Raw genomic sequence first — 136,180 nt, 5'->3', positions numbered from 1 at the left:
AAAATTCAGTATACTAAGCATCTGAAAGAAATACTTTCGGTAGCCCATATATAATTATGTGTACTAAATGTCAGATAATGTCTCTATTTATGAGGTCGTTTTGATTGAATAGTACACTTCATTTGTTAAACTGTACAAATTCATTTATTGTTCACTACCATTTTTATTAGAACATTGAATATCTCATATAAAAAGGCTCCAAGATGATACACAAAAACTGTCCGAAAAATCTAAGAATATTCTTGTGAATCATCTCTCTAAATTTCAATTCTTCCAAATAAACTGAAAATAAAAGAAAACCAGTACGCTCTCAAGTGTTAATCAAATCCAAAAGATCATTTGTGTCACTGATATTCATAACTATTCATTGTATTATCTGTTACATAGTGTGAAATGGTTGTAATATGTGGAAAGAGATTTTCTCGGAATCAATATTCTTTTCAAATTGAGATGTAATACTAGGAGTTTCAATAGGCGAGAGTAAGACCTGCTGAAGTGGATTTATACTAGTTTGTACTAATCAAATTCTTCTAATGATATTTTCTAGAAACAGAAGAAGGAGAGAAATAGAAGGATTTTTTCCTTTGAACTTCTAAAAACAAGTCTTATGTTATATTTTCCTTATTTATTGACGTTTGTTTCATTAGTGTTGTGGAATGTTTCCACTACTAGGATAGTAGTGTGTTGTACTTACAAAGAACGAGACCCACTTCTGAGTCCTTAAAACCGTTTGAAGCACATTTTTCATAAGCAGAACACTGAAAAGTTTGAGTAGTTTAGAGGAGTAGTTTATTCAAATCTCCTCTAAACTACTCTACCTATCCTACCAAGTGGTATCAGAGCAAGTTGATCTCGTTCTGAAACATCTAATGCAAAGCCATGACATCTTTCAAAAAGATCCAATGTTATCAAAAAAAGATTTCGATGATTGAAAAATAAAGATGAAAGCTCATCTCACAGCATAAGATAATGACATGTGTATGTCATCATGGATGGCCCCATTAAAATCATGAAATCCAATCCAAAAATCCCTATAACAAAAGGTACACCTTAAATGATTGAAAAACACCAAAGTGAATGGACCAGCAAAGACAAGAAAGAAAATAAATCTTGAAAATTTAGCAAAGCATATTATCTATGAAACTCTTGGCAAGAACACGTTAATCAAAATCAAGATGTGTTTTTCTGCAAAAGAAATTTGAGAAAAGCTAATTCAACTATGTGAAAGAAATAACCAGACAAAGTAAAACAAACCCTCTATAGCAATGCAGAAGTTTGAAAATGTCAAGATGATTACCGAAAAATCTTTGAATGATTTTGATGAAAGATTTAGAAGCATCATGATTGAGTTAGCAGCTCTTGGAAAGGAATAGAGTAATAGAAAAGTGCCTTTTTAGGTTATGAGAGCATTGTTCATGGAATGAGATGTTAAGACAATGGCCATGAGAGAATCAAAAAGTCTTAGCAAATTGGAACTTCATGACCTATTTGCAGACTTAAAAGGCTATGAGTTTAAATTCGAAGTCAGAAGTGGTGAAGATCCTTCATCATCACTACAAGAAATTCTGCATACAACAACGCGCATATAACAACGGTTTTTATGAAAAACCGTTGTCGTATTTGTTTTAACAACGGTTTTAGCGAAAACCGTTGGCCCTGAACCGTTGTCTATTAACGTGTTTTTTTGGACAATCTACAACGATTTTAAGAAACCGTTGTCGATTAGTGTGATTTTTGGACAAACAACAACAGTTTTTGAGAAGGTTGCAATATTTAGCGACGGATTTTATAAACCGTCGCTACATATAGCGACGGTGAAATGGAAACCGTCGTTAATTTTAAATTAGCGACGGGTTTGGAAAAACCGTCGCTAAATTTAGCAACGGTTTTACGTAAATCCGTCGCATGTTTAAATTTAGCAACGGTTGTATAAAATCCGTCGCTAAATATGGCGACGGTTTTGTTAACACCGTCGCTAAATTTAGCGACAGTTTAGATCCAAACAGTCGCAAAATTAAAATGTGCGACGGTTTTTTAATTACCGTCGCTAATAGCGACAGGTTAAATAAAACCCGTCGCAAACTGTCTATAAATATCACCATACTCGGTCCATTTCCCTCCACAACACTTAAATTTTTCTCCCTACACAAATTTATCACTTCACATAACACTTAAAATTTTTCTCACCACTTCAACACTTAAAATTTTTCTCTCGTACACGATTTTACTACTTCACAACACTTAACATTATTCTCACCACTTCACAACATTTAAAATTTTTCTCTCTTAAACGATTTTACTACTTCACAACACTTAAAATTTTTCTCTTTTACATCATTTTAGTTTCGATTGTTAGTTTTTTTAGATTTATTAAATTATAAAAAGTTTTTTTTATTTTTCGAAACAATTTAGCGACGGAAATCATGATTATAAACCGTCGCTAAAAGTAGCGACGGAATTTATTGAGAACCGTCGCATTAAACCGTCACTATTTCAAAATTAGGGATGGTTTTGAATAAATCCGTCGCTAATATTATTTGCGACGGTTTTTTAAACCGTCGCAAATTCGACCTACCACAACGGATAAAAATCGTTGTCGTTGAACGGACTTTCAACAATACCCTCAGTTACAACAGTCTTAGTATGGCTACGACAACGGATAAAATCCGTTGTCGAATGCCGTTTTTGGTGTAGTGCATGTATGTCAATCAAAGCTCTCACTGTTGCTATTGTTGTAACAAATTTTTCCACTACTGTTGTTTCATTTGAAACATTGTCCGAAAGGACTACCAAACAGATCAGCAATGAAGCCATGTCATTATCTATCAAAAAGTTATCCAGATTTATGAAGAAAAATCAGAGGGTGTAAAAGAACCATAATAGAAACTTCAAGAAAAACCTCTATGTTGGATACATGACATGTTTTAACTGTGGAAAGACGGGTCACTTCAATTTGAATGTTCAAAGCCAAAGAAGTATACAACAAAAAAGAAAAAATGAGATAGTAGAAGTGACAAAAAGTCCAGAAGACAGAAAATCTATGATTGCAGAAGATAGCAAAGCCAAGTGGGTAGATTCCAGATCTGAGTCTTCTTACTCATAAACTCAGTCAAGTGAAAGTGATAATGAAAATGTTCAATGTTTAATGGGTGATGCCGAGCTGGAAACCAAAAATGATGAGGTATTTGATTTCGATTATGAAGAATTTACACAACATGATTTAGTTAATGTATTGCATGATATCATTCGAGGAAGTTCCGACTGAAAACAAAAGTTTGAAAGAATAAAACAGTAAGCTCAGCTGCATGCAACATAGAAGCTATGAAGTTCCAAAAGAAAAGGTTAGTAAGTTGAAAATCGAGAATGAGAGAGTAAATGCAGAATGCCAGAAAGTTTTTTAAGATATCAATAAGTTGAATCTTCTGGTAAATGCATGGAACAAGTCTTCTGTTTCCCTGGATAATAAGCAAGAGTTAAAGAAGTCATCTAGTGACAAAACTTGATTGGGCTTCAGTAAAAATGAATTTTCATCTTCTAGAACTGGTATTCAATAATAGTTGGACAAAGCCAAAGGAAAGTATATTAAATTTGTAAAGTCCAGTGTAATATATGAATAAGAAAAACTTGTAATTCAAGTTGAAAGGTCTATAGCTCAACAGAACAGTAGAAGACATTTTGTTAATGGTTATGAGCAGCCTGAGAGAAGTAGTTTTTCGGTGAGTAGATCTAGTAGAGGATCTGCACCAAAGGGACATGCCTCCATGATAGATAAATCTTACCTATACTGGAATGACATACTTGTTCAAAAGAGATATAGACTCGCCAATAAGGGAAACATGCATGAACAATGTCCTAAAATGCATTTTGTTAAAGATTACTTATAGATCTTTTCATGATCTGATAGGCTCATAATAGTTGCATTTTTTGTTGTCATGTCTCTTGTTGTTACCACTTCCAACGTGCTAAATTGACACATTTTTGTGTGATTTTATTGTAGGATGAAGTTTTCTGCTCTCGCGATAAATCTGGACTAAAAAGGATGATTTTATATCACAATTAAAGTTGTCAATATGATCTTAGTGGAAGAAGTTGATCATAAAAATTCAGAAGATGTTTTTTGAATAAGGCGTGATCACGCCTTGTGACAATTCCTTGGCTGCCTAGTGAGATAATTAGATAGTAGAACCCCCTTGAATCAGTATTTTTTCATAATAAATTCTTCACTTTGTTCTCGTCGATTAATTTTAAATTCTAGATTCAGTATCTTTTGCTGGTTAATTTTAGTTTAGGTTATTTTATTTAGCAATTATCAAAACAAATCCTCCCTTTTTAATTTTATTATCAAAAGAAATAAATCTACCGCTCTCTGTGGATTCGACCCTACTCACCATTACACTCGTTTTTATTTAAAAGAGTAGGAATTAATTTGGTGGTCAACGACAGCACACCAAATTTTGGCGCCGTTGCCGGGGAACAGTGCAAGGTTAGTTTTTTTTCGAGTTTTGTTATTGTTATTTTTTTTATGTCTCGTTCTTCTTGCACAGGTGATTCATCAATAAAAGAAGAATTTGAGAATTTTTTGTTGTGAAACACTTCGAGATGTTTCATCGACAAGTATTCACAAGTTTTGCCCAACAAAACGGACAGCCATTCTATGCAGCATGTCAATTATTTAACAACAACATTCAGGAATCATGATTTTTCTAAATATGTTCTTATTCGACTTTTCCTTAAAGGTTTGGATTCAGTTACACAAAGATGGGTATTTAATGGGGCACTGACAACTGGTAGTCCACTACTTGGTCGACATTTTAATGGTGTGATATATTTGCTAAATGATATGGCCGACTTTGACTACCATCAATATCGGGATCCTTCGCTGCAGAGTTGGAACCACCAATACGCTCCAGAAATTAGTCAATCTGATTTTACAGACCAACTTTTCGAGCATCAAGAAGATGAGGGATATAGTCTTGAAATAATCATAAGTTGATTGAATGATATGGTAAACAATCGCGTGGCATTGAATGAGGAAACTGTTGAGCCTCAGTCTGAAGAAGTTTTGGAAGAAATATCAAACGAAGATGAGGCACAAATGAAGTTGAGAGATGAACAAGCTCCCGAGACTATCGATTTGAGCTCATCGATAATATTAACATACATACAAATAGGAGATTCTTGTCTTTCTCCATTGCCGATTTCAACAGATTTTGTTCTTCAAGAACCAACGATGATACACTCATCTTATGCCTATTATTTAAAGTCACGTTTTGATGATGAGACGAGCTTACATTGCATACATCAAGCCAAACTTGCGGGCACATGGAACCAAGACCCATATATGGTGTCATATGACACGTACTTTGGACATCAGCCGCTCTTTGAATGAGTGTTTTTGAGGGGTCAAGCCGACGACTAAAAATCAAGCGCTTTTGGGAGGCAACCCAAATTTTTGTTCTTATTATTTTTAATTTCTTTTAATTTTATTTTTTTTTTCAAATAGTAAAATTTTTGTTACCTTTGTGCAGAAGATGTCTTCTAACAAGGCGTGATCACACCTTAGAAGAATACCACTTCTGTGCAAAAAATAATAATAATAATCGTTCCAGTGGAGGTTTTTGCACAAGGCGTGGCCACGCCTTGTTGAAACACCTCTGATTTTAAAAAATAATCTCTATATGTTATAATTAAGGCCGAAAAAAGATTTTATAACAAAATAGGCAACATAATTAATGCATCTACAACTTACACAAACATATGAGGTTATATGAGGTTGAATACATGTTGATAGTAAAAGTCCAATAGACCAAAAGCTAGAGGATTCCACGGTTCGTCAATGTGATTAAAATTGTTAAATATATAATGAAGCTCGACATAGTATGTTGATAAATTAAGGAATCATGTCAAAAGAATGACTTATGAATTAAAATTCAATCACTAGAGAAGATCAAGGGGTAGGTGAACCGATATCCTAACAATTGTTCGTTCATTATTTTAATTTATATTATTATATTGTGTTTGTTAAATTATTTATTTGACTTTCAATTTAGTTTATTAATTATTTCGCTTATCATTTTAATTAACTAAAGAATTGAGATTGACGTAAATTTGTCTAATCAATCTCTGTCGAAACGATATTTGTATTTCGTACACTATATTATAACTTGACTCGTGTACTTTAGATTTATTCAAACTTTAAAGATTTATTTTTTTTTTGGAAAATTTCGATCAAGTTTTTGACGTTGTTGTCGAAGATTGAAATTGGAAAATTTTACTTTTTGTTACTTTTCTTAGTTTTTTTTCATCCGTTCTACTTTATTTCTGTATGATCTACCGTTTTCAAATTTTTCTTCGCAGAAATCTTTCAAAATGTTATATCAACAAGAATTCACAAATTTTTCTCCAATGAGTTTTTCAAATAAGTTTGATAAAGATGAAGGGGGAATTTCAGTAGAGGTTACCATGTATCGAGGACTTATTGGTTCACTACAGTGAGGATCCCAAGCAGTCTCATTATGTAGCTGTTAAACATATATTGAAATTCTTAAAGGGTACTCGTAATGTTGGTTTATGATATCCAAAAGATTCTACAATTAAAATTTTTGACTATTCAGATGCAGATTATGCATATTGCAAGTTGGATAGGAAGAGCACCAGTAACTTCTGTCAATTTCTTGGAGATATGTTGATATCTTGTTTCAATAAAAAGTAGCCTTCCATGGATGCTTCTACTACAAATATGAATACTTAGTTGCTTGAAGTTGTTTCTCTCAAATGCTCTAAATTCAATAACAATTAAAGATTATGGAATCAATGTTTCTGAGTCACCTATCTTTTGTGATAATACAAGTTCAATAACTATTACTTACAATCAGTGAGGTCACGTACAGAAGAAAGACATCCGATTGGAATATGTTCTTACTGATCAACAAGTAGCAGACATATTCACCAAACCATTACCCGATGCTAAGTTTCCTTATTTCTCTAATATTTTAGGTCATATTGATTTATCTTAAACATTCATTCAGGGGGAATTTTATTCATTATAGCTAAGATTCTATAAAATCTTGTTGTATTGTATAAAGAATTTGTAATATTGATAAGATAGTGTTTCTGCTGATTTAACGTTACTATTGAAATATTTCCAGAAGCTCCTTTTCCAATATACATTATCAAATAATATCTCAAATTCATCCTCTATTATGTTTTTATTATCAACCGCCTCTTGGACAACCTACCGCTTTTATGTTCAAAATATTTTCTCGTGATTTTATGTGATTGGTGACAAGCTGTTCTTTTAAAATTTTGAAAGTTACCGCAATCATACTGACACGTGCTTTGTGAGTGCAATTTATGGCTGTAGATATTCAACAATCTCTTCAAATTTTCATTGTTTATCTTGCAATTGTTCATCTTCATCTCTTCTATTTTCTCTACAAGCACACAACTTTCTGAAAATCACATTTTCGATTTTTCTAATATCAATTTCGCAGCAATGGCCAATGCTTACACATTGAATGCTTAACAAGTCTACTTGCCTTCATCTACACTGTTCAAGACACCAATCTAGTTAATATTTTCAAAACCATGGAGACATCTGGTCTTTGTACTTTTTTGGAGACTATGACAGTTATTTACAAGATTTCTCTGCTGGATTTATATGATAAAGCTTCATTGACTGCTGATGGGAAGGCCATCTATTCTCATGGTAACAAAACTCTTATTCTGGATTCCGCTTTGCTAAGTTTTACCTTCTCTCTTCCCACCTCTCGGATTACTGAATTCTCTGCCATATCCAAGACAGATATGTCTGCCTCTCTTAAGAACTTCTTTCCTTTGGAAAAGACCTTTCAGCATCTTGCTTCAAGAAGCTACTGAAGATGGAATATCATGTCTTGGCTGACATAGTTGCCAAAGCCATTGTGATCAAAGTAGGGACCTTTTACAAGCTAACAAAAGAAAAGTACAGGTTATCACTGCCATTTCTTATGAAGTTAAGGTTAAATAGGTTTCCGTCTTTTTCAAAACCATATCTGAGATCATCCAGAAAAAGAGCACCACTGGTTTTGTTGTGCATATCAGCAAACTTCTTGAGGATGTAGGGTTAAAGTTTACTGCTGACAAAGATGGTTTTGTAACCACCATGATTTATGCTGAAAATGTGGTGGCACTTCGACCTGAAGCTTCTGTTACTGAGTTTATTGAAGTCAAGTAAGACATCAGAGCCAAACAAGGCACTGCTCAGCTGCCACAACAGAAGAGGTCCAAGAAGAAACTTGTCACAGCGGCCAATGACTCAAAACAAACTGCCTCTTAAGAATCTACTGCATCACCTCACCCATTTCCCAAGAAAATAGCAACAACAAACTGATAGCGACAATCTACCATTGCATCAGGTGTTCAATTCCTCTGTTGCTCCTACATCCAAACCCTCATCCAAATCTCCCTAACCTCAAACCACTCAAGCCCCTGCTCCAACACCAAGACTCCCCATGGCTGCTGGATCCAGTTTTTTTCCTAACCCCAGACCCTAAATAGGCATGGTTATTCGGGAACCACTGCCAGAATAAACTAGGTCTGGAATCAAAGGACCTATGTACATGGACAAAGGAAAAGGTAAAATGCCTTTTGTTCCAGAAGAACAATGCCCAAATACTCTGTCCAGACTACTATTGATTTGCATATGGAAGAGGTAGACATATTTGCTGAAAATGAAATTTCTTATTTGATGAATGGGTTCTCCTTCGGACCGTTCAACATTTCTCTTATTTCAGGACCAAGGGCGTCTTTGCCAGAGCTATTAAATTTGAGAAAAAATTGTTCGCTGCTGACAAAAATACTTCTGTAATTTAGGCCATAAACGGAAGAAACTACATTCTTCTGAAGATTAAGGTGCAGAAGATGAGAGAAATTTGGGATGTCCTAATTAATAATTATGATTTTCAGGGCCTTTTTGCTTATCATAATCAAGCAGTTATTTATCAACTTGCCCCTGATATGAGGGTCAAGTAAACAATAGTATCATTCATCGAACAAAATCTCATAGAAGAACCTATTGTTGTACTTCTTGAAGCTTTTCAAGTTAAACCAGTATAGGACCGTGCTCTTACCCCTCCCAGGGATGAGGTCTCTGCTACTCCTGCACAATCATCGATACATATTTTAGTTTTTGTTGCTGCTTCAGTTTTGTCTGAACCAACATCCTCTATTTTGTCTGTAAGAGAATTTTATGCATTAGAAGGCGTTGTAAATTCTATTGCTCAAGAGATTGCTGGAGATGTCATGGTTGCTGCTGCAGATGATATTCATGCAACCATTCTCACTACTACCTTGGCTTTAGATCCGGTTTTTAAGGATGTTGAACAAGGAAACGCAACTGTTGTTCTCTCTCCTTTACATTTTGTTACCATATCTTTCTCTATAAAAGTTTCACTCATGCAAACTTGCACATAATCCACTGTCAATATTCCTGATTTTGAATTGTTCTCCCACAAACATCAAACCGAAATGAGGGAGCTTCTCTCTGAGAACCAGGTGTCACTTGCTACAGAAACTATTCATTGTGATTCTTCACTTTTCTCATGTTCATTCACAACCATAACCTATAGAAAATCCATGAACTGCTTTGGTTACATGTTCAATACATCCAAAACACCTTGAGAATGCTGATTCTAACCGCAATGAGTGTCTCGATGCCCTGAAGAATAAAATGAGAGAAGTTGATGTTTTTAGATCATTTTCATTGAATCTCTGGATGTCGAAGTTGATGCACTAGATGCCAAGGTTTCTGATCAGGCTACTTCTCATCAAGCCTTGGATGCTAAGGTTGATGACATATCTGCTCAACTATTTGATTTTATTCACTAGGCCAAGGAAGACGCTCTCAAAAACGGGGAAATGAACATAACAATGGTATAATCATCCTCTATTGTTGCAGCTAGAACTGCAACTGAAGCCAGAGCAAAAGAATGAGATAAAGGAGTCAATCTTGAATCCGTGGACATTCATCCAGCACCCAATCCTCAGAAAATCAATACATTGAATAACTCTCTATTTTTTATTATTTATTTCTTTTTTCTGATTAATACATTGCATTATGTTTTGTGCTATTTTATGATTCTTGATTATTCCAATGAGTTTGGCATTACCAAAAATGAAAAAATTGTTAGGACATTTTAGTTTTGGTGATGTGATGTCTCTTAAGATTAAGTAAAACCAGTAGAGAATTGTTTTGTAGAATAGCAGACATCAGTATTATACTAGACTACAAGAAAACAAAAGAAGTAATCTTGACTCTGTTAGATCAATAAAATTCAGTAGACTAAGCATCAGAAAGAAATACTTTCAGTAGCCCATATCCAATTGTGTGTACTAAATGTCAGATAAATATCTCTATTTATTAGGCCATTCCGATTGAATAGTACACTTAATTTGTTAAATCGTATGAGACCATTTATTGCTAATTAACATTTTGGGCATAAAACAAATAACAAGTCTATTTTGGTTACATGTACTATCAACGGATGAAAGAGTCGTTTTTATTTGAACGTTGAATATATCCTATAAAAAGATTCCAATATGATACACAAAAACTTTATGAACAATCTCGGAATCTTCTTGTGAATCATCTCTCTAAATTTCAAGTCTTCCAAATAAACTTAAAAAAAAAAAAAAATCAGCACGCGCCTAAGTGTTAATCATATCCAGAAGATCATTTGTGCTGCTGATATTGACATTTATTCATCGTATTATCTGTTACATAGTGTAAAGTGATTATATTATGTGGAAAGTCTTTCCCAGAATCGGTATTCCTTTCAAAGTTGAGTTGTAATATTAAGAGTTTTAATAGGAAAGGGTAAGACATGCCGAACTGGATTTGTACTAGAGTGTACTGATCAAACTATTCTAGTTAGGAGTGTTCAAACTTCGGATAAAACCGAAAAAATCGAAAATCCAAACCGAAAAAACCGAACATTGAATCGAAAACCGAATTTTATAATTCAGATATAAATGTTGAAACTGAAATTTATTTGGTTCGGTTTCGGATTATATATGTCAAAACCGAACCGACCAAAAAACCAAAATTTCATTAAATTAATAATTTTATTTTTATTATATATTTTTTGAGATGATATCAGTAAATAATGAATTATTTTGAGTAATATTTAGTTGATTGTTGTTTATGTAATTCATTTAGACTTTATATTTAAATGTTTTACTAAGAAATCATGTAAAAAGATAACATATTATATTTTACGATATATTTATCTTATTAATTTAAATAAACCGACTGAAATAACTGAAACATTTCAGTAGAAAATCGAACCGAAGAAAAATGGTTCGGATATCGGATTATATATTTGTAAAACCGAAAACCGAAAAAATCGAAATAAAAAACCGAAAATCGAACCGACCGATGAACACCCCTACTTTTATTGATATCTTCTGAAAACAAAATAATCTAAAATGATATAGATAAATAAACATTTTTATAAATTTAAAAGAATTTTTAGACACCAAAGTTTGTTAATTTAAGACATTTTTGTTGCCGATGACTTGCAATTCATCTGACACCCAAGTCTCAAATTTGGGACGAGACCTAATTATAACAGAATAGACCCACTATTTTTTGTATTTGTTAGATGTACAAGTCGGAATGAGATTCTAAAAATTATATGACATAGGATCGACAACCACTCCAAATCGTCTTGTTAATTGTCTCATATCGGTTGGAGAAAATATCTGAGAGTTGCATATATAGACTTGGACAATCTTCTTCTATTAAACTAATTTTTGAGGTTGAGTTAAGTCCAAGTTCCAATCTTAACATGGTATCAGAGCTCAGGTTCCACCGTTATGTGTTGGATTGTCCATAGTTGGGCCACCCGTTCTGCCCATATTTGGGTTATTTTTAACTTCACGCTCCAAATGTTCATTCTTGGACATGAGGTAGTGTGTTTATCTCACATCGTTTGCATAAAATACATGTGAGTTGCATATATGGAATTAAACAATCATCCTCTCTTGAGGTAGCTTTTGGAGTTGAGTTAGGTCCAAGTTGCAATCTTAACACGTCTTCAATAAATTCGTCTAATTGACGATAAAAAAACATGTTCGTTTTTTCTAAAACACTATATGAATTATATAATATACCACGCTTGTTTTACTAAAAGCCATCGAAAAGAAGTTAATCAAACAACATCTCTCAAATGTTTGTTCAACTAACAAGTCATAGAAATCGATCGAACATGCACTTGTGGTCCAAATGAAAATCATCTAATGATTCAATGATCGAAATTCATTACAAAAATTAAGCAAAAAAAATCATTAAATACGACGATAAGGTTTCGTTTTCAAGAATCAAGCCCAAAGATTTTTGAATCACTTGATCACTTGTTATTGGGCAATAACTCGAGATTTGGACTTTTTTATTCCGACCCGCAATAGGGTGCATCCACTCGTAATTGGTCCCTCCCGATTTTGGGTCGTTTAAAAGAACAAATTCATCGGATTATTCCAATTAATTTAATGTGAACAAATCGGGCAAAAAGGAAAAAACGAATGTCGCATGTTCGAAGATAAGTCGATATACGTAAGAGTTCTCCAAGCCATGCAAAGGGAATCATCTTCCCAATCATTGGTTTTAGGGTTATCACATTTTATAATGTCATTCAACTTAAATTTTTAAAAAAAAAAAAAAAAGATTCAATGTGGTTTTGTTGATGTTTAATTTGTAACTTGTACCCATGGTTCTAAATTTGATCCCTAAAAACTTAGGAAAAATTCGAAAAATAGTCCTATATATTGGCCTATATAGATTTTTAGTCCTCCAGTATTTACTCACATTTTGTAGGTTTTTTCCTAGATTGGTGACATTGCAACAAATATTAACATAAAACAATTTTAGGGATTATATCGATACTTAGTGATTTCATATCAGCAATTTTGCATAAAAATGACTAAAATTTGAAAAAAGAAAAAAAAATCTTCTAATTAAAATATCAAAACATGTTTTTACAAAAATTTAGGATGATTTTTGAAATTTTTATCGAAAATATGATCTCCCGAAATTACCCAAAAGAATCGTAATATTCCCACATGTATGACTATTTAATTTTTGTAAATGGGGAGATTATAAATAAAAAATTCAAATAAATTATAAAAATTAATTAACCTGAATTATTTTTCTAATTGATCTAATAATTTTTCAACTCGATTAAAATAAATTATGTATCTTCCTTTTATCGGTACCATCGTTTTTTTTAAAAAAAAATCTCACCCTAGGCCCAACTTATCTGAGCAAGGATGGCCTACAGATTATTTGAGGTCCTTCAGTAGCCCATTTTCGGCCCAATAAAAAAATGAGTAGATTGGTCAACTCATTTTGAATTAAAATTTATTTAATTTTGTCATCCAAAAAATTCAAAAAAATTAAATATATAAATACAAACACAACACATAATTCTCCCCTACTTGTCTTGTAATAGAGAGAGGCTTTATGTCCTCATTTTATATGACAAAATCACTTTTCTCGGTCCTATATACATTAAAAGTTTGGGATAATATACATTGTGGTTATTTAGGTTCTTATACGAGGCTTGATAGATGCTATCTATATGGGTAGTAGCCTAATCCACTCATTAATGATCATATATGATGAGTGATAAATCATGAGCACTCATCCATACATCATTGTTAAATGAGTGATCATGATTTATCAATTCAACGCACGTGTTATGTGCTGAGTGGATAAGAACAATACTCATATGTGTAGCACAAACAAAACCCCTGTGTGGATCACTAGTGTTAAGAAATCGAGTCCCTAAATATACAGAAAACTCAACTGAGTGAAACTTGGCAGCATCAGTTTCTTACGAGGTTCACTAAATTTGTAAATCATTGTGAAAGAGAAGGGGATCTTCACAAATGTGTTATCTCCAACTGCCAAGCCCGAGCTAAGGTTGTGGTTCAAAGTGGCACCTTTTGGATTCTTGATCGAAAAGGCCGGTGGATACAGCAGTGACAAAAAACAGTCAGTGTTAGACTAGGTGATCGGTAATCTAGATGAGAGGACCTAAGTAGATCAGAAACCTTGTATGGATCTTCAAGACTCAAGGTCGATGCTCAACCAGTTGTTGACTTTTTTCTATGAGATAAGCCGAATTCATTCTAGTTTATACTAGTGATTGTCATCTCGCTTGGACGAGCAAGAAGTTGAATCGTCAAGTGACGAAGGTGGAGATTCAAGTGACCATAAGTTGAAGAAGATGCTATGTAATGTTTTTAAAAAATAGCTAGATACCCCATGTACTGAAAATTATCATATTTTTTTGACATTTTTTTTACATAAATTGAAAATATATCTCAAGCTAATTAATAAAATATTTTTTTATGAGTTTCTTTCTTTTTGTTAGTAAATTTAATATCGGGTTTTATGTGAGAATATGTTTCGAAATTTAAAATATTGTAAAAACAAAACAAATTAGGAAAAAAAAGTTAGAAGAATTCCCATCAAAAGAACACTATTTTAAGCATTTACTTCGTCCACTTGATAATTTAACTTTAATAATATTATTAGTAATAACAACTTAATTAAGAATAATAATATTGAAAAAAATAAATAATAAGAAAATTAATGATGATAATAATAAAGTAAAAAATTATTTAATAAATAACAATATTTTTTTAAAAATAAATTGCTATTAAAAAATTAAAAATATTATTATCAAAAATCATAATTAGTATTGTCCATTATTTAATAGTTTTACATTATATTAATTTATTTTTGCTAATTTTCTTTTATTTTTTCACTCCTTTTAAATGGAAAGTACCCACGAAATATTTATATTACTTATAAATCTGTCAAATAGAGACAAAAAAGACATCATATTTTTCTTCAAAAATTGCTTTTTGACCGATATTTTCTCAAAATTATCATTGCAACTTATTTTTAATATTATCCTTATTAAATTGCACTATAGGTTTTCACTAATTTCTACAATTATAATATAAAATTTGTTTTAATACAAATTAATTAGAATAAATATTATACATGCACGCACCAATATAAATAAAAGTAAGGACACGGGAATGGAATTTGGAACGATAAATTTCGAAATAAAAAATAGATCATGGAATGATAAATTTCCAACCGATTCCTTAAAGAAACATGGCACATACTTCACGCTGCAACAATTTAGCTTCAAAATCACAAACAATCCACAAAAAGAAGAGGGAAAAAATATCAAAACCCAGGGGCAGGAGCTAGGGATTACCTGCAAGAATGGAGATGGAAGCAACTTTTGCAATAATATGAATTGCAACCACTGCAACTTGTCAGCATCACCGAGTGACCATCCTTTCGGTTCATAGAAAAAAATCTATCTGTTTTCCGGTCACTTGGTACCGACCCTTACAACTAAAGAACAACTTCTTGTATGAATCAGAACACAATGCACCACCAGTTTAACACTTCTCGTCCTTCACTTCAAACTTAAACATTAATTCTCCTGTCAATGCATTGAACAACCCCATTCTGTAAGAAATATGACACATGAAGTATCGTGTAAGAATTAGTGACGGCCATTGCCTACATATTTTGACGAAACTTGTGTACGCAACCTCAACTTTAGAAAATTGAGATGCGTACACGTTTCTTCTTTTAACATTCATACTCCCGATTTTCTCGTTGATTGTATGAGATGCCTATAAATAGAGACGATTGAGGTCCCTAAGTACACACACCTCATAAGAAATATACACCATCTACAGAGAGCGTGAAGTGCTAAGAAGGCTTCAACCGAGAAGAAAAGCAGAGAATTTCAAATTTTTCAATGGCCGGAGGTAATTCTCGATTAAGCTTCCGCATATTATATATCATGTTTATATAGACGTAGAAACATGATTTTGAGAAAAAAAAAATCTCTAACATTTGGTATCAGAGCCGTGATACCTCTGTCTTGAAAATTTTGCTTCGGGGAATTTACGTATGAAAAATGAAAGTTGAAAATTGGATAAAATAATATTAAGATACTTACCTTAGAATTGTGTTCTGGATCGGAATTTGAATTTCTTCTTTGAATCTTGAAAAAATGAAATGAGAATTTTTGAAAAGAAAACATCCGAGAGGAGACGTTTCAGAAAAACTTTCGAAGACGGATGAAATACATCCAATAATGCATGCATGAATTATTGAATTAAGAGACCACCAATTGAATTTGATTGTCGGAAATTAAATTGAACATATTAATGATGCGGGACTCACAAGTTAATAATTGAATCATGCATCCGTATATTTCAAATTTATTATTATTATTATTTTAAAACAATAATAATAATAATTAATGCGGGACCCACAATTAATTATGCGGGACCCACATGTTGATAATAATTCATTTTTATTAATATTTTTAAAATAAAAATAATAATAATAATAATAAATAAATAAATAAATAATAATTAATGTGTTATTAAGTTATATGTATAATTCGGTGTACAAATAACATTTTGTTAAATAATTTGTACACATTAAAATAATTCTAATTTCGATGTAATTTCTGATACATGTTTAGAAATTATTTTTGCATGTTAGAAATAATGTCAAATATTATGGATAATTGTTTGACGTGTACATGCAAATTTAATATTATGTTTGCATTTATTTTTTGAAATTTAAAATGCAAATAATATTGAAAAATAATTGATATATCAATATTCACATTGTGTTCATATTAAATTATATTAAGTTGTTTATAATTTGAAATGAACATATCAAGTAAGATGTGAATATAATATTATAAATAAAATATTCCAGATGTTCACAAATGAACAAATAATCTTCACTTTATCACTACTCTGATAAAAGAGAAAAACTGATGAGGAGTCCACTTTTTTTTTATGTAAATGTGATCCTCACTTTATCACTACATTGATTGAAGAGAAAAACTGATGGGGAACGTATATGTTCATATTAAGTAAAATTGTGAATATAAAGTTATTTAATTAAAAAAAATTTGGCTTATAAAGATTCACATAAAAGTGGATAATTAAAGTGAATAATAATTATAAGGTGATATGAGAAAATATGATCTGGGGGAGTTCTTCATAGATCGGTTTAAACTGCCTTGACTAGCCACTGGTCTCCTTAAAGAATGTTGCTCTGACTAGGAGTTAGGTATTTAAAGGGCCTTAGCACTACCTCTCTTTCCTGGGAGCACTCTTGGAAAATGTTATGTTACTAAATAATTATTATATAAAAGTAAAGGCAAAATTTTTTCCGGTTAACCGTATAATTTTAAATAATTGAGGAATAGTCACAGCATCCTTAATTATGGAAAATTATGCATTAAGTGGATTTGGATCACATAATAATTGTAATTAATTATATAAACATAATAAATTTTACCCCACAGGGATTTTTATTATATTTATATAACTAATTAGGTTAAAATATCAAATTATATTTTACTTAATTTACCCACAGGAGTTAAGGAAAATACATCTTGATAATTTTATCATAAAGTTACAGAAAAATCTTATTGAATTAAAATTTTAGCCCACAGGCAAATTTTATGTCACTAGATTTTTAAAAACATGAATTACATTGATAAAACATGATATTGTCTCAAAATTTTAAGCATATGATATTTTGTGCAGTTATGCAATCTGCAAGTTTTTCTGATATGAAATGTGACATTCCCGAACTAAAGGGCGACAATTATAAAATATGGAAAGAAAGAATTCTTCTTCAATTAGGGTGGATGGATATTGATTATGCTATACGGAAAGACGAACCATCTGCTATTACTGAAAATAGCATTTTGGATGATGTTGATCTTTATGAAAAATGAGAGCGATCTAATCGACTCTGCGTAATGTTCATAAAGACCAAAATCTCTGCTGGTATGCGTGGTTCTGTCGATCAGCATAATAATGTCAAAGAATTACTGAAGGCTATTGATGAACAGTTTCAGTCTTCAGATAAAGTACTTGCAAGCACCTTAATTATGGAATTCTCTTCATTAAGGCTCACCGGTGTGAGAGGTGTGCGAGAGCACATAATGAAAATGCGGGATATAGCGGCTCGGCTAAAGACACTTGAAGTGGAAATGTCTGAAACTTTTCTTATGCCCTACATTTTATGCACTCTTCCACAGCAATATGGACCCTTCAAAATTTCTTACAATACACATAAGGATAAATGGTCAATTAATGAATTAATGACCATGTGTGTTCAAGAGGAAGGAAGGTTGTTGATGGAAACTAGTGATAATGTATTTATGACTACACAAGGAAAGTACAAGAAGCAAGCCAAAGCCAAAGGAAAAGGGAAAGGAATAATTCCACCCCAACCTGACATTAAGAAAGAATCCAAGTGTTTCTTCTGTAAAAAGACGGGACACATGAAGAAGGATTGCAATAAATTTAAAGATTGGCTTGAAAAGAAAGGTATTCCTATTTCATTTGTCTGTTATGAATCTAATATGGTTGATATGATTTATAACACATGGTGGATTGATTCTGGTTCTACAATTCAGGTTACAAATACCTTGCAGGGTATGCAAAACCTAAGGAAGCCAATAGAAAATGAACGGAGCATCTATTCAGGAAACAAGATGTCTTCGCATGTGGAGGCTATTGGGACTTGCTGCCTAGTGTTGAATAGTGGTTATATTTTAAAATTAGAAAAGACATTTCATGTTCCTAGTTTTTCTAAGAATTTAATTTCAGTTTCAAAACTTGTACCACTTGGTTATTCATTTCAGTTTTTGGATAAATCAATAAATTTGTTTTATAAATCAAATCTTATTGGAACTGGTACAATGGTTGATGGTATTTTCTCTATTTATTTATAAAATAATAACACCACTATGCATGTTCAAGGAGGTATTAAAAGATGTGTTATAAATGAAGATTCCTCTATATTATGGCATCAGAGATTGGGACACATATCCATAGAGAGAATTAAAAGATTAGTAAATGATGGAGTACTCAGTACTTTAGATTTTACTGATTTTGAGATTTGTGTGAACTGTATTAAGGGAAAGCAGACCAATAAGTCTAAAAAGGGTTCCAAGAGGAGTACAGAAATATTAGAAATCATACATTCAGATATTTTTTGTCCAGATATGGACATGCAAAGTCCGAAATAGTTCATCTCCTTCATTGATGATTATTCACGATACATGTATATCTACATGCTTCATAATAAAAACGAAGCACTTGAAGCCTTTAAGGTTTTTAAGGCTGAAGTGGAGAAGCAATATGGAAAACATATTAAGATCGTGAGAACTGATAGAGGTGGAGAATATTACGGGAGATACACTGAGAATGGACAAGCACCTGGTCCGTTTGCGAAGTTTCTCCAAGAACATGGGATTGTTGTCCAATATACTATGCCTGGTTCTCCGGACCAAAATGGCGTAGCTGAGAGGAGAAACCGAACATTATTGGAAATGGTGAGGAGCATGTTTAGTAGCTCTAAACTTCCTAAATCTTTGTGGACTGAAGCTCTTAAGACAGCTGTGTATATATTAAACCGAGTTCCAACAAAGGCTGTCCCAAAGACACCATTTGAGTTATTTAAAGGTTGGAAACCGAGTTTGCAACATATACGTGTTTGGGGTTGTCCTTCTGAAATAAGGGTTTACAACCCACATGAAAAGAAACTGGACCCAAGAACTATAAGTGGATATTTCATTGGGTATGCCGAAAAATCCAAAGGGTACAGATTCTATTGTCCATCTCACAACACTAGAATTGTGGAATCAAGAAATGCAAAATTTCTTGAAAATGACTTGATTAGTGGGAGTGATCATGACGTAGTTTTTGAGAATGATCACATTAATGCACAACCCTCTTATTCAAATAACAGATTGGTCGTTATTCACACCCCTCAAGACCAAATAGGTGTTAGACAACCAGTTAATGAAGTTCCACAAATCGCTGATGAAAATCCAGTAGATCAAGTTGTTAATGAAGAACAACAAGAAATTGTTGATCAACCAAACAACCTTAGGAGATCTACTAGAATAAGAAGATCAGCAATATCTAGTGATTATGTTGTGTATTTACAAGAATCTGATTTTAACATCGGAGCCAAAAATGATCCTGAAACGTTTTCACAAGCCATGAGTTGTAATGAGTCAAAATTATGGTTTAATGCTATGAAAGAAGAGATGAATTCTATGGCAATTAATGGAGTCTGAGATCTTGTTCAGTTGCCTGATGGTGTGAAAGCCATTGGATGTAAATGGGTTTTCAAAACAAGAAAGACTCATTATGCAACATTGAAAGGTATAAAGCAAGACTCGTTGCTAAAGGATTCACTCAGCAAGAAGGAATCGATTATAAGGAGACTTTTTCTCCTGTATCTAAAAAAGATTCTCTTCGTATCATTCTAGCATTGGTTGCTCATTTTGTCTTTGATTTGCAACAAATGGATGTGAAAACAGCTTTTCTCAATGGAGAACTAGAAAAAGAGGTTTATATGAAACAACCTGAAGGATTTTTCTCTAGTAATGTTGAGCAATTGGTTTGTAAGCTTAAAAAATCTATATATGGATTGAAACAAGCTTCCCGTCAATGGTATTTAAAATTTCATGATGTTATCTCTTCATTTGGATTCGTTGAGAACCCCATGGATCAATGTATATACCAGAAGGTCAGTGGGAGCAAGATATGTTTCCTTATTCTATATGTGGATGATATATTACTTGCAACCAAAGATAATGGTCTGTTATATGAGGTGAAACAATTCATTTCTAAAAACTTTGATATGAAGGATATGGGCGATGCATCTTATGTCATTGGCATTAAGATACATAGAGACCGAATTAGAGGTATTATAGGTCTGTCTCAAGAAACCTATATCAACAAAATTTTAGAGAGATATCGGATGAAATATTGTTCACCAAGTATAGCTCCTGTTGTGAAAGGCGATAAATTCAATTTGAGACAATGCACAAAGAATGATCTAGAGCGGGAACAAATGAAAAACATTCCTTATGCTTCCGCTGTCGGAAGCTTGATGTATGCTCAGGTTTGCACTAGACCTAATATTGCATTTGTTGTTGGGATGTTGGGAAGATATCAGAGTAATCCAGGTTTAGAACATTGGAAAGCTGCAAAGAAAGTAATGAGGTACCTACAAGGAACCAAAGATTATATGCTTATGTTCAGACGAACTGAGAATTTGGAAGTAATTGGCTACTCTGATTTAGACTACGCTTGCTGCATTGATTCAAGAAAATCCACTTCAGGATATATTTTCATGCTAGCTGGTAGAGCTGTATCTTGGAGAAGTGCAAAGCAGACATTGACTGCTACTTCCACTATGGAAGCTGAGTTCGTAGCTTGTTTTGAGGCAACCTCACATGGTGTATGGTTGAAGAGTTTCATTTCAGGGCTTAGAATTATGGATTCTATATCTAGGCCATTAAGAATATATTGTGACAATTCAGCTGCTGTTTTTATGGCTAAAAATAACAAAAGTGGTAGTCGAAGCAAGCATATCGACATTAAATATTTAGCCATACGAGAACGTGTTAAAGATAAGAAGTTACTTATAGAGCACATTAGCACTGAATTGATGATTGCGGATCCTTCGACTAAAGGCATGCCACCATTGAAATTTAAGGATCATACAGAAAGAATGGGACTTAGTTCCTTTATGTAATTCTGTTGTAAGAACAAATTTAATGAAACTATGATGTGATATTTTCTCATATTTGTTGTGTACACATTCATTGATTTGAGAAATATCAATAAAGTTGGACCTCGAATAAAAATAAGGTTTATTCATTAACTTATACAATTTGAGATACATAATACATTGTAATACATAGAAGATAATATTCGTTTTAAGATGACCTATCGCCATGATTCATGTATTTTGTTTTCTCCTATGGTAAATGAGATATATGTGTCAAGTGGGAGAATGTAAGAAATATGACACGTGAAGTATCGTGTAGGAATTGGCGACGGCCATTGCCTACATATTTTGAGGAAACTTGTGTTCGCAACCTCAACTTTAAAAAATTGAGATGCGTACACGTTTCTTCTTTTAACATTCAGACTCCCGATTTTCTCGTTGATGGTATGAGATGCCTATAAATAGAGACGATTCAGGTCCCTAAGCACACACACCTCATAAGAAATATACACTATCTACAGAGAGCGTGAAGTGCTTAGAAGGCTTCAACCGAGAAGAAAAGCAGAGAATTTCAAATTTTTCAATGGCCGGAGGTAATTCTCGATTAAGCTTCCGCATATTATATATCATGTTTATATATACGTAGAAACATGATTTTGAGAAAAAAAATATTTAACACATTCCTCCATTGTCTAGGCCTAATCTCTCTCAGGTGCTGAACGGTTTCCGCATCGACACAAATATTTCACCATTTGATGATCAAGATTGATAGGAGGGTGCTCTTCCATTATCCAATCATATACATGAACCATACTACCATGAGCCACACAACAGACAGCATCTGGTCCGGCCCGAATGGTCGTGCCACCCCTTGGAGCCCGTCCAACAATTGACCAAAACAAATGTAGCTCATTCAATCGAATGAGCCCCACTTGGCAGTCACGACTGTTGAAGTACAGTTTTCTAACATCCATAGGCAGCGGAGGTTTAAAAAATGTGTTTTGACGTTCAAAACGTTATTTGGACGCCGTATAATTTTAAACATTCATAAGATGTCTAGATCTGTTTACCTTTGTGTATTTAACGTTGGACACCAAACCAGTCTAGGATTAGCGAAGTTGGTTCTTCTTGTAAATCTCTACGAATGGCTCTTCGTCCTTCTTTGATTGTCAAATAAGATTCACGATCAAAGACCGAGTTCTTCGTTTACACAGTACTTGATATATCATATATGATCTGATTAGTTAATAGTGCAAAAAATTTCCAGTCAAACTAAGACATGCATTTTGGAAAGAGTTTTCCTCAGTTGCACATATCATGCCACTATTACATTACAACAAAAAAGACTTTCTGCGGCGGAGCATTGGCAGCACACATTAAAAGCATGACGCCAATGGAAGTATTTATGGCACGCCCATCCATGTGCACTGTTAATATTATCATAGATCATACAAACAACGGCGTGCAAACAATGCACGCCGTAAATAATTATTTCAACGGCGAGATATATGTATGTTGTTAAAGGTTAATATTTACGGCATGCGCCACACGCTGGTAATAGTCTTACAATAAATTTTGTTATTTATAATAGAATTTATTAAGTGAATTCTTGCTACGTTTTAACATTTTTCTTCTCTTATTAGATAATGAATAATAAACATTAACTATTTTGCTGTAAGTGTGGTGCTTTGGATGTGCTATGATAATTGTTTGAGTTTAGATTTTTCGTTTTACTTTTACTTCATGCTATTAATTCTTTATTAACAAAAAAAATATGCACGTCGTGTATAGACCTTAATGAAATGTGTAGCACTCATTGTGAATAATCTTAATACAAACACCTCAATAGTGCGTATGTTGCGAAAAATCATAATACAAACACCTCATCAGCAGCGCACACTGTTTGTCGTAAATAACATTTACTACGGCGTGCACTTTCATGCTGTCAATGATCTGAATATAAACACCTTATTAACCGCACAATTTGAATGCTGCGAATAATACTAAATACGTCGTGTTTTGCACGCCTTGCTAAATATGAATTGCAGCACGTTGTGCACGTCGAGAATAATACTAACGGCAACTTACAGTGAATGCCGTAAATACTTTCAATTGCAGCGTATATTGCACGCTGCAAAAAGTATGAACTGCAGCAAAACCGTGCACGTTGTGGATATCTTCAGACTTTCAACAGCTTGTGATTGTGCAGGTCGCAATGTATGTTGTGGATAGCATATATGCATGCCACGAAAACCAACATTTGTTTTAGTGCTATTACTCAAAAATATATCATATCATTATCGAATTCGTTTGTAACTCTCGAAATACTAATGATTGCAGACTCGATTGGGATATATGAGTTGAAAGAATCGTACTGTACATTAACCATAACTTAAGGTTTTTGCAGGCACTATCGGTTATCCTAAATGATTATGAGACGATGCTACTAAACATTATTACTATGATTTGATGGGTGCAATCATATTCAAGTGAAGAATGTGAGTAGATTGTGTCATGCCAAACCAATTTTGACAGTGAATGAATTATTTCCAAGGCCAACATTCTATTGATCATGAAAAAAGTTTTGAACAAATATGTTATTTGATTAAGCTAGGGTTATATTCATTTTATGATTTATAACCTCTAACTATACTTGATCGCCTTACGTAAAGGTGGCCATGGGTCGGGTAAAATGGATACCCCACTAAGACTCTACCTATTTTGTACAATTTTTGAGTAAGTTGTCATGTAACAAGTTTTATAGAATCCGAACCCATGTATTTTAAGGTTTTGAGATCCTATAACATGTGCTAGGCATTAAAACATTTAGCAAAAAAAAATTAAGTACACATGTCATTTTTTTTTTCAATTTTTTAAGCTCAATAATACACTTCGACTTGAAATGCAACTTCTACTAATAAATGAATTTCAATCCAAATACCCATAACAAAAACATTAATCCGAGTACGGTATCCATTGTCAATTACTTTCCTTCCATTAATCCTAACTGTGACAAAAGAAAAAGAAATAGTTGTGCAAATTCAAATCAACCCTAATTTTAAAAACTCAAGGACAATACTAGTAGATCTCACAAAAACGGATCAGAAAACTCTATGTTGGAGAGTAGAATTTTTACCTCTATAAGACAATCTCACCAAAAACTTATTCTTATGCAAAGATTCGAAAATCATCCATCAGATGTTACATAATATAACAAATTCTATTAAATAATGATGTACTTGTTGAACAAGGAAAATCAAAGGTAGGTTACGTCATATATATTTGTATAAAAAAACTTTTGATATGATCCGTGAGACTGTCTCATTAAAATTTTTGTGAATTTTTTATTATAAGATTAATCATATATTTTCATGAAAATAAGTTGAAAAATGACATATTTAAATTATATTAAAATAAATATATGAAACAACGACATTTTTCATTTGAATACATCAACTATGTGGTGTGATAGTAGAAAAATTTATAAACATGAATAAAGATTTATTACAAAAATGCATATTAGATCGTCTCACAAGTTTATTTTGTGCAGCAAATTTTCGACTCGACTTGAGCCATGAAAAATGTTAGGATCCGTGAAGTTTTTAGGAAGTTGTTGAATAATCACTTCAGATTTCAAATAATATTGCTTCTGAAAAGTGTGCTTTTGAAATTTTTAAGAATTTAGAAGCTGGTTTTATTCTTGAGAAGTGAAGCAGACTACTTTGATAAGTGTGGAAACAACCCTCAACACTTTAGTGAAACTATATTCAGTAGGTTAGTAAGACACATAACTTGTTTTTGGAAGTTCGAATGACAAAATTCTTATTCGTCTCTCCTTCTTCTGTTTCTAAGAGGATCACTAGAAGATTTTGATTGGTACATACTTGTATAAACCCAATTCAATAGGTCTTAACATTGTCTACTGAAACTCCTAGTATTACAATACATCACTTTGATCGATTTAGTTCTTGGATTGACATATCTATGGATTTTGTTTTGGGTTTTCCTAAGACTAAGAAGGGGATGGACTCAATATTTGTTGTTGTTGATAGATTATCTAAAATGACACATTTTATTGCTTGTCATATAATTGATGATGCATCTAACATTGCAGATTTGTTCTTTAGAGAAGTCGTTAGGTTGCATGGCATACCTAGGACTATAGTTTCTGATCTTGATTTTAAATTTTTGAGTTACTTTTGGAAAACTTTTGTGGGCTAAGCTTTGCACAAAATTGTTGTTTTCTACTACGTGTCATCCTCAAACGGATGGACAAACTAAAGTTGTTAATAGAACTTTAGGAACACTTTTGCGTGATATTCTTAAAAAGAACTTAAAAAATTGGGAAGAATGTTTACCATTTGTTGAGTTTGCTTATAATCATAGCGTGCATTTTACTACAAATTATTCGCCATTTGAAATTGTGTATGATTTTAATCATTTGAATCCGTTGGATTTGATGTCTTTACCTATGAATGAAAGGTTAAACATGGATAACAAAAAGAAGGCTGAATTTGTTAGGGGTTTGCATGAAAAGGACAAGGCCAACATTGAGAAGAAAAATGAGCAATATGCCAAGCAAGCAAACAAGAGGAAGAAAAATGTTGTTTTTGAGAAGGGTGGTTAGGTATGGCTACACTTGCGGAAGGAAAGGTTCCCCAAGAAGAGACGTTCAAAGCTGCTACCTAGGGGTGATGGACCATTTCAAGTCCTTGAAAGGATCAATGACAACGTCTAAACTCGATCTACCAGGGGAGTATAACGTGAGTTCTACTTTTAATGTTAGCGATCTTTCGTTGTTTGATGTAGGTGATGAGCAAGATTTGAGCACAAATCCTTTCAAGAAGAGGAGGATGATGCGATCACGGATGGTCAAGCTCCAAGGAAGGCATGAGATCCTTTGGAATTGTCGGAGGGACCAATCACGAGGGAACGACTGAAGAGATTTAAGGAAACATTTCATGGGCTTATGAGCAATTAAGAAGGGCTTACAAGTAACATGCAAAGTGCCGAAAGGTTTCGCGATGCATGAGAGTAAGTTTGGGAGTCATACGAACATTATTCAAGTGATAAATGGTGAAGAGCCCAAAAGCCCTAGCGCCCGAGCGGCCAAATCTTACCTCCCGAGCACCACACTTACTGTCTAAGGGATGATTTCCAGAACACCTCGCGCCCAAGTGGCGACCGAGCGCCAAAACTGCAGAACACTCGGAGCTCGAGCGGTCAAATCCTACCACCCGAGCGCGTCCAAACTGCGAGAAAATCCTTGTTTTCTTGTTAAGAATCCTAATTAGTTTGGTACCTAGATTTGATATCTTTTTGAGTATGTAAACATATTTTGGACGAAATTTTTAACACAATTCAGATTATTCATTGAGTTTATACAATTGTTTTGATTTTTCTCTCAACTCTTTCAAGGCTTTTGTTTTGTTTTCAAAATCAAACTTATCAAAGTTTTACTTTGTGGTGTTTGTCGATTGTTTCTTACGCGGATTTTCAAAGACGAGTTCTTTGAAGGTTCGTTCGAGTTTTGGTTGTTTTTTTGTGATTCTTTATTGCTAAAGCTCGTAGTTTAGGGGTGAAGGTCGCACAATACTTGATTCAAAAGGTCGGGACAACAAAACGAATCCTTAAACGTCATCGAATTCAGGCGCGATACCAATTAATCGTGTTTGTTTTTCTTGCATAAGAGGATTCATATCACCATGTTTTAAACTCGTCCGTTCGAAGCGGGTTAAAACTCGTTCAAAGGGGTTTCAGAGCGGGACCGAGTCAACAGATCCAATGACGGCTCTGGGAAGGGTCTCGAGTTTGGGTGAACCCACCCGATATATATATTATTAATAATTTATTTAAGTTGCTTTTAATTAAATGTATAGTGGGTTATAGTCCAATCCGAGTTAGACCCGTCAGGTTTTGAGGCGGGGTAGGTCGGGTCTAAAAAAGAGACGGGGCGAGTTTAGGTTCGGATCCTAATTTTTCTTGGTGGGACGGATCTCGGGTTTGGTCAGAACAGTCCTGAACCCGTGTCATTGTCATCCCTAATTTTATTAAATGAGAACCCATATTCGTCACTATTTGGTGCGTACTGAATTATCCTACAATCATGCTAACCATGTAAATCGTGTTGCAAAAGCCCTGTTGGCTCGCTTGAAAAATTGTTTGTAGGAAGAAAAAGGTTCATGACAGTTGATAAGCAGTCACTTGCTCTATTTTCTTTAAGATCGAATATAAGGTAAATCTTGTATATATAGTAAAATGACTTTGTTATAAGAAATCTTATATATATATGTACACGCGCACACATCATGCTTATCAGTTCTTCAAACCACACGGGGCTCGGGCTTCTTGGTTTTCGGTTGTGGAGGCATACAGAATGCTGAAAACATACCTTCATTTTAAGGTTGTGTGCACAAGCTCGATTGCTTATGAGAGACGACTTATCTAATTTTGTCACTGACAAAAGGACGAAATTTATGTTACACAGATTTAGAAAAAAAGTGTTTAGGAACATGGTATGAGACTGGATTGGAATTTGGTTTGTCATGACGATCATTTTGAGTGTTATGAAGTGGTTCAATAAGGTATATCAATGTAATTATTTAAATTTATTTACATACTGTAATATATACTATATAGATATGACTAATTCTAAATAAATCATTTTTTAATAAATGAAAAAATAGATATTTTTGTTAAATTTCACTATAAATTACTTGTAATCGTATCTGATGCTGAAAATTCGTTACTCAAAATTGAGGAATATAGGTAATCAACCAATCCGAGTGAACACATCTCTCTGGGAGAACACATCAATCTAGTGAACATGCCACTCCAAGAGAACAAGTCAATCCAGTGAACACGCCATTCTAGGAGAATAAGTCAATCCGGGTGAACACGTCTCTCCGGGAAGATATGTCAATCCGGGTGAACACGCCACTCTAGGAGAACAGACACTCCTTCTGCGTCCACACCAATGAATTTTGAGGTTGTCACTTGCGTCATGAAATGAGGTAAGAGGCGTCGGAGGATACCCGACGAAAATATTCTGATGCTCAAGTCAGCGATCATCTCAAAGTATATACCCACAAAAACTAGAATCTTTTATAGCAAAAGTTGAGATATATCTTGAATATCCATTTATAAAATTTTCAAGGACTTAATGGCCATTCATTCAAGTTTACTGACTTTTAGCCCATAATGATTTAAGTTTAACCAAACCCAATATAACTCAAACAGATTTCAAATAATTAAAATTAAATTGAATTATTTGACACCCCATGAGCATCAATATGTATTAATTAGACCTTAACAAAATAATGTACTAATTTATCAATTTATTATTCTTTTTTACTCTTTTTCTAAATTTGCCAATATTCATCTGTCCACATATTTCTAGGATAAATATTTCCTAATACTACCTTATTTAACCAATCTACATTATGTCTTCTCTTATTTTTAATATTGAAATGAGAATGTTCCACATTTTTTACATTGCTTGATTTATTAGATTAAATAAAAAATGTATGATACAGTGATAATAAATTTTTTTAAAAATTGAGAATATATTTATTTTTACTTTAATATTCAAGGAATAATACTTGATAAATGCATAATAAATATATTTGCTTTTCAAATAAAATTATTATTATTATTATTAATAACTTGTAAATGTGGTAAAGAATGATGCGATAGGCTCTAAACCTTTGAAAAGGGGCAGGGTCAAGATTCCACGTGGCACAGTAAGAACCGTTGATATGGAAAAAGTTGCTCGCTCTTTAACAGTTTGAAATTCTACTTACTCATATTTGAATTCTTTGACCGTTTATTTAATCTCTGTTTATTTTTTCTCTCCAGAAACGCACAGGTGACACACTTGTATTCGTACTTGGAAGCACACTGCGTGCTTGTCTCTCTCTAAATTCGACATTGGATTTGCAGAGGTGTGTGTGGAGCATCGTTCTCTTGGATCTACAGATGCTTTTTGAAGCGATCGCCTCCCGAAGCGCATCTATTTCGAGTTTCTAACTCGTCGATTGTGATCCGTCGAGCTAGGTTTGGTGAAATTGAATCCTGATTGGAGCTTTTTATTGTTCAATAAAAGGTATGAAATCTGGATTTCTTAAGTTTGATTGTGATTCACACACATGAAAACGATCAATTTTGTCCCATTTTCAGCGATTTCTACTGCATTTGAGGACCTTCGTACACAGGTGTGCTTAAGGTCAGGTTATCTTCCTTTCACCCAATGTTTTGAGTCGGTTTCTGTTGTTTTATCATGGTTTCACTTTTCCTTTTCGGTCTGCGACCTAGAGGCAAAATTGAAGCTTTCAATCCGAGATTTTGTAGCAATAAATAGTGTAGGTGTGTATAATATACATATTGGGAAATTTTTTGTTGAATTGATTTCAAAGTTTTGAGTTTGATACTGCCGTCCATCTGTGCATTTTGTCTACTTCGAATTTAATTGTTCCAAATCCATCAATCGGGTTAATTGTTGTTAAGAAAATCAAATAAACAATTTCTGAATTTCATGGGCCTGCCCTGAACCACATAATGCTATCGAGAATAGAAATTTATTCATAAAGGGGCATGAAAATAGTACCTTTTGAGGTGGGATTTGTGATTTGAGGGGTTAAAGTGTTTTTGGATGTTGGTATTCTGGAGCCAGTGCAAGACGTTGTATTTGCTCAATTTATAGGATTGATTGCAAAGGATGGGTAGATAGTGGAAGACGCTGGTAATAGTGCTTTGAAAAGCATATTGAAAATTGTACTGTGAAGTATGAAATTCCAATTATATGAGAGGAAACAGTGTTTGGAGAAGAAACTGCCATACAGTTTTTGGAGAAGAAATTGTTGTGGCAGTTTCCCACATTCTAATGTTGTCAATAGAATTAGGGTTAAATTAGTGTTTTGATTTTTTGACATACCAATGGGGACCATTCAGTTATGCTCTCATCCTTACTTGCTTTTCCTGAAGTAATATGCCTGGATTAAGTATGAACAAGAGGATAATGCCTACCGATTTCTTCCAAATCATTATGGTATCTAAGGTTTTGGTTTTAACATTCTGACTTGTCTCTTATTTGATTTTTGTCTATCATGAAGCCTTTGACTTCATCCTTGATTGTTATATCCCCTACCTCATTGTTGGGTAGCATATAATGATCTGGGAGGGACAATTTGGAGAAATTTGCCTTCTTGTGGTAATTTGCGTGTATAAATCTGCGTATCTGTGAAGCAAATATGGAAAGTGATATGACAAGCACCACAGCTCCAGATGGTTCCAGAAATGGTCTGCAAAGATCTCGACCTTTACATGGGTAACAAAGAGTTTTTTTTGGTTTGCTTAAAATACTTTTACAATTCATATGTTTCTGGGTTCTTCTGATGCATTTTGATTGTAGCAGTGTTTGTTAACCTGTTTACTTTCTTTTGAGCATTTTTTGGGTTGATGTCGTCATTATTTCCAAAATGTCCAGATTCTTTTTGGGGTATGAGTCACTAACACAGAAAATTGTATTGCATTTAGCTGTTTTGACATTTGCATAATTTTTAGCAGGAGGACAAGTGGTCCTACAAGGCGTTCCACAAAGGGACAGTGGACTAAAGAAGAGGTCAGTTAGATTCTTTGTTGATAATATGAACGTATCTGTCCATATCAGCTGTCTTTCCAGGATTTATTTTGTATGCATATATTTTGAAAATAGGAACTTATATATGATGTCCTTTTTTTTGTTGTGTTGACGTATATATTTTTTCTGTGTAAATTGCAAGTCGCGCAGTACATTGCTTTCTGAATTTTATCTGGGAAAAAACCAGGAAACTCTATGAAGGTTGTTCTCAATATGCATTGTCGCAATCCGTTTCAATTTTTTTTCTGGATTAGAAGGGTCTACAATTTCTTGGTTTCTACCCAATGTGATGGTGTTTCTGAGAATTGAATTAATAACTACTTCTCTCCTAATTGGGCTGGTAACTTTTTGGTATGCCTCAAATTGAATCTTGTTTAAATTTCCATTAGTGATGAATTGTGAAAAACTTGTATTTTATCATGGTTGAGGAGAGTTTTGAACAAAGAACATGATCCATGTGTGGAAGAGTTGCACAATTTCACGGTAACTCACAGAAAACAAATGAATACTATCTTTGTAGAGTTTTTGGCTGTTATAGTTATGAATGCCTACATTTAAGATATAAGTTTAAGCATGAATTGTTTGGGTTTGTAGCTTTAATAGTACTCAATTGCCTTTGATAAAGTTCATTTTTATGTTTTGTTTGCATTCAGTTGTAACAATATACACTGATATTGTTTTAAATAGTGTGTGGGGTCCTTTTTAACATCTGCACTTTTGTCTATTGTTTAAAATTTGTGATCCTATACATCTTTTTTTACCCTTATTTTTACAGGATGAAGTATTGTGTGTTGCTGTTCAACGTTTCAAAGGAAAAAACTGGAAAAAAATAGGTAGCAAAAAAATAAAATTGCAAATGGTGCCTTTCGTCAATTAGTATTGATCTGACTAGAAATTTGTTCGAATATCCTATGGTTTTCTGGAGTCCCAAATCCTTGTCAACTTAACTTGCAATTATTAAATAGCTTATAATATTTTAGAACAGCCTCCCTGTAACTTGAACTTTCCGACAAAATACAACTCAAATATGTATTCAGTACAAGTCTATCCCCATAACAGTAATGCATATCCCCAAAAGTAGTGTATGTCAGCCGATCTAAATATAATCAACATTATTAGCAAGAGTATTTGTACTTGAATCGTTGCTTAAACGACTCCTATATCCAACCTACACTTCTTCTACTGCCTGGACCTCTCTCAACCGTTCCTTTCAGCTGTTTCAAGTTTCAATAGAAACGTCCTCACATGAACGTGCAGCACACATATACAAGTATAACCTCTTCAAACATAATAAGATAGACATGAAATGAAAGAGTAATTATGCCAAGCGTAAAATTTTACTCCCTGAATAAATGATGTCGGAGTAAGAATTTCCTTGGCATTAATCCTAAACATCCATGAAATTCTTTTGTGTGGTCTATTTGTTATTTCAACTTTATAGAAAAGTCAAGTGTATTCTAATCAAGTCCGTAATTAGAGTTTTCTCCTATATATTTTTACTCGCCCTTTTTTCGTATGGGTTTGACTTGATTACATATTCATTCCTGTATTTTAAGAGTTGGCATAGTTGAGGTTTTGACAATATGACATGAACCGTATGTAGCGGAATGTTTCAAGGATCGGACAGATGTACAATGCTTACATAGGTGGCAGAAGGTTCTTAATCCAGAACTTGTCAAAGGTCCATGGTCAAAAGAGGTTAGGCACTTTTTCTTTTCTTCCTTCTGGATTTGGCTCCCTGCTCTCACCCTCGGTTGATTGTAATTCTCTCATTTGTGTTGGCTACTTGAATATTTCACGAGATCCCATCTAATACTTCTTTTAATATCTGATAGGAGGATGGAATCATGATTGAGTTAGTGAATACATATGGTCCAAAAAAATGGTCTACCATTGCACAGCATCTCCCTGGACGGATTGGGAAACAATGTCGGGAAAGGTAAACTTGTAGGAGTTTACCTTGATCTCTAGAGTTTCCCCTTGATGTTTATATAAATATTTCATTGTTAAAAGCACTTTCTATTTATATGCTTCCAAAGTTTATGAACAAAGCATGTATAAAAGTTTATGCTTCATTTCAGAATTAAATATTCAATCCGTCGAGGTGCAAATTTTTTAATCTTGCCCATAAGCTTAGTAGACAATTTCGTTTCTTATATCTCGTTGTCTGTAAGCTGCAGTGTATGATTCCATTCCTTATATCTTCTCTCTGCAGTGTGTTTTATCTATTGATAATGTTCGTTTTTTTGCAGATGGCACAATCATCTGAATCCTAACATAAACAAAGAAGCATGGACACAAGATGAGGAATTGGCTTTGATTCATGCGCACCAAATTTATGGAAATAAGTGGGCAGAGTTGACTAAGTTTTTACCTGGGAGGTACTTGAATGCATGCTAATTACAAGAAAAATAATGTTATGCTGTTATCGAATATGAGCTTTCATATGTAAATTACCAATATATCATTTATATATTCTATTTATTACTCCTCAAGAGAGGTCTGTGCGTGCTATCAGGACTGACAATGCAATTAAAAATCATTGGAATAGCTCTGTGAAGAAAAAGATAGACATATATATGGCATCAGGGTTACTTTCACAGCTCCAAGGTCCACCTCTTGTTACCAATGCACACAAATCAGCAGCATCGTCTTCGTCCAAAACACAACAGAGTAGTGAAGACGGTAGTGTTGTTAGAGATGGAGTAGAAGTGGAAGAAGTTTCTGAGTGTAGTCAAGCTTCAATTATGGCTGGTTTGTCTCAATGCACAAATCATGTGGTTAATTCGACAATAGAACTTAATAGAGGGAATGGCAGAGTTACTGAAGAATCCAGCACAGTGCCATGTTCTGAAGATTATCGTCCTGCAATTCATGAAGTTTCATATTCCATACCAGAAGTTCCTTGCGAGTTTGGTAGTTCTTCTAAGTTCCTTGAACAAGTTTTCTCTTTAGACTGGACGACATTTGCTGGTAAAGATTTTCAGTTAAATCCAAATGAGCTACTTGACATGTCTTTGCTGGATCTGGGGCAAGAATCATCTGGACAATTCCAGTCATCTTTGAGTGTCATGGAAAACCATGAAACGGTACCCTTTCCGCCAGAGACTTCTATGGGTGCACCAACATCGATGGAAAACACAATGGCAAATTCTGATTTTCTTAATTTTGTAGCTGATTCAGATTGTAGAATGGTTTACCCTGACGTGGGCCATGATGGATACTGTCCCTTAGAAAATGTAATTTCCCATATCGATGGAGCTGCAGAGCCATTGGTTCACCACTCTTTGAATTTTCAGATTCCTGAGGATGGGAACTTTACTTCACAGTCTTGTTATATGCCATCTGATATGCTTGGAATCTCATATAGTCAACCTCTCCCTGTTCGTACTCACCTTCCTTCTGATGATGGTTCACTTATGTTTGATATGAAGTCAAATCAGCATAACTATTTTTTGATCAGTAATACAGCACAAGAATCTCTTTTACCTTGCACGAATGAAGGTTTTACAAATGCCAAATATTCTAATTGCTCTCCCAGCGAAGATATGACCAATCAGACAGCAGGATTGTCAACAGTAGTTCCAGCCAATGATTTTGTTTTGGCACCATCAAATGATTCTGAAAATTTTTCTTTTGGGGACAAAGATTCTGCTGCAACCAATGAACAAAAGGACTCGGGAGCTTTATATTATGAGCCTCCTCGTTTTCCAAGCCTAGATATACCTTTCTTTAGTTGTGATCTTATACAGCCTGGAAGTGACATGCATCAAGAGTACAGTCCACTTGGCATTCGTCAACTAATGATATCTTCTATGACTCCATTCAAACTATGGGATTCCCCGACAAGAGATGATAGTCCACATGCTGTTCTTAAAAGTGCTGCCAAATCTTTTACCACAACCCCATCAATACTGAAAAAAAGACACCGTGATTTGGTATCTCCTTTGTCTGAACAGAGAGGTGAAAAGAAGCTTGGAGGTGATTCAAACCAAGAGTCATTCTCCAACCTGACCAATGATTTTTCCCGGTTAGAGGTCATGTTTGATTCGTGTGTAAACCATAGACGACTATTGACAGATGTATCTTCAAACAACAACAAAAACATCGAAACATCATATGTAGGAAAAGAAAACGTGGCTCCAGCTTGTGAAAAGGTGAAAAAGGAAATTAATGAAATGAATGTTGTTTCAGATAGCACAATGCAGCAGAAAGCATTACATATCATCGATTTTAAAAAGGTAACCGAACAGACTTCTATCACAGAAGTCAAAACCAAGGCCAGAGGCAATGAAACAATGGAATTGGTTAGTGCCTCATTTTTTTTCCCTTGAAAGGTATGAGGAGGGTCTTTGTGTGGTGTCTGAATCTTGCAAATCCAAATAGTTGCTGCTTTCTTCGATAATTTGGGTTCTCGATTTGACACTGTTATATATAGTTTGTCCCTAGTGCATGGCTTTTTTAGGGTTCCTAGGTGTTTTACTTATGTAAAGTTTCTAAAGTTTGATTTTAAAGTTAACTTAAATCATGATCACTTTTCCATTTTGACAGAAAGGAGAGTTCTCTGGAATCTTTGTTGAACATGATATGAATGACATGCACCTCTTTTCTCCTGAACGCTTCGACTGTATGAGTGACAGATCAATTGGTCCAAGTGCTAGATCTCTAGGAAATCAGTATCCTAGAAGACTAGATGCTGTACCAAAACATGGAGCTATTTTATCTTCATCTGAAACTCCGTCTTTGTCTGTTGTTTGTTCTCCTCGGCTGCTTGCAAATAATGATAGGACTACTGTGGTCATAACTACGGCTCTCCAATCCATAAGTCCTTCAGAGAAGAAAGTCGAAAGTTCTGGCAAAGGTTTAGTTGTTGAAAACAATAACCTGTAAGATGAGTTCCATTTCCTATTTTATTCTGTTCTATTTTTGTGCTTGGTACTTCATTGTGTCCCATTTGTTTTTTATTGGCCATGGTGTCATAGAGTGTTTTTATTTCCTTTAGATATGTAGACACCCCATTCAAGAGGAGTATAGAATCTCCTTCGGCATGGAAATCCCCTTGGTTTATCAACAGTTTTGTGCCAGGGCCCAGAGTTGATACAGACATAACAATTGAGGTTAGAAGATATTCTTTTTGTCAAATTTTTAATTTTAATTTTTAAAAATATTTCAGCTCTCATATTTGGAAGTTTTGTAGGACATCGGGTACTTTTTAAGCCCAGGTGACAGAAGTTACGATGCCATTGGATTAATGAAGCAATTAGGAGAGCACACAGCTGGTGCATTCGCTGATGCTCAGGAGGTTTTGGGAAATGAAACTCCAGAAACAATATTGAAAGCAAAATGCGCAGAGAAAGAGAACCAAAATGTAAACTGTCAGGCAGAGCATCATTCCGTTTCAGCTTCAACTTTTCTGGTACACTTGCTAAGGACTGTTTTGAGAAACTTCCTTTTTTCTCTTTGTTTTCTACTTCAACTTGGTGTTTGTATTATTAGTGGGTGGTAAGCCATCATGTTTTTTTGCCTGGTCAAAGAACAGGGGACGGGACTAGAGGGATAGCTCCCTCCACCCCCCACACCTGACACAAGCACACCTGGTCCCAAGCTCAATTAATTTACAATAAATAGATATTAAATTTTATTTTTTCCCGTGGAAGTGAAATATTATATCCAGTTAGTGAGTATTACAAGAGTTTTTCCATAGGAAATCTTCAAGCTGTAAGGTGTGTTTAACATAAAAGTGCAGGAACACTAATCTGTGTGCATCAGATTTAGGTGTTGTGTGTCGGTGTTGTCAACACCGTTCACAACATGCATCGGAATGTATTATTTATCACACACATAAACTTTGATAACCAGAATAAGACGGATTAAATTATGTACAATTATGAATACTTGTACAATGTCTCGAGGCAAAATAATCACTAGAAAACTTGTAAATTGTTTACAAAACCCAATACTAGTGACACGTATAAAAAATATATTCCTTGACAACCCAAGGAAATAAAGTGCATCTAAAATACACCGAATAAAATCACATATGCAGATATTATGTTGCTTAAAACAGAAACCTCCAAGAACTCTTCAACCAACACTCCACAGGAGTGTTGTTCTTCGAGTATCTTCACCATGGATCAGCAACACAGCAAAGCAATATCTTGATCACGAAAAACCTTCTGATCAACAATTTTCAGCGCTCACTATTTTCTTTCTCCGTCAAAAAACCACACTGCGCGACCGTCCTTGCTCTCTATATTTATATCATGTATTTGACCCAGAGTTCATTGCATAAAAGAGTCCTATAATATATGGAAACAAGAGTTTCATTAGTAATAAAACTCTTTTAATCAAGGATAAAATATCTAGGGATAAATACCAAATTAGAACAAATCCTATATCATCTAGAGACAAATCTCATAGTCTAGAAATGTCAAACTCTAAATTGATGTTATCAATATAGTATAATAATTAAGAAATAATATATTCCTTTCAATCTCCTCTTTTCTGGACAAAAAACCAAAAAATGATAATCTTGTTTATCCTGTTAAACTCCCGCTCCCCTTGAGTTAAAGTTTATCTCCCCCTAAATTAAATGTGTTAAGAGCAGTGTTGTGACGTTGGTGTTGTTGACAGTGTTGTCAATGCGAACCTAGAACACTTGAAAACCTAAGAAAGAAAAATTCATTAAATGTGTTAGAGCAGTGTTGTGATGTTGGTGTTGTTGACAGTGTTGTCAACACGAACCTAGAACACTTGAAGACATAAGAAAGAAAAATTCATATCACTGGAATGCTAACATATATTACACCTGCATTAAACCGTCACACGCAAAATAGCATCACAGACTACAGATCATCTTTATCAATACTTGATCTTCATATGTATCCGTGAGCTCGTCTATCTCATCAGCTCCTTCGGTTGCTTCAACATCAACGTCATCCATTTTCATTTTCATTTTTGTTTCATACTCCACTTTTTTTACCAGAATGAACGTCGACCTCCAAAAGTAGCATGTACTCAGCAACCTGTTCTTCATAAAAAAGCGATGAGTTCCTTGGCATTTTGGATCTGCTTAAGGCCAAAATCGATCTGAGCCTGTAAATGAGAGGTAGATAGCATAACAAATCCATCAGAAATTGGAGTGGATGAGGATGGCAACAACATCGGTCACAGACCAGAGAAGATACAGTTTCTTGTTCCCTTTGAAGTATGCTAGCGCAATCTTTAATGTCTCGCCAATATCAGAGAGAGACTCATCAATGTCCTTGACGAATCCCTGAGATTCCAGAATCCCATAGATCAGGGACGGAAACGGCAACCTGGTTGATTTCAGTCCGCCCTCCGCAAATTGTAGAACAATCTTCAACACCAGTTTCCCAAAATTGAAAGGACGTCCTGTACCAATAACAAATAGGACAAAGGCTTGTGGCCTGGTAACCACAATTGTATCAGAAGAGAGAGTCCAGTTATGGACAGCTGTCTTATGCAAGACAGAATAAAAGGTCATATTTGCTGCAGAGATATGCTTGGGGCGACTTGGAAATTGTGTGATCGGCTCACTCGTGAGAACAAAGGTGATGTCATTAATGTCTGTAGTAATTTCATCATCTTCATCAGATGGGGTGTTATACAATATATTGATCACATCAAGAGAGAATTTGAAAATATTATCCCGCAAAAAAATTCTCCCGAATTTGACTGATTGATCATCTCCTAATTCAGGTATAACTCCACATCAAATTAAACCACTGATGTATATGCAACCACATAAATTCAAAATCAAGAAAATCAAGGTTTTTTTCAAATGTTGTGTGTTAGACACTAATACTTCGCTGACCATAATTAATTCACGAAAAATCAAGATGCATGTCCTAATTATGCCTAAAATATGATGAAATATTATAACAATCAGGCAATGAACAAATTGTGGTGTGTCTGAACTTGGTGTTGGCAGCACCTCTGTGTTTGAGTCAATCTTCCATAAAATTTCTTTTGAATTAGTAACGGTAGCTCCCACACTATAAAAACAGTTTCCAATGGACTCTTCTAGATAGCTTTTTCTATTACTATTTTGACTTAGAAGTGGTAGCTTCCACACTAGAAGAACGGTTTCGATGGACTCCTCTAGATAGTTTTTTTCATTTTCTCTTAAGCTATATTTTTATTCTCCACTTTGCTGTTTTACTCATTTTCGCTCATATTTTCCAACTCACTTTTTCACATTGGACAAATCATGATTTCCACGAACATCCTCAACTACTTGATGACTTGGATTAAGCATAAATCAATTTTCAATACTTGATTGGAAGTTTGACACTTAGGAGAGAATACCATTCAGAAATTGTCCTTACTGTTCAAACTTTACACAAAAACAGGATGAATGTGAGTATGCATTAGGTCTACCATCCTATTAAAGATCATGCATGCTAGGTGTTGTCACAAGTGTTGTAACACCCACGACAACATGCATGAGTAATCATTGTGCTCACAAGCTGAGAGACTTCCGAAGGTTGGAAAATCTCTCAAAATCTAAAGATTTCGTGAATATATCAACCAGTTTCTTTTCAGTTCCAACAAACTCCATCCGAATTATACATATTTCAACCAAATTTCGAATTAAGTGGTATCTTATGTCAATATGTTTTGTTCAAGCGTGTTGGAGTGGATTTTTAGAAATATCAATGACACTAGAATTGTCACAGTAAATAATCATGGTATCGCTGTGAAAGCCATAGCTCTCAATCATTTGGTTCATCCACACAAGTTGTGAGCAACAACTATTAGCTGCCACATATTCAGACTCAGCAGTGGATAGGGACACACAATTTTGCTTCTTACTGTACCATGACACCATATTATTCCCTAGTAGAAACAACCGCCAGTTGTACTCTTCCTATCATTTAGGTCACCAGCCCAGTCAGCATAAGAAAAGCCTACTAAATTCGTGTTGGTCTTTTGCGTGTACCGTAATCCTAAATCAAGTGTATCTGCTATGAGAATACATTTAGGATTTGTTTGGTACCTGACACATAGACAGACACTGAACATGATGTCGGGGCGACTAGCAATAAGATATAAAAGACTACCAATGCTGCAGTAGAAGGTGTTGTCAACACGGTCAGCAACATCGTCTCTAGACAGTTTCTCACTAGACCCCATGGGAGTTCTCATGTGTTTGACATTTTCATTTGAGAATTTCTTGATCAAGTTTTTGGCATATCGTGCAATTGTTTAATTTGCAATCCAAAAAGAAATTTAACTCTCATACCATGCTCATTTCAAATTGCAATGACATGCATTCAACAAAGTTATCAACCAGTTTTTGTGATGAATCAACAAAGATAATGTCATCTACATAAATTTGACAGATCAAAATATCATGCTTCAATTTTTGAATAAAGAGGGTTTTATCGACTCCACCTCGTTTAAAGCCCAAGTTTATCAAATAATCAATCAACCCACCATACCTTGCTCGTGGAGCCTGTTTCAGTCCATAGAGAGCATTCTTCAGCTTGTAAACATGGTCCAAGTGATGTGGATCTTCAAATCCTTTTGGTTGACTTACATTGGCTTTTCCATTCAAAATCCCATTTAAAACGCATTTTTTACGTCCATTTGATACAACTTAATGCGCATGTGACATGCTATGGCAAGCAACAGTCGGACATACTCAATTTGGGCTACAGGAGCAAAGGTTTCATCAAAATCCACCCCCTCAATCTGTGTATACCGTGTTTTGTTTCTAATGACGTTGACGGCTTCATCAGTTTTGTTTTTGAAGATCCATTTAGTTCTGATTACATTTACAATTTTAGGTCTTGGAACTAAATCTCATACATCATCGCGAACAAACTGTTCAAGTTCTTCATGCATAACATTGATCCAAAATTCGTCTTTTAATGCATCATCAATATTTTTTGCTCCAACGTGTGACACAAAGCAAGAATGACTAACCTTGGAGTACACAGAGCTCATGCATACTAACCTAATCATCTTTCGGTAGTCGACTTTCTCTTTTTTCTTTGTTTGCACATCTTCATGTACTTCACCAATGATTTGTGATGATGGGGAGCTCATGCATACTAACCTAATCATCTTTTGTTAGTTGACTTTCTCCTTTTTCCTTGTTTGCACATCTTCATGTACTTCACCAATGATTTGAGATGATGGGTGATTCTTTTGAATTTTGCTGGGAATTTCTTTTCCACAATTGATTACCACATCATCATCTTCATTCTCATTATCCACTGTTTCTGTGCAGCTTAGTGGCAGTGTTGTGCTGGGTGTTGCAACACTTGGCACAACACCAGCCTCAACACCAGTTCTGGTCAGTGACTTGCATGTGTCCAGCAATCCTTCTACATCATCCTCCATTGTTTTACCTTCCAAATCTGCAAGATCATCAAACACAACGTTAATGGACTCAATAGTCGTCCTGGTTCGCAGATTGAATACACGGTAAGCATATTTGTTTGTAGAATATCCAAGAAATAGACATTTGTGACTTTTGGAATCAAACTTTGCTAGATGATCTCGATCATTTAACACATAAAATACATATCCGAAGATATGAAAATACTTAAGGTTTGGCCTCCTTCCCATGATAATCTCATAAGAGGTCATAGTAGAACCACTCCTTAAATATACACGATTTGAGATATGATATGTCATGTTCAGGGCCTCGGCCCAAAAACGTTTTGAAATATTTTTTGAACCCAGCATGACTCGAGCCATTTCTTGCAAGGTTCGATTTTTCCTTTCAGCTATACTGTTTTGTTGGGGAGTCTTAGAGGCTGAAAATTCATGAGTTATTCCCTTTTTATCACATAAAGACGCAAATTGAGAGTTTTCAAACTCCTTACCATGATCGGTTCCGATCTTACCAACAGTCAGATTATGCAAGTTTGCAATCCTAGCATGCAGTTTTTTAAAAACATTAAACGAGTATGATTTCTCTCTAAGAAAGTTTACCCAAGAAAAACTCGAGAAATCATCAGTACTGACAAATGAGTATTTCTTACCACCTAGGCTCTCGACTTCCATTGGACCCATGAGATCCATATGCAGGAGTTCAAGACAACGTGTTTGGAACATAGGTTTGCTTTCCTTGTTGGCATGGTCCACAAATGTATGCAGTTCCTGAGCTTAAATTTGCTATACCTCATACAACATCATACTTACTAAGGTACTTCAACGTCTTGAAGTTTGCATGACCCAATTTTTTATGCCATCAGTCGAGTTCGCTTACTTTGCTATTTCGGTAAGCATGACCTTCACCCACTTGGTAGAAGTTGTCCCACTGTCGAAATATCATATACCCGCAATGTTAGTTTTTAATGACATATAAATGATATTGCATTGAATTACAGCTTTGGGTACCCAAACTTTCTTCACGGAAGGTTTCTTGGTTGCTGTGTTGCGCTTGGTGTTGGGCAACACTCGATTTGCATGCCAGTTCATGTAGTCATCTCTCAGTTTAAAATAAAAAAGTTTGATGTGACCTGACGTATGACAGTAGTGGCAAATAAAACGACGCTTTCTTTGTTTCGGTTTTTGCACTGAATTTGGCTTCTTGGTTGGAAGAGTCTTCACCACAAAGGATCAGTCTTCGGAGGAATTGGAGTGACTTTCTTTTCCTTTACAAAAACTGTTGATTGTGATCCAGAGTTGGAAGTTTCTCCATGTTCATATGTACTTTTTACGTATCCAAGACCAGCTCTACTGTCCTTTCCCATCATTAGCATTGAATCAAGTTTTGTTGAACTCGAGTTGAATTTTGCAAGTGTTTTCGAGGCCTTCTCAAGATCATCCTTGACTTTGCAAAGCTCAAGATCCTTTTTACTTAGCACAACTTTAAGTCGAGACATCAAGATTTTTTTTTACTTAGCACAACTTTAAGTCGAGACACTCACTCTTTTAGATTTGCATTCTCTTTTGAGATGATCGAATTTATCTTATTTCTTTTGATTCAATCTTCGTACAGCTCTTTATATATGTTACTGGCTTACTGCACACTTTCTAAGGTGAGTTCATCAGAGTCAACATCTTGGATTTCTTGATTGCTCGAGTTACCGTGAGTTTTGACATTGAGACACAAAGATTTTGAAGTGGTGTTGCGCCAGGTGTTGTGACACCTGAGGCAACACCTAGCTAGTTGACTTGTAGCTAGCATTTTTCCTTCAAAACATCAGACTAGGAAGAATGATCTTCTCCTTTATTGGATTACGGTTCTTCTTCTGAGTCGTCATCATTCAAGGATACTGTCATTTCTTTGTTCTTACGAAGTCTGTTGGCACATTCATTTGCGTAATGGCCGAAGCTAGAACATTTTTTGCAATGTACCCAATCGAGTCTTTTAAGATCTGGTCGAGCCATTAATTCATTCCTTGGTCTAAGATGTTCGTGAGAAAGTGCAGGTTTCTTATTCTTTTCAGAAACGACAGACGAATGTTTCGGTGGTTGAATTGTTTTCTTTTTGTCTCTCATCCTTTTTAGGTAATCACCGAATTTCTTCATAATCAAGGAGATTGAATCTTCACATAGGTTAAACTCATTTACTTCCTGAATTAATTCATCGAAGGAGTCGTCAGAAGCTTGCAGTGCAACTTCCTTCCCTTTGTTTCTTTTCTGTAAGTCTAGATTCATCTCGAATGTTCTGAGCGAGCTGTTCAAATCTTCCAGGTTAAGCGTAGAGGTGTCCTTAGACTCGTCAATTCATAGATTTTGATGTTGAAGCGTTCTGGAAAGGATCTCAAGACCTTGTTGATTAGTCTTTCATTCGACATAGGATAATCGAGACTAAAGACTTCATTCGCAATATCACGCAGTCTTCGATCATATTCAACAATAGTCTACATCGACACTAGGAGATGACCAACCACCCAAAACTCATTGCCAAGCCTTTTCTTCAATGGATTTAATGTAAACTCTAATCTTGACTTTCCAAAATGCGTAGTTGGATCCATCTAGAATCGGTGGTCGAAAAGCAGAGTTAACAGACAACACGTTTATTGTACTTTTTCCTGTTTAAACAAGAAAATAATCAGAATCAACACTTAGTATATCAAGAGTTGGTTCTGATACCACTTGTAAGGTGTGTTTAACATAAAAGTGCAAAAACACTAAATTTGTATGTATCAGATTTAGGTGTTGTGTGTCGGTGTTGTCAACACCGTTCATAACATACAACAGAATGTATTATTTATCATACACAAACTTTGATAACCAGAATAAGACGGATTAAATTATGTACAAGTATTCAGTCGGTGTTGTCAACACCGTTCATAACATGCAGCGGAATGTATTAGTTATCACACACATAAACTTTCAACCAACATTCCACACTAGTGTTGTTCTTCGAGTGTCTTCAACACGGATCAGCAACACAACGAAGCAATATCTTGATCTCGAAAAACCTTGTGATCAACAATCTTCAGCGCTCACTATTTTCTTTCTCTGTCAAAAAACCACACTGCGCGACCGTCCCAGCTCTCTATATTTATATAATTTATTTGACCTAGAGTTCACCCATAAATGAGTCGTACAATATATGGAAACAAGAGTTTCATTAGGAATAAAACTCTTTTAATAAAGGATAAAATATCTGGGGATAAATAGCAAATTAAAACAAATCTTATAACATCTAGAGATAAAATTAAATCAAATCTCATAGTCTAAAAAGGTAAAACTCTAAATTGATTTTATCAATATAGTAGAATAATTGAGGAATAATGTATTCCTTTCACAAGCCATCGTGTTACGTTTATGTAGGTCAATGGGCGGAGTTCCCCCTCAAAATTATAGATGTTATCTTGTTTTGTCCCTTCTAAGTTACCCAGTGAGTGTTACAAGGGTTTCTACTTGGGAAACGTTAATTGTCGTTAAAATCTTGAACTCTAGTCCAAGAATAAGCCATTCCCTATACGTATTAGGGTCTGGCAATGTCACTTAATTCACCGTACGACTAGAGCCTAGAAACATGTAATCCCTGGTGTTAATATGGTATAGCTTGGTGATTATGATGGTTATAGCAGCAATCAGTTACAGAAACATATGTCGTGATAGGAAAGGATTTGAGAGTGGATTTACAAATGTACTTTTTTCTCGTTCATTGCATCTTTTTGGTCAAAAATTATTTTGCCCTGTATACCAAGTTTTTGAAAGCCAACCACTCAATATAAGTTGAGCATGATTAATTATCTGGTGCTTGTGTTTGAAATTGTTTCGTTCTGTGATGTTTGTGCATGCATTACTTCCCCAATTTGGTGAGATGCTCTACGTTACATTTTCCATCAAAAATTAAAAAGATTTAGTTTTTCGCCTACTCTTCTCCAAATTGTCTAGTAAAACTATTTTTCTTCGAAAATTCAGGCGGAGAGACGAATACTTGATTTTAGTGAATGTGGAACACCTGGAAGATAAACTGGAAAAATCTCGAGCAGGTAATAGTTGTACAAGTCCCTGTTCTTGTTCTTATTTGGTGAAGAAAGTTGTTAGTAGAGTTAAGTGTAAAGCGATAATAACTACAATATGTAAGTGTAATATTTGAGATTCAATTATTATATGGCGATGATACATAATGTGTAACATTTCATTTTAATTTATTATATGAATCATTTGTTGATATTCTACTGTATCATACAGAACATAAGAAAGAGGGCGAAATTTACCCAAATGTTTGGTGCTTGATTGTTGATTTGTATGAATTTGATTCAATTTATAAACATAAATGAATTGATCAGAATGTGTTCTAAAGAGAAGGTTGTTGATTACTTTGACTCTTTATTTCTCGGGGGTAAATATGTCTGAATATATGTAAATGAGTTGCTCAATTTGTTTTATTGTAATTTTATTAAACCTAATTGCTGATATCAAATCTGTGTAAATAAAAAATACGTTAATGACTAACCTCAAAATTTTTCACCCTTTATCGATCCATAACAACACATCGATGTGAATTTGTGATGTTTGTTCTGACATTAAAGTCCCAATAGAAGAGTACAAATCAACTCGAGTCTGGAAATAAAAATTGTGCCAGGGAAAAACCAAGTTAGATAGGATCTTGTGTTATATGGAAGTAGCTAAAAAATTTGTAGGAAGATGGAAAAAATGTAACGGAACGCTTGAGCTGTTGTAAAATTTAATTATAGTTTTTGGTAGAGTGAAGAAACGTTTTTGGTGAAACGACAAAACATTCACTAAAAAAAATTAAAAAGAGAAAAAAGATGGCGTTGGTCCGTTGGACGTGCACCGTAGCTAAACTGTTCAAAATTGCGTTAAATTTAACGCAACAAAGGAGAGTGCATTGCCTCTATTTGTCCCCATCGGAAATGCCCTTGCGACAATGTTTGCAGATTGTTCAATCATTGAGTTTCTGTCATTTTCGGTGTATTTTTATATATGATTTTTGTATGATTATCCGAAAAAAATACTCTCGATATAACATAAAATAAATTTTTTTTTTATTTTTTCTAATGTCGACCTCGAAGGACCGTAATTCTTTGTCAGATAATATATAAGATGGAACCATTGTGGGGCGTGATTGAGGATGTCATTCCGGCACTGGTCCACGTGAATGGACCAAGATTTTAACTTCTAATCAAACGAAACAATGCAAGTCTATCCATTATATTCTCGCCGATCTGATACCAAAGAAAAGAAACTAGAAAATTAAACTTAAAACATTCGATTAGTTTGAAAGAAATTAAAAAGGAATAGTATTTAGGTGACGTAAATACAAGATCATGCCATCGATATATACACCTCTTCGATTCTTTCCTTGACTTAATTGTCTTGTTTTGAAAGCCTATCAAATTCCATTCCGTTAAGAGTAAAGCATAGTTTTTACAAGTTCTAATTAATTACAGAAAAAGCACTTTTTTGAAAAAAAAAACTATATTATGATAATTATTAAATTATTTTTGTAATCATCACATTTTAGAGGAAGAATTTGTAGATTTTTTAATAAGTTATTGAAAATGTAGTGAATTAGCTCCGTGAGGATGAAGAAGATATTTGTAACATTAGATATTTATTAATTTATGTCATCGAAAAGGAACCACCATTCATTGGATTCAGATATTTATTTATTTATTTATTATTATTTAATTAAACTTTAGCAAAGTTTCTTGGAACAAATTTTATGCCATACTCGTACCTGTACTAAAGCCAAAAAAATTGTGAACAAGTCAATATTTAATTTTATTATTATCATCATTTGTTTAAAGATTATACAACCGGACGGATGTTATTTTATTAAAAATTATAATTAGTGATAATGGTATAATATTAATTTTATTTCATAAGATGGCCAAAAGCCAATATCGATCAAATTTACATCACAAATTTCGTTTTTTTCCTGACTTCTTTTCACAAGTTTTAGTTTGTTTGATAAAATGAATTAATAGCTCATGCATATTATATGCATAGTAATAAATAAAGAATAAAATGGGCATGTAGACTTTGATAAAAAAATTTTGGACAGAAATTAATTAATAAAATTAGATTTATATATATATTAACAAGTGGCATTTGTATTTATTTATTTATTTCTTGGGATGCGTATTTAATATATTTGTTTATTGTTTATCGTTTTCATGCGGAAGAGCCTGCATGCACATGTTCAATGTACCATATGCATGAAGGACAAAAGTTACGCGAGCTTCTTCATTGTAAATTGCAATTCTATTTTCAAATTTCTATTTTAAATGCCTTTAGTTTCTAACTCGTGTGTGTCTAGATATTGAAAATACAGCTCTAAAGCAACATAGTAGGTATTTCATAAGACGATCTCACGGATCTTTATTCGTGAGACGGATCACTTCTATCCATATTTACAATAAAAATAAATATATTTGACATAAAAAGTAATATTTTTTCGTGATTGGCCCATATAGAATATCAGTTTCACAAAATTGACTCGTGAGACCGTCTCACATTAGTTTTTATGAAAGCAACATAGTTGGTTCAACTATGATTTGGTTCGATTATCGATAAAACTTATACTTGTTAAAAATAAAGTTAAGCCAGGCCTAAATTTTCGTTTTAAATAATACGTTATATATTTTATTTTTATTCAAATTATTCAAATTAAAGATATAGATTGTTTTATACATAATGTAAATCATGTAATCTAGCTATCATAAATAAGATATCAAATATCAGTATAAATACAATGATCAAAACATCCTAGTACACAATATTATATTTCAAATTTACATGAAAATTCCAAAATGATTGTGCTATCTCTAAGAAATGCTTNAATAGTAACAAAAACTAAATAAAGATTTGGGCTATAAAAATACATGTATTTTAGAAATATAACAGTTTTTGTCACAAAAGATTTCTATATGTTTATTTAATTACCTAATTAAATAATTTGCAATTTTTGCATGAAATTCTTGATATCTTGTTATGATCAAACGCTCACCAAAAGTTATAACTGTTAGCCAATGTGTAATTTTATTTTTTATAATCGTGACAGCACAAAGTGCACCTACTTGAGTATCAATGAATCGGGATATTAGGCCTATGAGTCCAGAGAGGTGCGCGTCTCTCTGTTGATGATGTCTCATATCCCTTAAAGGTCAGTCTTACTATTTGTCTATCATCGGTCCTATCCCCAGTAGAGACATTATTATCTATTAACATCTGACGCTACTCTTTTAAAGACCACCAAACCAACCAGATCAAGCGGTGCAACATTAGCAGCTTGACACACAAGAACTTTCCAAGAGGGCAATCATCTCAGTACTACTCTCACTAATGCACGTTTGACCCAACATTTTTCCTCAATAAGTATAAAAATATTTTTCTTGGGAGACTTGAAATGAAACGACGAAGAGGATCCATATATAAACATAGTATCTATTTAGATACGTTTGAACGACCACTTGAGAATGTATAAAGCATCATTTGTCAGTGTATGAACAGCTATCTCTCGAGCACAAGTTCGGCCTCAATGGGAAAAGAAAATGGAGCACCTAACAACGCATTTTCACATACCAAGAACTATAAGATTTTTTATGAAAGCTTTTCATTTGCTTCTCATGACATATCTCTAATACCAATTGTTAGGATCAAACGCTTAACACGAGACCAAATTCAATAGTTGTTATCCATAGCGTAATTTTATTCCTTATAGTCGTACAAGTGCAGAGTACACCTACTTGGATGCTAATGGGTCGGGATGTTAGGTCCATGAGTCCAGGGAGGTATGTGTCTATATGTTGGAGCTGTCTTATATCTCTTATAGATCAGTCTGATTGTTTTTCTACCTCCATACCTGTCCTAGCAGAGACGGTATTACCCGTTAAGATCCGACGTCACTCTTTTACGGTCCACATAGCCAACCAGATCAAGTGACGCAACATCAGCATCTTGACACACACGAACTTTTCTAGAGATCACTCATCTCATTAGTACTTTCACTCATGCACGCTTAACTCAAGATAACCCTTGATTCAAACACACACACATAGAGAATATATTACATGACAACAAAAGTCGCCGTCACTATTCTTCAGTGTGTATCGGGTAGATCTCCAGCTAGCAAAATAGCATGCAAACTACACTAACCAGATAGCAGTACTAGAAAAATTCTATGTGATTGTCTCGCTTGAGAATGTGTTGTGCTCAACTGCATAATCTACTGACATAGATTCCTGGAAAAGCTATGAACTAGGGGTAAGACTCAATTAGGAAATCTTAATTCGGTCATCTTTCATTTTTGTGGCCTAAAATAGTGTCCTTTATTTTAGGCATTTGACCCATTTTAGTCTGAATTCTCGTTTACTCCTGATTTTATTTTTATTTTTTCATTTAATTTTTTTTATAGCACATCATTCTTTCGTATATTAATTAAAACTTTGCTTTTTGACCATAATTTCGTCAGTTTTGTATATATCGAGTTTTACAAAATGATCCTCGTAGATGATTCCTATCATAGATTCCTTCAACATTATCTAGCACAACCTTTTTTCATTTATTATCTCAACGCGCAGAGTAACAGATTTAATTTGTAAAGATTTCCCAAGAGAGTGACAATTGCCTAGTACTTTTATTTAGACATAATATTTATTATTACAACAGTTACTCCATGTAGGAAAGGATACAACTTGTTTAGCTGCTCAATATGCATACACTGAAATATTACAAATTTTATTCTGAAGAGAATGACGATATCGTCAACTTCTTTCTACCTTGGCATTTATAGAAACCTCTTTCATATTTGAAATTCGGACTTTAGACTTTTGGATAACTTTTGTATTATTTCTTGATAGTTGTTGCAGACAACATCTCATAGTGCGTGGTCCTGTCTTCCACTAGTTAGTGATTCTCTATTTCTATGGTGGTTGAGTCTGGACCTGGCCATGGGTCACGTCAAAGAAGGACCCGAATCGGAACTGGCTCGTGGTCAACAGGTCGGTTAACTAGATCAACGGGTTTAACCTGGAACCGTTACCGAAATCGTNATATAACCCGACTTGTGGATGTGTTGATTCATTATCTAGTTTTTTATTTATCTTAGTTTTGTTGATATACCTGAAATGACTATAAACTCATTAGTGACAACCTCATATTTATAAACTCATTAGTGACAACCTCATATTTTCCCTTTTCTGTTTGATGTTTAAGGTTGATATCTCTCTCTTCAATCCTTAAGGTGAATGGTTGTTTTGATGACTCGATATAAGAATATACAGCCTTAATTATTGTTTGGGCCGACTCATCTAAAAATAATATCAACTTAGAACTTGTGCTACGGGTACTTGAATCTCCTACTCTGGGTATAGAGCTTTGTACTTTAAAACTTTCTTTTTGAGAAGCTAGTGGTTTCTCAATAGCATGGAGAATAGACTTTTACAATATAGGCCACAACTGAGTGTAAGCCTGTAAAAAACATCTAATGTGAGCAGAGACAATTTTTATCAAGTTTCTGTACTCTACCCACAATTTATGTATTTAGGGCAAGCTTGTTAAACTCGTTTTGAAGCATATCAACGTGTTTTCTCAAATACCTATGTATTTTCATGATGATATCAACATCACATGTCCATCTTTTGTTAGAAAATCTGCAAGAAATTTTGTGAGATTTAATTATAACAATATTAAAAATATAATTTTTGCATAAAATTTGTCATCTTAGTAATCTATTTTTATCGGATTTAGATTCAATTCTATTTTTTAAGAAAGTTTTAAAATGTGTAGTATCAAATTTCAAGTTAAATGTTTTAGCAAGTAAAAATAATGACCATTTTTCGAAAAAAATTTTTACTGCAAAAAATTCTTTTTCGTTCATGTGTCATCGTATGTCTCTTCATCTGAGAATTGTCTACTACATTATCTGCATGTTCGTTTTTCTTCTTGTGTGATATTTTAAGAAGTGTTCCCCACAAGTGTCAATGACATTTGTGTATAACACCACATCATATTAATCTTGAGGAATAACCATTTTGAATTTTTTTTGAAAATTTCTTTCAGTTGTTTAAGTCTCTTTGTGCCTTCTCCAGTCTATATAGATTTTGCATCTTTCTTCAGTAATTGACTCAACACTTTTATGTTCTTTGCTAGATTCTTTATGAACATTACAGTAAAGTTAACAACTCCTAAAAAACTTTGAAGTTGTCTCTTCTTTTTAAGTTTATCCGGAAAATTCTTCACTTTTTTCACAATGTATCTTTACAAAATTATTCATAACTCTTCGATTTCTACTTTAAAAAAGATATAAAGAATTCAATCTTTCTTGTAGAGATGTTTGTCTTCTTTTCAGATAAAACTAGTCCATTTTGTTTACAAACTTTAGAAATATTTCTAAATGTTTAACATGTTCATATATAATTTTAGATACAAGTGGAGAAATTTGTGAATTTCCCGAATCTGATAAAATCCAGACTACAAAAAAATTTAGATAATATTTTAGTGTTGCGTATACAACTGATTAAATTATCTCTATTGGGTATAAAATACATATCAAACTCTCAAATTTAATTAATTTCTTGTTAAATAATTTCTAATCAAGGTTTTTATTATTTAACAATATTTTTATAAGAAAATCTGGACTGTTGTATGATGATATTTCTACTTTGATTAAACAAAGGTTCAAATGTTCTTTGATAATAATCTACATATCTTTTTGATCAACTATGTTCATTGGGATATGTTTGCATCTGAAAAAACCATATTCTTTTTCTTCCTTAATTTTAAGGCTGGCTTGGAATTGGTTCATTTCCCACCATGCCAAAGGATTTTCGTTGTAGTTTTATTTGATCATTCTCTTGACACCTATTAAGAATACTTTTGATTCAAGATCTACATCTTTCTAATGTAAATCTATCTTGAGGAATTTCATTTCCTCTGGTTTTAGGTTTTCTTTATTCTTATTTAGTGCATCGTTTCTCTAAACTTTCTAAAATCTTTCATTTTTTAGTGTAGAAGTTTTCCTTCTTCACAACTCTTTCTGCGAAACTGGATTGACTTTTTTCTGTAAAAAGTCTCTCTTAGTCTCTGGAATATGACCTTGTGAAAACATAGTGTTGTGAACATTAATTTAATAGTCTCATTTTATTGTGTATAAGTTTTAAATTTTTTAGGAAATTGTTTCCTAACAAGATATCTTTAGGTGCATTTATTTATTTTGAAAAGTAGTTTTTATCATGATCTGGACTATTCAATATGAATACATGAGATGGTTCGCGTTAATTATGGCTTGAGCATATGTAATTCCAATTTTACTTCTTCGAAATGAATTAGTTGCATCTCCATCTAGTTTCCGTTAGTTCCATTGGAATTGTCATTTCTATTTTGGAAACATTATATATTATATGATGTTTTCTGTTTTTTAGGCCAAAATTTCTTATGAATTTCTATACCTGCACTGCAGAAAATCTTTGATATCTCTGTAGGCTAGGGTTTTCTTCCATGTTTGTTTCATATGATCACACTTTCCATTAATGGTTTTTTAAAAGTTATTCTAGTAAATAAGGATTGGTAGCCCCCAGTTGCGTCTATTTTTCATATATAGGACCTTGAGGCTTGCAAAATATTCTACAAGGCCTTGAAAACCATTGAGACCAATAATTTCTATGATTGTCATCAGATTATTTTTTCGAGACAGTTTTGATAAGAGTGATCATTTTCTTGTTGTTGGTTAAAGGTTTTTCACCAATTTGGCATTCCCATTTAATGTAATAACGGTTCGGTACCAAAAAAAGAAAGGCAATCTTTCTCCCGCGATCCTATTTCTGAAACTGGATCGGTGTTCTAGGCTTTGGATCCTTGTTTGAATTACCTTCAAGGTTTCAAGAGTCTAAGAATCTACTATTTTGAATCATTTTTTTTTACCTTAGTAGTAAGTTTTGTTCTTTTTGAAATCTAATCTGAATTAGATATTCTTGTTCAAAATATTCCATAATATTAGAATATAATTTGAAATAAATAAATCTCGAACAAATATTTGGATCTATATTTTGAGAAAATATATCTTCCTCAGCGAGATAAGTTATTTAATAATAATAATTTTATATGTCTGGAATAAAAAATCTAGGCCTTGATAAGATTTTCACGATATTTTCTAGTAATTTTCTAATACTAATCAAACCAAGGTTATTTTCAACATTTTGAAAACTTTTATTCTTGAATGACCATATTGGACACATTTTTCGAAAATTAAATATCTAATTTGAAAACGTCTAAACAAAAAAGTCGAATCGAAATTTGTTACACATAAAAGATCAAATTCTATTTTTTCCTATGAATTATATATGCTTTTGTACACGTCACATCGTGTATTTTGATGTTTTATAAAGATGACGTTTATCCATTTAAAAATCCGACAAAAAATTCACCACATCATTCTTATATCATCTCCAACTCATTACGTTTTTTTTTATATAATATTAACTTCAAGATAATGTAATTCCTACATCAATTACAAAACTCATATTTCATAAAATATTTTTTAAAGGTTAATTAAAATATTAACACATTAATATTATATTAATTAATCTATACATAGAAATTAATTGTAAAAACTAATTAATTTAAATTATAATTACATAAATTTATATAATTAAATCATATTTATATATTTTTAGTTTTTATTTAGAATAAATATAACATTATAAAAGAATAAATAATTTAATTATTTATAGTCTAAATACTTTTTATAAAAAAATACAAGTTTATTAAAATTAATAACTTAAAAAAAAACCTAACTCTATAGGTGCAATACCGTAGCTCTCCTCCAATATAGGCTCCATATATAAAACCATATTCCTTTTTCATTTTTTTTTCTATTTACAATATACATATTTATTAATTAATTAGTGTACGGAGCACATATGTTATATATACATAGAATATAAATATTATTTAAAATGCTAATTACAATATTTTATTTCATATTAAGATAATGAGATAGTTGGAGAGAATGTGAGATGTTTTTTTAGTGAGTTATTTATTTTTTTGCACTTTAATTATTAAATATTTTGGAAAAGAGTTTACACATTATAATATATTAAAGCTATTATTATTATTATTATAAAAAATAATCTAAACAATTTTTTTGAAATATAAAATTATATTTGACGATTGATAGTGATTTTTTCAAGAAAGAGAAACTAATTTTCTTCATCATGCCAATAATTTTTTGTTCGAAATTTGACTGAATTGTCATTTTAAATTATCTTGTATTATACACTAAAAGATCAATATATCATCATTATTTGTATTTACTGGTGTTTCTTAGCACACATATTAAATTTGTTTGTGTTTAATAATTTTTGTATAAAAATATATATTATTTTTTTATGATATGATATTATAGATGAGTGATTAGATATTAACTGAGATAATCTGAAGTTTAAATAAATTAAAGATAACTTCGAGAAAATATCGAAAAAAGATACAGAGATATACGAAAATTACTAATAAACTCACACAAATAAAATTAACTAACAAATATTGTAAAGGTTAAAAATGTAAAAAAAAAAAAAAAAACGTTGGCGTCACATAGATATGTCAAAATTAGTTAATATCAAAATTAGTTAATATGAGGTGGTCAAGTTTAATAATATAGAATGCATATATTAATCGAAAATCGAATCCAACATATGTACAAAAATATTTATTTTATAATTTTCATGATATCATATTTTTAAATCTATACTATATATAAAGTTTGAGACCTTAGTGATCCGACTTTGTGATATCAATTAATTTTTACGAAATACTCCATTTATTTATCTAATTAATATTTTTCATATAATTTACTAATAATTACACTATATAATTCACTTTTAAAATTCAGATATTATATTAATAAATCATATATTTAATATAATTACATTATCCTCCTCTAAATAATAATTAAACACTATAATAAAATATTATTTTATACATGTATCCAATGTACGTCATTAGTCAATTATAATAAAAAATGTTAAACGTATAAATCATATTAAACTCCATTATTTTGTTTTATCTAAATATCTGACTAACATATTTTAATATTATTATAGGTACAAATATTATTAAAAAACTAATTAAGCTTTTTGGGAGTTTTTAATTATTAATTAATGAATTAATTACTTTAGAGTTTAGAATATACTTATTGGTATGCATATGTCCCACTTGGTTTTACTTTGTTAGCGTCTGTCTCATCTTCTCCATTCCAGGTACTGATGCGCATACTCACATCTCTGTGTGTATTTATTTGAGCCTAGGGAGCCCATTTTTTCATGGAAAGACGGTTTTTTGAAGTTCGATCTCTGTTTTTCTGCTGAATAAAAGGAGTTTGATTCGAGGATAAAGTGCACAGGAAGGTAAGTTGGCGCAGCGCCGTGTTCTTGGAGTTTAGCTGCTCAGTTATGCTTATTTATGGATTCTTTTGGTTGATTTTGGAGTATACTGCTGTTTTGTGTGTTTTCATCAATTTTTAAGGTCTGGATCTTTGAAATGGGAGGTGGGATTTGTTTCAACCGACGAAATAGACAAATCTGGTTTTGGTTTTGGTTTCCCTTTTATTGTGATTTAAGGCGGTTGTTTTGCTTTTTGAATTGTAGTAAAAAAAGTTTCTTTTTCTTTTTAGTTTTCGGCTATTAAATCGGCGTTTTTAATTATATTCTGAAATGCTAAACTTGATTCTATAGCGAAAGTTTGAAGGTAGACTTGTTATTCATTCCTTGAGAGCCGAAGCTATCATGTCTGATCGAGTCGTGCAATCGGTTAGTGAAACCAGTGGAAGGAGTGTACAGCCTATGCAAACTTACCAATCTTTGTGGATGTCGCATTGGATACGGGCGAGCTGCAAGGCGACAGCAGAAACACTGAATCTTGCGACTGGCAAAGGACCTGCGGTGACTGAAACTAGGACTTCTGAAATGATGGATGACAGTACCAAAATGGGCACTGAAAGATTGGGATTTGGCAGTTCTATTTTCAAGCTCAATCGAAAGACTGATGATATGCAAGTGCGAAGGGCTGTGATTGATCGCAACTTTGAGCGAGGTAAATGTGTAGACGTCAACAGGGGGACTCAATTTCCCTCCATGCTTCGTGGGGTTCCTCTAGACGAAGGTACTTCAAAGAATCCTCTTGAATGGATGAAAGATCGTCCTTCTGCTGACGAGAGCGGCTTCGTGGCGATGAAGCCTTCGCAGGAAACTTTTGCTGAACCATCATCACTTGATGTTCTGTATAAACATGATCTAGGAAAATATGAATCGCGGAAAGGAAAATCTGGAGTTTCTTCTTTGATATGTGGAGGTGACGTTTCCAAAAATCTTTTTGAGAGCACTAATCTGAGAGTGCAAGAGCATATAAGCTGCAATAAGCACAGCCAATCAGCAGATTTGGTTTGTCAAGAAAACAAGGACAGCCTATCACAATCAAAGAATTTAATGAATGCGTGTTTTAGGGAGAGTAATGCATCCCTTTTGTTTGATATTCCTTCCACGAGTCATAATCACTTGCCAACATTTAATCAGGAGTGGTTCCAAAAGATCCAGAAGTGTTCAGATCTCAGACCGTACCCTGATCATTACATTGTTTCAGAGGAAACAGAGGCAAAGAAATCATATTACAATAGTTACTCTCTGCAAAAGTTACCAAATTGTCTTCATAATGTGGAAACGATGAGAATATGCACCACCATGGAAAAAGCAAATCTCAGAGGTTTTCCCGGGTTTTCTCAGACATCTCACAGTCTTTTGATCACGAAAACAACCGATTTCAATCTGTCAAACGAATTTGATATTTTTGATGGTACAAGAGTAATTACTGAAACGAATGGAAATATGGCCGGTCAAGGTAATCGAGGTGTAATACTCCAACAATTGAGTAGTTCCGCTGAGAGTGAAAGAAAAGGACAAGTCGGAGATGTCAAGACTGGTAGAGCAACAATAAACAATGAATCATCCGCTGAGACTGACACCATGGACATGGATTACTTTAAGGAGAAGAACCCTTATTCAGGTATCATGATATCGGTTATTGTAGAAAGTTGTCATGCTTTTAAATAATTACGTTTTGGAAATTTTTCTGAAGCTGATGCGCCTTCATAGAATGGTGCTTGAAAATAACTTTAATAAATTATATTGTCTTACCATACCCGAGCAAGTTTTTGTAGTCGAACTACTTTGCTGATCTAAGCTTCTCTATTTTGTGTATTGCAGGTGCAAATTCTAGTCCATCAGATAAGGTACTCTACCTATGCCTGTTATTGTGAATTAAATAATCTCATATGCTTATACAGATTTAAATATCCATCTGCATGTCTACATTATGACCTACAGGACCTTAAGGTTTTGTATGTACTCACAGAATAAACAAATGGTGATAATAAAGGTCTACCTGGGTGCTATTTCTACTGGCCAAGTCAAGACTTCTTATAGAACATTTTCCGTTTGCATGTTGTACATTTTAGGTTTGCTAAAATATGAAGTGGTATAATATGACGATTGGCTGAGTATCCATGCTGTCTGTTTGTCCAAGTTGCACCTGCCGCTGTTCTTATATTTCAGTACGACCATTTGATATTTGTAGGCCTTCAATATGTACTCGAGTCTATCATATCCAGTTGATGTTTTCTCCTCAAGAGAGGCCAAACGTCAAGGCCCAAACACCAAACTGCCGGATATCAACTTGGAGCCCCCTGCCTTGCCAGCTGCAGCAGCGTCATCAGAGAATTCAGGTCCTAGCTCCTCAAAGACTCAAAGTTTGGAGATGGACATGCTCATGGCGCATGCTGAGCCATCTAAACCAAATTCTAATCTCAGCCCGGAGGATTCTCGAGAAGCAGATCCAGGCAACAGATGGGTTAAGCGTCTCAAGCTGAGCTCTTCACAATCTTCTTCTAGAGGCACAAAGAGTTCCGATCTGGCTGGAAACTCGCATGATAAGAAAATGAAAAAGCATTTTGGCAGAATTCTTACGAATGGCATCCTCAGCTCAGAACCATATTCGAGGAAGCATCATGGTAAAGTATCGGTGGCGTTGGACAATAAAGGGTCCTTAATTAAGCAAAACACTGAAATTACGGTGAGCCCATCAAAAAAGAGTATGGAGTTGTTGCTTTCACAACCCTGGATACAGAGGTGGCTGCATGATGAATCACGTAGTAGTACCCAAGAGTATACTGAAACGACCGCAGTTTGTGCGCCACAAAGTTCAAAATTGGCGATGAAGAACCATCAAAAGGAGCAGTTTCCCAGTATCGGAGCTATGGCACTGATGGGAAAGGCTGTGAGAGGTTTTCAACCATGTGATCTCCAAAAAAGGGGTTCTTTCACAGTTTGGAACACAAAGACCATCTGAAATATGCCCTCTTCCGCTGGCGTTACTTTCACTTTCTGAGCCCCCTTCTCTTTGTTATCAGGGCCAACCCTGTCGCAATCTCTCAAATTGCACTCTCTGGACCGAATTTCCATCTGTAAGTGATCTATTTAATGAATATTCAATCCACTGTAGTTCGTCAGGCAATTTTTTTTTTCATGAGGACGATGCCCCTGGCTACACTGAAAAATTTACCCCAAATGCATGAGACAAATGAGCTCGAACATGGTATATAGACTTTTGTTCTTAATGTAGCATATGAATAACTTTTCCAGCCTAGTATGTGGGAAAGATTCAGTATAGGACAACAGGCCTTCTATCAAGCTCGTTAATAACGTCTACATGTGAAACATTTCATGTCGCATGGATTGTATGAAATTATCATATGATATATATGACAAAACATGTGTATGCTGGTTTATATTCTTGGAGTCGACATCAGCTGCATGGATTTTCTTCTGTGGTTCTTATAACTTTAGGTTTTGAGATGTCATCACTTGTCTATTCAATCTTTATTGAAAAGTGGTAACAAAGAACAATTGATTTGATTGAAGGGTATTTTGACAACTTGAAGTTGTGATCTTTTGCAAGGAACCAATAAGAAACTGGTTTAGACAAAGGATATTATTATTACATTCTTGTTTTTCGTGGTACCCATTAATTCTTGTAAAGAAATTCATTGTTTTAATAATTCATTTTCCTATGGATAAATGGTGACATGGTCTAAGTTTTTCAATAGTCAACTCATTTGAAATTCACTTATCCAACCAACTGGTCAGTGTAAAATCATTAAGGTTGTGTTTGTATGGATGCATTTTAAATCCATCGTTTTAAACTCCTCGATTTCTTAGGATAAACAAAATGCAAATAAATCTCAAATCTACTTTATGTCGAGTTAAACAATTTCATTGTAATTGTGGTTGAATTTTTTTTTCTAAAATCTATTACATGAGTTCAAATCCGAGCATGCCCCTATTATTTTAATATCACACAATACCTTGATTTATTTTGCATTTTTTTTTTCTCTCTTTGGTGTGACTTATTTTACTTTGTTAATCGTGTCTCTTCATGTTATATTTAATTACTACTAATTATTTTTGTTTTCATTTTTAATAATTGTATGAAACATAAAACTGAATTCAACCTTAGCAAAGCACCATTTCAACTTGAATGCGAAATGTTTTGCTAAACCTATGAAAAGTGAAAACAATATCCAAGTTATGTTGTTTGTTAATATTGCACAAGGGGCTCTTTTAATATTTCTATCAGATCTGCGTCAAAAGTTTATTTATATTTCATTATTTCTTCTCCCATAAACCTCACCTTCGAATGATCAAACACTTTCTTTTCGACAAATTACTGCTTTACAAAAGCAGTTGTAGTCTTGTAAAACTCGCCCAACTCCAGGTCGTCTCAAAGTATTGCATTTCGGACCTCAAACGACTCCATTTTGTATGCAGAAAACCGAATTATATGACGGTTCCATCATTGATCCTTGCCTTGCCGAGTATGACTATGATCCCCGAACGAATACAGAATCCTTCTTCCTGCTTGTTACCTTCTTGAACACCCTGTTAAATCCAGGAAAAGTTGTGAAGAAAAAAAGCTGTTTTTGGTGAATAAATCTTTTGCATGATATGTGATAAATCTTACATCTTTGTTCCTGATGATCACATTTTCCACTATTCTTGCATTCTTGTCGATGATACAGTTCTTACATGTCAAAAGTTACATCTCTCAAATATGAACTCGCAAGAAACCACGGTATGGTCATTTCTTGGATAAAACGGACCTCAAGCTGTATATATATGTATGTATGTACGTGTGTGTATATGCATCCAAGAAAAGGCTACATGCTTGTTAACCCGATTTTTGTATCTCTGCCGATCCCCACGGGAACCTTCCCTTTTTGGTAATAGTCGGCTCCCATTATCCTCCCAATAGTCTCTGAACAAACATGCCTGCAAAAGAAGGCACATTATAATTTTCTTCGATGCAACAAAAAGTTAATACATTTCTATAATTAATCAAGTAAACATACTTGGACATTGTGTTCTTTTACAGCAGCAGGTATGATTTCCGATCCAAACTCATTCGAAATGGGATAAGTCCACCTCTGGAGATTTAACAAAATGTCTGTCCGAAATGAATAGACGCCCATTGAAGCGATATCTGGAGATTTTGCTGCATTGAGGGGTGACAGTCCTATGATAGATATATCATATATCCACTTGCTGCAGAAGACGAATTTAACGAAATTTAAGACGAAATAAGAGAAATATAACATCATTTATGTGATGATTGTGTATTACAACACTCGGTTTTGCATAGAATATGACATTGTGGGACTGACTATTTCGAAAACTCCAAGGAAATAAGTTTAGAAGATTAGATAAGAATACCACTGCTTTCATATCTCTTCACCAGTCCAAAATCCGATGTTAGGCTAAGCATAATTCAATCAAATATGACATGAATCCACAAACTTATATATAAAGCAATCTTGGAACTTAGAATTAAATGTTGGCGTTTAAATCATTAACTATAACTAACAAGCAGGTTTAGAGCATTAACGACTAACGAGATTAAGTTATTGAAACATGAATCCACAAACTTATATCATGTACATGTGATTTTTTTTAAATATGAAAAATACATTGCATGTTTGGTTTCAAGAAAAATTTTAAGTATATGCATGATTTTATTAAGTGATGAACATGATGACATGTTTTGATTGATGAGAGTCGGTTGTGAGTAATACGATGACTCGATGACATGTAAGGCCAAGGTTTAGTGGACAGGTAATGCTGTCGCTGATGTCCCAGTCGTCGGGTACCGCGGTTACACGTAGATGGATCCATCGACTGACATGATGATACGAAAGTCATAACTAATGAACTAAATTCAATTAAAAGAAATGAACACGTATATGATGTTATGTTGAGATATGTTTTGACACGTATGTTTTATTATGTTTACGTTTACGCTTTAAAGATCATGAACTGTATTTTTATTACGGTACTTTTCACTGTTGTCTGCATGTATATGTACTTGGTATTAACGTTACAGGTGTGTTGAGTCTTTAGACTCACTAGGTGTGAACGATGCAGGTGAGCATGTTGATGAGGAGACTAGAGGTGCCAAATTCTGAGTAGACAGGGCTGGATGTGCGCACATGACCCGAGGACCAAATTTTCCGCACATTACGTGTTATGAGTTTTGAGTAGACTTGATCAGTTTTATTCGCTTTTTATGATAAGTTGAGGATTTCCAGGATTTTTACTTGTTTTATTATATGGTCGTGTTGGCAAACTTTAAAATGCAATATTTTATTTGTCATTTGATTACGATTATTTTTAAAAGGCGTATTTTTCGAAAGCATTGCATGCATGCATTAAAAGATGATTTTCGAGTGTTCGTTTGTTTTTAAAAAAAAAAAAAAATTTAGTAACATTTTTAGCAGTAGATGTTTCACGGAACCTCGTATGGGTAGACCAGTAAGTTCGTAAGCGTAGATTAGTAAGATAGAACCTCGTAGGTGTAGACCAGTAAGCTGGTGTCACGCCCCACGGACGAGGTTGGTCGACATCGGCGTCGCTCTCAAATTTACATTCGAAAACAACAAGCCTCAGAAGTACAGAATTCAAAAACCAGTCTTTTTATTCACAAACTGAATATTACATTGTCTAATACAAACTCAAGTAATAATATTTTACAACGGAAATGTAAAATAAGATATAACAATATCTTAACAGATGCAGTGGAATAAACATAAACTAAAACTGAGAAAAACAACAGTCTTCTTCACCAGTCCCAGAACTGAATCTGCTCTTTTTCTTCTAGCATTTCTTCCGGGTTCTTATCTGAGATAGGTTTGGTAGGTGAGTGATATGGTCGTCACTCAGTAAGCGGAGGCGGGAATAACTCCCAGTTTTCAAAACCATATTTAAAACAGAAACAGTAATACAATAATATACAGAAAACTTTTATTTTCAGAATAGGAATCAGAATTCAGGAATCACAGGTTTCAGAATAGAAATCAGAATACAAAATCTTAGCAAGCAAGCACTGAGCACGTTCGTGAAGTTCATGGCTAAACTGATATCAGTCCCCTCTATGTTCTCTCCTCTAAGAGGTGAGGTCAAAAATCAGAAATTCAGAATTCAGGAATGTTTCAGAATATATATTCCTACCATTAGTTCATTAGGTTTCAGTGCTTCAAAAATCAGATATCAAAAATCAAATATACAGAAACTTTGCTTTAAAACAGAAATTATCAAACTGATTTCAAGATATTTATACATAAGCCCACTTACGTAATTTGCAAGAAAGTGTTTCGGTTGAAGTATGGAATTAGCTTGCTCTAGCTACTGGATTCTATTGCTCGAAAATAGGCACCCTCTTAGCTCGAATTTCAAGTGATAACAAAAGCTTTGTGTAACAACAATTTCAGAGATTTGAGAGTGATATTTATAGGCAAAATTCTGACTGTTGGACTCCCTATTAATTGTCATAATCTGTCATGATGTGCCATTAACAGCCTTTAATCCATGTTAAATGCTTCAGTTACAAGTCATAAGCAGAACCAGTAGCTATCTGTTGGAATCTCGCTACTGAACTCTTCTGCTGCTGGATTCTGTCCGCTGGAAAATACATGTATGCTGGAAAAATGACAGCTTCTAAAATATTAGTTGCTGCTGGAATTAATATCTTCTGCTAGAATTTTCACATTGCTGCTGAATATTTCTAGCTGCTGAAAATGTTAGCTGCTGCTAGAGAAGCGGTTTCTCACAGCTGGGACCTCGTAAGTGTAGACCAGTAAGCTAAAACCTCAAGGTGGATCCTCGTAGCCTCGACGATGGGTTCGTTTGTAGGCGGATCCTCATAACCTCATAGGCGATGGTATCGTAAACAGTCTCGGAGACGGTATCATACACGATCTCGCAGCTGGTCTCATACGCAGTCTAGCAGATGGTCTCGTACACAGTCTCATAGATGGTCTCATACGTAGTCTTGTAGGTCGATAAGGCAGTAAACAACGAACTTCTTGGGTTGTCACCTACATCACGAACAAACGTTAGAGGCATCAAAAGTTACTCGACGTAGACACTCCGACACTCAAGTCAACAATAGCGTAATGATAATATCTGAAAATGAGAGAGCTCAAATCAGAGAAAATGATAAATGTCTCTTGAATAGTCAGAGTGGTCCTCTATAGATTTTTTTTAAGAGCATTTAGTGGAGTTGGGCTTTTTTAGACAAAGTGGGTTAAATAATTAAATTGGTCTTTTAACTCACAACCAAAAATATTCTTAAACACACATGATCAATTTTTAGAAGTAAAGTATCAAGAATATTGTGCATTAATCTTTGCCTTCACACATATTATATGAATAAATAAACAATAATAATGGTCTAATTAATTAATTAAGACAATGGAGTTGGAGTTTGATTTGTGCATCCTTTATCTCTTCTTTTAATCGGCTTTTACGAAGCATAAAAAAGTGTTTTAAGATCTCTAACAAATGCTCACACTTTGCATAACATAACTGATTTTTGGGATCCTTATTTTGGATAGTGACTCTAATTAGTGGCAAATCTTAAAAAGTCATCAAAGTTTAGGTAAAGAACAATTATGTTTTCTTTCTCAATATTTTTTTGTGTGCTTACAAATAACTTGAATCTTTTAAGTATAATAACTTAAATGGTATAATTAGGTAGAATCAATAATTATTCTTCAAAATCCCATTTCCAATAATTGCACAATTTTTTTGATAATTGAATAAGTGATCTTAATTTGATATCAATTAGAGTCTATGGCTTAGCACTTTAGCAAAACTTGTGTGCCTGTATCTTATTTCTTGTTAATCTTAGTTTGAATGAATTTTATTTCAAGAGTGATTACGTTTAAAAAATACTAATGATACAAATTTAATTTACTTATGTCTCAATCATTATACTTACATTTTTCACTTTTTAAAATTATTTATTTATAAGTCACAAAAATCATGTGAGACGGTCTTACGATTCAATTTTATGAAACATATTTTTAAATCGATCAGATTAATAAAAAATATTATTTTTTATGTTAAAAATATTACTTCTCACTGATATCAATCGTATCGATCCGTCTCACATAAAGAAACTCACTTTACAAATTTATGTGACTTGGAGAAGCAATGCTTTTGGAAAGACGTGTCTCCCACTTGAGATTCTTTTAGTTGGAGAAATGTAGACAAAGTGGCCAATGGAGCCCAGACCACTGGCTCGTTTAGGGTTAAAAGCCGCCTCCACGAAGCCCAATTATTGCTAAATGGGCTATAAAAGTGGCCCCGCGACTTTAATTATCAACGGTTGGATTCTTCCAAATTTTGGGGTGTTTTTGTAGTTAGATTTGTTTTAAGGTAGTGGCTTGCAATTAATTTATTTTAAAACTTCATATATCTATACTATTTATTAAGTGTGATCTCGTTTACTAAAATTACCCTCACTAACTAAAAAGACATAAATATAAAAAAAAAAAAAAATTTTTTTAAAATGAAAAAAAAAATTCATTTACATTGAACAGAAACAAAAAAAAAATTTAAAATATATTATTTTAGACGAATATCGTATTTAGGAAAATATACTTCATGTAACATCCTCAAATATATTAAGAATAATAATTAAAAATAAGACATAGGAAAAATTCAATTTTGCCAAAGATATTATATATAATATTGGAGCCAATATTCCATTTTGCCAATAAATTATATAATAAAAAATATTTCTCCACTTTGTTGGGGGCATAATTAAAAGTTCATGTATGTGTTGGCTTTCGTTGCCAAAGGAAAAAAGAGGTTATTTCTCCATAATAATGTCCTTAAAAGAATTCAAGTGAGGTGCTAAAAAACAAACTTGAAAAGATTATGGAGGGCCCAATTTGCAAATAATTTAAAGACTTTTTGATTGCCACAGAGAAATCATTCAACAACTATTTCCAAAAATTGTAAATAAATCAATTCTGCATCAAATTTTTGGTCTGTCTATACGAAATTTATCCCTTTTTTAATGGGAAAAAAATGATTTTTCATAAAAGAGTAATGTTATTTAAGCTTCAATTTGGTTATTTATATGTACACACTCGATCCGTTTTATAAATAAAATTATTTTTATTTTTTTCTTATATAAAATGGAATATAAACGAGTTCAAAATTTATTCGATATCCTTGAGTATTGATCCTACGGTTATAAATGAGCCACATATATACTTTTCGGCATACCGAGATTACCATACCAAAAAATATCGAATTTTCGATATATCGAAGATTTGGATAATGTACGATAACAATACCAAATTTTTTGGTAATGTAACAACATGAAATTTGAAATATCGAAATAATATTTAAAATTTAGAATACTGAAATAATATATAAAAATTTAAAAATATATAATATTTTTAAAAAATAAATTTAAAAAATATAAGGTTTTTCCGTGATAAAAAGATCTATACCGATATCATACCAAAACATCGGTATACCATATAATTTTGATATAATCAATATGCTAGTCATATGTAATTTCGATACGGTATCGATATAAAGTTTCTTACACAGTAATTTTTGATACAATATACAATATATAATTTTTTGGTATAATATGATACAATATATCACCTCTAGTACTAAATGTTGACAATTAATCGCCAACAGCCTAAGGACTAAGAGTCCTTATTTTAAACAAAAAAGAGTCCTTATTTTAAACATCCATCCTATTCCCAAAATGCATTTGCTTGACCTGATAATAAAAAAAATAAAAATATTTTTATATTTTAATACCCATTTCATTGATTTGATAATAATAAAAAGATTTCTAGGAAATTCTCTTTTGAGTATTGTATTTTTACATTAAGATAGTTTAGGCATAATACCAAATTCTCCTTACTTAATAATATTTATAAAAAAACAAACCAGATATAACATATTTTAACATCACATATTATAAATAATTAACTATCATTTCTCTTCTTAGGGAAATTGATTATTCTAGTCTATTTCAAAGTCATAATTTTAAAAATGGTCTTCTTTATTACATAATTTGCATTATGTCTTATATAATTTAAAAATCCTAAAATACCCTTTTTTTATGACCACACATGTTCCATTTTCTTGATTCATTTATTTAATTATCTATTTTTTTTATAGAATTGATTTAACATTTGTTCTGTTTTATTTAATTTATAAGATATTAATTTTTTAATACTACTTACTTATATCAATAAACATATTTTAATAAAATTATGAATGGTTAGTTTGAATTAGTGCATACGAAAACACCAAAGTTATAATATTTTAATTACGATTGTTGCTCATGAAAATAATCAAGTCAAATATTAAAAAAAATTAAAATCAAAATTACAGCAATCAATTCTAGGCAATATATTCTAATGATTTGACATAAAAAAATTAGTAACAAACTGATTTTTTCATAACCCATATACCTACTCACACAGTACTATCAATATAAAATCAATTTTTTTTACGTAAAAGTTAAGTGGAAAAAAAGAAATTCATACTTGCTTAAAGAAATAGGATTGATGTATTTCACGGTCGCCTCTATACGCACGAAATTGATGAGATAATAAAATAAAGAGTTTGAGATGAATAAATTGATAGTGAATATGATTTAAAAGATAGGGGATATCTTTGTAATTTGATATGATAAAAAGATTATTTTGGTAAATTAATTTAACTGAAGACTAAAATTAATTATAGTAATTGTGTAAAGTCTATTTAGGTAAATCTCTCTTTTTCTTATCACTCATTTACTAACCATTCAATAATCATATGGCAAAAACTTGTGTGAGACGGTCTTACGGGTCGTATTTGTGAGACGGGTCTTTTATTTGGGTCATCCATGAAAAAATATTACTTTTTATGCTAAGAGTATTACTTTTTATTGTGAATATGGGTAGGTTTGACCCGTCTCACAGATTAAGATTCGTGAGACGGTCTCACATGAGACCCACCCTAATCATATCATCTGAACCAAACATGACACGATACTTTCTTTGTTAGTAAGGTATAAATAATAAAAACCCTACAGGACACGAAAATAAAAATTCCCACCCCATAAATAAGAAAAGTTCAAAAGAAAAAGTAAAGAAATAAATAAATAAACGAATGAAGAAAAAGAAACCAAATTTTGGAAAAAAAGGTGTGAGTTACTATCGCAGTTGCATATATATACTGTAGAGTCAAAAAATCAGAACACGTAAATAAATGCATTTATTAAATTATTAAATTATTTATTTAATTTTAAAATGATTTTAACGATGCATGATTTATGATTTACATTATTTTAAATTATTACATGTTTATTGATGCACGTTAAAACGTTTTCTTGAGTTTTATGTTTCATACGAATATTCGATACATGATCGGAAAAAGAGACCAGTGACAATTTAGAAGATTTATGAATAATGTAGTATTTTATTTCAAGTCATGAAAATTGATATTTTAAATGATTTATGAAACTTTAAGCATTTTAAAGCCTAATTTAATTTAGTAGGTGATTTTAAGATTTTAAGTTTTTCAAAAAAATACTAATTTTAATAGTTGGGGATTTCAAATCTTGAAAATATGACACACATGTATTTTATTAAAATTAGGGCTTCTAATAAAATTAGTGGTGGATTAATAGTATTGGCTTAGTATTTTCATTAACCTGTTAATTGGTTATTAGCTATTTTTATTAGTCTAATTAAGCCCCTAATTAACCCCCTAATCACACACACTCATCGGCCTGCACACACACTTTGTGATTCTTCTTTTTGAAAGGAAAACTAGGGTTCTTAAGTTCCTCCAGTAGCCAACCCCTTTCCCCTACAATTTTTCGGTAGACTCACGTTTGATTAATAGCAAGAAACGTGTCACAAGTTGTCTTGGATCGGTTCTCACATATCCTCGCTTCGATATTCGTCGTATCGTGAGTATAAATCATCAAAACATGTATAATCTTTCATTTTTCAGCATCGATCTTGTCATAGTAAATATTTTGATGTATAATGTGTGTAAAAATCCGTATATGTTATGCAAAGTTTGAGCGATGATGCTTGAAACGATTTTGGAACAACTTTTAGATATTAAAAACCGAATCTGTTGTCATTTCGAATCCTGTGAATTTTCGATCGGTTTTTTGAAATGATTTTTTCAACATATGATTTCGATTCGATAGCAAATTCATAATTTTCTAATAAGAAACGAGGGAGATATGATTTTTATCGTAAAATCGCACAAGGTGTGAAATTTCTGTGTCACAAAACTCGTCCCTCTTTGTTATTTCGAATTCTGCAACTTATAGGTTGGTTTTCTAGAAATATTTTCAACATATGATTATTAGTACTCTGTGTTATCTTCGATTCGATAGCAAATTCAAAATTTTCTGATAAGTAATAAGAGAGATATGATTTTTATCGTAAAACCGCTCAAGCTGTGAAAATTTGTGCATGTTCTTCATGTTTTCTCAAGTTTTGGTTGCAGGCTTCGTTGGGATCTCATGTATCTTTGCTGCTGTGGTTAGGGCAGCATGTCCAGAGTGTTCCAACGAAGCCCTCAACGTTTTTAAGTATGTTCGACGTGCAAAAATTTTTTTTTTATGTTTTTGAGGTATGCGAATTGTCTTGTGACCAATTATGTTACGGGTTTGAAAGCCGGAGAACGTGTCCGGGGACCTCTCCACCCCGGTAAAGCATGACCGATTTTTGATCAAGATTGGGAAGCGGTAAAGCATGACCGGGGATAGTATGTATGTGGGAGTGGACATTCGGTCGAAAAGCTATGTTGATCCCTGCCAACCAAGTACTGTGGTTTAGTCTGATAAGGCGCATTATGTTATGAGTCACTTGCTTTGAAACACGTCTCTACGCAAAATGATGATGTTTATGCACGTTTATGAAAAAGTTTATGAAATGATGGCACGTCTATGTTTATGTAAGTATGTTCAGAGTTTAAGTATGTATGTGCTACTTTATATTGCATGTGGTTTTATTATGTATTACTTTGTATTCTCAGCTTATTCATGTTGAGTCTTTAGACTCACTAGACCTGACCGATGCAGGTGATGACGAGTACGAGGAGGCGAGAGGTGGGGACCAGTGAGTTGGCTCGGACTGTGCGGAGGCCTAACACGAGGACCGCTTAAGTTTTCAAGAATTTTATGCATGTTAAATTCATTTACTCTGATTTTAATGAAATTACTTCATGTTGTTTAAACAAATACTTTTTGCAAGCTCGTTTTGTTTGTGACATTGATGACACATAATTAGTTTGTACTCGCTTATATTTCAAATATTTAGTCAATCATTTTAATTATATTGCATTTTGAGATATTATTACTTATTTAAGAAAAAAAATTTATTTTATTTTATTTTCCGTAAATTTTAAGTAGTTTTAAAATACGGTATGTTACATATACTAAATAAATGTCGGTGTCATATCAATTTCATTTGAAAAAATAACTAATTTCTTTACAAAAACCAAACATATATAGAGAACTAAATATATAAGATCAAATTGTAATTTTCTCATATATAATTTTTTTTATAATTTATGGATTTTACCACCGATTTGAGCAAAGCCAAAATAACAATAGTATTTATATCATTTATGGGTGCGACTAACTCTCCATGAGATAATTATATGATTTTTCAAGATAAAAGAGCTTCAGGTCAATTAGAAACAAAAATAAAAAGGTTCTAATAAAAAGAATCAAAGGCAATACCTCATTTTTAAAAACAGCTGTCTTAATTATTAACACCAATAATTATTAACACCAAAGAGTTGGGCAGAAAAAAAAAAGGGTAAATTATATAATAATAAATTTTAATAAAAATTATCTCCCATGATTTTTTAACCAAGTACAACTGATAAAACTAAGTGGAAAAAAAGGCAGAAAGAAGCTAGCATGTTTATGGAGTCTATAAATACCATTACTCTCTACAAATAATTGTCGCTCCAAGAGTTCGAGGGTTCAGGCCAAAATCTTCTCTTTCGAGTGAAATCCCAAGAAAAATATTGAAAAAAAATAAGAAAGAAATTAAACCCTCAAGTTGTTGGATCCAAAATGGACATGCTCGAGTTTCACGACGTAAGAATTGAGAAAGCGAACGCGATCTCGAGGTATCGAAGACTCGAGAGGATCGGCACTTTGTTTAGATTTGTGGAGCTGTGTTTTTTCTTGTTCATCGTCTCCAAATTTTCCAACCAGTTCCCATTTTCTCTCAAATCGTCCAGCGAGTATTTCAGGGGGATCTCAGTCACCTTGATCCGCCCCCCATTCGTTTTCGTGGTGGGAAATGTTATTATACTCGTGCTGTTCTTGAAATCCGGGGACTGCTCAACAAAAAATGTCGAAAAATCCGCAGATCTTTACGAGGAGTATGTGGAAAAATGTCGAAGGAATGAGGAAAAATGCGTTGCAGAAGAGAAGATAGCTGCATCAGATCATGGTTATAAATATGGTGTTTGTTCTGATGAAAGGAAGATAAACCGGAGTTGTTCTGACCAGAATCTCGCGAAAGCTGTGGCGCATGGCCAGCAGCTGAGGCGGAGCATTACAGAGAAGTGTAGGAACTACCGCGGTGGTTCTTGCAAAGCAGAGGATGATATGAGCCGGGAAGAGTTCCGAAGAACCGTGGAGGCCTTTATAGCAAGGCAGCAGAGGTCTTTGAGGGAAGAGGAAAGTTCTTAATGTGATCTTCTTTGCTTTCTTCTACTCTTTTAGGTTTAATAGTATACTGTACAAGGTTGTAAGAGTGTTAGCTCTAGTATACATTAAAAAGTTATTACTACATCTGGTATTGTGTAAATAGGTGTATATCCTTTTATCATAATTAATGATGTTATATTCAATAATATCGAGCTCCCCGAATGATACCGAGCCTTTCTCTCTACGAAGGTTTTGCTGTATGAACCGACGCTCTGTTGATATCTTACCTAAGTTCTTTATGGTTTTGTCGAGCATAGTTTAGGAATGAAAATTTCTGGAGAAATGTCAATTAGCCTGCCTGCGTTATCTCTGTTTACTTAACTCTAAATTTTCTTCAAGAATGGTCTGTTGTGTGTGTGAGTTTTCTTTTTGTTCTCCGATTTCTTCTGGTGTGCAGGATAACAATTTTCAGTGGCAGAAACCTCCTTATAATTACTTAAGAGTTTTTCATGTGGATGCAACCATTTTTAAGGAGTCTATGGTTGATGGCTTTGGAGCAATTATTTGCGACTCTTGTGGCCAGTTTATGGTGTGTAGAATGTGCAATAGAAGTGGACTGATTGACATTCGAGAGGCTGAAGTATTAGCATTGCTTGATGCTTTGTCATGGACTGATACTCTTGAACTTGAGGAGGTGATCTTTGAAACTGATTTTAAAGCGGTGGTGAACTCCATCGACTCGAATGTTATGGACCTTAACAGTATCAAGTTGTCGGAAGTATTATTTCCCCCAAATCTTCCTTTCAAATTTGCTTTGCCAGGCGACAAGCAAGGTTGCTCATACCTTGGCTCGAGCAGTGTTTATGCTAGTCCTACTATTTATTACGATTATCCTGTTTTTCTAAAATGTATTTATCGGTGATTGTACTGATTCTTTTACTTTTACTTGATGAAATTTCTGTTTTTTTTCCTCTAAAAAGCAAGCATCGTGACATGTTTGATCGAGAAAAAATTATAACGTTTGAAAATTTATATTTTCATGTAACATCGACTATCAATTCGTTAACAAAAAGTTGAAGGTCTTTTTTTTTTTTTTTTTTTTTTTATGAGAGTTGAAGGTCCAGTTATTGGGACCGACCAACAACTGTCATATAAAAATGATCAAAACATGATATTTGGGTTGAAGATCTAATATAAAAACAATCAAAACATCATATAAAATTCAACACTTGCTCGTATAAAAACGATCAAAACATAAAATAAACTTTAAGTTGTTTTAAGATTTAATTTTTTTTAGAAGTTTTACCATTTAAAAGATTGTACGAATCACCAACGAGATTGTCATATCTCTAAATATGGGCAATAGTTCGGATTCCAAGTTTATCGAACGTACCGTGAAAAACCAAAATACAAATGATTTGGATTGTGCGACTGTGACCCATGATAATCTTAATATTTCTTGAAAATAAATTCCCACTAGTTTCCTAAAGTATAGCAAAGATGCACGATATTTATGCTATGAAAAAAGTGGATAAATCAGCAAACTACTGACACAAAGGAATTGAGACCAAGATTGGTCATTTATGAAGGGTTTCTAATACCACACAAACAAAATAAATTCAAGAAAAAAGGATGGAAACACTATGGGAATACGATTATGAATCTTGTTGTACAAGCATATTTGTCTTTTTGATTTGGTGTTTACGGTCTGGATTTTGGAACTTCAGACTGTCAAAAGGAGAAATTTATCCGAACTAGATGCTCGCCTTGCCAACCCCGAAGGATTCAGAGTCTTTAGTACCACGAAAAAGAAATACTGTAAGAGCTACGCCCTCTGGGGCGAGTCAGACACGTGAGCATTTAGTTGTTCTGCGGTGCTCCACCCACGTCAACATCCCGAAACAGTCTAGCCAGGTCCTGGTGCGATCAGCTACGATCATGTGCTCTTATATTGAACTTCGCAAGTGGAAGTGATAATTGAACTAGATCCCATATTCCTGTTTTCCCAGAATTTATCTTCGTAATCACACTTGTCTTCATCAGAATTGAAAGTCTAATCATGGGAGCTGAAGCTTTAAGTAAATAACACTGGATTTCTCTCCACTGGAGAGAATCAATTTTAGTAAAACGTGTTCCAAAAATGCTATTCAGACGACAGTAAAATTAAAAATACGGTGTCGCGAGCAGAGGAATGCAGCCAAGAAATCAATCAGGATCCAAGATTGTTTACCACTTGAATGCTGTGAAAAATGATAACAGAAGCACGCTTAAAGGCCTTCGAAAAATCTTAAATGGTCTTCAAACGTCTCTCCGTGCCGGATCTTGGACACCGATCCATCATCTTCAACCTAGTAAATGAATCGGGTTTCAGCATAACAGCGAAAATATGTTTAGTAGATTCCACGGCGACTAAGTATGTGATGAGATGATGTAAGAAAGTGTGACACTGGCTTACGAACCCAGTATTCAGGTGGACGCATCTTGAGATTGTATGTCGAAGCCATGCTCATGCAGTAAGCACCAGCATCGTGCACGACCAATCCAGTTCCCTAAAAACAAAGGAATGATACAGTGAGATGCAGAAGATATAGGCATGATTTATCGCACGAGAAGGGCTAACTAGTTACCCTATCAGGCGTTGGTAATTCCCTATCCTTCCCCAAGAAATCTGCAGACTCGCAAACAGGACCAACAACATCAAAAGTAGAAATCTCGGCGCTTGGAGATGGAGGGGACACCAGTTCTATGTGCTGCAATAAAAAATAAAGTAAAAAACAACAGTCCAGTAAAATTTTGTGGGGCATGTCGTGCTGCTAATTCAAAACAACGATAAAAAACATGAAGCTTATATTGTTGCATGGTCTAAAAGATTTGACTTGCAGTAATGTCAACCAGCTATTGCTTTTAGAACATCAACAAAAGCTTGATTCTAGAAGTTTTATTGTTTCAAGTTACGGAATATGGATTTATGGCCACATCCAGATGGGCAGAAGAAAAAAGTGGATAGGAAAAATGATTTGATTGAACGAAAAAACCATAGCCCAATAAAAAGATGCGAGGGGACAAAAAACACTAGACTAGAACTCGTGAAACTCTATATCAACGATAATGAAGGAATGAAGAAAAAGTAAGACAATAGACGTTGGCGTAAATAGAATTTATTTCATGAAAATAATATTGGATATGGAGTAATGTATAGGCATCGAGTGATTGGCAGAGAGAAAAAACTCACCTGGTAAGCTCCATACAAACTTGGGCGGATAAGTTCTGCCATGCTACCATCAATCACTATAAAATTTTTGGTCCCGTTGGTTTTAACCCCGGTAACACGGTTGATTAAGCAGCAAGTGTTGGCAATAAGTGATCTTCCAGGTTCAATAATTAGATTGAGGTTTCGTGAAAGAACCAACTCTCGGACCTACAAAAAATATCTGACAAATGTTCATGCACTGGATCGTCACCAACATTCAGAAATAGATTATGATACGGAATATTATATTGGAATTGAAATGAAATTTGGCTGCATTGATATCGTTCTGTATAAATTGTGTGAAAATGGCGAAGGAGATTCCATGAGTGTTTATGTATTGGGATGAATAAATTATGGAAGAGTTGTCTACATGTAATTGGATGGTAAAAAGTTGTTACTGAACTTACAGTATCGATAAGGTCTCGAGGAGTCGGAAGAACTGCTCCAGTGTGATAATAATCAATCCCCAGACCGCCTCCAATGTTTAAGTAGTTTATCTCAAAACCTTGAGAACGAATCTCGTCTATATAGTTCACCATCAAGACAGCAGCATCTCTAAAAATATCTACCTGTAAACTCAGACAAAATCTTGAAGTGAGAATGGAAATATTTAACAGAGATCTGAGAGCTATCAAGAAAATGGAAGAATATGAGTTCCACGACAAAGACTGTATAAACAAAAAGGTACAATATCAAAATACCTTTGTAATAGTAGACCCGAGATGACAGTGGGCCCCAACAAGCTTGAGTTCATTAGGGTGTGCCTTCACAGCATCTAAGAACCACTGTAGCTTCTCATTTCTAATGCCAAATTTGGAATTCTTATTTCCTGTGGCAACGTAAGCATGGACCTAACAAATGCAAGCACTAGGTGTTAACTGGCAAATCACAAAATAAGAATTCGACACTTCGGCTGTCACAAAGATTCATAATAACATTAATTGGAAAGCATATTTAACTAGCAACTGAGGGGGACAAAAAATTATTGACACACCTAGTTTCAAGCAATCAAACAACCCGGTTTGGTTCAAGAATCAGTTCTTTGTACCTGAGGATCAACATCTGGATTGATACGTAAAAGCACATCAACCTTCTTTCCGGCAATTCTTGAAGCAGCCACGATGTTTTCCAAATCAAATTCACTGTCAATGTTGATGAAAACACCTTCTTGGGCGGCCAAGACGAGGTCCTCCAAGATTTTCCCATTCCCATTAAAGACACACCTGAAATACATAATAATAAGACACTATTCACGAGCTTAACACGATTTTGGGCAAAACATAGTGTCAAGTGTAAGAGAAACAAAAGTGCCACAATCATTCTGCATGTCTGTCATACATTCCAAACTTATCTCATTGTAGTTCTACTTTACCCGATGGAGTTAAACCCAGCCGAATGAAGTATCTATATACATACTAATGAGGCTCAAAACAACAAAGGCATTATAATTTTCAAAAGAGTTTCATTTCCAAACAATCATTATAGGTTTAACTGACTGCGCGTGAAGCATTCAAACTAACTAAGATTTCTTGAGCTTCATGTCATTACTGCGTCGTCTTTGAGCAATTGAAATAGCAACAGAAAAGTATTAAGAATCCAGAGGCCGGGATTCAACTGGTCTACCAAAAAATTAGCCACACACGCACAGATAATAAAATTCGACACTCCAAATACAAATCGCATAAGCAAAATGACATTATACACACACAAAGCAACTTCAAAAGTTATCAAACAGAGAAAAACCTATTATAGCTCAACAATAAACCAACAAAAACCGAAAAAGCACTAACCTTGTAGGATCAAAACCAGCACGGAGCGCCAACTTCAGTTCGTTCCCACTAACCAAAACAGCCCCACATCCCAAAGTTCGCAAATGCTCCAGAATCTTGAGATTGTTATTCGCCTTAATTGCATAACCGATAATAGAATCCAAACCATCCAAAGCTTCTTTATACGCTTCCACATTCCGAGTAATCTGAGGTTTGCTGTACAAATAAAAGGGTCTTCTTTCCACAACTTCCATGATTTCCTCAACTTTAACTCCCTCACAACACAAGAACCCATCCTCGGATTTGGTGAAACAGTGCTGAAATTTCTGGGTTTTGGGTTCCGCCGGTGACAGAACTGCCTTTGGAGAACGGGCTTGTAGAGAACTCGCGGACCCTGAAATGGGCTTGGGTTTGCACAGTAGACTTGAGTTTGTGAAACCCACGTTTGAATAGCGGGGCAGGGGTTTGGGATAGATGGTTTTAGGGGTTTGGGAGAGGAGATTTGAAGCCGCCATTATTGGAGCTGGAAGCAACCACCAAGGTCTCAGCGAGACCAAAGGGTGGAAACAATACATTCTTTTTATATAAACAGCGTCACAGTTATTATGGGCCTTTCAACTAACATGGGCCCGATCGAAATTTTGATTGGGCTTTTAGTCCAATTACTTTAGCATGAATATCTGTTATATCTCCCATTTTTCGGATAAAATTATAGAGTTTAAATAACAAACGTTCATGAATATCAAATAATAATCATATTTAGTTGAATTTTACTGAATCCAACAAGAATTCAATAAATTACCCACTACTTTTTAATATTCAAGATGAAACATTTACCGTATGATAACTTGAAAATTTACTTGATCGAGAAATTTTTCTTCTTCATGATTTTTTCATAACACTGTGATAAATTAATTTTTTTCAAAATATATAGAAACCAATTTATCCTGAACTCGAGGAGTAGCCCCCATTATTTTAATGAGTCGTGCCATTATTTTTGAACTATAAATTTAAATTTTTATATATTAAAAAATTATTAAAACTAAAATTAGTGGAGCACCTCTAATTATCATTAATTGAATTTTATGCCAAAAATATTACTTATTATTATAAATATAGATAGAGATAGACTCGTCTCACGAATCAATGAGACCGTCTCCAAGAGACCTACTAATTTAAAAAATGGATTAAAATTCGATTTCGGTTTAATTAATGGACAAAAATTCAAATCACGAAGCACTTGGAATTTGAATGTATATAGTGGCTTGCATTAATGGAAAATATCGAGAAGGGGAATCAAGAAAAATAGTTAAAAATCTCTATAATATTATTTTTGAAAACCTCTCTAAAAAATTCTATAATATATTTGTATCAACGGTGTTTTGCCATTTTCAACAAACAATGGGCAGCCATTGAGTTTTGCCCATAATTCGGACCACACGGTCATTTCTTTCACTGGTAAAATTATTTTTTTTCCTTTTGGTTTCTATGTATTTCTCTCTGCCCCTCTGGCTAATGATTAATCCCCAGAAAATGTTCAAAGGTGAGCTCTTAATTACATTTGCGTGGATCATTTTTTTTCTCTGTCAATAAATATTTTGTGTTTTTTATTTATAAGATTGGATAGATTTTAATTTTAGAATGTTGAATGTGTTTTGATTCCTTCTTTATTGTGATGATCACGGGTTTTGGTCCGTTTTGTTATTTAACTTTGCAGTTGCCTTCTTTCTTGAATCGCAGAATGTTAAATATTTCTCTACCATAAAAATAAATGAAACCAATGCTCGTATGAAATTGGAAACAACAAGAGCTTGAGTCGTCCGATCACCACATTTCGACTGTTCTATTGATATGGAAAAATGATGATCGAAAGCCTGATATTTGTGGAATATAAGCTTTCTCTAGTTTTGTATGTAATGGAAATAACTGTAAATCTTCTGACTCAATTGAACTTGCTAAAAAGTTGTAGGCTGTCTGAAGTTTGCGGCTTTTGGGACAGTGTAAATATTTCTCGGCAAACCTGCCAACTCTATAATCATGAGTGACACAACCTGATCAGGACCTGTCGAACGTCCTCTTAGGTTGAGTAAGCATGTTTTTTTGTTGCACGAATCCCTTCGAGACAGATCCAAAAATTTAGTTGTGGATACCAGTTAATGTTACATTTGTTGGATCTCGGTTTTCTAGACGCCCAAACGCAGCGGAAGTTTTAAAATTTTTATTTTATTTTGACAATCAAAATATATTTGATAGGGCGTTCGTATGGTTTTTAATAAAACATTCATAGGATGTTTAAAAATTATACCTTTGTGAATTAATTCACTTGGCTCCAACTAATCCGTATAAACGGATTAGCTCTTGATGAATCCCTACGAACTTTCTTCAAGAGACTCCTTTCGTTTCGTCTAATCAGGTCCACGACTGAATTGTTTGATCCTCCTCCAAATTGCACTAGAAATATTAGAAGAGATTTAACGTAGGAGAAGATTATTTGAGAGACGGCTCAAAAAACCTTTCTCAAAAGAAGGTGGCCGATTTTTCTTTCTTTGGAGGAGTGATTTTCGAAAAATGATTGTTGTAGGCTAGGGTTATGACTTGCAACCCCTATTTATAATTAAGTCATAGCCTAATTACATAATTAACATTAATGGGCTTGATTTAATTAATTGGACTAGTCCAACTAATTTAATTAATTTAATCAAGGTCCATTAAAACTTTAATTAATTATTATGTTGGACTTGTACTCCTACAAGCCCATTAAACATATTACCCACCATATTTAATTTATTAATTAATCAACTCAACTTTTGAGCTTAATAAATTAAATACGTTATAAATTCAACATTTGAATTTATTGTTTAAATTATAAATTCAACTACTTGAATTTTCATCACCTCCAAAATTTAATATTTAATAAACCCAACATTTGAGTTTAATAAATTAAATTCTCAAATTTTATAAATTCAACTCCTTGAATTTATTCTCTCAAAATTTAATTATCATAAATTCAACTTCTTGAATTTATTCTCTCAACGGGAACAAACGATCCAGTGCTTGTGTGACCCTCAATGGTTCAGGGATACAGCTAGCCGTGGGTTCACAACTCTTTGTGATTCTGGACATAATCCTTTATTCGGGCTTACCCTAGTTAGCCCCATTCTTTTCATCAACACTTTGATCAAGAATGTCAGAACTCATTTCTGATTGCACCCATCGGATCATGGTAAGAGCGTCTAGTAGCATCGTCCCATGATCCCCTAGGTATCACTGATAGTGCCTGCAAGAACTAGTCGATTATGATTAACGTACAGTACGATCCCTTCATCTCATATATCCCGATCGAATCTGCAACCATTGGTTCATCGAGGATTGCATATTAATTCGATAACTATGTGACAACTATAAATAGTGGCATCGCATGTACCGTTCGAGAACTCCTTCTCTAACGTACATCTCATACTCTGGCCAGAGATTCCATGCACTATAATTTCATCAGATCTCATAGGATATCCACACCCGCAGGTGAGCGGTGAATCCCCGACTACAATGCACTGGCTCCTATATGTTTCGCAATTGTACCCAACCTCGCCACCTGATGACTCTCCTGGAGCCGGTAAACGAGTCAAAGCACAACCCTAGCATATAGAGCCTCAGTGTTGTCCCGGGTTGTAAGGACTAATGGTGCACAATCATAACCACGGACTTATCCTCTCGATGAATGATAACCACTTGGAAAGTCCGAGGGAGGGTTGTTCAGTATAATCATCATATGACTACTCATCTGCATGTTTGGACATCTATATGCCCTTACCAAGAAACGCAGTACACAACATCACAGATGCTAGTCTCGAGCTCAAGCGACCTTTATCCATGTTTTAGGCGGCTGAATCGACTAGGAACGAATTTAGATCATACAGTGTTTACAAACGAGTTTCAACATCGAATTACGATTCATTTGTATTAAAGTATAATCAAGGACTTTATTTATGCTGATTGCATGGGTATACAGATAAAGTAAACTGAAACCATGAAAAGTTAAATTATATTAAAATAAAGATTATTTATTACACTTGAGTCGATCAATTCCCCAGCCAACAGTTGGCTTACAGGGCATCTACTCTAACAACATTTTGTGTCGAATTCTTCGCAGGTATTGAGAAGATTGATGTCGAAAACTTGGAGGATGAGAGGAAGACGAGGCTGGTATCCTTCAAGAAGAAGGCGATCGATGCATCGACCAAGTTTAGAAGCTCCTTGACCAAAAAAGTGAGGCGTAATAGCTGAGTTATGTCTGTTGTGTTCGAGGATGAGCATGATGCCGATGAATTACAGGTCATGGACGCCTTTCGTCAGGTGCTGATCCTGGAAGAATTGCTCCCTTCAAAACATGATGACTATCATATGCTGTTGAGGTATCTTTCTTTTTCATTCCATGAATCAGAAAAGGTTACAAGATTCTTGTGTTCGAATGGGTTAAATCTTAGGCCTATCTCAACCATTTAAGTGGATCTCGTTTTAACAAAAATTATAACCGATATTAACTATATATTTCAAATGTTTTTACATCATGCAGCAACTTTAGTGCGATTTTTCGATCACTATGTCGTATGAACAGCAAAACCAAAGGACAAGAATAGTTAACTTTGTGAATGATACATGTACCATTAGTCATTCCGACCATCCCGTTCTCAAATCGAGAATCTCAATTCTCAAATTTCTCTCTCCTAATTATTTTTGTAATATTACTTAGATATTTGTTATCTTGTATTAAGAGAGTATGTTTTTTTTTTTGAAAACATGGTGAATGTTGTATACCATAAAATATTATAGCGAAATTTTTTCATCTTGTTACCCTAATAATTTTTAGAAGTTTTTCACGAAAATCTCGGTGTCCAATTTTAATCTTTGTTTTCATATTTATATCCCAAGATGCCGCACCTAGGATCAACAAGTGATATCAGACCATTGGTTTAAAATTTCTTTCAATTCTAAATATGATATGTGGTTGGATCCTTAACTAATTTTCCCCATCAAAAAAGATTTTTTTATTTTTATTAAGACGATATTATTTTTTCGTTTACTAAATTGTTGTAGACAAAATGACGGACATATACGAGATAACAAATTTCAATGGCAAAATAAAGATGCAAGCAATTTTAAGAAATGAGAATTGCTTGACGGCTATTGGAGGTAGACCGAGAGAAATCACAAACTATTAGAAGTGGAATGAGATGGAATGTGATCCAGTGGGAGCCACATGCATGGTATATCACTGTCGAAAAGTGAGAAGAAAAATATTTACTGTTTAAAATGTGATAGTAAAGAGAACTTCAAGAAATAGTATAAGACTATCGAGAAGGGTTCTCAAAGAAATGTGTCAGTACTTCAAGTGATGGTGAAATATTATTAAGCGAAGCAGCAACAATTACAGAAGGCACGTACAAATTTTGTGACGCATGGATTATGGATTAAGGAACGATGTGACACATGATGTCTCAGAGGGAATGGTTTGATCAGTATGAACCAGTCTCAGGAGAATCTGTGCTCATGAAAAATGATCATGCCATGGAAATCGTTGGGGTCGGTATCATCAAAATAAAAATATTAAATTGACACTATTCGCATCATATAAGAGGTACGACATAAGAAAGGGCTGATGAAGAATCTTTTATCATTGGGGTAATTGGATGATATCGAGTGCAAAACTCGTATCAAGAACGAGATCATAAAAGTTGTGAAAAACGTGCTTGCAATTATGAAAGCGAAAAGGTTGTTGCAAATCTGTATATACGTTTGGGAGAAATACAAAAGGATGCGGAACTAACGGTTGCACCGATTGGTATAGAAGAAGAATTAATGTTATTATGATATAGAAATCTTAGGCATATGTTAGAACGAGGTTGAAAATTCTCTAAGAACAGAAGCTGTTATCTGGGCTTACAAAAATGTTTCTACCCTTTTGTCAGGATTGTGTTAACGGTGAAAACATATATTCAAGTTTAGTACTTCCACTTCCACAAGCAAAAGAATATTGGAGCTGATTCATTCTGATGTTTGACAAGCACCAATTGCATCTATAGGAAGAGCAAGATATTTTGTCTCGTTCATTGATGATTTCTTTAGGAGAAGTTTGATGTATTCAATCAAGAAGAAATCAGATGCTTTTCCAGTTTTCAAAGATTTTAAAGCGTGGGTTGAACTTGATTCTGGAAAAAAAATCAAGTATTTGAGAATTGACAATCGAGGAGAATATACCAATGACAAATTTGATGGATTTTGTCAACATGAGAACATCGAAAGACAGCTCATTATAGCTTACACACCTCAACAAAATGTAGTGGCAGAGCGGATACACAGAATCTTGTTGGACAAAAGAAGAGCAATGTTGAGGACTACGGGTCTAGCTAAGTCATTTTGGGCAGAATCACTCTAGACTGCTAGTTATATCATCAATTGGTCTTCCTTCAGTAGCGATTGATTTGAAGACCTCGATGGAGATGTGGACTGGGAAGCCGACTGATTATTTTCATTTGCATCAAATATCAAATTTCTTGTGAAGCAGTACTGGAGCACAAGAAACAAGAACATGTTGAATATGAGGTTTCCAAAGTGAGGCAGTCAACTCGAGAAAGAAGATCACCATGTTGCCTTTCAGATTATGTCACTCAAAGCAATATTTCATATTATCTATTAACAGAAGATGGTGATCCATCGAGTTTCCATTAGACTTATCAAAACTCGGATGTATCCCCGTGGATGATGACAATGCAGGAAAAATTGGATGTATTAGACATGAATAAAACTTGAGACATTTTTACACTACCATGAAGGAGGAAAGTCATTAGTAACATATGGGTACATAAAGATCAAGCGTGATGACAATAATCAAGTAGAGTGGTATCGTGTTCGATTGGTGATAAAAGAGTATATGTGTGGTGTTGAACAAATCTTTGTACAGTCTCAAACATGCGTCGAGGTGTTGGTACAAGAGATTTGATTCCTATATCATGATCCTTGGATGCAACATACTTAGTGCAACCTCTTGTACATATTTCAAGAGGTTTGGTGATGATTATATTATTTTGCTATTGTATATGGATGATATGTTGGTAGTAGACCTCAACAAAGATCAGGTCCAAGAATTGAAGACACAGTTGGTTAATGAATTTGATATGAAGGACCTATGAACAGCAAACAAGATTTAGGGATGCAATTTCACCAAGACAGAAGTAACAGAAAGAGATTATTATCCCAAGAAAAATTATTTGAAGAAAGTCTTGTGACGCTTCAACATGAAAGATAATAAGTCAATCTCGACCCCTTTTCCTGTTAACTTCAAATTATCTTTCGATATGTGTGCTAGCAGTGAAGCAGAGAGGATGAAAATGTCTTTAGTACTATGTACATCACCGATGAGAATTTTTATATTCACCATGATCTATACAAAGTCAGACATGCTCAAGCAGTGAGAGCCGTTAGTCGATACATTTGGAATCTTGGACGAGAGCATTGGAGTACTGTTAATATGATCTTTAGATACATTAAGGGTATCTCAAATGCTGCATTATGTTGTGGAAGATCGGATTTTACACTTAGGGCTATGTCGATTCAAATTATACAGATGATCCTGATAAGAGAATATCTATTATTAGTTATGTGTTTACACTTGCAAAGGACAGTAATGTGGGTTTAAAAAAAAGCAAACAATTGTGATATTATCTAAAATATAGACAAAATATATGACAGCTACTCAAGCTTGCAAGGAGGCAATATGGATTAAAAGATTATTGGAGGAGATCAGACACAAACAAGATAAGGTTATTTTGTTTTGTGACAATCAGAGTGCCTTGCACATTGCAAGAAATCGAGCTTTTCATTCCAAGACTAAACACATTGGATTTCAATTTCATTTTGTGCGAGAATTTGTAGAGGAAGTAAGTGTAGATATGCATAAGATTCATACAAAAAATAACATAACTGATGTTATGAGCAAGCAAGTGAACATAGAAAATTTGAGTGGTGTAAATCTTCAAGTATCCCAACGGAAACATAAGCAGCAGAGAATGACAATAATGAAAAAAAATGTGTGGATATATATTTGACTTTCAATCAAATCTCCATGTGAAAGAATGTGAATGATTGATAGATGTCGGTAAAGAGCACATGCATTTTGTCTGCATCATTTATGAAGATAGGTGACATGTTTTATTCTTCAGAATTGTGCAACGGAGAAGTCGGATTTGACAATGTGTTGTGAAGAAAATTCACTTGTAACTTCAATGTTCACACCGGAAATACATCTATAAATAGATGTATCATTCGACATTACAAGCATCATGATCTTAAATCGAGAATCTCAATTCTCAAGTTTCTCTCTTATCCGAATTATTTTTATAATATTTGTGAGATATTTGTTCTCCGATATTAAGAAAGTGTGTATTTTCTTTGGAAGTACGGTGAATGGTTCTACACCATAAAATATTATTGTGAAATTCATTTTATCTTGCTCATGATTTTTACCCTAATAATTTTTAGTGATTTTTCACATGAATCTCAATGTCCGATTTTAATCTTTATTTTCATATTTAAATCTCAATATGCCGCATCTGAAACCAACAAACACTCTCGAACTTCATCACATCACCGTGAAAATGAGTTCCGATTTACAGTGATCAGCCCCATATAGAACCTTTTGATGAAATAAAACAATAAGTTTCGAGAAAAACAAGTGTTTTCTGAATCATATGAAACTAGTCTCTTCAAACACAAAAACAGAAGGCGGTTCATGTTATATTTCTCGGATTTTGCAGGTTTATGAAGGCCTGGATTTGACATTCAGAAAACAAGACAAATGTGGGCTCATGATATGCTTCAGTGGAGGAAGGACTTCGGTGTTGACACTCTTTTGGAGGTATTTATCATCATAGTACACAAACAGACAATCATATCTATTGATTGAATAATCTAACATTTAAAAGATAGATTTTGAACTATTGCATGATTTAAAATATTTCAGTTACAAATTTTTTGCTAGAATTTTGATTTCAAAGAGAAAAGCGAGGTCTTAAAATACTATCTGCATGGGAATCATGGGATGATAGGCCAGTTTATATTGAAAGGCTCGGCAAGTGGATGCAACCAAGTTGTTGCAAGTCACAACTATTGATTGGTATCTAAAATATCACTTTCAAGAATTCGATAGGACGTTTAATGACGAGTTCTCAGCCTGCTCCATTGCTGCTAAAAAGCACTTTGATCAGAGCACAACTATCTGGATGTACATGGAGTGGTACGTATCATAGGGTGTCTTTCTTAGTTGAATTCTTCGTGTAAAAACCAACCATTAATTGGCTTGTCATAGCTGGATGCTTTGGTTATACTACGTCCTATATTTGGATCGCCGCTAGGAGTGAATAATCTTACAAAAAAAGGCGAAGAACTCTTCTAACTTGGGTTTTTCCATTTTGTAAGACGATCATAAAGACGAATTGATTTATAACAGAATCTGTTATGTATAGTCTCGTTTGTGCAGACACGCTGGATTCAGAGCTGACAGCTATCATATTCATAATATTACTATTTCTACCTATGATTTAGGGACTGAAAAACTTCAATAAGCCAGCCAGAGAACTGATTCAACGTCTTCAAAAAAAATAAATGAAGATAATTACCCTGAAAATACTTGTTAAACGATTTTAAAAAAAAAAAAAGTTTTGGGCCGTGAAAAACCAAGCCAGAATATTTGTTAAATGATACAAGAAGTTTAGGGCTGTGAAAATACGTATGATCCAGAATGGTAAAAAGCAATCAATCAAAAAAAATTGAAAACAGATTGGAGTTTATTGCCAATAGGTCTTTGCCTACATTGAAAAGCAAAAGTTCTTTGCTTTCTAAGTGGAGAAACCTAAATAAAACTGTGAGATAGGTGGCGTTTAGATTCTTTTAGAGATGGTGATTTTAGACTCAAGAAACACCATTCTTTGAACTCCCCACAGATTTTATGTTTGCTATCTTTTCACTAAATTTAAGGGCCTTGTAAATTACAAGGTTTGCTATTTGCACTAGGTTTCTTTGGGGTTTTAGGATTGCATCCCTCCGTTGGCCTGCCAAACATCTTCAAGGAAAGGCCAATTAAACATTTCTGGCTCTGTGTTAACCTAAAAAATATGTTTTATTTTGTTATTTAAAGATTCTATTGATTGCTTTTGCTTATGCTTGCGACTTTGAATAATTTTTTCTAAAAGAATAAAATAACTCGCATCTGAAGTTCGAGCTCTTCGACACAAGGATAATAGCACCGCACTCCCAAGATAACTATAATTTCAAATAATATTCCATGTACGTCACATAACATCATTCAATAACACACCGTGCAAGACGTTTGCAGAAAAAAGATGCATACATATACGCATTCCATAAAATTTCTCAAAGATAAGTATCGTCAATGAAGTTCACAAAGCCAATTTTTTTCAAAATGATTATCATTGTGCTCAAGACATGAAACCGAGACGAAGATAACCTCAACCCTCAGAAGCTCCAACTATTAACCATCTCACCAGCAAAACTTTTTCTTCTGGAAACATGAAGCAGGAGGCAAGTCAGCACCAAACATTACTATAGCCCCAAGATAAAATTATATTTTTAAGAAATAAATTCATCTTGACTCACCCGATACTTGGGTTCTTGACTGTCTATATAAGCAAGCAGATCATCTTGCATCATTAAAGCCTCGTGCAGAGCCTGCTCAAATACAAATTCAACTCTCATTTCAAATATTTCTGAAAGATGAAGGTAAGAAGTAGATAGGTAGACTTCAGATCAGGAATAATATATCTTGAACAATGGGAAGACAAAAACACAACACACTAATGTGGAGGGCAAGAAGAGTGCAACATTTGCCAAAACTGAGTTAATGGTTAACATGAACTTTGTCATTTATTATTAGCTCCTGTTAACCTGATTATGATTTTCTTTTTATTTCTAATCTTGGTGTTCACGGATACTTCAGATTTTACATAGCATCAGACATGTATTATTTCTTTCTTTGTGAGCATTAGCATGAATCCGAATTAGTGACCACACTTAAGTCCTTCCAATCAAAGAGGTTTGTGCGCTATAATTCTTGACAAAGTGGATCTGATGAGACGGTAAATCCTTAGTTAAGTAGATTAAAATTGTATATTTTTCCATTATGTGCACAATTTTCACAGTAATATCATCATGAAGGATATATACTGGGGATTTACCTTTTTGGTTGCAATCAACTCTGCTTCTAGGGCATCCACCCGGCAAACAGCAGCATTCAGAAGCTCTTCTTTCTCGTAGGGCATCTCGGATGGTTTTGACTGAAGAGAACTGACCTTGTCTTCAAGCTCGCCCAATCTCCTGAGGACAGAAGATAGAAGATCCGTCTCTGTAAAAGCCGGAGTTGGCGATGGTGGCCGGAACTCCTCCTTTAGCATCGTGTCAAAGGCAAATTCCTGGACGGTTATTTCATTCTGTGACAAAGCATCACAAAGTTTCTTGGAAGCACGGAATGATATTGAACGGAAGAACATGAAAAGGTTCACGAAGAAAGCCATAAGAGCTGCCAGAAACCGAGCCTGCAACCCTTTTGGTGTGATTTGAGAATCCGGCAGTGGAAATATATCTGAATTAAAAAATTACATTAACATCCTAAATAAATATAATTTTACATAGAAAAGAGAAGTAGGGACATCATTAAAGTATTCCAGGTTCAGCAACTATACAGAAGACCAAGTTCTTTTATCATTAGAATAAAGTAGATAGGTTAAGATTAAATTCAGCAAGAACTAGAATCAGCATCAGAAAAAGAATAAATGATAGATACATAAAATTTAAAATACTTTAGAAATAATGAAAAAGAAAAATACAATATCTTTTTACTTTCTCCTGTCATCAACATAAATTGCTATGTAGTGAAATCTTTAAGGAAACAAGTACTTACACTGAAATCATACAGAAGGTTGCCTGATTATATGCATTCATTTCACCCAACTCAGGAAAAATAAATAGAAAGACCTACCTAAAGCGTGTGTGAAACGATAATGCAATTATGAATGAAAAAGCTATTTTATATGACGAACCAATTAGAGATTTAGGTATCGCACATGAAGAAAAAGTATAACCTTTAGAAACAAAAGACTTTGTGGGGCTTGTTTGCTTCTTCCATCCGGAATCAACAGCCTTGTCAACCATGGGAACATACTCATCATATCCTGAGAAGTTGCCAACATAGCTAGCCATTCCAGTAACCTTGCCCTGAAATAAGAGAAATATTTTTACTATAACTCACAAAAAGATAAAATAACTTCAATTTTTGTAAAGTAATTTTTTAATTACATATTTTTTTCCAAATTTACCATGACGAGGGACAGTGAAACATGATGGTTCCAGAATTTAAGAAAAACTAGAGATAATCTACAACGGCAAACAATTAAATTGCATGGCAGACAATAAATGAACTTAACATTCATACACCTAAATAGACAGGGAAAAAAGGAGAAACACAGAGGAACAGTGTTTGTCAAGCAATGCATGAGAATTCAAACTCAGAAAACCATCCCAATCACTGAAACTGCGTTATAGCCATGAACGTTTAGGTCAAATGTTACCTCTTCACGAACTGGAGTCAACCGAAGATGTTCATAACTCCTAATGGCTTTCGGTGAAGCAATGTCTTCAGCATCAGAACCAGACTCTGCTGTAGAAGTATCACTGCCTTTCAGCTGCCCAACCCCAATAACTCAATAAGCATACACTTATATCAGTCATACTCAAGAAAGTGTGTTCCAAGAAAAGTAAAGTTAATGCAGAATCCTTACCCTCGCGTAATGAGGCTTAGCATAGACTACCTTCCCCTCACTATTGAGAATTTTAACCACCTGTCTGGCTCGCCGTGTTTCACCATTAAGCACCAACTGCAGAGCAATGTCAATCAATCATTTATCTTTAAAACGAAGCTAAATAGTTTCTAGAAATCTCGTTAATGTATCACAACAATCTAAGACTTTAAACATCCAGGTAAGTCAGGACCTTCAGTATCTCTGGATTCTTCCATGGCCCTTTATCAGAGCGAAGGCAACCCCCTTGATCAGCACAAGTACACATTCCTCCCAGGAATTCAGGCAGTTCACTGCGCAGGCCAAGATAAAATGTTTAGAACAGTTCAGAAGGGATCTCGGTATAGTTTTCTTCTCATAATAATATCAAAAATCATTAAAATGGTATCACACGAGTATTAATTTTCTTAATTTTCACCTTGCATCTATAATTTCAAGCAACTTGTTTTGGTATTTGTTTCCAAGAACCTGTAAAAGCATTCACAAGACTAAGATACAGATTGTCACTGAATTAAAATAAAAGTTTGCAAATGACAAGAACATAAGAATCAACCTACATGAATCTTAGTGGCAGTCCTGGGATCTACAAAATTTTTAACAGTATTCCACAGTAGTCTAAATCCCGGACCAGCATTGATGATAAACATTTGATGAAGCGTCTGAAGAAAGGCATAACATTGTAACAACAATAAATTAAACATAATTCAGTAACTAAGCTAGAAATATGAAGGTTACTTCAGGATAGTTATCGCCATCTATCTTCTGAAGCCTTGTAATGAGGTCCCGGGCGTTCTTGTTAAAGTTTTTCAAACCCTAAAAAACATTACAGAATAAAGATACAACTCTTCAAAAAGACAAAAGACAACGGAGTTTTGAATCAATATAATTAACAGATATGCCAAAAGCAGTGAAACATACCACACCATGAACATCCAAAATTGTTGTACTTGAATCAATGTGTCGCTTTGCAGCAATTGTACATGCTGGAAACTTGATAGCAAAGCTTTTCTCAAATTCTCTCACATGGTATTTTATATAACGGTCAATTGTGGTAACTTGCATAAGTTTGTTTGGCTCAACTCTCCCTAATCTTTCAATGTACAATGGCCTTCCCTCTTTATCAACGCCATGATAGCCATGGGGGTAATACTTTAAAACTTGATTCAACTCAGCAAATTCAAAGTCCTGATGGGAGACACAATTGATGCATTGAATAATTATTAGAACATTTTGAACACCAGTACAACAGGAAATTTACTGATTGGAAATTAAAAACAAAAAAAATTATGTATCAAGTCCAGCTACCTCCGCAATTGTGTCAGTCCCAAATTCTTTCCTCCACTGAATCATATCAGCCCACATAAGCTTTGACTTTTCAAGATCAAATTTCCTTGCTTTCAAAAACCTGTAGCAGATGTCTCAAAGATGTTAGTATGTTACTGAAAATTTTCATAGCAGGTCGGAAGCAGCTTTAAATTGTTAACCCATGAGTGCAAATGTCATTCTGATAGCTGACTCAAGAGAAGCTTCCGACAACTAAATACACATTTAACCACCTCTACTCAGTAAGATATAGAGTATTGTCCAAAATGCCTTTTGCCATAATTATTTTAAGTTAGGATGCAATGCAAGGTGAGTCAACCAAGCTTGAGAAAAGATCATCAGTAATCCCAAGAGCAAATTTTTTGAGCTCGAGCTTTTCTCAAGGTTCAAGAGCCCATAAGCCAACTCACTTTGCATTGAGCCAGAGCCAAAAACTTCAAGCACATGAATTGAATCAAGCTCAGCTTATTTACACCCCTATTCTATATCCACAGTGTCATCAATAATTGATAAACATGTGCAAACAACTAAACATAAAGCCGTCAAGAATACTAACCTCAACATCATATGGTAATCATCAAACTTTTCTGGCAACAGCTCATCAAATATCAAGGCTTGTCGAAATGATTCAACAGCTTGTAATTCTTCAGCATCGCGAATATCTTCTATAGAAACAGAACTTACTCGGCCATCACTCTTTCTTCTGCCGCTTTTCTTCTTGAGAGAATGCTTGAATTTAGATGATGCATTGAGAGCTTTCTTTTTCAAAGAACCAATCCTCGTCCTCCTTTCATCCTCTGAATTCTCAAAATCAGATTTCCTTTCTCTTCTCTCATCATGTGCAGATGACCCTTCAAAGCCTGTTTACAAAGAAAATACAAATGCAGGAAGAGGGAAAAAAATTACAGAGAGGCTAAAGAAAAGGAAAGCATGATTTACACAGTATGCATTTTTTTGTAATAAATTTGTGTTCTCTTAGAAGCTATACATCAGCTAAATTCACAATTGTAAGCAGAACAACGCAACACAGATAAATCCCATTCACAAAATACCAGGTCACAGCAGTTCACCAATCAACCACAATCACAGACGACACTCTCCCTTATGACAAGAACATACATGCATATCAAAACAGAACCTGCAAAATTTAACCAAGTTTTAAAATAGGCCTAATCATTTAAAGACTCTACAAAACTCCATTTTTAGCAACGAATTTCCAGGAAAAATAATGATTTCAAATTGAAGAACACGGAAGCATTAGAAAAAAACAGAAGCAGACAATTTCTTACTGTTGCAGGAAGGATATTCAACTAATACATCAAAGGAGCAACGGCTTCAAGAACTAAGGTCTTCTACAACAAGTGATTTGATCGGGGAAAAAAGAGTAAATAATTTTGCTCCTCAGGAAGGGATATCACGATTATAATAAAAAAATCCGCCTTTCAAAACCAAGAAAAATTAAATCAATACAAAAAATTACATCAAGATACCCCAACACCAAACTCAGAATCTTAAACACCACAAGCCGAATCATACCCATCATAAACACAATTCAGTAAACACCAAATCCATAAACCTCGTAGTCAACAAACTCCAAAAACAAAAAAGCCACTTACAAGGCCTGGCAAACCGATCCAAGGGTCCCGACATCGCCAATTTCTTAATCAACCAAACCCCTTCCTAGGTCCTCGATGATCGAACAATCAACCGCACAAACAACCAACCATCAAGCCAAATCTGAAAAAGCCAAGAACCACACCACAATCCAGTTAAATCANAAAAAAAAAAAAAAAAAAAAAAAAAAAAAAAAAAACCATGATCGAAAACTCTAGCTAGAGTTTTTTCCTTATCTACCAAAAAAAAAAATCATCAAAAACTATCGGCACGGAACCCGATATAGAATAAATGCATCGTCATGCATAACGGCAGTCGACTTAATTCAGAGGGAGAGGATAATAAAGCCAAAAAAAGGAACACGTCTCAATTTCTTTATATCAATTTAAGATTATAAACAAATAAACAAGCAAACATACGAGTAAGAATCGCCCGTTAATTGAGCAACGGCAATTTCTGAGTGGAGAAAAGGGAAGAACGGATTCAATGTGGGAGGTAGTTGTTGTTTAACTTGGCCGTAGAGTGGTGGCCCAGTACACGTGGCAGGAGGAGCGCGGTGGACTGAACAATTTGCCGGCGGTGGTTGGAGCAAAATGCCAAGAGTCTGTTGAATAGTGATTATTGAGTAATGATTCCGTGACCGGCCTCTGATTTTGTACGCCCTATTTGCGGTTCATTCAATTATACCTCAACAAGCACTGCCTGAATCCATTCATATTGCGACACGTGGCACTTAATTTTATATAAAAAATCTTTTTAAACATTATCAATCTGGAAGCTTCATCATATAAATACTTAGTAATTTTCAGAAAATCGATACAAATAACTCTCAAACTCAAACCATACCATGGTTAATTGAAATCTACCCAATGGTGGGAAATAAAAATCAGATCTAATTTTGTTCCCTCAACACCACACAATCGACGATCCTTCGTAGATCTGAAGCTTATCTACTTTGGTTCTTCTTCGCTTCTTCCATCGGACGCCGCCTCTTCCACCATGCGCCGCCAGCAATGCTTCCACCGTGTGTCACCTCTTCCTCGCCTGCGCCGCTAGTTGTTTTCCATGGCTTCCACCGTGCTCCGCCATTAGCAACGCTTCCACCGTGCTCCGCCGTTAGCATCGCTTCTTCCTCGCAACGCTTCCACCTTGCTGCAGGTACAAGGAAAACACAACTTTGGATCCCTTTATCTATCTGAAAACCTTGACTTAAATGATGACTACATATTTTGGCTTCATAAAGATGACCAAGAATATATTCATGACTTGGTACTTGTACCCCATGCTCTCAAACATTGAATATGTGCTTGTTAAAAATTTTCATTACATAATATTGTTCGATTCTATGTCATTGATGTTTTAATGTCTTCGATTATTGCTGGTGCAGGTGGACCTTTAGATTTGTACAATGATCACCATATTTGCACCCACTTTGAAATGTTTATTGATGAAGATAAAGATCAATGTGTGAATTCTCAGAGTTTTTCCAGATTTCTTGGTTTGCTAAAATATATTCCTTTTCATTATAATACTAGTGTAAATGAGAATAAATAATCAAATTCTCGGTGTATTTATTTCTTGCGTTTTGTCCTATTACATAGATTCCTGAGTGGAGGATAAAATATTTTCCACGCATAGTTGCTGCTGTTGTTGATAAAATTATTGGGATGGATATGTGAACTGGTACTTGTTGATATGATCATAAGATTGTTTAAGAAGTGCATAGGGAGCTATGATTTAAATTGTTTTCATGTCTTTGTGGTTTGGAAGCCGTATGTGCAGAACCTTTCTTCAAACTGATAATTTGCCTCAAATTATTGGGACTCAATCTGATTTAATCCTTGTAGAGTATGGAAAATAAAGAAAGGGACAGTTTAATCCTTTTAGGAAATACTCATATTTACCATATCGCACATGCAGCTTTCAGGATTGAGTCGAAAGGATTTGTTTACAGCAAAGCTAACTTGCTAAGCTGGTAAATTTTTTTTGTTCGTGTTTACATTACTCTACTGCAAAACTTTAAATTTATGCATGCTTAGTATTGACTTTATCTGAAAATGTTATTAAAATTTAGGTAAAAAAGTATGTTGTTTTTGCTGGAAAAAAACATGGTGTTTATGATCGTTGGGAAGAGGCACAAGTGCAAGTAAATGGATTTCGTGGGGCTTCCTACAAGGGATATCACAGTAAAGCAGAGGCATTGAGAGCATTTGATGAATATATGGAAAAACATTATGCCGCTTCAAGTTCGACGTCCACTGAAAGTTCAACGTCCACCGAAAATTCTAGTAGAAAAGCCAAACATAACGAAAGAATTGCTAAATTGATAGATGCTCAGGCAGACCTAGCCCGTGAGCATCAGAAAAATGCCTTAAAAATGATTGAGATTTCTGAAGAGCTCAAAGCAATACTTGAATCTATGAAAATTAGTGATGATGTCTAGTGTTTATTGCTTTTGATATGTTGGCTTAGTTTCTTAATGTACTAATGGGATTTTTATTATGTTGTTTCTTAGTTGTTTCTCAATGTACTAATGAGATGTTTCTTATGTTATTTCTTATGTTGTTTCTTAGTCGTTTCTTGATCTATAAATGCATCATGTGGTACAGTTTTAAAAATGTTGTTTTATCGCATCTGAAAATGTGAGAATTTTTCATCATGTTGTTTCTCGCATCTGAAAATGTGAGAATTTTCAATTGACATGAACATGTTTGGATAACTTCGTGGTGGTCATTGTTCCAAAGTAGCGAATTAAGAAAATATTCAGGGAAAATAAACTGTGCAACAAAGAAAATAATTACAGCAACTTAGTCCTTAAAATATTCGGTGTGGTCATTGTTCCAAAGTTTTACTACACTAACCTTCTGCAGCATTTACTACCACATTTAAAAAAGCCCACAACTGCATTTAAGACCACCGAGTTACATCAATCTTCTGATCTACTCATTTGTTCAATTTACATATTACGATGCCCATAGTCATTTGTTCAACTCACTACTGCATTTAAGACCAACGAGTTTCATTGTTCCAAAATTCACATATTACGCACTCAACCTTAGATTGAATAGGAAATTGAGAGAAGAAAATGAAAACATTGCTTCGATTTAACAGGACATGTGTAAATGAGACAATATCATGATTTAGGTAGTTAATCATTACCAAAAAAAATCATGGATAAAGATGCCCATAGTTATTTAATGCAAGGTTCCCTGCCATTAGAGCCTAGAAAAGGAGATTTGTGACCACAATTTCTGATTTACAAAGAATCAAATATTTTTTCACATATGTTACTCTAACTTCTTGGAACTACCTGACAAAGCAAAAACAAATATATGTGCATATACAGCAGCAAAGATTCTGCCAAAGCATTACTGAGAAGTTATAAACTCAAAGCAATTATTATAAAATCCTTAAACAACAGACAATAAGGAACAATTGTGAAACAGAAGGCAATCTCTGATGTCCTTTATAACTCGGCCACGACTTTGGATTTTTTTTCAAACTCTTTGCTTTTGGATTCCCCCCAATCTTCCTTCAATTCTCGTGACCGAATCCCTAAACAACTTAAATTTAATTTAATCAAATATAAATTTGTAAAAAATACCTATTTGATATTTACAACAATCCTTACTTGATGTCCTTGTGATGTAGGAAGAGCCCCAAACGGATAAGAATGTAAATTCATTTGAGAAGCTTCAAAAAAATTAGTATAACCTTCCTACATTTTCATGACCAAATCCCTAAACATCGTAAATTTAATTTAACAAAATATAAATTTGTAAAAAATACCTATTTGATAGTTACAACAGTCCTTACTTGATGTCCTTGTGATATAGGAGGAGCCCCAAAAGGATAGGATGTAGCATGAATCAACAAAGGATGGTTTTTCAAAATCTGTGGAGGCTTACCGTGACGACAACGAGTATCCTCTGTCTTCTCTTTCGACCGCCAATTTTTTTGAATCTTTGTATAATTAAGCACAAATTCATACAACGAACTCATCTTATTGCCTGTTTTTTTTTAAACCATATTCGTGACTTCGCTCTTCGAAGTAGCCAATAGTCCCTCACTGAACTTCCCATTACTAAAAGCAGTCGCCCATTTTTTCCTGATTCTGTACATTCCATTCAACCACTTATGACCATCCAAATTATATGTATCAATCATGTATTTCCATGTTGCCTCAAATTCATATTCAGATTCACAACAATTCATACATTTATACCACAACTTCTTGAAATTTGAATCAACATTTAAACTACCAAAGTGTGAAGGAGCATCCTGATTTATATGCCATTGACATAACCGGTGATGTGAATCTGGGAAAATCGCTTCAATGGCATTCATCATGGCTTGACATTGATCTGAAAAGATAGTTTGCGGTTGCTTTCCATTCATAGAATCAAGAAATGTTGTAAACAATCATTCAAAAGAGCTTTCGGTCTCATCTGACATAAATGCTAAACCAAACATAACATTTTGCATATGGTGATTAATACCAACAAATGGAGCACAAATCAAATTATACTTATTTGTTTTGTAGGTTGTATCAATCGACAATACATCACAAAAAAATTCATAATCAACAGCACATCTATAATCCCTAAAGAAAAAGTTCATCACTCTATCGTCATCATCCAACTGAACATTCCAGTAAAAGTAATTCTCCTTATTCGCCTTATCTATAAAATATTTAATAAGCGCAGTGGCATCTCAATTCTCAACTTTTGTATGTTTTTTCAGTCGACTCATATGATCATATGCATTTTTTCTAATAAAACCTAAATTTTCTATCCCACATGCTTCATGTTCCATAAAAGAAACAACATTGGAGACAGATATTCCAGCATTTACCATGGCTTCTAAAGTCGATTTTTTTGCATGTGATATATTGCGTGCCGATCTTAACAAGTGATTTTGATCGGATGCAAACATTTCATGGTTATGCTCCTCCACAAATCTACTCACCCGCCATTCACTTTCTTTTTCCCTTGTGATCTTTAATTTCGCTTTACAGTTAGTTCTAGTGATCAACTTTTGATAAAATAGAATCATTTTACTAGAATTTCTTTCGTCTTTTGAACCTTCACATGAAAAGATAAATTCTTTGGACTGAAGTTCATTAGTATGAGAAAAACATCATTGGTCACCCTTCCTCACACTAAAACCTTTGGTATGTGCATATTGACAATACAATAAATAAGCTTCTTCAACACTATTCACAACCGTACCCACTAGTAGTTTACTCTTCAAAACATCAACAACCGAATTTTCATTTTGTACCTCGAAGTTTTCAACCACGTGTTGTTCAGTTTGCTCGTCATCTTCTTGATCGTAGTTTCCGTCCAACTCCTCAAGTGAAATTGGCTCGTTATCTTCCATATTCCAACTATGCAATCTGAAAAAAATATAAAAAATAATGAATAATACCAGTTATTTATACAACGAACGATTTCAATAAAACACATTGCAACCACTTCTATAAAATCATCTACTACATCTTCTCAATGCCTTAAATATGCAGTCCCAAAATAAAAATAATTTATTCACTGATTCCAGTCACAGACACTTCTTAGTTTACTTTTATACAAAATATATAGTCAAATTTTGAAGTTTGAGTATTTAAAAAAATATTCACAGCCGACTTTCCTTTTTCTACGCACAAAGAAGCGTAAACAATATACAGTCACAAAGAAGCGTAAACAAAAAAAAATCACTCTGATGGCGAATCGGAATGCCATGAACATTAATCTTTAAAAAAACTCACCTTTAAAAGAAGCTGACGTCGTAACCGGTGGGAGGGAAATGGCGGCGAACAATGGATGCTTTTAGAGGAGACAAACGTTGAGGGAGAAATGTCTGGGAACGAGGAAGAAGTGTCCGTAAAAATTCTCGCACACTCCTTATAGGAATAATCGCACACTCCTTGTAAAAAAAACCCACCTTTAAAAAAAGCTGATGTCCCAATTTTTAATCAATTGAGCAACGTTGGAGGTGTCAACTAATATTTTCCAGGGGACTTCCGTTGAGGAAGAAGTGTCATGGAGGTGTACATTTTGGGTATTAAGGAGGTGAACGGCGGACGAAGAACACAAGAGAAACATAGTAGTCTACAATTCCAAAATAAAAAAATGTACGTGGGAAGTGAAATTTTGAATTATTGGGCCAAACCCTAACCATAGTTATGACTTTTGTAATTTATTTATCTTTTTTGGTTATTTTTTGTTTAAAAATAAAAAGAAAGAAAAATTCCACGTGGCACAATTTGAGTGGATTCAGGCAGTGCCTGTTGATACACAATCGAATTATCCCCCTATTTGCTTTGCCTATGGATAATGGTAATTATTTGTATAATCTTTTTTATATATAATAGTAATGATAATGGTTACAAGGTATGTGATTAAGTCCTGTTAGCATAAGAATAATACTCTAATATTAAAACTAAATATTCATAATTGATTTGAATATGTGAAATCTGAAAAAATATGTGAATTTCATATAATCAAATTAAAATTAGACAACTTAATGTAATGGAAAGATATTATCTTTATACTGGTGTCTACAGCTATCTGACGGACCAACTCATATCGGGTCGGGGCGAGCTAAAAATCTCCAATCCAACCTAAGGTGGGATGTGAGTTAGGCGGGCCGACTCACAAAAAATAAAAATAGTTATAATTATTTAAAATTTTCATAATAAATAAATATTTATAAAAACATCAAAAAAAATTATAATTATTAATTTCATACGTTTACATTTTACATCTAGGACATCCTTTAAATGGGTTGAAAAAATTTAAACTCAACCCATTTAAATTACGTTTCGGGGCGGTCCAACCCAAATTGATGGTTCTACTCATATCTTATTACCAATACACATTGCAGGTAGAGTGATACGAATCTTCTCGGGCATGACGTGCTAAAATCGGAGAGGAGATACAGACAGGTGTGTTGTCTCGATCGTACGAGCTTGATGATGATTAAAGATGAGGAATCAAATGCATTTGAACGCTTGAAGGAGTTCAATTAAGTATTCCATGAAGATGTATCGAGCAACAAAGCATTGAGTGTGAAATGGCCCCGAAAAGCAGTCAGGACTCGCCCCAGCGCGCAAAACAACGCGCCCCAGTTGGTAAAACCAGCCGTCCTAGCTTACAGAAATCCCCGTCCTAGCGCACTGCAATGTAGAATCAAACAAGAAAACCCTAGATTATGAATTTTATTGTATTTTTATATATAAACAACAGTTATAACTTTTAAATGAACAATTTATTGAAGATTGCTGAATTATTGAGAATTTTCTCTGTTTTTAAAGGTTAACTTTGTATACACCTTTATGTTTTTCTCAAATCAAACTTATCAAAGTTCATAACTTTTTGACATTCGTTGATTGTTCTTCACTAGTGTTGTGAACGACGAGTTCTTTGAAAGTTCGTTTGAGATCAGTTGTTATCTTCGTGAATATTTATTGCTAAGTTTTTCGTAGCTTAGAGCTGAATATCACAAACAATTATTTGTTTCAAAAAGATCGGGACAAAACAACGTTCTTTATTTTATCGAATCAAAGGTGTGACTTCGTTTTTTAGCATGTTTGCTTTTCTTGTTTGGATAATCGCATCATAGAGTTTGAGACCTTTTAACTCACGTAAACTCTCTAGTCTATATAGCTCTATATTTTCTTGATAATTTTAGATTTTTTCTCGTTTTTATGACCGATTTATATATACAAATATTTTCTAAATTTCTAACTTTTTATCTTTTACAATAATTTGAAACAAAAATAAAAAATTTAAAAAGTCATAGATTTGAATTTCTTTTAATTTTGATATCTGAAATTTTGAAATTGATTTTGATTTCTTTAATTTATTATGTATATCAATATTCAATTATAGTGAAAAATTATCCAAGATTTTATACCGTTGTTGGATTCTTAAATGGTTAAATTGTCGCGTAACGAAAGTAATAAATAAAAATAAAGACTTCAAGCTATAAATTTTAAAGAAAGAAAATTTACAATGTTAGGTTAGAATTGATAAAATAAATTTTTTTTCTTTTTAACTTTTTTAAAAAAATTCTCTTTATTTTATGACTTATAATCTAGAAATTCTATAAAGTTTAAATTTATAATTATGACATTGTTTTAATAAATTATCATGTTTACTTAGAAAAATCATAAAATTTCATTCTCCATCCACACGAGATGATTCTAGGCAAAAACTTGTGTGAGACGATCTCACGGGTCGTATTTTGTGAGACGGATATCTTATTTGGGTCATCCATGAAAAAGTATTACTTTTTATGATAAGAGTATTACTTTTTATTGTGAATATCGGTAGGGTTGACCCGTCCTACACATAAAGATTCGTGAGACCGTTTCACAAGAGACCTATTTGTGATCCTAACATCATTTTAAATTGTTAAAACAATATATTCAAATACATGGTTCACCTTGACAATCTTATGTATTTTCACCCAATCTCATCAAATTTTTTTTTAAGTAAACCAGCAATCAAATATGCCAAATATTACAAGTTATAAAACTTTTTTTAATAATTTCTAATTAAATAGTCCAAATAATAAAAATAAAATATACAATAAATTTTACGTGATAAGTAATTTATTCCATTGTGATTTAAACTTTTGTAGTGAAACCATATACATTTATTTGCATGCCCATATTTATTTCTATCTATCAATTTTCTATTTTTAATAAAAGCGATACTTTGATTTATGAATTGTTATATCGTATGTTCATTAAGTTTTTCTCCTACCACCTTTTTTTTTTTTTTTAATGTTGTTTACGTAATTTTATTTGTTAACTTAGTGTTACACTTAATTTCCATTGACTAATTCCAAGAAATATTCATTATGTTTTGTTTTGTGTTTTTCATAATCACGTCCATATCCATATATTCAAATTTAATTTATTAACAATAATAAATTATTGATGATTAATAATGATAAAAATAATGAACAATAATGAAACTAAACTAAATTATAATAAAAGAATTTCTCTAGCAGAATGACTGATTGGAAATGGATCGACTTCATTTGGGTACGACTCTGCATGGCTTTTCATATCTTTCATCCTTCGAAGGATTTCACGACCATTTCGTTGCTACGAGGGAATGTATAGTCTCGTGTTTCTCTCGTCCCGAAATTTAACTTTTTTTCGCTATTTTTTTCGGTTTTATTTAACTCGTGGCTGCCTGTGATAAAGAGGTTCATCAAGAAGCTGTGGACACACAGCAGTGGCACTAAACGGTAGCATTCCATCCTACTTGCTACATGTGACTATTTATTTACCTAGCTTTTTAGGTTTTTGGGAGGCGGTTGATGACGAATCGAGTATGATGAGAGGCCAACAAGAGAGACATTGCTCCCTTTCTTTTAATTTTTTCATATGCAATACATGTTATCAATATGTATTTTGGTATTTCTGGGTCTTCTGCTACTCAGCTCAATGTTTCAAAAAAATAGTTTAGACATTCAATGATTTGGAAAAGTCTATGCTGCAATCATATGATATTTACCTGATTTAGTTGTAAATTACCATTGGATTGGGATGGGGCCCCTACCCCTTATTTTGCTGGTGATCCACACCAGGTAGACCAACAGATCAAGAGATTGAACTTGAATTGCGGAACATAGTATGTAACAAATGTTACTTGAAAGATCAACAGATCACAGCCAGAAATAGTATGTAACAAATGTTACTTGGATTAAAGGGATGTTCGATTCAGCTTACTGTTCAAGGCAAATGCACTTTCTTGTACTGTCTGAGAGTTATTGGGCTAGATTAGGAAAGTGTCTTCAGTTGGCCAAAATTAAAATATCATAATTTTTTAAAAATAAAATACGGTATAGAATTATATATATCCTCTGTGAGTCGTGACCAAGCTCCGATCTCCGAACACCTATACACATGAAACAACATACTAGTGAATGGGATGTCGAAAGAGTTTCTCGGCGTAGCTACCCGACGAAGGCTTACGAAAAGAGAAGAAAAACTCAAATGCCAATGGAACAAAAAAAGACTCATAGATTCATGGATGTCTGAGTGAATACATCCTACAATAGTTTGGGTTCTTGAGATGAATGGCTGGAGTGAGAAAAAAAATTAAGTTGTGCCAAAAGACCAAGTTAAATCGTAAATTGAAAAAACAAATCATTTGTCTCTTCACAATATTACTTTGTTTAGTCCAGGAATCCAATGATATTTCTTTTGATCCTTAACTCTTCCTTTTAAACGAACTTTTCAGATTGCATGTTTTGAAGATCTAGGTAGGCGGAAATATACAATATAACGACAAGATTCATAAAGAGAGCTTACAAGACAATGAGAGCCCGAAAAGTGAGAAATTGAAAGCAGGTAGCCTAGAGCATAAAATCGACAGTGCCAACAGAAACGTACTTCTTTACCTAAATTCCAAGTTCCTTCATTCACAGATACTAACAATCATAAGTTACATGATTGATCCTACCTATCCTTCTGAGTTAGGATACATCACAAAAACGAGGGGAGGATAACAGATCCAGAGCCCAGTAATTGAAGCTTGTGTTTTAAAACTGGAGGCACCATAAAAGCACCAAAAGAATCACCAATTCTCTGTATTCTACAAAGCTAGGGTGAGATGCACTATTTAAAACAAATCTAAAGTAGAAGTGCCTACTGCTCCCTCTTCTTCTTGCTAGAGTCGGATGCTCCTTCATCAAGCATGACAAGATCGTCAGTATCATCGATTTCTTCCACTTTTCTTTTAAATTTTGTTTCAATGGTAACGGATGATTTATCTGAAAGAGAATAACCAGATATGTCGGATAGCTTTCTTTTGTTTCCAATTTGTGTTGGGATAATCTGTAATTCATCTTCTTCAGTTCCAAGAAAGGTATCTAAAGGTACAGCGGATGAGCTTGCACCATTGTCAACCGCAGTCTTGTCGTTATATTCTTCTGATGGAGGTTGTGTCCAGCCAGAGAGAATCATCCCATCAGGTTCTTTCTCCTCGTCAAATTCCTCCCTGAAAAATAAATAAATTGTATGTCCAACACTTAAATTTTTTTTTCCAAACTCACATTTAAGCAGCAGGGCAAATGAAGATAAAAAACCATTACCAAACAGAATGTGAAATCATAAACCCAAATAAACTTTGTATAACAAAATGGAGCACCTGATATGGATTATGGATTCACACACTGATTCAGAAATTTCAGAATAAAAGAAACACGAGGGAAAATGGAGAAAGTAGGAAATAAAAGCAGAAATTTGTCTCATTATATGTCCAATCTGAAGGACATAGAGAAGGTATTGATTTTGGATACTGCAATTACGTTAGGAACAATGCAGACCGAACACCCTTTGATTTAGGGGATGCAAGATTTTGTACGTAGATGTTAACCTTTGATAATTCAAAATGAAGGCAGTTGGCAGTCAACAAAAAATGAACTAGTATTGAGCTTATATGAATACTTAAATTTAATTTGCTTTACGAGTCAAAACAATCAGACCCGAGATATGATTAAACCATAGTCAGTTATCTTCCCTGGACTAAAGTAGAACAAGTATGATGTAATGTCAGGCATCTAGAAAGTTGGGAAAGACAATTGCTTTGGGTTGTAGAGAAAAACACGTCGTGAAATACTGAACAGGAGGCTGTATCATGAAACAAACCTATGCTCGACGTTTATGCTACATTTAAGCTCTTGCTGTAGATCCTCAACTGTCAGCGTTGTTCCACCAGTGACTGGAGAAGGAAGTTTAGCCAGTACCTAGAGAAGATGCACAAGCTAAGTGTAACACCATCATTGCAAAAAAAAAAGGGGGGGATCAAATCGAAAATAATAAAATTATATACATATATTTTGAAGCTACTTTCATATATATACATGTGTGTGTGTGTGTGTGAAAGTTGAGGCGATCTACCTTTTCAAGGTTAGCTGCGTAATTAGCAACCTCGTCTTCCTCGAGATCTTCACCAACCTCATACAGAAGCAATGAACCATGCATTATCAAAGGCAAATTCATGCCAAGCTTTGCTTTCACAATCTTGTCAACTATGTCCCTCAACTTTGATCGATGTGTATTTACCACAAGAGTCAAAGGTGTCTAATTGCAAAGATATATAGTGGGATTAGAATGAAATTGTCAAACGTGAATCTACTCTCTCTAGTCAAAGACTCAAAATAAAACAAAATTCCACGCAACACTGACAAATTTGAGGGGAGAAAGAAAGCGCCGACAAACCTTGGAACAGACATAGCACGACTTGTTTGGCTCAAAAGGCTCAACTGGCATAAGAAGCATTTTTCTTGAAGGATGTTCAAGACAATAAGTCATCCTACACACATAAGATCCTATTAGAACCTAAAACAAAATTAATACAATAAAGTATAAGTGTCATGATTTTATTAAGAAAAGAAAGCTAATTAAAGTCAATCTCATTTCAACCACATAGTTCCTCAGAAGATTCCTACTGTTATCAAAATGGCAGTGAGTATTGTCAGGGAATTATACCCCTGAAATCCGGAACAAAAGGAAAAAAAAGAAAGGAGAAAATGCAGAGCTGCCTGGCATGAGAATATTGTGCATTGCCAACCAGCATCCGCAATGCAAAAAGCCTTAAATATGACTGATTAGGCAATACATGAAGCACGTGGTGACAGAATAAATATAACCCACCTGTAGCTTTTAGTATCATTTTGCAACACCTTAACAGCCTCAATCACAATCAACCCAGCAATGATGGCATTTGTTGTGGCAACAGCATGCACAATATTGCCAGCAATACCTTTAGCCTCAAAGAGGCTATGCAACGGGATGCCAAATGAAGAAGCTCTGATATTTGCAGCAGCAGTAACAAATTCTACTGCTAATTGATCGTCTTTATCGAAAATCATGTTACCAATCTCCTGAAGAGATGAAATGTTTTGACATGCCGAAAATGAAGAAAATGCATAAACAGATATAATCACATAAATTTTTACTTGTCTCAAACCTTTTCTCGCTTTGCAAAGAATAATCTTAGAGCCTCCAAAAAAACTTTCGAGCTTTCCTTTAAGCTCCAAAGATCTTGTGGATTTTTCAGACCTAGAGACGCCATTGCAGATACTGATGAAGTATCTTCGAGATCAGCATTCTTCGCCAGATTTCCATTCTGACCAATCAGTTCAGCTGGTATAACGTCTTTGCTATAAATAGGCCTTGGCCTGTTACGATTTTTCCATGTCTCTTCATTGGATAGAGCTACCTCAATGTTATAGCCAAAAACATGATCATATATTCTCCTTGCATATTTTTCAACATTCTCACCCACTTTGCGCTCAAAAACATCTTCTATTTGTTCTGACGAAACGGAGGCATCACTTGAACGAACATTCAAATCATTTTCTCGATTTTTATCCCCAAATAACTTAGCAAAAAGCAGTTCTTTTGCCCAAACAATGCAATGAACAAACTGCAATAGTAGCAGTCAGTATCATAGCAAAATACTTGTAACATATGAAATGTGAAAGACCATAAGGAACAATTCAAGGGATTCTTTCAAATAATTACAATCATATGGTATTATGGTATAATCAAAATTATAAGAGTTCTCAAGTCGACACAGTGTCATATAATATGCAGAGTATATGTAACAATTGTAGGTCTTTAATTTTGAAAATAAAAACAAGGTAATAACATGGGTACAGAAGAAGCACAAATCAGCTCACACAGATTTTCACTATCCACGTTCAACTATGAACCATCGACTCAATAACCCGATCCTATATCTTCATCTACTTGGTAAGTAACTAAATTATGAATACCAAGTACTCACACATGCAAACATAAGCACAAATACAGTTACCATAAGCATGTTTAAATTCAACCCAGCTCAACTCACAAGAAAAGAGGATATATTTACATTCAGGTGCCGATACCTTTGATGGAGTGCTTGTGATAGTACAAACAGGGTAAGTTTTAGGAGCTGGCTTGGCCTGGCATTCATAACACTCCGTTCTACCCTTTACGTGAACAGTAACCTGCTTCCACAAATAAAAAAAATGAGGAAGATAATAAGAAACATGAATTAATAATAAAAATATATGGCAACTGACACGAAAAAAAGTCACCACCTGTCCAAGAAATCCAGTGGTTCCACTTTCAATCAATGGAACAGAAGCGGCCAAGCAAAGGCGGTTCACATGCCGCCGGGCATCTAAATTATCGAGCCCGTTCAAAACAACATTGAATCGCCTGAAGAAATCAACATTGAAATCAGGATCCTTTACATTTGCATGGTACGATGTGATGTTGATCTGAGGCCTAAATTTTAAGACAGCATCACGAGCAACCTGGTTTAACATTTAGCCAAACAATATGAGGAAAGAGGGCTTGGTAAAAAAGCAGGCATCTTGAAAGAGACTACATCTGACACTCACTTTAGCTTTTGATTGCCCAACATGTGATTGTCGAAACAAGAATTGTCTGTTAAGGTTGCTCACTTCAATTGTATCCATGTCAATCTGCATCAAGGTGAAGTAAATCATTCTAGATGGCCATCAAAACTTTAATACTATATTTGGCGGCATAAAATCAAAGCACCATAAAGTTGCAACAACTGAAACAATGCACAGCAGCACAGACAAACTAAAACCAAATTCAAAACAAAAACCATTTCAAATTCAGAACTCCAAAGTCCAACCCCATAATTTAAAGTCCCAAAGCAGCTTAAACAACTTGTGAACTCACTCATCAAACGTTGCCACAGTAGCTGAAGTAAAAACCCACGAAACAAACACTACACAGTGCAAGTTACAAGCAAAACCAACAAGTAATTCCCCCAGATGGGCATATCTAAAACCCTAGTGGTACAAGAAGAGCTCGAAATCACCAATTAATTAAAATACTTGAACGACGAAATAAGGACAGGCAGACAAAGTACACTCACGATATGAATATCTTCGAACCCGGAGAGCGCCAGGGTTTTGAGAAGCTCACACCCTATGCCGCCGGCTCCCACCATAAGCACCTTAGCGCCCTGAACACACCACAAAATCGCCGCAATTCACCCATTAGACAAAATATAACTGGTCATTCGCATAATCCGGTACAGAATCTACCTTGATTGCAGATAAATGTTGCAGTTCCGCAGCCATTTGCAGAGAGAGTGCGTCCGCAAAGTCAGCAGTTGAAGAGTCTTTGGCTTCAAATTTATTAATGCGCTGCGAATCTATTCATTTAAACAGAAAAACTCACATTTTAGTCCTCTCATTTATTAAATTTGTAGATTTAGTTCACAACTTTAGCGTCCTATAATATAATTTCACCGTCATTATTATTACAATTTTATACTATTAAAAAATTAAATGGAGATATGTAGATTAAGGGCTTCTTGTTTATAATTAAATGATTAGAAATTTGATTGATAGTTGAATGATAGGGGAGAATGTGTAATATACTATGATAATTATATATTATTTATAGATAGTTTGATATATTGTTTATCCATCGTGTACATCTTCGTACCACAACGAGATGACATTCACTTATTGGATTATTTTAAACATATTCAAATTATACATCCAATAGATGAGTGTCATCTAATTGGTGGACACGAAAATGGACATTGTGGGTAGACAGTATATCAAAACTGTATTTAAAAACCCTTGAGGTGTAAAAGTTTTTCGATTTTGCAACTGCAAACCTGTTGAAAACCCTAATCTGTCGGTAATCTCGTGAAATTTTTTTTCGATTACATGAGAATCGGCTATCTAGTTGAAAACCAAGCAACACCGACCAGCATGTACACCCGATGGTGATTGAGAACTACTTTACAACTCGATCTACAATCGACCCTTCCTTCCATACATTTTTTTCGGATTCACTAAAAAAAAAGGGGATCAATTAATGTTTTTGTTAGGGTGAACGATAATTTTGCAAATCTAGTACACAATCCATGGTACTTTCATTCATATGAATAAATCAGATCCATGGGGTTGAGGTGGGATTTGTTTTTATTTACTTGAACAAAGTTTTTACACNAAAAAAAAAAAAAAAAAAAAAAAAAAAAAAAAAAAAAAAAACCAGACAACTTCTAACTAATTTCGATGTCATGGTCGATTAGTTTTTTAAATACGCAAAATCATTCATTTACTGCAAGAATTATCTTACATAAAGATGATCCACAAAATAATGAAAATATGGTATTTTTAAAATGTCATTTATATCCATACTACATATTACTCTAACTCATGATACTTTCTAAAAAAAAAAATAGACAATTTTATAACAAATCATCTCCTTATGTTTTTAGTGTTAATATCAGTTCTCAACAGTTTATTACATATATTTTAATTTATTTAACTCAATAAAATATTATATATTAAGAATTTGTAAGAGTAAAAAATTAAATTCTATAATGATCACTAGTTTAGTTTGTGTTTGCATTAAAAAAATATTTTTAACTTTATCGGCATTTAATTAAAATCTATTCTCCATGTAAAGTAAAGTGAAGTGAAGAGATCTTCATGGTTAGGCGTTTTNGTTACGTTTTAATTTTTTTTACAAAATTAATTAATAACTAAAATCGCAACCAATAATAATTGACTCTCTATTTCTGACCCAGCTTGCCCAATAAGCTTGTGAACCAAATTGCTTGGCATGCACACAAAGTTGCGCAATAAACTCGCTTATGTAGTAGATAGACTTGCCTATGGTTGGTTTTTAAATGACCATGATATCGCAGTCGCTCATGAACTAAGCAGAAACACTATCTTGAAGTATTCTTTCTATCTTTTCAAATCTCACCAAAAGTGCTCTTTTTATCTTTTAAATCTCTGACATAATCACTATTCGTGATAAACAATAAGTTCATCAGCTCCTCCTTTTTTATAGAATATTTCAAACTCAATTGTCATTTTCATATATCTCAGCACTCATTTTTCCAATTGTAAACGAAGATCAATAGGAGTTATATAAATCTGCTAATAAGACTCACCATAGACATCATACTTGGTCATAGAGTTGTAAGGTACATTAGACTACCCAATATTTGTTTAAAGTAAGTTTTATCAGCCTTAACTCCACCGTCACGAGGCGTCATCCTTCACTAGCTTGCAACATGAGACGATAAGATTATGGATACATTTACTTTTAGAGTGGGTCTCATGTGAGACCGTCTCACGGATCTTAATCTGTGAGACGGGTCAATCCTACCCATATTCACAATAAAAAATAATACTCTTAGCATAAAAAGTAATACTTTTTCATGAATGACCCAAATAAGAGATCTGTCTCACAAATACGACACGTAAGACCGTCTCACACAAGTTTTTGCCTTACTTTTATCCATTCCAAATCTTTTCGACACCTCCAATGTATATTTTTTTGACTGACAAAAATATCATTTGATCTTTGCAAGACCTCAAGTCCAAGAAAATACCTTACGGCTTATTTTATACCAAGATATGTCATATCGAACTCATTCTTCATGGAATTTTTTTTAACTTTATAAGCATTATCTCATCATTCTCAGTAAAATGATATCATCTACATACAAACTTATTATTAATTTTTTTTTACTTTCTTTCTTGTTTTGACAAATAATATATGTTCATAGTCACATTTTTGAAAATTTTCCTACATAAAATAAAATTCTACCTGACTATACCATACATGTGGTGCTTGCTTAAACCCATAAATTGTATTCTTTAATTTATAAGCCTCGTGCTCATTTCCTGTTTGCACATACCCACAAGGTTGTTCGGCCAAAACCTTTTTGTTTAACTTACCATATAAAAATGCAAGTTTCACATCTAGTTGGTTGATAGCCATGGAACCTCCTGTGTTGCAAGTTCTACGACCAGACAAATCGTGCAAACACTTATCTATAAACTACCCCCTATTCTTGAGAATATCCTTTTCACTACAAGTCTAGCTAGGGACGGACGCCTGAATAAGAGTGTTTAATGTAATAAATTAAATATTATAACCAAAAAAATGTGATGAATTTTATATAGGTAATAAAAAAAATAGTGGCTCAGTAAAAAACTTGGGAGTTGGGTTGAGCTTCCAACTTGCTTTGCTCTCTTAGGCAACTCTATCAACTACAAGTGCCATTTTTTTTTAAAATTGCTTCTATTTCCTTATCCATGGCCTTTCTCCATTTATCACTCTTCATCGCATCTTCAAAGTGAATAGGATCGATAGTTGCAAACATGGCCAACTAAGCTGAAAAAGGGAAATAAATCATTTGAGCACAGGAGAATAGCTAAGGATGATAAGAAATTATTCATAAAGAAACATGAAGTTCTCCTAGCTGAGGAAAACAAATCCATATGGGCAGAAACTGACAGCGATGAATCAGAATTTGAGAGTTCGAGCATCTCCAGCGATGACGAGGAAGTGAAATGTCTGATGGCTAATGATACAGAACTGGAATCAACCAGTGAACAAGTATTCGATTTAAGTTCAATTGACTTTACATGTGAAGAACTTATTTCTATATTACATGACATAGTCAACGAGTATCACAAGCTTGCTCAAGCATTTGAGAAGGTCAAAGCAAAGGACTCTGATCTCAAAGACAATAAAACTGAAACTGATGAATCAGTTGAACTGTTGAGTCTTAAACGTGAGATTGATGAGTTGAATGCTGAAAGAAGCAAGAATCAATCTATGATTCAGCAGTTAACGCTTGAGAATTCAAAACAAACTGAGCTTATTCGGGTATGGAATAAATCATCAGTTGCACTAGCTGAAATGCAAGATATGCAAAATCAGTTGCCGATAAAACTGGTTTAGACTTTAGCAGCCAAGATGAACCTTCTACCAGTGATACAAAGTTAGAACTGAAAATGTGCAAATGGAAATATATTCACTTTGTCAAAACAATTATGATGCAAGAACAACATGAGCTGAGTAAACCAGTTGAACAGCCGATTGAAAATAAAAACACGGCTAAAAGATATGAAATTGGTTATAGCCCTAAGAGTTCAACTGATTTGCGAAGCTGGTCACCTAAAAGGTTCAGCAATAAACACAGGAACTCTTCGAATGGTTATTCCAATTACTATAACTGTAAACCAGTTCAGAAAAGATATCGGCTGAACAACCAGTTGAACAAGGCTAAAGCACATATTATTTCATCTGCACACAACACACCAAGCACACACAAGCCGGGAAAAATCATTTGGAACATAGCAACTGGAAAGTCAGTTAGACTGATCCAAGTGTGGGTTCCTAAAGGACTAATCAGTTTAGGACCCAAATAGATGTGGGTCCCAAAATTATTTATTGTGTGTGATTGCAGGTGACAGGTACATCAGCCAAAGAATCAACTTGGTATCTGGACAGTGGTTGCTCGCGACATATGACAGGGGATGCTAAGCTGCTATCCCAACTGATCAAATGCACTTGTACAAACATCAGTCTTGGGGACAACTCTAAAGGTATAACTTCGGGTAAAGATAAGTTTATCCATGATAACATTATTATTAAAGATGTCTTACTAGTTGATAATTTGAAGTATAACTTGATTAGCATCAGTCAATTATGCGACAACAATTTTTAAGTTCAGTTCAACAAACACACGTGCACAGTTAAGAACTCAACTGATGAAATAATAATAACTGGACATAGATGTGGTAACATTTATAAAGTGAGTTGGACAAATCAACCTAATGCACCAGTATAATTTGTAGTTTCAAAATCTTCTAAAAACTGGATGTGATATAAAAGATTGAACCACTTAAATTTTAAGTTCATTCTGATCTTGTAACTGATCTGCCTAAGATCGATTTTTCAACAAATAAAATTTGTTCAGCATGTCAGTTTGGTAAACAAGTAAGATCTTCATTTAAAAACAATGGTAGTAAATCTTCCTCCAGATGCTTAGAACTGTTACATATGGATCTATTTGGTCTTATACCAGTCATGAGTTTAGGGAGAATGAAATACACCTTGGTAGTCGTTGATGATTTTTCAAGATTTACTTGGGTTATCTTTCTTAAATCAAAAGACCAAACTGTTGCTTTTCAAAATATTATTAAATGAAAAATCAGTTGGAATTGACAGAATAAGGTCTGATCGAGGGACTTAATTTGTCAATCAAAATCTTTCTCAATTTTTAGAAAATACCGGAATTAAGCATGAGTTCTCAGCTACTAGAACACCTCAGCAAAATGGTGTAGCTGAGAGAAGAAATCTTACGCTTAAAGGAACAGCTAGAACAATGTTTGCTGATTCTGGTATATCTCAAAGATTTTAGGCAGAAGCAATAAACACTGCGTGTTACACTCAGTACATATCAATGATTAATAAAAATCATTTAAAAACACCTTATGAGATCTGGCACGGACATAAAAAGTGTGGTATCCTATTTCAGGATATTCGGCTGCAAATGTTATATTCACGATAATGGCAAAAATCATTTGAAAACATTTGATGCAAAATCTGTAGAGGGAATATTTCTGGGTTACTCATCAGTTAGTAAAGCCTACAGAGTTTTTAATAAATGTATTTTAAATGTATAAGAATCAATTCATATCATATTTGATGAATCAGGACTAACTGACAAGCCAACTGATCCAGTTGAGCTAACCGATCGCTTTTCAGATATAAATTTGGAGGATGATAGTGAAGAAGAAGTTCATATCAACAGATTGACATTGACAACAAGATTCGCGAATTCAATTTATCACTAAACTGATTCATAAATCCAAGAAGTTGTGAAAATTGTAAAGTGTTTATTAAAACCTTTCTTCTAAACACTTTTTCTCTCCCAACCGATCTTAACACTTGTAATTATGCTCAACGAGTTATTTTTCAATCTTGAAATATAAAATACTCCCGTAATAATCCACATTATTCCATTCACGCTAACATTTCTCCTTCCCATCAAAACCCATACTTGAGTTGTTACGCAACTTCACCGAATCTCAAAAGCTTCCATCCAAATATGAGAAATATTCTTCCTTCGTACACGTTTGATTGCTGCATCTTGAGTCAAGAAACCAAATATCTTCTTCGTTGGCTGTGTTCATGTCCATGTATGCCGTCAATAACATCTCTTTCTTGAGTCCTTGCATAGTTTGCCTCATTTTCCTTGCTTGGGCATTCCCATTAAAAATGTCGAAGCTCGTGACAATAATAACACTCCATTGTGGTTTTATCAAAGCTTTGTCTCTGTCTTCCCTTACTTCTTCATCTAGAACTTCCATGACCTTGATCCCTTCCTTCGTATGTTTCTCCATGAGTAAGCTTCAAATCTTATTCTTCTTCAACATGAGAACTCAAATGTCGTTCATGCACAAGAAGACTGCTTTGTAGTTCATCAATTGTTAAAATTTCGATGTTCTTAGACTCTTCAATGGAACACACAACATAATCAAATTTGGAAGTTATGGATCTCAAAATTTTCTCAACAATAGCAATATCTTATATTTTTCGCCATTTGTTTTTATCTTGTTGGTTGTTGTAAGGGTCCAGGCAAGATACTCATTTACATATTATCCCATATTCATGTGAAGAAGTTCAAATTCTTTTTGAAGAGCTTGCAAATGTGCGACTTCACTGTTAGAGTAGATGTCCTCTAAGCCAATGGTTGACTAAAGAATTTATTGACTCAAGTGTAATAAACAATCTGTATTTTAATATAATTTGAATTTTTATGGTTTCATTTTACTTTATCTGTATACACATGCAATCAACATAGATAAAGTCCTTGATTATACTTTAACCCAAATGAATCGTAATTCGATCTTGAAACTCATTTGTAAACACTGTATGTTTTGAATTCTTTGCTAGTCGATTCAGCCGCCTAAAAACAAGGATAAAGATCATTTGAGTTTGAGACTAGCATCTGTGATGTTGTGTACCGTGTTTCATGATAAGGACATAGAGATATCCAATCATGCAGATGGGTAATTATACGATGATTGTACCGAACAACCCTCCATCGGACTTTTCAAGTGGTTATCATTCATCGAGAGGAAAAGTTTGTGGTTGTGATTGTACATGATTAGTCCTTACGACCCAGGACAACACCGAGGCTCTACATAATAGGATTGTGCTTTAACTCGTTTACCGACTTCGCGAGGGTCACAAGGTGACGAGGTTGTGTTCAATTGCGAAATGTGTAGGAGCTAGTGCATTGTAGTCGGGAATTCATCGCTCACCTACAGGTGTGGATATCCTATATGATCTAACGAAATAATAGTACATGAAATCTCTAACCAGAGTGTGAGATGTATATTAAAGAATGAGTTCTCTAGTTGTGCATGCGATGACACTATGAATATTTCATGATTATATCACATAGCTATCGAATCTGATATGCAACTCTCGATGAACCAATGGTTGTAGATTAATTCGATCGAGATATATGAAATGAAGGGACCGTACTGTACGTTAATCATAACCGATTGATTCTTGCAGGCACTATCAGTGATACCTAGAGAACCATGAGGCGATGCTATTAGATACTCTTACCATGATTCGATGGATTTTATCAAAAAATGATTTCTGACATTCTTATGTTCAAATATTGGTGCATGGAATGGGACAAATTAGGTTAAGCCCGAATAAAGGAGAATATCCTGAATCACAATGAGTTGTGAACCTACGGCTAGCTGTGTCCCTGAACCATTGAGGGACACACAAGCACTGGATCATTTTGTTCTCGTTGAGAGAATAAATTCAAAGAGTTGAATCAATATAAAATTATGATATAGTAAATTCAAGGAGTTGAATTTATGATAATTAAATTTTGAGAGAATAAATTCAAGGAGTTGAATTTATGAGATAGGAAATTCAAGAAGTTGAATTTATGATATTTAAAATTTGGAGAGAATAAATTCAAGGAGTTGAATTTATAGAAATTTGAGAATTTAAATTATTAAATTCAAAAGTTGGGTTTATTAAATATTAAATTAAATATAGTGGGAATGATGTTTAATGGACTTGCAGGAGTACAAGTCCAAGATACTAAATAATTAAAGTTCTTAATGGACTTTGATATAATTAATTAAACTAGTTGGACTAGTCCTGTAACGCCCAAAAAATCAGTCCATGTAAAACGCATGCATGCAAATGAATTAAATTTCATTACTGTTTTATTTAATTGATTTTAAATGCTTGCATGATACATATTAAATGATTAAATGATTTTATGGTATGATTTCATGAGAATTGTAGATTTTATCTGAATATTCGATAATAGGCTGAGAAAGGAGACCGGAGACGATCAAAACAAGAATAAATATTTTTCACTAAATATTTTCAAGGCTTCTTAATATGATTAAAAATGATTAAAATTTTCTAAAAATGGTAGAGTTCGAATTATTTTACGAGACGAGTTCGATTTTACCCGGGAAGTCGTTTTGGGCAAACGAGGAGTTTTTAAAAGATAAAAATATTATTGTTGGAAAATAATTTTTATAAACTTTTATTTTACAATTAAATAGGTGTTATTGGGCCTAATTTAGCTAGGTTGAGTAGGTTCAATTACTCCTAAACTTGAAAGCCCAAAACCCAAATCCATTATTATGCAAATTAAAATCTATAAAATAGAAACCTAGGCTTTTTGGAGAAACATCAGCCGAAATTCACACACTTTACACACATTTAAATTCGAAAATATCAAGGAGGAAAAGCTAGGGTTCTTCGTCGTCCGTTCGTCCTTCTTCGTGCCCCTCACCGACGATCGTATATTCGAGCGTTTTAAAACGCAAAGGCATATTTTCTAAACCATTTGACGCATCATTCAAACTATTATATGCATGTTTTATGTATTTTTGCATGAAAAATATTGTGTTCAAATTGCCTACCATTTCGATAATTAATTTCAAAGTTTTGAAGATTTTTACGTGCATATGAACGTGTTATGACTTCGAACGAGTACACTGCCAACATAGGATGTTTAAGGGACAAAACAAGAGCGGTTCAATGAGAAAACGAGGGCTGGACAATAAGCAAGAGGGCTGCACGTGGGATAGTTAGGATATCCTAGGGTTTGTGTGCTTGCATGGGATTAAGGGCTCGGCCATGAAGAGGGCTGCACCAGGGCTCATCCAGGCTTGGTCTCGGCCATGTGCAAGCGGTGTTCAAGGGTTAAGAAGAGTCCTAGCATGGTTAGGAAGCAAGGTACATCACGTGAGGAATAGTTCGCATGTGCTAGGACTCTTCCTATGCACGCGTAGGGTGGCTGCAACCAAGGGGGCTCGCGGATAGGGCAGGGCGGTTCAGTGTTGGTCCAGTAGGGTCTAGGGAGGATGTCTAGGGGTTGTGTCAAGGGCTGGTGCAGGCTGGCTCGATGGTGGACCGAGCATAACGTCAGGGAACTTGCACGGCTTGTGTTGTGCGCAGGGGCTTCTCGCGTGGGCTGGGGGGCTCATGCGTGGTTCAGAGGGGGTTCGGTTGGGTCCCTAGGAGGTCTGGTTAGGTGATGGCTCGAGGTGGCTCGAGTAAAACGCAAGAGGGCTTGAGGGACTAGGGTAGGGTTCGAATTATGGCTAGAAAAGAAAAAAAAAATGAAAAGGGTCGAACCGTGGTCCTAGGGGATGGAGTCATTGTTAACGAGTGTATTTTAGGTATAAAAAGTCCGCGTTTAAAATTTAGAAAGAAAATATTAAATTTTGAATTTATTCGTGAATAAAAAAATCAAAATCGAGAAATTTTACGTCTAGGGGCAAAATAATCATTTTACACTTAGGTAGTACGAAAAGGCTTGGCAGCGTCTCGGAGGATCATAACACTTGATAAATTTTATAAAAATGATGATTTTGATGAAAATATGATATTTTATGATTTATGGTAAAGCTGTGTAATTTTTACTACTAAAAAGCTATTTTTGGAAAGTCACGATATTTTATGCTTTAAAAAGGGAAAAAGAAAAATATTTTGAGGGATGTGAATTGACTGTGACAAATGAAATAGAGGATATGTGGGTGATCCGTTTTAAGAAAGAACGGTGAACTTACAATTTTGTGGGAATGTCGTGAGGGAAAAGGTCTCAGAGAGAACCCGTTTATGGGAGAAGGCCCCAGAGGAAGCCCGACGATCGTATTTCCATGGCGGTGCCTAGTTCCGGTCCTCATGCACAATGGTGAGCTAAGACTGATCTGTCGACCAAAGTATAAAAGGCTAGTCACTATCAAGGATCAAACTTCACCCAAAATGATAAATGATGCAAAGCTTTACAGTTTTATGATTTTACGATTCACGATTTATTTATGCTTAAAAGTTATTTTAAATAAAAATATGATTTTCAATGCATGTGCTTGTATATGTATTATTTTCCACTCATATTTAGAACGTACTGAGTCATTAGACTCAATAGGTTTGAATATTGCAGCTGATGATGATATTGAGGGAGGCGCTGACGCTTGAGTGGATCGAGTACGGCGGTACACTCCCGAGAGACATTTATTTCCGCACTAGATTGATAGACAAAGTTTAATAGATTATTGTTAAGAATTTTATTAGAGATTTTATGCTTTATTTTGAAGTTAATTTTGATCATGTTAAATGTATAAGTGAATTTTGGTAATTGACGACTTTAGGGATTTATGCACTTGAGATTTAAATTGATAAATTATTTTGATTTATGAAAATGTTAAAGTTATTTATAAATGGTGATTTTCATACTAATAGAAAAAAAATAGTAGAATTTCAGAGTTATAAAGGTCATTTCAAGTCTAATTAATTAATCATGCTCATTAATGTTAATTATGAAAATTAGGTTATGACTTTTGTTTTAATGTAATGGAGCCATAACCCTAGCCTCCAAGCAAGCAAGTTTAATCTTCCTCCACTCCTCTCCAATAATTCGGCCATCCTCAAGAAAAAAGGGGATTGAGCTGTCTCTCGAATTTTTCTCTTCCAATGAAAAACTTCTTCTAATTTTCTAGTGCAAGTTAAAAGAGGAACAAGTATTCCTGTCGTGGACCTGATTCGAAGATTAAAGAAGGAGATTCGAAGAACGTACGTAGGGAATTACAACAAGAGCTACATCCTCTAATATCGGAGTAGTTGTTGCCAAGTGAAAAAGTTCACTAAAGTCATATTACTAAACATCCTATGTATGTTCTTTTAATTTAAACCATACGAGTGTCCGAGATATTATTTTGAATGTCAAAATAAAATTGTAAAACTTCCGTTGTGTTCTAAACACGAGAAAACCGATAATCAAACATTCACTAGTGTTATTCCTCAGACATTTTTACTTCAAATATTCACATATGTTTTCACGGTATCCTTATTAAGGATCTTCTTTAGGACCGAACGATCTAATGTTTGAAATAGAGATTGTTTTTTGTTTTTAAATATTCCAATTTCTGATCTTCCATGTTCTTCTGTTGTGCATCCCAGAGCACAACCCCATCTGTTGCTGTAGGAATTCAATTATCCACCAAACTCCAATACTCATTTCAATACAAATTTTTCCATGAGTATCTCCCAAAGATCACAGTGACCATCAAATTTGGAAATGTTGGCTGCCCAAATGTACTCTCTACTGCTATAATTTTTACACTCTTAGAAGATCACAGCTTCCAATGTCAGCCAAGCCAATAACCTAACTTTGATACCAAACACATGAACGAAAAGTGATTACGATATATACAGAAACTTGAGAAAAAATCTCGAGTGTGTTAACTAAAATTTGATGTTTGAAAAATTAGTTTTTGAGACATAAACAAAGGTTTTCCAAATAAATTCGTGAAATAAGAGAGTTATATATATAAATTTATTTTAGTGTCATATTGACTGATCAACTGAAAAAACACCACTACAAAAAAAAAAAGCATGTTAGCGACGGTTTTTAAAAAATTATCGCAAAATATGACGATGGTTTTTCATTAAGCTGTCGCCAAAAACCGTCATAAATTAACGACGATTTTGATTATATAAAAGTGAGTTTTTGAAAATTGTCGCAATTGTTTCGCTAAGGTGACTTTCTGGAGAGTTTGAAAATATGTCGCTAAAGATTTTTTTTTCTTAGTGCACTAAGCAATCCACGTTTAACAATATGGTAAACTAAGTCAAAGTAAATAGTGATATTTTGAGAAATAGAGATTTATTAACTACGTGCTAGCATTTTATGTATTACTTTGATCGAAATAATACATAAACATAATAAATTTTGTGTTAGAAAAAATGCATGAGCACAAGACTTTTACAGAGAAAAAAATATCGGAATAAATTTTAAAATACTATCAAAATTGACAAAAACTTGTGTGAGACGGTCTCACGGTCGTATTTGTGAGACGAATCTCTTTTTTGGGTCATACATGAAAAAGTATTACTTTTTATGCTAATAATATTACTTTTTATTGTGAATATGGGTAGGGTTGACCCGTCTCACAGATTAATATCCGTGAGACGGTCTCACATGAGACCAAAATTTTAGTATTTTATTTTCTTAATTTAAAAATATTAAATTCTTGTCATACCAACATTAAAATTAAAATTATACATTTTTTAAATATCAAACACGTTTTATGTGATCTATCATACTTTTGACAAATTTCCATGATCGTGATAGATCAAATCGTTATATATTTTAATTAAATTTATACTTAATATTATATCGTCGTTTAATCTCGTCTTTTAAATGCTAGTAGCTAGTAAAAATAACTAGCTAAATTACTTTGTCTCCTAAATTAAGTTCAAGGAATTTCCTAAAAGTTACTTCCTCAAATCTTTAATTTATTGAACTGTTTTTTTCGATTAAAGACAATAGCATTAAGTTTTTTTTAAATGTAACAAAATATGAGTTAATCACATTATATAGGATGAAAATAAAAAATAGGTGATCGTTTGGTCAGTGAAGTTCGATTTCCTCAGTCAACACATTTTCCAGCGAGTATATTGAATAAATCATGTCCAACATAGTCTATTTGACTAGCGTATTTTTTTTTATTACTGCGTCAATACGAAGATTATATTTTAGAAGGGTCGTGGTTTTATGTCATAAAAAAATGGAAGATAAAAAATAATAAGTAGCAAGGGTACAATAGTCAATCATGACAAATATGCTCTGCGCTAAAGACAATTGTTCTGGCAGTAGTAAATTCCCCGGGGGAAAATAGGAATAAATTTTAGCCACCGTCGTTTGTCTCAGTAGCACCAGCTCAGTGACCCGAGACCATCGGACTCCCCGAGAAGACTTTTCATATGTCTTCTCCTCCCATTGATTTCTCCCTAAAAGAAGAATCCATCTCATTTTTTCACTGTAAATAGCAGCAATGTGAGTAATTATTCGTATCTCCGTGAAAGGGATTTTCTATGTTAAGTTGTTTTTTTTGTGGGTTTTAGTTTTGGGGCTTTTTGATCATTTTAAGATATTTTTATCCTTGTTTGAAACCCATGGATTAGTGTTGTTTTGTTCGAATATCGACATTCTGATGTTGGAATAACTCTCCCTTTTTATTGTTTTTTGTCGGGTTTAGTTCGACATGGATGCAGCTGCTGAAAGATATAATGGGGATGCCTCTGCGAAAAGGTTTCCGGCCACTAGTCCAAGCGGTAATTTTCTCATAGGATTTTTCTTTTGTTTTTGCTTTTCTTCTCTTTTTTCCGGAAGCATGGGTACGTTCTATATGGAGACATGTTTTTATGTACAGCATTGTCCTTGATTTTGTTTCATAAGTTTTTGAACCGGTTTTTTATGTTGATTTTGTTAATGTTGTTGTTAATATTCACTCAGCCCCGTAGAAAATATGTCTTTGGGATTTCCTTGTATTTGTTGTTAGGTTGAGGCAAGGATTGCTTGTTTTTTTTGTTGTTTGTTTCTTAAACGAACGGTATGGACTCTGGGTGGAACTTCAATTGACATGCATGGATCTCAACTATGTTGAATTTGATACAGACCCACTTGGACCAATGCATCTGCCATGCACAGATTTATTACTTTATTTTGATTTTGATAAGTCCCAATCAAAGACAAAATAATATGTTTAGATATAATTCAGCTCAGGGTGAGGGCTCATCATATTTGGTCCCTTAATTTTGGTGCATCAGCTATATATGTTGAAGGGTTCAAATGCTTGCCAAGAAACTCCACCGGCTTGGTTGCCCATAGGTGCATCTGTCGGGTAGAGTATGATGCCTGAATTGAGATATTGTGCTATGAATTTCTGGTAGATGGGTATGAAGGCTGTAAAGCTGTATTAAAAATTGTTTTCCTACGATGAACTTAGAAATTATAAGTCAGACTTTAGAAGTTAAAGATTAAGAACAACTTTCGAACTGTAACTTGATTTAAATACGCATAAAGAATGACCAGTCATAAGTTGTTAGTTTTACCCATCTAACTAATCAGTGTTTATAATGTTTGTACTTACTTGATTTGACGATGTAATGACAGATTTGTTCCGAAAAGGGCGGAAAAGGATAAAATTAAGTGAGGGAATTGGGTACAATGACAGTACTTTCACTGCTTCATGGCGATTTGATGCTGAGCAGAAAAGAAAAGAATCACGTTCCAAAGTTTTAGATTACACTGATCCACTATGTTCAAACAATTTGCTTAAAGAGTTGGATTCTGGAAAATTTGGGAGTGTAACCAGTGATATTAAGGAGCTTCTTGCTCGAACGAGGAAGTTGTTGGCCTCTTATTATGGAAAGGATTCTTCACTACCATACATGTGTTCTGATGTGCAAGATAAAGTGGCACCAAGGGCAACTGAAACAGCTGCACCTGATGTCATCGACCTAGATGATGATCAAGAAGATGGAAGTAATGCTATAGTCCAAAGGTTTACTACATCTGTGCAGCCACCCCATCTGGCGGGCCCAGTTGTTATCATTGATCTAGATGATGACAATGACGTCAGGAGTGAGAACTTTACTTCTCCTTATGTGGAAGTGAACTTGAAGCCTTCTGGAAAGCTTCTTATGAAGGATTTCTTGGTAAATCACGTCTGAATTTGTTTACATAAGGAATCATATAAGCTTATTATGTTAATTGTGTCAGCACGACCTTGTTAAATTGAGGGGAGTTCTATTTGTGCCGAAACCAATGAAAAAATATTGTACTGCGCACTTGTTATTTATTCCATGCAGTTCATTTCCAGTGGGGGTGGGGGGTGGACAATCAACTGATTTTGTTATCTGGATTTTCTTGCATGGCGAATCAATGAAATTCACGCATTGGTTGCACAAACACTTATCAGTTATCTATTTGACTTGATTGTCATTCACCTGATTGTATCGTGATTACGCAGGATAAAACTTTTTCTCAACACCATAGTTCTGGAGAAAGAAATGCATGTATTTCTGGTAAAACCCCATTATTATTAGAAGATAAAAGTGTGTCTATTTTTGGTACGGACGACGACATGGAGATGGATGAAAATAGTGAAATGTCTGACACCAATTCTGATGGTCTGGGTGACATTTGGAATGAGATGACAGTTGCATTAGAGTGTTCGAAGGTAACCCTGTTTATGATTGATTTATGTGATTCCATGGAATGTTATTGACGGTCTTTGCACTTCTTGGACTCAGATAGCTACTGAGAGCAACTCCAACCTTAGCACCATTAAGATTTTTGCTCCAATCCAGCACTACAGTTGACGCTGGATTGGAGCAACTCCATATCCCACTCCACATGTGGCACAGCACTGTAGCTGCGCCACATATTATTATTTTTAATTTTTTAAAAAAGTTTTTTAAATGATTTAAAATAGTTTAATATTTCAATTAAATAATGAATTTTATAAATTCTTGTTTTTAAATTTTGCAAAATAAATTTTAAATAAATTTTCCTTAAAATTTTGAAATATTAATTATAAAAATTTTAACACTTTGATTTGAAATTAATTAAGTATAAAAATATAAATTTAAAAAACAACCAAATTAAATTATCAATGCGTTAAAAAGGGGTACAAATAGAGGTGCTCACTATGAACTACGAAATGCATTAATAGAGCATTTGTGGGAACAATATAGTAATTCGAATATTTAATGTTGTGTTTGTGTTGTTTTATTAATTTAATATCAAATGATTGTGTTTTTTATTTCCAATTATTTATTTATTTTATTAAAAGAATATTTTTATTTAAAATTCGTCATCAAATAATTAATGCAAATTTTAAATATTAATCATAAGATTTAATTATCATTGTGTTATCAAGCTATGAATAATTATTAGAAAACTATTAATGTTGAAATAAAAAAGAATATTCTATAGTGCAAAATGTAATGCAATGGATTGAAGATGATTTGGTGTAGCACTAATGTAGCACATAATGTGGTGCAGTGGATCAGAGATGGTCTGATGATGCTTATTTAAATGCTCAAAATCAATGTGGCTGATTGAGAAAAACATTAGATTCTGGGTATCATAAGATTGACTAAACTAAACATGTTTTTGGTGCTGCAATTGTAAGATCGTAACTTGGAGATGTTTGCCAACGGTTATGACAAAAATATGTTCTTCCAGAGCATTTTTTTGGTGATAACAAATATAACTTTTCTTTAAGAAAATGCAACTCAGATTTTTTGCTGAAACATATGATATTTTTTTATTCTTCAGTGGAAATTATGAGATAGTAGTATTGTTTCTGTTTATTAACATAAACAAACAAAGCCTCATTTTCTCAAAACATACCTCCAAAATCCGGGGGAACAAAACCAAAGATATCTCTACATCTATTCTTTATATTCTGTTTGTTTTGGATACAAATATCTAATATTTTCTCTTTGTCCTGCAATGAGATCTTCTTCTCAGCCAAATTTCTTTTGAGATAGCTATCCACTGCGTATCTGTGTTGGCTTCTAGTAATTAAAATAACTTTTCTTTTAATTAATATAAAATTTTGTAGATGAAAATCTGAAAGTTGCCCATCCATAATTTTCAAATCCTGAATCACTATTACATGTTTGGGAGTGATTGGCAAGTCTTTTGATATGTCCCAGGAAGCCAATGAAGTTCCTGATGAACATGAAGCTGAGAGTGAAATTGAATGCCAACATACTTTTATACTGAAAGATGATATTGGTGATGTTTGCCGCATTTGTGGGGTTATTAAGAGAGGAATTGAAACGATTATCGAGTACAACTTCTCCAAGGTATGGATTTTCAATTCAATGGATATCATTACGATACCAAAAACTTGAAATTTAATCTGGACGAGTGTGATTTTGCTTGACTTGTGATACTCCAATGCCTTTTGTGCTTATCAAGTTGATTATGTATGATGTGTGGTAACTACATTTCTGCTTCCGTATGGAAAAAAAACTAAATAAAATTCATGCATACAGTGCACATTATGAGGCCTTTTCCCATCCAGGTCTGTCAAATTGTTCCATTTTCTACTTTGTTATCCATGTCTAGAATGCATAGATAACTTGTGCCATTTTGATTTTTTAAGCATTATATCTTCGGAGCTTTAAATATTTTACTTCATCAGGAATATCTATGGATTAGGACATCATTGTTTGATTATTTATAATCTGCCAGTGTATCTGGACGTTTTATTCATTCCCTGAATGTGCACCAAAAGAATATTGCAAATGGTTTATCTGGATGGAGTTCTGTTTATTATCGCATACTTGTCTGAACAACTGTTTTGTTATTTTTGTAACTCGATATTCCCTGGGTGGAAGTTGGACATTTACCATTCAGTGCTTGTTTTGAAATTTCTCCACAAGAATTTTGTTCCTCCTCTAATTCCAAATTCTACACCGGAGCCATCCGAGTCTATGCGTGTTTTATTTGGATCGATGAAAAAACAAGATTTTTCTGACCACTGGTTTACATGCATCCATTCAAATTTAGAGCACAAGGAGCACAAGGACTTACCATTACGAAGGGCGGACATCCAGAGATATAGAAGATATTCTCCCAGATGGATTTAAACCATCTGGTTGTGATTTCACTGCTACCGAAATTTATCCACATCCACGACATAAGAAGGAGATGAAGCCACATCAAGTTGAGGGATTCAATTTTTTAGTAAGCAACTTGGTAGCAGAGAATCCTGGAGGTTGTATCATGGCACATGCCCCTGGTTCTGGCAAGACATTTATGATAATCAGTTTCCTTCAGAGTTTCATGGCAAAATATCCATCTGCCAGGCCTCTAGTTATTCTACCGAGGGGAATTTTGGCCATTTGGAAGAAAGAATTTCTTAGATGGCAAGTTGAAGACATACCATTGTACGACTTCTACTCCGTCAAAGCTGATAGTCGTGCACAGCAGCTTGAAGTTCTGAAGCAATGGTCGGAAGTGAGAAGCATATTGGTTTTGGGATATAAACAGTTCTCCTCTATTGTTTGTGACACCGATAATGGGAAAACTGCTGTTGCATGCCAACAGATTTTACTGATCTGTCCTTCGATTCTCATTTTGGATGAAGGGCACACTCCTCGAAACCAGGACACTGATGTTTTAACCTCACTGGAAAGGGTGCAGACTCAAAGGAAGGTTGTTCTTTCTGGAACATTGTATCAGAACCATGTAAAAGAAGTTTTCAATATTTTAAACCTTGTTCGCCCAAGGTTTTTAAAAATGGAGACATCCAAAGCAGTGAAGAGGCGTATCTTGAGCAGGGCGGAAATTTCCACCCGTAGGAACTTGATGAAAAGTGGTAGAGAGAACGAGTTCTATGAATTGATAGAGCACACACTGTTAAAAGATGAGAACTACACTAGGAAAGTGACTGTAATACAAGATCTCCGTGAAATGACGAAAAAAGTCTTGCACTATTATAAGGGTGACAATTTAGATGAACTTCCAGGACTTGTGGATTTTTCAGTGTTTCTCCAGCTCAGTCCTTGGCAACAAAAAGAAGTTAAAGAGCTAAAAAGGCTGGCAAGAAAGTTCACAATCAATGCACAGGGCAGTGCAATATATGCACATCCAAAGTTGAAGGCTCTCTCCCAGAATTCCGGTGTTAAAGATAGAATCGACGAGGCGAAAATTGATACCATACTGGAGAAACTGGATGTGAGAGAAGGTGTAAAGTCTAAATTCTACCTAAATCTCCTCCAGCTATGTGCATCTAACGGCGAAAAGTTACTGGTTTTCAGCCAGTATCTTCTGCCCCTTAAATTTCTCGAGAGATTGACTTATAAAATGAAGGGTTACAGAATCGGTATAGAGATGTTCATGATCACTGGTGACTCAGATGCAGAGACTCGAGAATCTTACATGGAAAAGTTCAATACCTCAGCTGATGCGAGGGTTTTTTTTGGCTCAATTAAAGCATGTGGTGAAGGAATATCCCTTGTAGGGGCGTCACGCATTATAATATTGGATGTTCATTTAAACCCTTCTGTCACACGACAAGCAATTGGGCGAGCATTCAGGCCTGGCCAGGTGAGGAAGGTTTACACATATAGGTTGATCGCTAGTGGCTCCCCAGAGGAAGCTGATCACACCACGTGCTTCAGGAAGGAGTCCATAGCAAAGTTGTGGTTCGAATGGGACGAATTTAATGGTCGCCAAAACCTTGAAATGGAAACTGTCAATGTAAATGATTGTGGAGACATGTTTCTTGAAATGGAACGATTAAATGAAGACGTGACTGCAGTTTTCAAAAGGTAATTTAACTTTGTTTTCCTTGAAATGCATGCAATTTATATACAGATCTTGATTTTTTCTTTTACCTACAAATTTTTTCTGCCGGTCTTTCATAAGCTCAAGGTTTCATCCTCTATAATGTGGTAGTACGATAGCAGAACTCACTGGTTTGATCCTGCAGAGAAAATTCATATCAATTGTCCAATACTCGGATCATTTGTGTGTAAGCCTTTGTTACTGGTATCAGGCTTATGTGGAAGTAAAAGGGCTATAGTTTGAATCATATTCTATGAATTCGAATTTCTGAGATAAGCGGTTTATAGTTGGTTCTTTTTGGTTGCATTGGCTGGTTTCAGGTAAAACTGTGGTAATACACCATGGTTTTTCTCACACCCGTCTCCTCTTTTACTTTGATCTGGAAGATCTCTGATGTCAGGATGCAGCCCTGTTCGGATATGAATCCCTCGAAGGTAAATAATCTAGCCATGGAACAATTATAGTTTGGTGTAGCATAATCAATATTAGTGGACAAGAAAACCTGTTTATATTCTTGGGATAGTTTTTCGTTTCCAATCCACAGAGGCTTGAAAAATATGTAATTTGCCTGAAGAATGCTACTTTTAATGAATGTCCGACCCTCGTGTTAGCTGCACAGCCTGCACAGATGCATTCTTTCCCGGTCTCTTCGTGAATTTATTCAACAAGCAAGGTTAATTGCTCACTCCCATTGCGTGATGATTTGTATGCATCCTCGTTTCGAAAATTTAAAATATTTATGTCGTATAACTACACTAAAGATTGTGTATACGATTGTAATGCATAATCGTCGTGCTTATGATACCGTTCCTGGAATCTCCAGGACTGCATCTTATTCGGGCAAAAAAGCATAGGATTCCAAAGATCATTGATTTATGTAGGGAATTTTGCGCTTATCTAATATTTTTTTACAAGGATAGTGAATGCAATTTTTCCCATTTATTCTTTTTACAAGGATAGTATATGAGGTAACTCAAATGTTTTTTTTTTTTTTTTTTTAAGAAAATAAAGCTTTAAATTTCATAAAAAGTATTACAGTAAAATTTGAAAATTTTCGAAAATATTGGTGGTCCATCCTTGTTCCACAACTTCAAGAAATCTTTAGAGATGGAAACAAGGTATGTTGCATCCAAATCGTTGTAAATAATGCAACAAAGGTTCAGTTGGATCCAAGAAAAGGACAAGACATTGGCTTTGATATACTGTTGAATAATAAATACTAGTAAATTATGTATATATGTAAAATTATAATCATAATTTATATAAGATTTTTTTTATTAAATGCTTAATTTTATGTTTAGTTTAATAATAATTGATAGAAATTAACGAGAGGTCTAATACAATTTGAAGAACGTAATATTGAAAATAAGTTGTGGTAATTTTGAGAAAAATGTTGGTGTAAGGTCAATTTGGGAAACGAAGATAGTGTCATTTAATTGGTAGATTCTTTATATAATAATATAGATGTTTCACCCAAAATATTTTCAATTTTTCGGGCATGTTCATTTCTTCAAACCAAGAGTGAGGCTAATAGAATAAGAATATGCGAAAAATCTAAAGATATAAAACACCTTAAAAAGTATTAATCGACTAATGTATCATTCATTTTCTTTAAAAATCAAGCATATTTAACCATTGTGAAAGTGATTTTATATCTGATTTTCGAAAAAAAACGAGGTTTTTAAAATGAAATTAAATTTGTACTGGTTTTTTTAAAATAAGGCAAATTAACACCACAAATCAATAATATGCATTAAATCACGATCTTTTCTTGGTACGATCAAATTATACTGAGATAATATTATTATTACTATACTCTTCATCAACATAATTTTGAAAACTATAATATTATCCTATTTTATAATAATTAAAATAATTACAAAAAAATTTTAAAATCCAAAAAAAAAAAAATTATGTGAGGAGGTAATTGAACTGAATGACTTATATTTTGAGTATATTTCAAATCCATCATAATTAATATTGAATTTACATATATCAACAAGGAGGTGGATTTGAACAAAATATATCTAAGCAACCAAATGAATTTGAAATCATTCATGGCTTTAAATCCTTTCATCCAAGCACATCATAAATGTCATTTCACCAATAGATGCTTGTCACGTGTCTTACCTAGACGAGAACCTGGGCATGAGATCGTCATCGTTTCCGCTAATATGTTGACTTGTTGATATATGTGTAAATGATTTATATATACGTGTATGTTGCAATAACTGAAATAGTGTGGACAAGCAATGCTACATGGTGCAAGTTGTGAATTTTAAATATTGTATGTTGATTGTGACTATACGTTCAGGAAGAAATACTACTGTAGTTAATAGTCCTTTATCTTAAATGGATGTTGTTATACATATATGGTCATAGAAGAGTTGAAGATTGATTATATATTATTATTTAAACTGTTTCTTGTGTTATTGGATAGTTCAAAATAGAGGAAACTATGTCGAAATTTTTACGTAAAAAAAACATTTTCTATTAACTACATTCTCCTATATTGGATTGTTCCTTAAGATATTTTTTAATAGTTCCTCAAACATTATTTTTAAGGCAAAAATTTGTGTGAGACGGTCTCACGGGTCGTATTTTGTGAGACAGATCTCTTATTTTGGTCATCCATGAAAAAATATTACTTTTTATACTAAGAGTATTACTTTTTATTATGAATATCGGTAGGGTTCACCCGTCTCACAGATAAAGATTCGTGAGACCATCTCATAAGAGACCTACTCTATTTTTAATAATGATATGAACAATATAGTCAATATAATACGTAGGAAAAGGATCCATTGTAAACCTATTTGATAAATTCCCTATTTCATTCCAGAGCTCCTTCATTTTTCTCTTCCCTGACCACTGATCAATATTGTCTAGAAAATCATCTTCATTATCAAAGCAAATGAATCTAGCAAAATCAATCTGTTCTTACTCGAGACTCACATTTAAAATCAAAGTCCCTCACTGTTCATCCAACCACAAATGGTCGTATCAACGAGATAACCATGTTAATTTTAATTTTAGTCATATAATTTTTTAATTTTTTGGTAATTTTAGTCTTTTTTCATTGACAGTGCACTGGTGTCATGTCATCATCAAGTCTGAAAAGGACTAAAATTGCCAAAATAACAAATTAAGATAACAATTAAAACTAAAATTTGACGAAATAGAGGATCTCAAAATGTACTGGCCAAAGTGTCAACTTATTACCATAACCAAAATTACTACAAAGGATAAAACACCATTCTAATTTGGTGGCTTAAAGCCCTAAGCTATTAAATTTTGCCCGAACATCAGAAAACGGGAAAGTGACGAGCTTATTTATTGGTCCTGTTCCATATTCACTAACACACTGTGTATTTCTTCCAAATTTCATATAGCTTAAAATCAACTAAAATCAACTAATTAGGTTGATACATGGTTTAATTTTTTTTAATTGTATCAATATTACCATCAGCTGTAATTTTTAGTAAAACGTTACCTATAAAATTTCTAATTTCCAATACCTATGGATGATATAATGGCATACATAAGGTTAATTTTGCCAAATGAATTATATATTTATATTAACACTTAACTAACACAACATTCTTGATCAATTGTTTTAACGGCCAAACTAATATAGTAAGTTTTATGCAATTTTAAACGTCTATTGACGAATGACGTGACATGACTTTGTAAATTTTTGATGCAATTTAAATAATATATATGTATCTATGCTACTTATAATAAATAAATTATTTAATGATTATAAAGTATGATTTATTTCTTATAAAAAAATATTTATTTTTAATATTTTATGTACCGTTGAGACATTGCTTTATCAGATTTGGATCTACTGTTTGGTGTGTAATGTCAAATGTTGGAAACCCCACAGAACAGTGTGAGTTATTGTACGGACACAGAAATCTACTGAGAAAGAGATCCATGTCCTAAATATATAATTCCAATTAGCATCAATGGCGCAAATTAAAGGGGGAAAAAGGCGTCCGAATCAAAGTAGAACTGTACATTTTGAGCAGTGAGCCATTCTATGAAATGAAGCTCACCAAGAAAGGTGGTAAAGTTGAACACAGTACATTAAACAGTAGTGGAAACCTAACCAGAAAAGCCTTGGAAAAAGAGTTCCCATTCTTGAACAATAATGTGTTTTTAAGACTTTAGTAGATTGTTTGTTTGATTGGAGGGAAGCCCTTTTGTCCATTTGTTTGTTTTTTTCCCTTCTAAACCTCACGAATCGAGCTCAGATTCATTGTTCTTGTAGTAATTAAGGAGAAAATACCTTGAGAAAGTGTACCTGATTCTTGAAGAAGAATGTGTTTTTCAGAGCTTCAAAAGGTCGTTAGTTTGATTAGGAGGAAGCCCTTTTGTTCATTCGTTTATGACTTAATTTTTTTCTGCTGAACGCGCGATTTGAGCTCGAGAAAATGCTTGTTTGGTTGTTGGCCGGGAAGCCCGCTTCCTTTGTTCTTTTTTATCCGTAAATTCTTTCTTTCTTCTTCGTAAGTTACCACACGCACACTAGGGACAATCTGATTCGAGTTCTTGATTTTGCCATGAGAAATCAAATGATCCATCGCCGGCCGGAACCCTTTTCTTGTTTCTTCTAGTGCACGACGATCGCAAGTAAAGGGAAGGGAAGCAGCCATTTCTTGAAAATACATAGGACATCAATATAAAGTTAAATTTTCCAAGATTTGGTTATTTATTCATTGCGATGATGAGAAGAGAAGAAAAGGTAGGTGAGACTGGCGTTTCTTTAGCAACCAGAAGGTGCCAAGACTGTGGCAACAAAGCAAAGAAAGATTGCCAACACTTGAGGTGCAGAACTTGCTGCAAAAGCCGGGGATTTGCTTGCCAAACCCACGTTAAGAGTACTTGGGTTCCTTTTTCTCTAAGTTACCCGAGGCACCACCCAATTCTGCAGCAGAAACAGCACATTCATTCGGCAACTGTTCAGCACCAAGAAGCCAATCAACCAAACCCTAAAAGGTACAGAGCCATTAATCAAGCTGCAGGGCCTCCACCATTAGGTATACTGTTTTCTTCTTGGCTCCTTTTTTCTAAGATCTCGCAGATCCCGCACGAACACGCACTATAAGGTGCATATATTGATCGATGAACTAGCATACGTGCGGTTGATGTTGGTGAATCTTGCAGCAGTTTGCACATAGTAAAATACAAACCCTAGCTACAGCTTTCACTACCCTTACATGGTGAAGAACAAAACCAAAGCAACTTTTTAAATTTTAAATTCTATATATTTTGAATTCCTTATATTTACATCATTTTGTAATCCAAAAAAAGTTTTCTTGTGTTTTCAAAGATTAATTGTTGTTCATCATATAGATGGTTTTTTTTTGGCAATTTGTGGCTTGAAAATTCAAGAAATTACACGAAGATTTGAGAATATATTCACACATTTTTTCAGTACGCATGCTTAATACTTCAGCTCATGATTTTTTCTTTTGGAGGGGATTCAGCTCAAGAATTTTAAAACAAGACGATTAGTTATTTAAGTTTTGATATGATATAAAAATTAGCTAAAACTGTATATTTTATACTAGAGATTTTTAATTCACATCCCATATATTTATTTTATTTGGCGCGCTTACCTCCCTTATCAAGTGCAAAATTAAAATTGTAATATGCAAGAATTATAGGGAAAATGAATGCAAAATGGACGTTTAAATGAGCTACTAAGTTTTTAAATTTTGTCCTATGCGCAAGACTATGATATAAAAAAATGTTGGACCAGAGTTGCACGTTATATTTGATAAGCTATACAAAACATAATCTTTAATTTGTGAGAAAGTATTCTAATTTAATCTTTCTTGATGTTCCACAATTTCTTGATGTGATGATAATATACAAATCAACTTTCGTTTGCAATTTGTTCAATTTTAGGCCTACAAGAAGGCGTTTTTCCGGTAGAAGCCTGTTTTCCCACTGCATTTCGTTGTGTTCGTGTGAGTTCACTGGACAACATGATAAATCAGTATGCGTACCAAACATCAGTAAGCATTGGAGGCCATGTATTCACAGGCATTCTGTATGATCAAGGCCCTGAACTGGAGGGAACTGGAAACTATGTAACAGGAGAGAGCTCAACCTCCCCTGGTATTGGCTTGTTGCAGCAAGAAAATTTTGGCCCGAGTACAACTCCTACTACAACCGGTACTTCATCCAATCCATATCCTCTCCCTTTTTGAGCATTCATCACTACGACCGCACAGTTCTTTAATCAGTATCCGAAATCTTGAGGAAATGGAGGCTAATGAACTGTACCAGTACAGTTCATATTTGTATATTGTTTCAAATAAGTATACATATTAATTTATAGGGATTTATCGAGATTGATTATTCAAAAGGGTAGAAGTAACATTTAAGACATATTGTGTTTGGTGATTCCAATGAGAATAATTTGTGATTTCAATATGTTTTTTGTGTTGCTCAAGGTTGTCTCGTTTCCAATGTATATGGCAATTTCTTTTTGGTGATTTAAACGGTATACTTATTTTTATTTACATTAGCATGTTGGATCCAATAAATTCCACAGGAGAATATGTGCGTGATCTATCTATTTTATTATGGATGGGATCAAGAGAGCTTAAAAGGGCTAATATAAAAGTTGAAATACTTCATGTGATTAGCGACGGAAAATTAAGTCGCGAAACAGAAATCAGCGACATAATTTGTTCTGTCGAGTTTTTCCTTATCATTATTGTTAACAAATGTACTTGTGAATAATTTACAGTATTCAGTGCATAACATTCCAATGTCCAATTAATATTCCATCATGTAAATCAATCACTATAATTAACACCAAGAAAAAACACTAAATTTCCCCATGTATTTGTTGCATACCTAATTCGGCATAGTACTTCATATGAGCGCCTACATTACTACGTATCTCTACAAAGTGTTAGATATTTCATGAATATTTTCTCCATGGATTATAAATATACGAAAAAAATGAGAAACATTTTTAAATATTTGGTAGTTTCTATCTCATACTATACAATTACCATTAAATCACGTGAATCCCATATCAATTCCCACGAGGTCGTTCATCTATTTTGGGATCAAATAGTCATGTATCCACAAAAAATAATTCAAGGGTACTTGCTCAACCGGACATATAAACTTGTTGAGTAGGTCTCTTGTGAGACGGTCTCACGAATCTTTATCTCTGAGACGGGTCAACCCTACCGATATTCACAATAAAAAGTAATACTCTTAGCATAGAAAGTAATATTTTTTCATGGATGTCCCAAATAAAAGATTCGTCTCACAAGTTACGACCTGTGAGACCGTTTCACACAAGTTTTTGCCAAACTTGTTTTGTGTATCCCATTCCCAAGATTTCTTGGTGACATTATTGTTGTGAATCATCATAGAATTCATAGAATAAGATTGAAATTTCCGACTTCTCTTTTTAGCTAATGTTGTATCTGACAATTGACAGTTCAGAATAGCCATCCAAAAATATCAATAAGAAGAATACATTACATTAGAACCCATAAAATAATTAGGATATACTTATCCCTGTACCAAGAAATTAAGAAGATAGCTGAAAATCAGCATCAATATTAACTCTATTAAGTTCATATTTCTTGAAGATGTTACCATCACTACTACAAAAACGGCAAACGACAACGGATAGCCATTTTAAAACTGTTGTAACTGAGGGTGTTGTTGAAAGTCCATTCAACGACAACGGTTTTTATCCGTTGTGGTAGATCGAATTTGCGACGGTTTTTAAAAACCGTCGCTAAAAAATATAGCGACGGATATGAAAAAACCGTCGCTAAATCAAAATTAGCGACGGCTAATTAAACCGTCGCTAGTTTAAATTAGCGATGGTTTAGTCAACCGTCGCTAATTTAAACTAGCGACGGGTAGCAATCACGTCCCGTCGCTAATTTAGCGACGACTAATTAAACCGTCACTAGTTTAAATTAGCGACGGTTGACTACCGTCGCTAATTTAAACTAGCGACAGGTAGCAATCACGCCCGTCGCTAATTTTAGCGACAGGAAGTAATCAAGATTTTCGTCGCTAATTTGTTTCGAAAAATAAAAAAAAATACTTTTAATAATTTAATAAATCTAAAAGAAACTAATAATCAAAACTAAAATCGTGTAAAAGAAAAAATTTTAAGTGTTGTGAAGTAGTAAAATCGTGTAAAAGAGAAAAATTTAAGTGTTATGAAGTGGTTAGAAAAATTTAACGTGTTGTGTGAAAGTGATAAAATTGTGTAAGAGAGAAAAATTTTAAGTGTTGTGTGAAATGATAAAATGGTGTAAGAGAGAAAAATTTTAAGTGTTATGAAGTGGTGAGAAAAATTCTAAGTATTGTGTGAAGTGATAAAATGGTGTAAAAGAGAAAAATTTTAAATGTTGTGAAGTATTGTAGAGGAAAATGAATCGAAAATGGAGATATTTATAGACAGTTTGCGATGGGTTTTGGTTAAACCGTCGCTATTGGCGACGATAAATAGTAAACCGTCGCATTTATTTTATTTGGCAACGGTTTGGACTTAAACCGTCGCGAAAATTAGCGACGTGTTTTTTTTTAATCGTCGCTAAATTTAAACATGCGACGGGTTTTTCAAAAACCATCGCTAAACTTAGCGACGGGTATTTCAAAGCTGTCGCTAATTTAAAATTAGGGACGATTTTTACAAACGGTCGCTAAATTTAGCGACGGTTTTTGAAAAACTGTCGCTAAATATTGCAACGTTTTCCAAAACCGTTGTTGTTTGTGCAAAAACCTCGCTAATCGACAACGGTTTCTTCTAACCGTTGTCAATTGTCCAAAAAAACACGCTAATAGACAACGGTTCCCCAAAACGATAACGGTTTTTAAAAACTGTTGTTTTTGACCCCCCAAAGACAACGGTTTTTAAAAACCGTTGTCTTAGGCCCCCAAAAGACAACGGTTTTCGATAAAACCGTTGTTAAAAAACATACGACAACGGTTTTTGTGAAAA

General features: G+C 34.0%; 8 protein-coding genes and 3 long non-coding RNA genes across 22 annotated transcripts; 7 read left to right on the top strand and 4 right to left on the bottom strand.

Annotated features, from left to right (window-relative positions):
- The first annotated feature begins 29,492 nt into the window (after positions 1–29,492).
- On the top strand, positions 29,493–45,914 carry LOC140973623 (transcription factor MYB3R-1-like). Of its 5 annotated transcripts, none has more exons than XM_073436575.1 (14): positions 29,493–29,756; positions 29,831–29,865; positions 30,763–30,977; positions 31,214–31,271; positions 32,065–32,122; positions 32,893–32,987; positions 33,125–33,228; positions 33,542–33,670; positions 33,808–35,596; positions 35,841–36,175; positions 36,292–36,406; positions 36,487–36,705; positions 41,551–41,747; positions 45,660–45,914. In XM_073436575.1, the coding sequence occupies exons 3-14, from the start codon at positions 30,901–30,903 to the stop codon at positions 45,835–45,837; spliced, it is 3,354 nt and encodes a 1,117-aa protein (XP_073292676.1). In that variant the 5' UTR covers positions 29,493–29,756; positions 29,831–29,865; positions 30,763–30,900; the 3' UTR covers positions 45,838–45,914. The 5 variants fall into 5 exon arrangements, with proteins under 5 accessions (XP_073292676.1, XP_073292677.1, XP_073292675.1 ...); XM_073436576.1 differs by having other exon boundaries at positions 29,831–29,876; positions 31,217–31,271; XM_073436574.1 differs by having other exon boundaries at positions 29,831–29,876.
- Positions 45,915–55,917: 10,003 nt separating this feature from the next.
- Positions 55,918–59,399, top strand: LOC140973620 (uncharacterized). The gene is made up of 4 exons (XM_073436573.1): positions 55,918–56,110; positions 56,438–57,761; positions 57,962–57,987; positions 58,332–59,399. Exons 2-4 carry the CDS (start codon positions 56,489–56,491, stop codon positions 59,100–59,102), a joined length of 2,070 nt encoding a protein of 689 aa, XP_073292674.1. The 5' UTR covers positions 55,918–56,110; positions 56,438–56,488; the 3' UTR covers positions 59,103–59,399.
- A 1,103-nt stretch (positions 59,400–60,502) lies between these two features.
- Positions 60,503–61,022, bottom strand: LOC140973621 (uncharacterized). Its single transcript, XR_012174665.1, has 2 exons — positions 60,774–61,022; positions 60,503–60,691 (listed from the first exon to the last, which is right to left on the bottom strand). It is a non-coding gene; the product is annotated as an uncharacterized lncRNA (long non-coding RNA).
- A 10,033-nt stretch (positions 61,023–71,055) lies between these two features.
- Positions 71,056–72,001, top strand: LOC140972217 (uncharacterized). Its single transcript, XR_012174474.1, has 2 exons — positions 71,056–71,724; positions 71,755–72,001. It is a non-coding gene; the product is annotated as an uncharacterized lncRNA (long non-coding RNA).
- A 1,835-nt stretch (positions 72,002–73,836) lies between these two features.
- LOC140973619 (diaminopimelate decarboxylase 1, chloroplastic-like) lies at positions 73,837–77,375 on the bottom strand. Of its 2 annotated transcripts, XM_073436572.1 has the most exons (9): positions 76,848–77,375; positions 76,106–76,280; positions 75,759–75,908; positions 75,465–75,626; positions 75,040–75,225; positions 74,435–74,557; positions 74,267–74,356; positions 74,038–74,155; positions 73,837–73,910 (listed from the first exon to the last, which is right to left on the bottom strand). In XM_073436572.1, the coding sequence occupies exons 1-8, from the start codon at positions 77,339–77,341 to the stop codon at positions 74,075–74,077; spliced, it is 1,461 nt and encodes a 486-aa protein (XP_073292673.1). In that variant the 5' UTR covers positions 77,342–77,375; the 3' UTR covers positions 73,837–73,910; positions 74,038–74,074. The 2 variants fall into 2 exon arrangements, with proteins under 2 accessions (XP_073292673.1, XP_073292672.1); XM_073436571.1 differs by having other exon boundaries at positions 73,837–74,155.
- A 3,607-nt stretch (positions 77,376–80,982) lies between these two features.
- Positions 80,983–86,417, top strand: LOC140972216 (uncharacterized). Its single transcript, XR_012174473.1, has 3 exons — positions 80,983–81,238; positions 85,637–85,737; positions 85,861–86,417. It is a non-coding gene; the product is annotated as an uncharacterized lncRNA (long non-coding RNA).
- Positions 86,418–87,115: 698 nt separating this feature from the next.
- LOC140973618 (phosphatidylinositol/phosphatidylcholine transfer protein SFH8-like) lies at positions 87,116–93,291 on the bottom strand. Of its 2 annotated transcripts, XM_073436569.1 has the most exons (15): positions 93,046–93,291; positions 92,629–92,749; positions 91,569–91,872; positions 90,995–91,094; positions 90,608–90,874; positions 90,425–90,502; positions 90,247–90,348; positions 90,108–90,157; positions 89,883–89,982; positions 89,672–89,767; positions 89,462–89,575; positions 88,976–89,108; positions 88,073–88,476; positions 87,495–87,566; positions 87,116–87,399 (listed from the first exon to the last, which is right to left on the bottom strand). In XM_073436569.1, exons 2-15 carry the CDS (start codon positions 92,660–92,662, stop codon positions 87,379–87,381), a joined length of 1,875 nt encoding a protein of 624 aa, XP_073292670.1. In that variant the 5' UTR covers positions 92,663–92,749; positions 93,046–93,291; the 3' UTR covers positions 87,116–87,378. The 2 variants fall into 2 exon arrangements, with proteins under 2 accessions (XP_073292670.1, XP_073292671.1); XM_073436570.1 differs by lacking the exons at positions 92,629–92,749; positions 93,046–93,291 and adding an exon at positions 92,065–92,147.
- Positions 93,292–93,430: 139 nt separating this feature from the next.
- LOC140972215 (uncharacterized) lies at positions 93,431–95,179 on the top strand. Of its 5 annotated transcripts, XM_073434668.1 has the most exons (4): positions 93,431–93,784; positions 94,014–94,091; positions 94,547–94,601; positions 94,701–95,179. In XM_073434668.1, exons 1-4 carry the CDS (start codon positions 93,640–93,642, stop codon positions 94,702–94,704), a joined length of 282 nt encoding a protein of 93 aa, XP_073290769.1. In that variant the 5' UTR covers positions 93,431–93,639; the 3' UTR covers positions 94,705–95,179. The 5 variants fall into 5 exon arrangements, 1 of the variants encoding a protein (XP_073290769.1); XR_012174472.1 differs by lacking the exon at positions 94,014–94,091; XR_012174471.1 differs by lacking the exon at positions 94,014–94,091 and having other exon boundaries at positions 94,228–94,601.
- A 7,744-nt stretch (positions 95,180–102,923) lies between these two features.
- LOC140973617 (SUMO-activating enzyme subunit 2-like) lies at positions 102,924–107,860 on the bottom strand. Its single transcript, XM_073436568.1, has 11 exons — positions 107,729–107,860; positions 107,557–107,646; positions 107,048–107,131; positions 106,742–106,960; positions 106,547–106,648; positions 105,622–106,080; positions 105,306–105,535; positions 104,871–104,964; positions 104,550–104,732; positions 104,298–104,395; positions 102,924–103,647 (listed from the first exon to the last, which is right to left on the bottom strand). Exons 1-11 carry the CDS (start codon positions 107,762–107,764, stop codon positions 103,296–103,298), a joined length of 1,947 nt encoding a protein of 648 aa, XP_073292669.1. The 5' UTR covers positions 107,765–107,860; the 3' UTR covers positions 102,924–103,295.
- A 12,837-nt stretch (positions 107,861–120,697) lies between these two features.
- Positions 120,698–127,783, top strand: LOC140973616 (protein CHROMATIN REMODELING 35-like). 2 transcript variants are annotated; one of them, XM_073436565.1, is made up of 7 exons: positions 120,700–120,855; positions 121,058–121,133; positions 121,975–122,519; positions 122,834–123,043; positions 124,530–124,682; positions 125,392–127,157; positions 127,494–127,783. In XM_073436565.1, the coding sequence occupies exons 2-7, from the start codon at positions 121,064–121,066 to the stop codon at positions 127,495–127,497; spliced, it is 2,748 nt and encodes a 915-aa protein (XP_073292666.1). In that variant the 5' UTR covers positions 120,700–120,855; positions 121,058–121,063; the 3' UTR covers positions 127,498–127,783. The 2 variants fall into 2 exon arrangements, with proteins under 2 accessions (XP_073292668.1, XP_073292666.1); XM_073436567.1 differs by lacking the exon at positions 127,494–127,783 and having other exon boundaries at positions 120,698–120,855; positions 125,392–127,161.
- A 3,396-nt stretch (positions 127,784–131,179) lies between these two features.
- Positions 131,180–133,550, top strand: LOC140972214 (protein SHI RELATED SEQUENCE 3-like). The gene is made up of 2 exons (XM_073434667.1): positions 131,180–132,218; positions 133,093–133,550. The coding sequence occupies exons 1-2, from the start codon at positions 131,903–131,905 to the stop codon at positions 133,395–133,397; spliced, it is 621 nt and encodes a 206-aa protein (XP_073290768.1). The 5' UTR covers positions 131,180–131,902; the 3' UTR covers positions 133,398–133,550.
- The last annotated feature ends 2,630 nt before the right edge of the window (positions 133,551–136,180 follow it).

This window comes from Primulina huaijiensis, chromosome 3 (assembly GCF_012295235.1).
Source record: "Primulina huaijiensis isolate GDHJ02 chromosome 3, ASM1229523v2, whole genome shotgun sequence".
Lineage (NCBI taxonomy): Eukaryota > Viridiplantae > Streptophyta > Magnoliopsida > Lamiales > Gesneriaceae > Primulina > Primulina huaijiensis.
This window is presented reverse-complemented; position numbering and strand designations above follow the sequence as displayed.

Excerpts from the sequence above, each read along its gene's own strand:
- LOC140973623 (XM_073436575.1), top strand. The coding sequence starts at position 30,901 with ATGGAAAGTGATATGACAAGCACCACAGCTCCAGATGGTTCCAGAAAT. Across the intron at positions 31,272-32,064 it reads GACAGTGGACTAAAGAAGAG|GATGAAGTATTGTGTGTTGC; the intron begins GTCAGTTAGATT and ends TTATTTTTACAG. Across the intron at positions 32,123-32,892 it reads AAAAAACTGGAAAAAAATAG|CGGAATGTTTCAAGGATCGG; the intron begins GTAGCAAAAAAA and ends AACCGTATGTAG.
- LOC140973620 (XM_073436573.1), top strand. The coding sequence starts at position 56,489 with ATGTCTGATCGAGTCGTGCAATCGGTTAGTGAAACCAGTGGAAGGAGT. Across the intron at positions 57,762-57,961 it reads GGAGAAGAACCCTTATTCAG|GTGCAAATTCTAGTCCATCA; the intron begins GTATCATGATAT and ends TGTGTATTGCAG. Across the intron at positions 57,988-58,331 it reads ATTCTAGTCCATCAGATAAG|GCCTTCAATATGTACTCGAG; the intron begins GTACTCTACCTA and ends TGATATTTGTAG.
- LOC140973619 (XM_073436571.1), bottom strand. The coding sequence starts at position 77,341 with ATGGCGGCTTCAAATCTCCTCTCCCAAACCCCTAAAACCATCTATCCC. Across the intron at positions 74,357-74,434 it reads AATTACCAACGCCTGATAGG|GGAACTGGATTGGTCGTGCA; the intron begins GTAACTAGTTAG and ends CTTTGTTTTTAG. Across the intron at positions 74,156-74,266 it reads TGCGTCCACCTGAATACTGG|GTTGAAGATGATGGATCGGT; the intron begins GTTCGTAAGCCA and ends TTCATTTACTAG.
- LOC140973618 (XM_073436569.1), bottom strand. The coding sequence starts at position 92,662 with ATGTCGGGACCCTTGGATCGGTTTGCCAGGCCTT. Across the intron at positions 89,768-89,882 it reads AGAATCCAGAGATACTGAAG|TTGGTGCTTAATGGTGAAAC; the intron begins GTCCTGACTTAC and ends ATTGCTCTGCAG. Across the intron at positions 87,567-88,072 it reads AGTTGATTGCAACCAAAAAG|GCTCTGCACGAGGCTTTAAT; the intron begins GTAAATCCCCAG and ends GTATTTGAGCAG.
- LOC140972215 (XM_073434668.1), top strand. The coding sequence starts at position 93,640 with ATGCTTCCACCGTGTGTCACCTCTTCCTCGCCTGCGCCGCTAGTTGTT. Across the intron at positions 93,785-94,013 it reads ACGCTTCCACCTTGCTGCAG|GTGGACCTTTAGATTTGTAC; the intron begins GTACAAGGAAAA and ends TTGCTGGTGCAG. Across the intron at positions 94,092-94,546 it reads TGATGAAGATAAAGATCAAT|CTTTCAGGATTGAGTCGAAA; the intron begins GTGTGAATTCTC and ends TCGCACATGCAG.
- LOC140973617 (XM_073436568.1), bottom strand. The coding sequence starts at position 107,764 with ATGGCTGCGGAACTGCAACATTTATCTGCAATCAAG. Across the intron at positions 106,649-106,741 it reads CCACTGGATTTCTTGGACAG|GTTACTGTTCACGTAAAGGG; the intron begins GTGGTGACTTTT and ends TTGTGGAAGCAG. Across the intron at positions 104,965-105,305 it reads AATGATACTAAAAGCTACAG|GATGACTTATTGTCTTGAAC; the intron begins GTGGGTTATATT and ends TTATGTGTGTAG.
- LOC140973616 (XM_073436565.1), top strand. The coding sequence starts at position 121,064 with ATGGATGCAGCTGCTGAAAGATATAATGGGGATGCCTCTGCGAAAAGG. Across the intron at positions 122,520-122,833 it reads TTCTTATGAAGGATTTCTTG|GATAAAACTTTTTCTCAACA; the intron begins GTAAATCACGTC and ends GTGATTACGCAG. Across the intron at positions 123,044-124,529 it reads TTGCATTAGAGTGTTCGAAG|GAAGCCAATGAAGTTCCTGA; the intron begins GTAACCCTGTTT and ends GATATGTCCCAG.
- LOC140972214 (XM_073434667.1), top strand. The coding sequence starts at position 131,903 with ATGATGAGAAGAGAAGAAAAGGTAGGTGAGACTGGCGTTTCTTTAGCA. Across the intron at positions 132,219-133,092 it reads TGCAGGGCCTCCACCATTAG|GCCTACAAGAAGGCGTTTTT; the intron begins GTATACTGTTTT and ends GTTCAATTTTAG.